The sequence below is a fragment of the Hippoglossus hippoglossus genome, chromosome 2, assembly GCF_009819705.1.
Source record: "Hippoglossus hippoglossus isolate fHipHip1 chromosome 2, fHipHip1.pri, whole genome shotgun sequence".
Taxonomy (NCBI): Eukaryota; Metazoa; Chordata; class Actinopteri; order Pleuronectiformes; family Pleuronectidae; genus Hippoglossus; species Hippoglossus hippoglossus.
The window spans coordinates 6,246,760-6,350,227 of record NC_047152.1 but is presented as its reverse complement, the minus strand read 5'-3'; the positions used below and the strand labels follow the sequence as shown (position 1 = coordinate 6,350,227).

At 42.2% G+C, this 103,468-nt stretch overlaps 6 protein-coding genes across 14 annotated transcripts; 2 read left to right on the top strand and 4 right to left on the bottom strand.

Moving 5' to 3' along the window:
* Nucleotides 1-4,793: 4,793 nt before the first annotated feature.
* LOC117777765 (voltage-dependent L-type calcium channel subunit beta-4-like) lies at nucleotides 4,794-21,790 on the bottom strand. Of its 5 annotated transcripts, none has more exons than XM_034612716.1 (14): nucleotides 21,545-21,790; nucleotides 19,736-19,819; nucleotides 15,164-15,334; nucleotides 14,939-15,061; nucleotides 14,691-14,818; nucleotides 13,848-13,924; nucleotides 13,382-13,401; nucleotides 12,203-12,283; nucleotides 11,691-11,749; nucleotides 11,405-11,514; nucleotides 11,078-11,229; nucleotides 9,860-9,955; nucleotides 9,551-9,736; nucleotides 4,794-9,171 (listed from the first exon to the last, which is right to left on the bottom strand). In XM_034612716.1, the coding sequence occupies exons 1-14, from the start codon at nucleotides 21,605-21,607 to the stop codon at nucleotides 8,911-8,913; spliced, it is 1,611 nt and encodes a 536-aa protein (XP_034468607.1). In that variant the 5' UTR covers nucleotides 21,608-21,790; the 3' UTR covers nucleotides 4,794-8,910. The 5 variants fall into 5 exon arrangements, with proteins under 5 accessions (XP_034468607.1, XP_034468598.1, XP_034468617.1 ...); XM_034612707.1 differs by having other exon boundaries at nucleotides 4,794-9,174; nucleotides 21,545-21,787; XM_034612726.1 differs by lacking the exon at nucleotides 13,848-13,924 and having other exon boundaries at nucleotides 4,794-9,174; nucleotides 13,382-13,400; nucleotides 21,545-21,784.
* Nucleotides 21,791-25,298: 3,508 nt separating this feature from the next.
* Nucleotides 25,299-51,612, bottom strand: LOC117773301 (semaphorin-5B-like). 3 transcript variants are annotated; one of them, XM_034605103.1, is made up of 25 exons: nucleotides 51,475-51,572; nucleotides 46,316-46,378; nucleotides 39,411-39,599; nucleotides 36,879-36,978; nucleotides 36,590-36,635; nucleotides 36,417-36,479; nucleotides 36,190-36,288; nucleotides 35,544-35,757; nucleotides 35,174-35,459; nucleotides 34,856-34,991; nucleotides 34,233-34,440; nucleotides 33,936-34,143; nucleotides 32,900-33,017; nucleotides 32,636-32,820; nucleotides 32,194-32,337; nucleotides 31,869-32,016; nucleotides 30,595-30,820; nucleotides 29,804-30,025; nucleotides 29,546-29,716; nucleotides 28,917-29,066; nucleotides 28,725-28,760; nucleotides 28,070-28,281; nucleotides 27,847-27,955; nucleotides 27,274-27,334; nucleotides 25,299-27,200 (listed from the first exon to the last, which is right to left on the bottom strand). In XM_034605103.1, exons 3-25 carry the CDS (start codon nucleotides 39,553-39,555, stop codon nucleotides 27,194-27,196), a joined length of 3,294 nt encoding a protein of 1,097 aa, XP_034460994.1. In that variant the 5' UTR covers nucleotides 39,556-39,599; nucleotides 46,316-46,378; nucleotides 51,475-51,572; the 3' UTR covers nucleotides 25,299-27,193. The 3 variants fall into 3 exon arrangements, with proteins under 3 accessions (XP_034460994.1, XP_034461013.1, XP_034461003.1); XM_034605122.1 differs by lacking the exon at nucleotides 46,316-46,378 and having other exon boundaries at nucleotides 25,299-27,202; nucleotides 27,276-27,334; nucleotides 39,411-39,601; nucleotides 51,474-51,612; XM_034605112.1 differs by lacking the exon at nucleotides 51,475-51,572 and having other exon boundaries at nucleotides 25,299-27,202; nucleotides 27,276-27,334; nucleotides 46,316-46,478.
* A 1,094-nt stretch (nucleotides 51,613-52,706) lies between these two features.
* On the top strand, nucleotides 52,707-63,214 carry kpnb3 (karyopherin (importin) beta 3). Its single transcript, XM_034605090.1, has 26 exons — nucleotides 52,707-52,976; nucleotides 54,962-55,042; nucleotides 55,974-56,166; nucleotides 56,342-56,444; nucleotides 56,527-56,623; nucleotides 56,708-56,812; nucleotides 57,309-57,431; nucleotides 57,526-57,646; nucleotides 57,757-57,844; nucleotides 58,030-58,136; nucleotides 58,219-58,343; nucleotides 58,439-58,528; nucleotides 58,750-58,923; nucleotides 59,033-59,251; nucleotides 59,339-59,422; nucleotides 59,517-59,649; nucleotides 59,735-59,856; nucleotides 60,021-60,117; nucleotides 60,232-60,404; nucleotides 60,492-60,603; nucleotides 60,718-60,773; nucleotides 60,885-61,007; nucleotides 61,186-61,405; nucleotides 61,496-61,724; nucleotides 61,821-61,962; nucleotides 62,143-63,214. The coding sequence occupies exons 1-26, from the start codon at nucleotides 52,722-52,724 to the stop codon at nucleotides 62,227-62,229; spliced, it is 3,459 nt and encodes a 1,152-aa protein (XP_034460981.1). The 5' UTR covers nucleotides 52,707-52,721; the 3' UTR covers nucleotides 62,230-63,214.
* Nucleotides 63,215-63,347: 133 nt separating this feature from the next.
* atg13 (ATG13 autophagy related 13 homolog (S. cerevisiae)) lies at nucleotides 63,348-70,719 on the bottom strand. 3 transcript variants are annotated; one of them, XM_034605134.1, is made up of 18 exons: nucleotides 70,529-70,699; nucleotides 69,805-69,885; nucleotides 69,486-69,566; nucleotides 69,228-69,347; nucleotides 68,865-68,911; nucleotides 68,109-68,249; nucleotides 67,972-68,012; nucleotides 67,700-67,796; nucleotides 67,496-67,603; nucleotides 67,254-67,347; nucleotides 66,974-67,072; nucleotides 66,142-66,225; nucleotides 65,742-65,848; nucleotides 65,497-65,620; nucleotides 65,328-65,405; nucleotides 65,084-65,191; nucleotides 64,739-64,867; nucleotides 63,348-64,566 (listed from the first exon to the last, which is right to left on the bottom strand). In XM_034605134.1, exons 2-18 carry the CDS (start codon nucleotides 69,871-69,873, stop codon nucleotides 64,489-64,491), a joined length of 1,605 nt encoding a protein of 534 aa, XP_034461025.1. In that variant the 5' UTR covers nucleotides 69,874-69,885; nucleotides 70,529-70,699; the 3' UTR covers nucleotides 63,348-64,488. The 3 variants fall into 3 exon arrangements, with proteins under 3 accessions (XP_034461025.1, XP_034461041.1, XP_034461033.1); XM_034605142.1 differs by having other exon boundaries at nucleotides 63,728-64,566; nucleotides 70,585-70,696; XM_034605150.1 differs by lacking the exon at nucleotides 66,974-67,072 and having other exon boundaries at nucleotides 63,349-64,566; nucleotides 70,529-70,719.
* A 173-nt stretch (nucleotides 70,720-70,892) lies between these two features.
* harbi1 (harbinger transposase derived 1) lies at nucleotides 70,893-74,036 on the top strand. The gene is made up of 7 exons (XM_034611976.1): nucleotides 70,893-70,951; nucleotides 71,507-71,672; nucleotides 71,767-71,969; nucleotides 72,206-72,293; nucleotides 72,386-72,593; nucleotides 72,701-72,876; nucleotides 72,960-74,036. Exons 2-7 carry the CDS (start codon nucleotides 71,508-71,510, stop codon nucleotides 73,158-73,160), a joined length of 1,041 nt encoding a protein of 346 aa, XP_034467867.1. The 5' UTR covers nucleotides 70,893-70,951; nucleotide 71,507; the 3' UTR covers nucleotides 73,161-74,036.
* Nucleotides 74,037-75,474: 1,438 nt separating this feature from the next.
* creb3l1 (cAMP responsive element binding protein 3-like 1) lies at nucleotides 75,475-102,049 on the bottom strand. Its single transcript, XM_034611965.1, has 13 exons — nucleotides 101,543-102,049; nucleotides 91,370-91,502; nucleotides 90,405-90,491; nucleotides 83,148-83,302; nucleotides 82,966-83,047; nucleotides 82,638-82,840; nucleotides 81,662-81,808; nucleotides 81,377-81,435; nucleotides 79,853-79,921; nucleotides 77,295-77,397; nucleotides 76,650-76,797; nucleotides 75,970-76,138; nucleotides 75,475-75,894 (listed from the first exon to the last, which is right to left on the bottom strand). The coding sequence occupies exons 1-13, from the start codon at nucleotides 101,651-101,653 to the stop codon at nucleotides 75,858-75,860; spliced, it is 1,503 nt and encodes a 500-aa protein (XP_034467856.1). The 5' UTR covers nucleotides 101,654-102,049; the 3' UTR covers nucleotides 75,475-75,857.
* Between the last annotated feature and the right edge of the window lie 1,419 nt (nucleotides 102,050-103,468).

Here is a 103,468-nt window from a genome sequence, read left to right as displayed (position 1 = left end):
ACGAGTTGGAAACCGTCATTACGCAGCAGCAACAGGAGACTCCAACTGAGGTCGAAAACGTCTGTACGCAGCAGAAACAGGAGACACCAGCCCAGTTGGAAACCATCTGTATGCGGCAGCAACAGGAGACTCCAGTCGAGATCGAAACAGTCTTTACGCAGCAGCAACAGAAGATTCCGACCAACTGTCAAACTGTTTGTACGCAGCAGCAGCAGGAGACTCCACCCGAGTTGGAAACAATGTGTACGCAGCAACAACAAGAGACTCCAGCTGCAGTGGAAACTGTCTGGTCACTGCAGCAACAAGAGATTCAGGCCGAGATGGAAACAGTCAGTACCCAGCAGAAACAGGAGATTCCACCCGAGTTGGAAACTGTTTGTTTGCAGCAGCAACAGGAGAGTCTAGCCGAGTTGGAAACCTTCTACAGGGTTTGTAAGGACGAAAAAGACAAGATCCAATCAGAGATTACGTTGCTTCAGTTGGAGTTAAACAAGCTCTTGGCTGAGAATAACATCTATACAGAACAGGAGAAAGAGTTACATGAATTGCATTGCCAGAAGAATAAGATGCAGTTAATGAACCTACCACACAAGAAGGGATATGTCAGTGCAAGCCAGGAGACTGATTTAGATATTTCAAAATTTTCTAACCCTTTTTCCGAGTTGGAAAACACCTTCACGCAGACTCCAACCGAAGGGCCTCAAGAACCTCCTGCGGCTGAATCCTGGGGTTTCCGTGTTAAACGGCTACTGAAAGTAGCTGCGCCTATAGCAATTACTGCAGGTGCCCTCATTACCATCATGGTCACTAAAAGATGGAGATGATGCCCCACCCCCCCTGGTTCTTCCAACAGTTTCTTCCAGTTAATGAGGGACTTATCTTCTCTCCACAGTCGCCAAAGTGTTTGTTCATTGTAGGAACTGTTGGAATTCTCTCTGCATTGAGATAATGTGTATTATGATTTGGCACCATATGTCTTCATTCAGTTAATTCCTTTTTCCATTCAAATATTATGTACCCTCTTCAAAATAAATCTCTTTTCACTCTATATCACTCTATATCTTTCTTCACTTGAATATATAATATCAGTAGCTGTGTCTTCAACCAAAGACAAAAGACAAATTGATTCTTCTTGAGCGCAGAGGGAAAAGATGTAAAGTGGTGGTAGTGTGGGATTCTCACTGACTCATGGAAAAGGTTGGTCCTGCACAGAGTCCCGGCGCACCAATAAATAAAGATCCAGGGGAGCAGGTGTGTGTAGAAGACAGTTTAACATCTCTTGTTGAATGGCTGAAACTAATTGAACATTGCCTCATATATCATCTGATGTGGGTTCAAGGTTTAATCCAACGCAAACAGTCAAAGGTTCTAAAAAAAAAGGATCAATTAACTAAAACTAAATTTGTATTTTAGCAAATTTACATCCTTTCCAGTTAGTAGTAAGTTAGTATGTTGCCTGAAAACTGATTAAAGTCATAGGTTAGTATGTCGTCTGAAAAATGAAAAAAAAGTCAAAGGTTATGTCGTCTGAAAAATGAAAAAAAGTCAGACACCTGCTGTTTCCTTCTTAGAAGCTTCTTCTCTAAAGTCCAGCCCCCAATGCAAACAACCAATGATCTGTTGAAGTCCAACGCTCTATACATATAGAACGTCCGTTAAAAGCAGAAGGTTCTTGGTTCAAAACCTGCTGAGTGTAGCTTTAAGTTCTCTTGTGAAAATGCACTCTTCATATAGAACATCCGTTAAAACTTTGCCATCATCCTGTAGCGTAGAGGAAAGGCTACAGGTCTTGATAGCAGAAGGTTCTTGGTTCAAATCCCACTAAGTTTAGCTTTAAGTTCTCTTGTGTAGATGCACTCTTCATATAGTACGTCCGTTAAATTAAAGCCATCATCCTCCTGCAGCGTAGAGGAAATGCTACAGGTCTTAATAGCAGAAGGTTCTTGGTTCAGAACCCGCTGAGTGTAGCTTTAAGTTCTCTTGTGAAAATGCACTCTTCATATAGAACATCCGTTAAAACTTTGCCATCATCCTGTAGTGTAGAGGAATGGCAACAGGTCTTGATGGCAGAAGGTTCTTGGTTCAAATCCCGTTAAGTTTAGCTTTAAGTTCCCTTGTGTAGATGCACTCTTCATATAGTACGTCCGTTAATTTAAAGCCATCATCCTCCTGCAGTGTAGTGGAAAGGCTACAGGTCTTGATAGCAGAAGGTTCCTGGTTCAAAACCTGCTATGGTGAGCTTTAAGATCTCTTGTGAAAATTGTACTCTACATATAGAATGTCTGTCAAAGTAATTTCGTTGTCCTTCTGTAGTGTGGAGGTAATGCTACAGGTCTTTGGACCAGAAGGTTCTTGGTTCAAATCTGACAAAAGACACTACCATTCTCCTATGATCCATGCAATTTAAAAGAATTAATTAAAATAAAATATCCAAAAAGTGACTTAATTAAACTTAAAAATAAAAAAAGACTTAATTATACTCTGTCTTTATTGCACTCCGCACAATACTTATAATACTTATATTACTAAAAATATTGCATTCTCCCATGCTTCGCATGGGAGAATGCTTTTAAGCTAGTTGAATAGTTGCATTCTCCCATGCTTCGCATGCTGCGCATGCGAAGCATGTGGAGAATGCAACTATTCAACTAGTTCCTAGTTGCCTTGAAGCCTTGTTCTGGCAGGAGACACATTGTTGGACTCACCCAGACTGGGTTCTTTCATACAGCTATGCATCATCCACCTGCTCCCCTGCATCATCATCCACCTGCTCCACTACACTCAACACTCGACACCCTGCTCCAAAGCCAAGGACAAGGCCAGTTTGGCTCTGGTCAGATTTGAACCAAGAACCTTCAGGAGCCAAGTCCTGTAGTATCTCCTCTAGGCTAGCGGAGGTCTCCTTTAGTCCTTTGAACAGATGTTCTATTTGTCTTGTTCATTTGTATCATGTTAACAATACAAAATTGCCCCTGAATGGTTTTGAATGGGAGAATGGAAAACTGTCTGTGGCCAGATTTGAACCAAGAACCTTCTGGTTGTAAGACCTGTAGCGTTTCCTCAACACTGCAGAAGGACGATGGAATAATTTTACCGGACGTTCTATATGTATAGTGCATTTTCACAAGAGAACTTAAAGATAACAACTGCGGGTTTTGAACCAAGAACATTCTGCTATTAAGACCTGTAACCTCTCCTCTACGCTACAGAAGGACAACGGAATACTTTTAACGGACGTTCTATATGTATAGTGCATTTTCACAAGAGAACTTAAAACTAACCTAAGCGAGTTTTGAACCAAGAACTTTCTGCTAGCGAGACCTGCAGCCTTTCCTCTACGCTACAGGAGGATGATGGGTTTGCTTTAACGGACGTTCAATGTGTATAGTGCATTTTCACAAGAGAACTTATAGGTTACCTTAGCGGGTTTTGAACCAAAACCATTCTGCTATCGAGACCTGTAGCCTTTCCTCTACGCTACAGAAGGACAATGGAATACATTTAACGGACGTTGTATATGTTGAGTACATTTTCACAAGAGAACTTAAAAGGTAACCTCAGCGGGTTTTGAACTAAGAACAATCTGCTATCAAGACCTGTAGCCTTTCCTCTACGCTACAGGAGGACGATGGAATGGCATTAACGGACGTTCTATATGTATAGTGCATTTTCACTTGAGAAAACTAGTTTAATGAGCCTTGGACCCAGATCCTGACCAAGTTGATCAGTCTGATAGAGGATGGACTAAGAAGTCTGAAGTGGTGGGCTTGATTCTTATGAGATTCCATCTTCTAAGAAGCTGAGCTATTTGACCAGAGACACACAAGTCTCTTTCTTTGGGTTCTCAAGTCTTTCATGTGTATAACTTCATAATTTCACTCAGTCTCAGTGAGTAGGACTTGAGAACTCAAGTAGCTCCGCTTGTTAAAGGATGGACTTTCATAAGAATCAAACTCACGACTTTTGGTTTGCAAGTCTATCCTCTATAGGACTGAGCTACATGACCAGACACATAATCCTTTCTCTTTGGGTCCTCAAGTCTTTAATCTGAGCGTTGGACTTCAACAGTTCATTGGTGGTTTGCATAAGAAGGAAACAGCAGGTGTCTGACCAAGTAGCTCAGTCTGTTGGAGCAGGACTTTTTTACCAGTTTTCAGACGACATACTAACCTATGACTTTTCCGGATTACCTTTAACGGACGTTCTATATGTTGAGTACATTTTCACAAGAGAACTTAAAACCGAACCTCAGTGGGTATTGAACCAACAACAATCTGCTATCGAGACCTATGGCCTTTCCTCTACACTGCAGGAGGATGATGGAATTGTTTTAACGGACGTTCTATATGTATAGTGTATTTCTTCAAGAGAACTTAAAGCTAACATCAGCAGGTTTTGAACCAAGAACATTCTGCTATCAAGACCTGTAACCTTTCCTCTACGCTGCAGGAGGAGGATGGCTTTTGGTGTAAAAACTCATCCAGTGTTTGTTGTCTATACATATATATAATAGTAACTAACTTTAAATTGTTCCAATTCTCCCAAATTTGAGCATAAGGCACAAGTTGTATAGCAGCTTTTCACTTGTAGCCAAAAACAATTGGAAGTACCTACTATTCACCACTAGATGTCAGAGATGTTACTGAAAACCCCAGTGATTTTTATGTGATGTCCTCAAGTCTTTGCTAATCATTTAATTGCCAATCAAAGCAGCAACAAAATTAACCACAATACGACAAAGAACATTTGAGTTCTGTGATCCTCATTCATTACAGTAAAAACGCACTTTAGACAACGTCAGAACCACTCTTTTATTTTGAAAAAGAAATGTTTTAAGTCACTTGTACCCTTGCCTTAAAACACAATCACTTCCAATATCGTTTATTTTTCAATAGCTTCTTTTTTTTATAAATTAGAATGGTATATTATGCATGCAATACCTCATTAGCTGCTTAGGTTTTCATCTTCCACAGAAAAAAACAAACACAAAAAAAAGAAAAAATCCCTTAAAAGTCCAGAAAAGGGTGGGTTGGAGAAGCCAGAGCATGAAGCGATGTACAGTTTGCAGGTTGCATAGTACAGTACATGTAGTTCCTCATTTTAAAACAGCATGCCGTTTGTATTGCACATTACTGAAACTTTTTATACTGGACCTTGCTGTTGTTCCAAGTGTCCCGCATGGGTGTCGTCTCATTTCAGCACAAGTATACAGCAAATAGCATCTCTCAAAGACATTATGTACATTTATTTGTTATAAAAATAATTATACCAGCAAATATTCATCTAATACTTATCTACTGGAATAAGTGTTTTGCTTCTTTTGTTTTTTTCTTCTTCACATTTTACCAAAAGAAAATCCTCCCTTTAAGTTTTGTATTTCGTGTTCACCTTGAGATTTAGTCCATGAAAAATACAATTGGTGGTGATTTTTTGTTTTTTGCCAGAGGTGAAAGGCATGTAAAAGAAGGCCAGGATGGAGAGTTTTTGTTTTTCTTTTGAGGTGAGTGTGGTGTTGTTTTAGTTCTGATCTACCTCCACGATTCAAATGGGGCAAACCTCTGTCATCGTTTCGCGTCGAGGCATTCACAAAGAGAGGGCCGGTGGGATGCTGGTCTGGAAATCCCTTCTGATTGTCTCAAGCAGCCCAGCTCGACATTGGTTGGCTTGATTTCGAATGGAAAATGGCTCCCTGTCCAAACAACCAATGGGATTTTAATGCCAGGGGGCAGAATGAGACAGAAAAGCATGTCTGTAAACACTATGCACTTTCGTTTCCATCTTATACCAGATTCACATTGTAGGAACAGTTGCTTAAAACCCACCTTTTTTTGCGTACTCTTTTGTGCTATGCGACTATTTCTCCACATCTATACAAAGTGTCCATCCAGAGAATATGATGCCTAATTTTAAGTTTAAATCAATAAATCAAGAGCTGTATTTGTATTTCATGTCAGGCTTAAGTTGTAGTCGGTGACGCGAGGAGGAGCCCTTTGAAACTTATTCTAATCAGGTCTTGAAAAGTAGGTCAAGAAATCTTGAAACTGTGTCAGGCTATAAAACTATCAGGGACAGTCAAATATCCTAAAACCCTAAATATAGGACGGAGTTTTTATCTATGTTCTAACATCCTGACAAACAACATCTGACACCAAATTGATTTTGGGGTGAAAAGTGCTACAGACTTCAACCTCATGAGTCATTGTGAGATACTGTGAGTTTCTAATTATTTATAAGGGAAGATTTGACTTGTATGATTTTAAGGAGAAGGGATCACCGTCAAAGCATCAGCTCTGAACTTATATTCTTCTTTTCTTTCAGTCTTAAAAAGAGAGAAATATAAGAAAATATAAATGTTTCAGAAAGCACAAAGCTTTCTGTAAAGTTGGAGGAAATGGATCATCGATGTAACACTCATGCTTACTATTACTATTACGTTTTGTCAGAGGGGAAGACGCCAAAAGGTTCCGATTTTATAGCGACTGTTTCCCACCATACGCATTCGATGTCGGAGAAAACATCAGGACGGCAAAAACAATGTTTATTTCACAATTGGTTCCTTTTAATATATTTATCTGGCAGTGCGTCCGACTTGAAAAGTCAGAATATAAAGGAAAAAACTTGACTTCATTTAAATTAATACTAGGATCTATTGAAGGAATAAATGAATGGCCAAAAACCTTACAAATCTGATTTCAGAAAAATTTTGTTTTAAATTATTTTACGTTTTAAGTGTTGCATCTCAGTTTGTGTATTTTATTTTGAAAAATGTACTTTCATTCCTCAGTTATTTAGCTTTTGGCATTGCACTGGTTCAACGTAGAAAATCAAACTGATCTAAGCATAAGATTCAGCGAATGTGTGTTGAAAAACGTCACAAAACACATTAAAAACACACTGTCTGGGAAATACATAAATAAATAACACGTCCCGACAGCAGCCACAATTTCCTCCGTCTCTTTATCTCGTTATCTTCCGACTACAAACTGTAAATCACGTTCTAATGGTCCTCTTATTTACTACACTAGATAACGACTTAATTATCTCGTAGTTTCAAGATAACAAATTTAATCTTTCAGTTAAATTTAATGTTATGTTTCGCAAAAAGTAATAATTTCAAGGCAGTTTTCAGATTTAAAAGTGGCGACTACTGTTATCTGAAAATAAAAAACAATTAAACCATAATCTTGATTATTTAAAATAATATTTTACACTGTATTATGATAACAAGCCTTAAAATCTTTATTAGCAACCTCTGCTTTCACGTGAAGCACCATGTTTGTGAGGTAAACGATCATCATCTCAGCTCAGTGTTTTGTAGTGTTTCTCTCAGTGCACTTTCCACCATATAACAAAATTCTGAATAATTAGAAACTATTTTCATGGTGACGTCTCCCTCATATGAGTCATGCAATCCACTGAAACATTCCTGAAGGACAAAAACCAACACGTAAAAAGTTTCCGGTGTACCATTTCATTTCAGAATATTTAGTAACAAACCTCAGGGTTCCAGAGATATCATTCATCTTTAAAATTTGGGCCTCATTTTTCAGTTTTTTTTTTCTTTCTTCTTTTTTTTTTTTTCTCGGAGAAAGGCGCCCTATACGTCTACAAACATCAACTTGATTACAGGAGGGTTCTATTTTTTTTACGTTTGGAGGGAGCATGCTCTGCAGTCAGGACAACATGCCAGCTACACAGAGGATGAACATGATGCAACCGACCCTGCCACGTCACATTTTAAAATCCTCCGATCCCCTAAAACCAGCAGAAGGAACTTTGACGGCGATAAATCAACCAATTGCATGACTTGCGGACTGACGCTTCGAGCGACATCTGCACGTTAACAACTTTCATCGCTTATAAATGCAAAACAAGAAAGAAATAAACAGTTCCCGATCTTCGTATTCACACTGGCAGGGGCTAAAATATCCTGAACTGCTCAGAAGGTTTTCACACCGTTGGTTTTTTATGCCGCTCCACATCTCAACAACATCAAATGCATCTCAAGTAGTATTTTGCTATTGTATTTCACGCCACAGTCCAACACTTCCCTCTAAGTGCTAGCTGTTCAGAACAGAAGCAGTATGGCCTTCCCCTCCAGCACGACTGAGATCTGATCCCAGCACCATCTGAATCTGTCCGGTTTATGACGGCGAGGGTCTTCACCCAAATGAAATCCTAACGCTATGCTACAGAAAAGCTGGCCTTGCTCAAAAGTGACTTTTCGAATAGCAAAATAGTTTGGGAATTTGAAGCACCAGTTTTCAAAACTAGCAGCCAGAAGTCATCCGCCCGCCCCCTCGGAAAGAAATCGGACCTCCGTATCTATACCTCATCGTGGAAGAATCCAGAGTGCTCGGTACAAAATATCAATGAAGTGGATGCGGAGGTTGATCATCTATCAGCATGCAATAAGCTAAATGGTGAGAGGATTTATACATGGCCCAGCAGCCTTCAGCAGTCTGTGTGCAGTGGACCTCCGTCCGACCGGGTGCGATGTCCCAGGCACTTAGACGCCCACGCACCGTCACCACCTGACCACTACCCATCATACGCTGGCTGACACGGGCAACAAGCTGCTGCACGTCTGCTGAGCATCGCGTTAGTACAACTCCCAAAAGGTCCCAGTAACATAAATTTGAAGGAATTTATTGAAGTTAAACGTTCCTGAAACCTCTTTGACTACTCGCGCTGTTGATTGACGGGGTTGCCCTGCAGCTTGATTCAAAATAAATACCTGACATCTGTACATGACTTTGACTTTGAAAGAGAAATAAACAGCCAGGTATGCAAAAGAAACAAATGCAAAAACCAAACGGGTACAATTTGGGACCATCTTGGCTCTGTTGCAGCGTTAGTTTTGGGTGGAATCTGGGCCACTTGGGGCCCCCAGTGGTGGGAGAAGTGGGCTCAGAGCCGGTGCCGGGAGTCATGGCTGTAGCTGCCCGGTGAACTGCGATTGCGGTGTGGTTTGTATGAATCCTGATAGGGGTCCTGGTAGTCCTGGTACGGGTCCTGCTGCTCTCGGCTATGCTGCGAGCCGGACGACATGCGGTTGCGTCCCTTGTGCGCCCGCTCGTTATGGTAGTTTTCGTCTGACGTCATCAGGTTGCGTCGCTCGTTCAGGGTGGAATGGTCTCCTGTGTGGTTGCTCTGTCGCATTCTTTGGGTCTGCTGATCACATGAACAGAGCAGGAACAACACCACTCAGTTGGACATCAGCCTGTGTAGATTACATGTTCCTAACACTACATTTCTACCAACAAAGCCAAAACAAGCATTGAATTTACTGCACCATCTTGACTTGGTTAACACAGACACACTGCGGATTATAGCTCAACTGCATGGAGGCATACATTTTTGTATAAAACTAATTAGTCTGCTACGTCTTGCACTGATCCTGGACAAGATTTCTTTACACTACGACAGAAGAGATTACAACCGAGACCCACAATATTCAGTCATGGTGTGAAAAAGCGTTAAAGCAAATATAAAAAGCTCATATTCAGGTTCATAACATTGATTTGGGACCACGGGATGAGTTCTGTACCTGCAGTCCAGAGATGCTGGTGGGGTAGGGGGTGAGGGTGGTGGGGCCTAGGTTGCGTCCCAGCAGGGGGTTCAGGGGCGTTGCCATCGAGGTGTGGGTCGCTTTCCAGTAGGCCTCCAGGTATTCAGCCAGGTGCTCGCAGGCGTCCTCTAGCTGGTTCTCGTCCAGGATGATGTCAAACATTTCCTGTTGACAGAGAACAGAAAAGAAAGATGACGTGCAAAGAAACGAGATGGAAACTGACGACGCTATGCCATAAGATTTGAAAAAGCAAATCGTCAGCCAGTGCACTAGGATGTGGACACTTACCGGAGGACACTGGGCCAATTTGTCCGCCGCCACGAGCTGCACGTTCAGGTGTTTGCTCTGGGACTTTCCTCTGGATTTGACCAGCCTCTGCAGGACCTGGACGGCACCACACGAAAGGTACATGACGCTCAGGTTACAGTGGAGCTATCACAGATTTGGGTGCATTTGTGTCAGATCGCCGTGCACCCTCATCACCACATGTGCAGTGTGATAGTGGCAAAGGGATATGGAAGCTCTTTGTCATAAATGAGTGATCAGACACATAAAACAACTGATGCAAACAGAAACCTGAATACGGTGCAGCTACATTCATATTGATGGGGCGAGATTTAACTTAATATCAGAATATCAGCCTGTTACCGTAGCATTTTCTCATGTTATACTTTAGTATAAGTTTCACAGATGACAAAATACTTCATCTTTTGGCTCATCAGCATCTAATTATCATAAGTATCAGGACTTTGAAAAGATTGTGTTAGAAACTGAATCTAATCTGAAGAAAGAACCACAGAGACAGATGAGGAGATGTTTGGTTGTGGCAAAGAAAGAATGAGATCTAGCGTCAAACTTCTTTATTCTCGTAATATTACGACTTTTTTCTTAAAAATACTAATACTTGGTCGTTGCTTTCAGAATTTGTTTGGACACTGGTCAATTGTAACAAAGCGAGCGTTTTGCATGCTAGGAGGGTGCAGTGTAAAAACCAGTGTGGGAGACCAGGAAGTGATGGTCTGAAGACGCACAGGTGTAGCGTCTGGGAGGGTCTGGACTAGTCTGTAGACCCCAGAGTAGAGAAAGTGCAGCAGGTCCATGCAGAGGTGCTTCAGTGAAGATCTGAAGCCTTCACCAGCTTCACAAAGTGCTGTTAACATTACCCAAGAATTTGCCATGTATATTTACATCTGAAGCGGCGTCCTCTTCTATGGAGGCTGCCATGTTGCACCGCCATGGTTCTAGTAGCCCAGAAAGGACAAACCACATGCTGACTCTGGCCTTCTGAGTATTGATACCTCAAGGCCACCAACGTTTCTCCTACATGCTTGGTAGGGGAGATCAAGCTGGAGGGGTATTCTGCAACTTCACCACTAGATGTGACTAAATCTTACACACTGAACCTTTAATTTTGGTCCAGGGTTGATTACTCCTGTAAACCACTGAATAAAAAGGTTTTTTAGTCTTACAAAAACCTGCGACTGAGCACAGTATATTATACAGTACCTTTGGCGAGGAGACCTTAACGTGGACGATGATGGGGGCCAGGGAGGTCTTGAGGAGCTGTGCCGGGTGGTTGATGGTGTCGGCGTCCAGCACCACCAGCTGCAGGGAGCGGGCCAACTCGAAGATCCTCTCGATCTCACTCTGCACCTCAGCTGATCGGACGAGAAACGATTCAAATACAATCAAACTGAATATCTTTGGCTTCATGTTTGGACAAAACAAGAAATGTATAGACTTTACATTGACCCCTGGAAAAATCATAACGAATAATTTAGTAAATAATCAAAACTAGAAAGATAATCTGCAACTTAATCCAAGTTTTCTTACCTAAACTGGAGCGAGTGTTGGATCTTTCGATGATGGCCCTTTTACTGGGGTTGTTGAGAACAGAGCGTTTGGCTAAAGATATATCTGCAGTGACACGTGTGATCGATATCCTGTAAAAAAAACAAAGAGATTCTTTAAAAAGAAAACTAAATTAATTCATTGGCCAGAAATGACTTTGTGAAAGTCCCTCCGCTGTGCATGGGTAAATTGACATATTAACAAAATAAACCACAATAACCAATGAGAATTAAACACAAAAGTCATCACAGGGCATAACTTTTCTTACCTGCCATCAAATCTGTGCTTGAGGAAGTCGAACAGTGCTTTCTGCATCATGTCTGTTACCTGCAGCAGCAAAGACAGATGTTTTTTCCCTTTTGTCCGTTGCACATTTAAACTGCATCCATCACATTGTCCAAAAATAATATTCTATTAATGTAAACAGTTTCATAAAAAGCAATCAGGAAGTTCAATGAAGACTTGTCTTCCCACAAAAGCTCAAATCTGCCAATTACACAACATATTTCCATCTGACCTCTTAGTCTCCTCATTAGTCTGCCTGCAATCTGGATGTTAACGTGGGCGATGACACGCTCACAATTAATTGCGCCAACAGCAAGTTATTTTGGGCGACAGAGGCAAAGTCATCTCCTTCCTGTAATCTTGTCATTATTGCACTGACAAACATTTAATCATCACTTCTTTATTTGCTTTATTTTTAGGTTTCGCTCAGAGAGACTGACTCAGCGACATTCATCCACACGAGCAAAAGGCAGATTTTCTTTCTTTCCAGCTCACCTCGTAACCCTTGAGCGAGGGGCCCACCAGCACCACAGGCCTCATGGAGGGGACCACGTCATACGGGGGGATGTGCTCCGTCTGTTAACGCAAAGATACTTGATCAGCGGCGGTCGACTCATCGCAATCAACAGGACCCAAAAAGACTCAAACACAGAGAAACAGATAAAAGCAGAGTCATGTGTTGAATGGGAGGCTGACATACATATATTTCCACATTGGGACATGTAGCAAATGATAATGTGCTAATTGTTTGTTTTTCTTTTAAATCAAATATACTGACGCAATAAATTCCTGCAAAATGTCAAAACATATTGACTGAGTTTACATCGCTTTTCCTGATAATGACTGTTTTATCATCTTAAGGAATAAATACATAATTTAGTAAATTACTTCTGATCAACTAATCAAGGTTTTCTCATTTGCTACACAGATGGATGGATGATAAACTACAGTAGGACCCATTCACACAATACCAGACCAAAGATCACAGTAAGAAAGAGCACCACAACACTGCACCATGCCAAAGTGGTAACACGAGATACTACGCAGTTGTGTAAATCGTAGGGAAATATGCGAAACAAAAAAATAAAAAGGTCTTTCTTATTGGATGAAGTTGGGCAGTTATCACGGAGGAAAATTAAAAAAATGATGTATATTATGTACTTATATATTATGTTATCTTTTTAGTATACAGATATACATTTTATATTATAAATATATTAAATAAGTCAAAAAGAAATGTGCCTCAAAAGTGTCAAATATATTAAAACAAATAAAAAATACTTCTGGAGAAAAAGCACATTGTATTTATAGTTCATATTTATGTATATTTATATTTATGTTAAGTTTGTTGTTGATCTTTTTTGTGACGTATTTTTATTTGACCTTTTAAAAGACGTTTGAAATAAAGTGAAATGCACTAAACTCTGTATGTTGTTGCAGTTTTGACTCTTAGCACTAACGTACTTTGGCATCACAGTGATGGTGATGATGCTGCACCGTATACTTCAGTCGAGCTGAAGTATTTCGTGCTCTCGGATGTGGCACGAGGTCGCAACTTCCCGTCAGACTAAAATGTCTCGGAGCGACTCGTTCCTGTCATTCTATGATGGCGACGACAACAACAGTCGAGTAGATGGTAAACGAGTGTTTGTTTTTTTACCGTCACCAACTTACCACTTTCTGTTTCTGCTTTCCTGTGGGAGGGGAGAGAAGACAGTGACAGTGTCGTCAGTAGCTGCGGTGGATTAGAGGCGTCACCATAACATCTCTACCACACATGAGCCTGACAAAAATAACCAGCACCATATGATATTAAATAAAATATGTACATGAATCACAGTTTCTTTTGTCCTATTGTTATATTCACAAAGTCACATGAGTGCACTTCAGAGGGGGGGTCATAGTCTTGGCGTTGGGTTCACACTGTGGTAAGCTCCAGTCTCAGAGCGCCTGCAGTCCTCAACTGGAGGAAGAGGAGGATGATGGGAAAATGTACCAACAACTCTACGCATTGAACTTATGCTCTATATGCAGAGAGGCTTTGGAGTCTTATTCTCGCTATGCCGCAGCGGTTCAGGAGGCTCGGCTCTGAGCCGGCCGCTACCAGCCCTCGTCCCCCGCCCCCGTCCGGTGCTCTCACCTGCCGAGGATATGAGGGGTCGGATAGAGGCCGAGACCTCATCCTCTACACTGGAAGAAGAGTTCCCTCCAGACTTACTGGAAAAGACAAGAGGGGATAAAAAGAAGAAGAAGACAGAAACAGAGGTTGGTATTAATGCGGAAAATGCCAGAGAAGGTGTATAAAAGGGGTTAGTGATGAGGTAACTGCAAAGGAAAAGAGCAAAGTGATAAAATAATCACATTTTATCATATATGAATATATACAATAATCAGCCCCACAAATAATGGCAGCGTTTCTCAGTTACAGTGTAAACATGGTCCTGGTTAATGGGGTTCAAACGTCTCTGCCCGTCTGAGACACGCTCGGTGACAAAAAGCCACAGGAGTCAAAGGAGTAAGTGAAACGCTGAGGCACCGCAGTCGAGTGGGATTAGTATTAAACTCAACAACGAGGCTTGAAGGAAGTGCATGTGAGTTACTGTACGAGCTCTGGACGACAGAACCTTCAAGACACATCACACACACACACAAGGAAACAGCGAGGCTGATAATTACAGCTACAGAAATTAACACATTTGAAAAAAGGAACCAACAAATGTTTGAAAACGTAATCGTAGCTTAAAGTAAAAAGATAAAGTGGTGGTTAACCTGTTGGACCAGTATCTGCCATTTGAATTTGAATGTGCAACATAAAAAGATTCAAGTAAAAATACATCTCTGCACTGATTTGAATTTCGATCCCCAGTTCTTTTAGGTGCATTGTAACGTTCTTGGCACAAGAATAATGTTCAGCAGTTACCTCTAATATTCATTTTAGCTGCTGTGTTAGTTTGTGGGATGAGTGTGTTTTCCTGTTACTCACCCTTGGACTCGTCCTCTCTTTTGCTCCTGCTGGAGCCGGATGTTCTCGAGCTTCAGGGGGCTGGGGATGAAGCCGATCTCACAGCCCTCCTTCACCAGCCGACCGATCCACCAGTCATTGTTGAACTTCTGAGGACGATAACATGGCGAAAAAAGAACACAGGGAAAATGGAAAAACTTCTCATGAGTATTTGGCATCAAAAAATATTCAAGTAAGTGTCGTATTTAATAAAAAAAAAAACACATCACCTCTTTTATGTGGAGGAAATCCTTGGCGTCGAAGGAGATGGCCGTGGCTGGGACTGGAACATCCTCATCCAGGGCACCACAGTAGCTGACGTTGGTCCTTACAGCAAACGCCACGGGTTTAGTCTAGAGGACGGAGAATGAGAATATTGATGTATTAACAGAATATTAATGGAATAACAGAATATTTACTGGCCAGTTAATATTAACTAGACGGCAGGATTGCACCTTGGCTCTCTCCAGTTGAGTGGTGGCCTGCTGCTCCCTCTCCTGGCGGCTCTGTCCCGGTCCTTGGCTCTGGCTTGGGCTCTGGCTCGGGACCGGGGCCGGGACCTCCCGCTCCTCCTCCAGAGAGACATCTGAGTCTGATGGTCTACTAGTGTATGAATCAGCTGAGCCCTGCGGAACGGAAATCACACCTTAGGTTAGAGAAGCTGAGATGTAAAACTGAGAACAGAGACCTGATGATTTTCAAACGTAACGGGGGGAGTGTTGGGACTGAAACGATGGGTCAGAACCCGTAAAGTCAGCAAATCTCTGAAAATGAATGATCTACATATGACTAATGCAAATTATCAAATGCACGACTCACTGTTGAAAACCCATTTAACCGAGAACAGTCGGGAATCATGGGCTCTGAGGTTCATACAGACTCATGACGTTGTTATAATTGTAATAAAAACGGACTGTAGCATAACTTTTCCAGATATTTAGAGTTACAACAACAAACAACTATGGAGCCTCATGATATAATACAATTAGAACGGTGCTCAGGTGACGTTAGATAATGTAAATACACGACAAATTGTATAACGTAGGTCCAGTCGTTATATCTTTAATCTTTAGTCAGAGTGGGACTGATGCACTGATGCTTTCTCCCTTTAACCGTCACACAATCAGAACTTCTGATAACAGTGAATTGACAGATGACTGTCAGACGTTTTGGGGGTTTTGCGTCGGTCCTGCCAAATCCAGAGTGGTGGCTTGGCAGCGCCACTGCAGACCAGGTGAAATGAAGTAGAGGGGAGCAGACTGCCAGGAGCATCTCAGACAAAGTGGAATTTCTGTTCCCGTGCCGTCAGCAGTTTGCATGAACACACGCGGCCAAGGCCTATACTGATATTGGGGAGTGAGAAATTTCCAATATACACGTGAAAAAAATGGAAATGATTCCTAAGAAATGTAATTGAGGCTCTATTATAATTATATATATATATTTATTCATTACCAAACTAAAAAGAAAGCTCAAATACAACCAAAAATATATATCTTGTAGTGACAAATTTAGCACAATTTTCTTACATCAAATGTGAAAATTAACGCATTAATCTTTTCTGCATTTTTTATTTGGTAAAATAAACGTTTTCAAGTTAGTTTTAACATCTATCTGCCGCAAAAACTACTCCACTCATTCCCATGAAATGTTGGTGGAACGTGACCGAAGAGAGAAGCCATAAAAACTTGGTGTTGATCCAGGAATTGTTTTCAAAAATATGTGAAATGATCCTACTAGTGAAACAGAAGTCTGAATATACAATATCTGATTTATAAACTTTGTGCATTAACACCACTTGCATCCATCAGGCAGGTTACAGAGGCTCCAGCAATCGATATCAAAATGGACGTTTTAAGGTTTGTGACTTTGTTTTCTTCTCCATTTTCTAGCACTTCAGGGATATTCTTAATCAGCCCAGTCTGTTGAGGCATCTCGGAGATTTCCAGTAATGCAATTTCTTCCTTTTTCTTCTTGCTTAGACGTAACCGGACCAAAGTTGCTTCGCTCTGCTGTGTTAATCTAAACACTCAGCCACTAATGATGATTCAATTAAGGAAGACCATTAGTCTCGAGGAGATCAATCAAGCTCGTCGTCATAGCTAAGCACTTTTGGCTTTTTACAAGCGAGCAGAGGCAGCGCCTGACTTCAGCACGCCGCTCGTCTGGTGCGTGTTAATCACAAAGTGGCACGTCCAGGAAAAACCCAAATTTCAGATAATACACATGTTAATGGAGAAACAGGAAAATCCCAAATATATCTGCTGGTTATTATCTGTTGTTTAAAGGAGCATTCCACTAATTCCACACATTCAAATCAGTTTTTCCAGTTGTGTGACAGGAAAATGACCCATGATGATGTCATAGTGATGTCATCAAGGTTATCTCCATTTGGAAGTGGACAATAGAAATTGTTACGAGAAAAGCCAGTGTTACGAAATGATTATGTAAGGTTTGAAAGACAAGGACGTTTATTAGAGAGGAAGTGTGTCATGAAAAGACACTGTTGAGTTGCATTATGGGAATTGTAGGATTCCAGTATTTCGGGGGTTGAACCCACACTAGAAAGTAAATGAGGATATCTCGGTCTTTCCAGTTTTCCATCTCTCACGAGTACAACTCACACAACAACAATATGTAAACGCCGTTAACCGTCACAAATGTGTCACGTTGTCGTGATGCACGCACGCCCCAACACCGTGTGGAAGCTTTTGAGGTTGCACTGTAGCATCCGAGCCATTATCCAATGGAGTAGCTCCGGCATGTGACTCATCAGCATCAGAGTCCACTTAATGACATCACGATGCATGTTTCAGCGAGCCTCGGCGGAGCCCGCGCGGCACGCAGTCGCAGGGTCAGGCACGAAAACGCTCGGCTGCACATTTTGTTTTTTAGAGAAAAAACAAAAGGGGATGAATGCAGAAATGTGACGCGTGAGGATTTGTCGTGTGGTCGTGCGACGGGGCCTCGAGGGGAGAAACGAGTGCTTTCACGTTCCATCTTCTCTGGAACAGAGGTGATGAGCACTAAATGGCTCCTCCTGGCTCCGGTGGTCCCCTCACGGCACAGATCGCAGCCACACACACACACATTGGGAGAAATATATATATATACAGGAATGCGTGAATGTCACACGTCAGAAGCCATCTGCCTAATGTGCACCCCCTCCCCATCACACACACCGACACCCACCCACACACCCACCCAACCCCCTTCCAGTCAAGCATAACCCACGATCACGCTACGGTGTGCTGTTGGAAAAAGAATTAAAGGCCTCTTATGTGTGTGTGTGTGTGTGTGTGCAGCTGAGCCACTTCCATCAATAAAACACAAAAGCAGATTATCACACACACACACACACACACACACACACACACATCCAGACACTCACCGCCTCCGAGTCTTCAAATCCATGCAGGTACAAATTGTCATACATGGAGGTTTGATATTCCAACGAGTGCCTCTAGAAGAATGAGGGGAAAAAAAATGAAGAGTGGAGGCGGAGGCGTGAGGAGGGGGCACCACAGAGAGCAAAAAAAAAGGAAGGATGGGAGGGATGACGACAATCCCTTCACTCCTCAGCAGAGAAGAATAATTTATATATATAAATAAAAAAAGATCTCCCCTCCCGTCGGATCACGCCTGGTCCTCCCGAGGCCCCGTCGCTTGATGGATGCAGCTTCTCCCTGATCCCACAGTGCTGCTGGCTGGCTCACATTATAGGATGGAGAGGCTCTCCCTGGAGGTAGCCCAATCCTGGCATTTCATTTCATCAGGCGTCCGCACACACACACTCACACACACGGACATACACACGCACCCACACAGACACACACATATACATATACACAGCGAGAGGAGCAGAGGCAGAAGCAGCAGCAGCAGCAGAGCGGTGGATCCTTCCTCAATATCCAAGCCTGATGACACAGCCAATGTGCACGGAGCTGATTGGCTGGCTGGATGTCCACTCAGCTTGGATGAGCGCTCTCCTTGATTTTTTTTTTTTTGTGTAAGTGCAGGAGGTAGCGGGGGATCGGGGGAGGGAGGGAGGGAGGGAGGGAGGAGTGAAAGAGGGGAGCAGCATCCTCCATTTCCCTGTTTCCTCTCATCCTTCCTCTGCTCATCTATTCTCTCTTGACAGCAGAAATACATACATTTGAATTAGATGTATAGATTTGATCCACGTATTTAAATTAATTGAGAATTAAATCACGAGCGGTGGAGCCACTGCTAGAGTGAAAATCCAATTTGGTCCAGGGCCGTGACCAAGATTTCATAAAGTCCAAGTTCCCCCCCGAATGCTTCTATTGTGTAAAGTAGTTTGTGTGAGATTGTTTGTATGAGAAGTGCAACACAAATAACGTCTGTTTCATTAGTTGATCGATATAAATATGTCACCCTCGGCTTTGGAGAATCGTGATGGCCACAATCTTGTGTTATGGTCCGAACAGATAATTTATCAAAAACATTAATTGATAAGCAAGTTGATCCATTAGCTGCAGGTCTGGGTCTTATATTGAAAACGGTCAAGGAAATAAATTCACTTCTAATGCAGCAGCAGTATTTTCAGGGAAATATGCATCACTTTACTATGTGTTGCAGTGAAGTGGGCCTTATTTTCCTTTATGCTTTATATAAGAAAATATTCTCTTATTCGCTTCCTCTTTTATTGCTGCACTGCAAATTTCTGCTAGCAGCAAATTACTGCCCTCTGCAGGCGATGTCACCCAATTGCATCTGTGCTGATAGATGTGATAGAAACAAGGGCAACATATTCTCATCATGATATTATTGTACAGCACAAGTTGCATTCGCAAACTCAACAGGACGCATTTAAATGTGACACGCGTTTTTCTCCATGAGGTTGTCGCTCAAATACTGATTTTAAATAACATCAGTAGGAAAACAAACGATCCAATGTGCACTAATCCTGAAAGTGAATTAATTAAATCTGTACAATCCCTCTTAACGTTTCTATGAATACAGTCAGTCTCTCTCTCTCTCTCTCTCTCTCTCTCTCTCTCTACCTGTCTGAGGATGAAGCTGGTGGAGGTGGTGCTGCCGTCAGACCTCTTCAGTCGGCTCCTCCTCGAGTAAGTCCCTCGGTTCACCTGCAGGAGAGCAGGAGGACGCAAGGTGTCATTCACACACAAAACCCTTTGTACAGAGATTCAAGGGCTTCAATAAGGTCAAATAACAAGATAAAGTTACACACACACACACGTAACATGTAATATAAATCTTATACTTACTTGCTGACTATCTTAATAGTCTGACCTTCCAACAGTGTTTTAAAATGATGTATGAATAAACTTTATTCTTAATAATAGTATCATACTGTATATCTTTGCATTGTATGTTGGTCTTGCCTACTTGTTCTACACCTCCTGACTTTCTCTCCGTCTCTTTCTCTTCCCAAAGTCCAAATATACCAGCGGAGGTCGTCTCCAGGGAGCGAAATTAATTATCTGCCAAGTGATTTGCTCCATTTCTGTTCAAGCCTCCAGAGAGAATGACAATGTCACCGTAAAAAAAAAAAAGAAAAAAAAAGGAAGCCAGAACCTACTTCTGTGAATGTATAAAAACAGGGCCATTAATCTGGGCCAGCATCTCTCTCCTCTGTCCCTCAGTTCACGCCAGCGGCCAAAAGCTGAGGAGACGTATGAAGGATAAAGTTAGAAGCTGCAAGTCTATGAATATCCTGCGATAGAGACCTGTGAGCCGCCTCCAGTGAAGACTGAGTTAACATGGAGCAGGGGCTGATCTTTACAGACACTAAAAAACAATCTGGAAATCACTATCCAAGATTATTGGACATAAAGTTAGTGGAGGAGGCAGGAACTGGTTGATTATCCTTACATGTATATACATAATTACCAGGTAAATATTACAGCAAGATTACATTGATGTGATTAAAGAACATTATTCAGCAGGACAATATGGTTCCAGTTCCAGTTTGACTTTAGATCAGAGCAGATGTGCAAATTCAAACTGAAGGTAAAATGTTCTTTTACCTGTTTTTATTTATTTCTATCGTTATAGTGTTTGCATGGTGCGTTTATTCTTTTATTCTAATGGGCATCTACAGGTTGGGCTTCTAACAATAAAGTTATCTTATCCTATGTGGACTAACTCAAACACACTTAATAGTTAAAATACATTATGGAGAATGGCAGAGTTTGTCTTTTATTTCATCATGTGTTGAGTTAAACATGAGAACAATTCAAATATAATTTACATCACTATCTGCCAAGTGTGAAGCTGCAGCATCGAGGCAACATAGATTTATAAAGAGTTGTTCTTGTTCTAGGCCAATTATTCAAAACACCTCAAGACACATTAATAAAATATAATGTATTAAACGATCAAAAAAATCATCTCCACTATATTTGAGTGTTCTTTACTATTTTGAAGTCGTTTCGTTGTTTATGTAGAGTTTTTAAGTGCTATTTATTATTTAGAAGTTGTGTATGTAGAGTAAGTACCTGGATATAGTATAATATATATTAAGTATGTATCTGTATGTAGTGTGAGTACCTGGATATAATATAAAATATAAAGTATGTATCTGTATGTAGTGTGAGTACCTGGATATAGTAAAATATATATTAAGTATGTATCTGTATGTAGTGTGAGTACCTGGATATAATATAATCAGTTATAAAGTATGTATCTGTATGTAGTGTGAGTACCTGGATATAATATAATATGTATAAAGTATGTATCTGTATGTAGTGTGAGTACCTGGATATAATATAATATATATAAAGTATTTATCTGTATGTACTGTGAGTACCTGGATATAGTATAATATATATAAAGTATGTATGTAGTACCTGGAAGATGGGCGCCTGGATGCCCTCTCCTATCTTGTTCCGGATGTAGATGTGCCGGGACATCTCAGCCAGGACCTCGGTCCAGAGGGCGGGCTGCTCCGGTCCAGCCCAGCGGGGAGGTGGCGGGTTCCGGGCCGCGCGCTCCAGCTTCACACCGCACACCAGCTCACGGACACGGGGCGCACGCGACCCGCAGCTTCCCGCAACCGAGATGCTCTGCCCGGGACACGCGCCTCACCGGCTGTGCGGCAATGTGCGTGAATGTTGGACGGAACCACTTTAGAAACATGAGGAGGGGGGGCTTTATTAAAGAGACACCAGGAGACTATTTAAACATAGGAACTATTTAATAATAGGAACTATTCCAAAACCTAGGGAGGGAGGGGGAACTCTATTAATGAGGGACCAGGTGACTATTTAAACATAGGAACCTTTTAATATAAACACAGAAAGAAATATTCATTTTGAATATTAATAAGTCTGTGAGTACATGTATTTCATATTCAAAATGTTATAGAGATTAAATCGTTCCATCACGTATCCACTGTACAGCACCATCTGGTGGTGAAACAATGAAAACACTTCATTAAAAAAAAACAGGTGCATTTTTCGCTTTTCGCCTGTTTTCAAGACAATGCTGCCCCCTGCTGGACAAAAAGAGGAATTACATGTGGTTTCCTGAGAGGAACGAAGATTACTGTAGTAATCAATTACTAATATTAACGTTACCTACGTCCCTCATTAATAGAGTCCCCCCCTCCCTAGGTTTTAGAATAGTTCCTTTTAATAAAAGGTTCCTATGTTTAAATAGTCACCTGGTCCCTCATTAATATGTTCCCCCCCTCCCTAGGTTTTAGGATAGTTCCTATTGTTAAAGGGTTCCTATGTTTAAATAGTCACCTGGTCCCTCATTAAAAGATTCCCCCCCTCCCTAGGTTTTAGAGTAGTTCCTATTATTAAAAGGTTCCTATGTTTAAATAGTGGGGGGACTTTATTACCGACGTACCAGGTGACAAACAAGAAACGATTTCTATTTCTAAACTAAATGTTTTGTAAAAATAATAAAAGGAGAAATTTGCCATACGTTGTATTTTGGTTGAATTTGTGTAGGTAACGTTAATATTAGTAATTGATTACTACAGTAATCTTCGCTCCTCTCAGGAAACCACATGTAATTCCTCTTTTTGTCCAGCAGGGGGCAGCATTGTCTTGAAAACAGGCGAAAAGCGAAAAATGCACCTGATTTTTTTTAATGAAGTGTTTTCATTGTTTCACCACCAAACGATTTAATCTCTATAACATTTTAAATATGAAATACATGTACTCACCAACTTAATCAATATTCTAAATGAATATTTCTTTCTGTGTTTATATTAAAAGGTTCCTATGTTTAAATAGTCACCTGGTCCCTCATTAATAGAGTGGGGGGACTCTATTAATGAGGGACCAGGTGACTTTTTAAACATAGGAACTATTGTAAAGACTCCAGGGGGGGACTTTATTACAGACGTACCAGGTGACAAATAACAAGAAACGATTTGTATTTTTAAACAAAATGTGCCTCACGTTGTATTTTGGTAGTATTTGTGTAGGTAACGTTAATATTAGTAATTGATTACTACAGTAATCTTCGTTCCTCTCAGGAAACGACATGTAATTCTTCTTTTTGTCCAGCAGGGAGCAGCATTGTCTTGAAAACAGGCGAAAAGCGAAAAAATGCACCTGATTTTTTTTAATGAAGTGTTTTTCATGATTGAGGTTGAAACGTTCATATTTATTGTGTAGAAATGCAGGATAGTTGTTTTTTAACATTAAACTCAATCAATATTTCGAGTGAATTAATATATACTATACTATAACTTCTATTTTACAGGTGCAGGCTGTGAATAATCAGCTACAGTTGCTATAAACTCATACATAAAGGATGGTAAGGGTTTAATTTTGTCCCTCACCACTGGCACTAACTGTGCTTTTATATAAATGATATTAAAACATGAGAATAATTGGATTTGAACTGTTTTCTATAACTGGAGACAGGATTTGAATGGTTGGTGAACCTATAATAACTAAACATTGGAATCAACACTGTTCTCTTTCTTTCTCACATAAATAATTAAATGACCTGATAATTGGCAGATTAAACGATAATGAAAATGTTCTTTTGTTCATCAGTTGTCCTAAAATAAAAAAATAAACAGTGCCATAATGCTTCATTTATTTATTGCTACACAAATATAGATTGTTATTATTGTTGCTGCTATCTGCTAATGGAGGACGGACCTCTCAGCTTCTTTCTCTGAGTCGTTGATTGGTTCTACCGGAGGCTCCACACTCACCTGTTACCAACCTGTTACACCTCAGTCTCTACGCTCCACACATAAACCACTCTGATGCTGCAGGAATCCCTCATGGATAAAAACACCAGGCTCCACTGGTTCGGACGAGAAAACCGAAATTGTATTCGTGGCTCATACAGAGGAGTCATGTGACACAAGTGACAAACTGAGCACTTTCATATGGTCCAGACTTATGTCTTCACATGTGCACGGACACTTTGATCAGACAAATCTTCTGTCAAGTGGATTAACGGAGTTTAAAGTGGGAGGATTAAACAGTTTGGCTCTGGGTTCTACTGATGTGGAGTTACTGGTCAGCGGAGGTTTGTGTGTCTGCTGTGAGAGGAGAAAGAACACTGAGGTCAAAGGTCACAGTGACCTCCTGAGTCTGGACAACATGTACTTTTATACTTCAAGAAGAGCAAATAAAAAGGGTGTTTCATAAGTTTGCAAGTAGACAGTGACTGAAACCATCTTCATGAATGTGAGTCTATCTTTGATATCCTGTGTAATATTTATGGACTTTTGCTCCCAGTTTTTCTAGTTGCTAAATGGGACGCAGGAATAAAAACAGATTCCGCGGAAAAATAAATAAGTAAACACAGAGAGCGAGCACACGAGGGTCGTCTATTTCGGTGACGCGGTGGTTTTAGGAGCGGATTAAACTCTCAGACAGTCGAGCAGCGTTGAGCTATGAACAATAAACACTGGAGAGCAGCCTGGTCGGTAACTGGTTTAGAACATTCAGCAGCAGATGGGTGGACATTGGCTCTTTTACTAACTCCTGTGTTTTTTTCCACTCGGGCTGTTATTGCAGCGATCAGGCTGCAAACACCTGAGCAGTGTCAACAGGAAACACGACTGTGGAAAGTGGGATTTCCGAGAACTGGGCCTGCCGGTAGAAGATGATCCAGCATAGGGTCGAGTCCAAATTTGAAAAAGTGGGCCCAGAGTGGAATGTTTATGGGCTAGTGTGTAAATTCCTACTTTTCCCATGTGTTTTAATGCTTCTCTGTTCAGCAGCAAACTCTCGACCTGTAAAATAAAAATATAAATCACCAATAGATGCTCGAGGTCTCAAAGACTTACCTGCAGTCGTCTCTGCTCTTAGCTCTGGTCAATTATTAAAGACATAAAGGAGGTGGATGGAGTGAAGTCACTGAGAGAAGAGCAACTTTCTGCTTGTGCATTAGTCCAACAACTTTTTAACCAGTTTACCGTTCTCTTTGGAATTGAAACACTGGTCAAACTGGAGCTTAAAGGAAAACATTTTTACTTTGAGCTACTATGCAGGTCCTTTACTTTCCAGAAATCCATTATTAGTCATTTAAATGTGTATCACAACCTTATCTAGATAAGCTAGTGACTGCTTTTAGTGAATATTTACACACACACTTTTTATCATTAATGATCAAAATACTGGCACCAAAACTGATTTATTCAACTTTTGATATTTCTTACAGTGTACATTATAAAAAATATAGAGTAACAAAAGTTCACAGTGTCCAAAAGGCAGTTTTTAGTCATATTCAGCAGAAGTGTTTTTGTTCGAGGGGATTCACCGACAAGTTGTGAGGATATATTGTGTCCAATGAGGATTCAGCTGTTAAGACCTTTAAATACAATACACAACTTAAAAAAAACAAAAAAAACAGGTTGTCTGTACACAAACATGTCGTATATTCCTCGGTGCATGCAGTTCCTTGTATGCAGGCACCCAAACGTGAACACACGTTGTCAGGGACGTTTGTTTCATGCTACATCAAACTGCAAACGGTGAAAAACACCTGCATTCATTTACATTTCAGAAACACAAGATACTGAATGTAATTATATACATTTCACAGCACAGGATCAACTTAAATATCAGCAATACTCTCATGGAACAGACCAGGAGCCGAGATGGTGACTGTCTGAACGTGTTGAAAAGGATTTAAAACCCATATAATGTAGATTCTCTTCTGAATTTAAAGTCAGATATTATCCTGGAGAAGTTTAGTTTGACAAGCTCAGCAAGATCCTGTCGAGTTCGTGAGTGTAGAGTCAGTGCAAGTCTTAAATCTAACATTTACATATTGTAGCTTTAGTAGTTGACTTTTTGGGGCTTTTTCTGCAGCACAACTTAAGCAAATTGTTTATTTTAAATATCTGTGATGTCTGAATAATGTCTTGCAAACTTAATTTGGTTATATTTATGGGGAAAAAATTGCCCAACAGGAACACTTATAGTTAATTAACTCCAGTTTTTTTTAGGCATGTATATTCAACATATACGAATATCAACATGTATAAAGAATGTTTCTTTTTGTTCGAGGCTCTCTCCAAAATTTGCTCTCTATTAAGTGAGAAAAACATAGTTATAGTCCATTAAAATAACTTTCACCTTGCTCTCCTTACATCAATCATCGATCTCAAAGTTCCATCACAGTTTTATATATTGTTACTTATGACAAAGTTACCTGTGTGTGGCTCGTTTAGGTTGTGTTCATGCTGTGGAATGTTCAAGTACGGCTGTGTTGTATTTGGTGATTGTTGAGAAATAACCTTAACGCATAAACATCCAGAAAACAGGGGTGAAACTGTCCCTGTGTGACGAATAAAATCCATCAAGTTGTTTCAGGACACAAATACATCTGTGGAAATAACAGAAAAGTCAGCAGGCGCCAGCGATGAAAACGTCCTCGTCAGTGTTTTCCACTGTGAACGCTGCAAAAACGTGAAAATTAAAGCAAATGAGGCAGAAATCTGCAAGTCTCCGTTAATTTCTTCTCTCCGTTCACTCACAGTGAAGATGAAGTGAGGGGATATTTTTGTTTCTCAGTCTTTGCTGAAGGCAGCCGACACTTTAACGAGCGACCAAGCTACCTGTAAAGTCCCTATACAGGATTAGTAAGTCCTCTGATCTCAGCTGACAATAACACATTAGCAGCAGATGAGTGTTGTCTCGGTCCAGAAGGAATCCAGCTACATGTAATGTGTGGAGCTTTGTTGAAGCCCTGGATCTTGGGGGGGGGTTTACCGAGCTTTCAAACTGTCCTGAGCACAAGTGGAGCACGTCAGGGGGGGTGAAGTGAGAGTTAGGTTTCAGTTGCAGGTGGTTGTTTAAATCAAACATGGCTCCTCCTTGAGTAGATGGAAGGGGCGCTGGTTATAAACTGTTATAGTCGATCATTGGGGTAATATGTCCATGTGCTTTCTCCCAGGGAGCGAAATGCAAACATCAATATCGATCTCATGCCTGTGCCTTAAGTACGGAGCTGCAGTCAATAACGCGCCTGGCAACACATTCAAAACTGCATCCTGTTGGTTTAAATCAAACACAAACTGAAGCGTAATAGAGAAGATTCATGGTTTCAGGGAAGATACGTGTTGTTACTGCTTTGAACGTCCGACCAGCTCATCAGGCGGTAGATTCTTCTACCAGTTACAGGTGGTTCACACAGGTTTTTGGCCTCTGAAAAAAGAAGTGAAAACACCTATCTCCGCTTAAAACCACAACTTGTTCTCTGTGTAAAGACCAAAGACTTTATATAAAGATGGACGACACGTCTCCACTTCCACCCACTGTTCAGAAATGAAACTTAAATCTAACATTCAGAAGAAGAAAGGTGTATTTCCCAAAATGTCAAACTACTCCTTTAACTCATTAACCATTGATTTACAGTGTTGTGTTCTGAATTAGCTCATACTGTCAGATTTCTGCTTTCACCTTCACACACTGAGAAGGAGTTTCATCTGAATTTCTAAATTTAAACGACTCCCTGCTAAAGAAATAGTACCTGTGTACAGTGATGTCTGTGGATCACACAGACTTACAGAAGTATTTAAGATCTCTGGAACCTGATGATGATGATTTTGGTGTTGACTTCCGGACTTTGAAATCCTTCAGGCTGCTGAAGAGGGTTGTTTTCTCTCAGCTGTGCATGTAGGTCCTGCAGGGGGAGTCTGGATGGAAGTCGTACTTGCCCAGACTGGGAGGATAGTAGGTGGTGGCGAACATGTTGCTGGAGGCCAGCGGGGAGGGGAAGTGGTTGCACGTCTCGTCATTCACGTGGAGATTGTTCTTGTTTAGTGTCTACGGAGTAGAGACAAAGATAATTCTTGTCAGAAATGTCACCTGACGATAGAAAACAATCACTTTGTCATTTGGTCTTTCTCTCTTTAATCTGAGGAAACATACGAGTGGTACCTTAAACTCCATGGGGATGTACTTCTCATTCTTTGGCGTGCTGTTGTCCTGCTTGTTGTAGGTGAGGTGGTTGGGCGTGCTGGGATGGATCACCGCTGACTCTGCTGACGGCCGGTTCAGGGAGTGGTGGTACGTGTAGGCCAGCGCTGAGAGTAACGCTGCTGCAAAGAAACTAGCTGAGCCCACAGCAAGCAGCTGGAACAAGGTGAAGGCTGGAGGCGCAGGGGAGAGAGCAAAGGATGAGATTAGAGATAATGCAAAACCATGAAGAAGAAAACCTGAGCTGAGGCAAGCGGGTGGAAAAGAATGACTTCAAACTGGAAGTTGATGTTGCTCCTGGCTGCAATGAAACTTTATCAAAAGTCCAGTCCCATGCCACATTGGCCCAAGGCTGCAAACAAAACTCAATATACTACAAAGTGTGTGGTGCACGGGTAAAAAAAAAAAAACTTTGTGACCTTGCAACAATAACTAGGTGTTGCTACATGTTCAGAGGCTTCAAAGAAACAGAGGTGATATTGATTCACTTTGGATTCAACAGGAGAGCGAAGGTATAGCACCTGACAGAGAGCGCGCGCGCACACAGACAGACAGACAGACAGACAGACAGACAGACAGACAAGTCTCAGAGAGCTCATGGAAAGATGCCACTCACTTCCACAGCTGTGGTCGTCCTGTCCGGGTAGAACGACTGGAGAAAGAGAAATAAAACACAAATCAATGTAGTGAAGTTTAATCTTTAAAGCGCTAAAATATCAGAAGAGACAAACAATGTCAACAGAATCCCCATTAATTTGTACTTTTAACTTGTGTGAATGGCAAAAAAAAAATACAAACAGGCTTTTACCTGGCACCTCATGCGGCCGACACGGCCTGGACTGGGTGACGTTGCCCTGGCAGAGTCCGGCCTCAGCCACCACGTCCTCACTGCAGCGACGATTGCGATGCTGCAGACCCTCCTCGTCGCACTCCCCCCACTCTGTCCACTCGCCCCAACCTGATGACCGAAAGAGAAGAGAAGACACAGTGAAAACGAGACGTAGACAAAAGGGCACAAGAACAAATCGTTGGGTTCTAAAGTTCACAGTTGATGTCAATGTCTCTTCTTTTATTTAAAAGTCCAAATAAATGTCCACGTTTGGATCAGTTGTAAATTCGGAGGATAATTACATTTTTTTTCTGTTTAATTTCTATCTTTTAGCCGATGCATTCTGGGATACGCTCCAACGACCCCGCTGTTTGTCTTCTCAACACAAATATTGATTCACTTGCTGTGTGGAGATTTCCCATCAGCATCCATACAAACAACATTATTCAATCTTGGCAGACAGGCTGAATCTATCGAGTGTATTTATGGTGTGACAGTTATATTAAATGACATTAAACTCTGTATAGAAGTTTTTAAAACAGTTAGAAAGTGGAAATATGACTAAAAAGGGAAAAAAATTGCAAAAGCCTTTACATATATTTTCATACCTTCACAAGTATGTGTGTTGCAGAGAGCCTCTTCAGTGTGCAGGCCTATACAGATGTCCCCTCCGTTAGCAGGTGGCGGGCTGCTGCACTGCCGAGTCCGCTGGTAGTGTCCACCTCCACAGCTGGACGAGCACTGGGACCAGGAGGACCAGCAAGACCAAGCTCCACTCACTGGTACATGCACATACAGTAAACTTTATTAATACTATTAACATTTTCTGCATTTTTGCAACTACGCTGCCAAAATGCTCCAGCTACCTGGGCAGGGCTGAGTGTTGCAGTCCTGATACTCCACCGGGGATCCCACACAGGAGCTCGGGTTGGTCCTGCCCTCTGCCGTCGAGCACATACGTTTGCGGGTTCGGAAGCCTCTGGAACACTGCTGTGAACAAGCGGACCACGTTTCCCAGGATCCCCAGCGGGCATCTTGGGGCTGGGACAGAGTGCGGCCAGTGGTCTTCACCAAGTCTTCAACCAGAGCTGGAACACATTTTTTTTGAACATTTTAACTCAGCAGACAAAAACCCTTATAAACAATATAAAAAAATGAAGTAGTAATTCTTCAGACACAAATAGGCAGCTACAATCTAGTTGTGTTAACTCAGAATTCAAGAGGAGAAACACCTGTCGTGTCTCTGAGGAGCGGAGGAAACATCATCGATCCTCGTTGGAACAGATCAATGATGTTTCAGCAATCTGCTGATGGCTGACACGGTTTCACAGATACAGTAAATTAGACTTTGGACCTGACTTGGCAGCTCCACTAAAATCAAACCTAGAAAGTTACTCCCAGGTACGTGATCCCCAAGTTATGTTGGCATCAAACATGGACTGTAAATAAAGATGGACGACATGACCTCCCATGTCCCATTGAAGCCCAAGCTGGAATATACCTCATATGTCACTGCCTTCTTTCAACCAAGACGTCATTTGAAGAAACACTAATCACTGCACCATGTGTTCCTCCATGGTAACAATCATGTTGCCATGGTACCTGACACGTGTCACTACTCTGCAGAGAGAAGGAAGAGACTTGTTCAGATACTCACAGTCAGTCTGACAGGCTCCAGACCCGTCACTGGGACAGAACCGGGTCTCCGCCTTCTTCTTGCCTAGCTGCAGCTGGTGCGGGTCGGGCAGCAGAGCCCGGCAGGTGTACCTGAACCTCTGCTCCTGCCGGGACCCATTCTGACTGACATTCACCGGCATCCAGGGAGTCCAGGGGGTGTTGCGGCGGACCTCAGGGCAAGCCTCCAGGTTACAGACCTTAAACTCCTGGAGTGGATGAGGCAGACATTGCTGAGCCACAGACTGTAGCTAATGCTTTATTTACTTTATCTGCCGACACCATACGTCCTAATGTTTCCTATAATTCATTATGAACAGCTTGTAGAAACAGTGCTGCATTAATACATCCTGCTAAACAACAGGGATACTGCAGTTTTTACTGGAGCGAGTTTATTATGCAGCCAATTACTGTGTTGAATGGGACCATTTAACAAAGCTGCATCCTGCTGAACACATAAAATGATGCTTCACAGTCACTTCTTATGGAGTGGGTTCATCAGTGATGAGTCAGATGGGGCAACTCTTAATGGATGGTTGCAGGAATATGACAATAAAAAGCTTCCATTTTATATAAGCTGGCCTGCGTCCACAGCTCAAACCACAGGTACCCAAGGTTAACAGCATGTGCCTGATATTAAAAATGTTTCTGCCCCGCAAGCAGAAGAGTGTCAGATCACTTTCTTTTCTGTTACTTGAAAGATTAATTTAATTACTTTTCAATGAAGTTTCATGTTTTTAATTTTTATATTAGTTTGCACATAAAAACTACTATACCGATTTTCCTCGGCTCTTAGATGGGACATGAGCCAAGAGAGATCCATTACATTTTGGTGCAGGTCTGGACAAAGGGGACGGAGCCACGATTGTTTTTCCACTTTCTTTTTTTCCGCTCTACTGAGTGCCACTCTGCATTAGCTTATTACTATGGGAGCACTGCAATGTGAAGGTTGAACCTTTAAGATTCTATTCCTGACATTTTCTTCCTTCTCATGCCGCCATCAGGTCAGACTGCAAACTTTGTGGCGTGCACAGGTGGTAGCTTCCAAGATTTGCAATTAGCAGCATTTTTAAGTGTGAAGCATCATAGACCTTTTGTGGAGCAAGCAAATTCTACTCATTTGTTTCTACTTGTACAATTTATATAAATATAAATGTAGTATCCACAGCAGATTGTCTACTTTTGCAAATGAATTCATCAATAATCTGGATTGGTTTTACTTTCACCACAAACCCTGACTTTTCAGCACTGCAGTACCGTGGCACATCCAGGACACGTGTTTCCATTGTCACAGGTTCTGGTCCTGGAGTGGACCCCACCTCCACATTCGGCACTGCAGTGAGCCCAGGGGCTCCACGCTGTCCACGCCACTGGCAGGGGACATGGCCTTTTCTCATTGCACAGCCTGGAAACAGAAAATTAAAGCATGCTGATGTCTTCCTGGTTTTATCTGAGCTTCAAAGTATATGTCAAATCTCATAACTCTAGCTTAGCTAAATTTGTGCCTAGACTGCATCACTGATGTGGTGATATTTTAACACTTAACCAAGCCATGCAGTAAAGATGGCCGCTACATCCTCACCTCTCCTCTCGACCCTGGCCGACGCAGATTCGACCACCGTGGCGAGGCGAGGGGTTGTTGCAGGAGCGCTGCCTCACTTCGAAGCCGATGCCGCAGCTGCTGCTGCACTGGCCCCATGAAGACCAGGGAGTCCAGCCGCCATTCCTGAGGAACAGGAAACATAAATACCATATATATATATATATATATATATATATATGTGTATAAAATAGCATATATTAGCAATTGAATAGCAATCAAAATATTCAACTAATTCAACTACAAGGGCGACATAATTGTCTTTTTTCCACTTATTTATTACTCTCTTTAGCTAAAATTACTGTAAATAAAACCCCTAAAATTAAATAAAATAAAAGGGTTAAATAAAATGTTGTAATATTAGGTTGTATTAATATATAATATTTTGAGATTTATTAGTATAATATATCATAAAGACATGTACCTGGAACAGTTTGCCACCTGAATGGTGGGACCCTTGCATTCGACGCCGCCACATCGGGCCACCGGTCCGTCACATGAGCGGGACCGACATGCGCAGCTGCTGATGGAGCCCTCGCCGTCATCGTGGTTACAAGGCTGCCACGGTGCCCAGGGACCGAAAGCGCCATCCTGCGTTAAGTTCCTCACCTCCAGAAAAACATTTTCAACATATTCTACCTTTTATACAGTACAGAACATTACACAGGTGTGTGTGTGTGTGTCTTACTGGGCACTCTGTGATGTTTTGGATCCACTGGTTCATGTTGGAGCTCTCCTCGATGGTGGTGCAACGCTTCTGTTTGAGATCCCAGCCGCAGTAAGGATCCCTGGCTTCCATGCAGGAGCTAACAAGAGATCAGACATTTAGTTGAAGAAGCTGAAGAATAATCGAGAATCCCTGCTACAAATTTTTTGATTTAAAACTCGTCTGCCTACAATCAGCAGCTGTCTAATGATTCTGAGATTATCAAAGAACTTCTATTGTGTTAATACCGAGGAACTACTGTACAGCACATCATAAAATATTTTGCAAGGTTGTCAGCATATTCTAGTTGTGCGTTTACTGTCAACAAATTCACTAATAGCCTACTTGTGTAATTTCTGCTCTGGGGCAAGCCAAAATATGGAGTGACATTTCAAAAGCAGTTTCTTTACAGGGGAAAATAAAATGGGCTCTTAACATAATCATCTTTGTCAGCGTTAACTGTGAGCCGTGCAGACTCAGAGACCAACACGTGTTTGTCTCTTTAATGGTACTGAGCTAATTAATGTTTTTTTTCTCAAGTTGACTAAGTACATTTTCACACTAAAATTCATACATAAAGACTCACAGATTTGAAGTGCAACATTTACTAAATGATTTGCTGCAGATTGTGGATTTCCATATGGTTTAACTTAAAAAAAATACATATTATATAATCTGTTATAGACACTGAGTCACATCTATACTATACTGAACCAGTACGGCTCCTCAGGTCCTCTGATCTATCAGCTGTTCCAACGTGCACCATGCTCCAAGCCTCTGAAACAGTCTTCCTGAGGACCTGAGAGCAGCCAAACTTTGGTTGCCCATCTTCTGATTAAGTTTGGTTTATAGGCATTATTTTAGTGTATCTATGTTCTAAACTTTATTCACTTTTACTGGTCTATTAATGGATTTTTAGACCATTTTATTGACTTTTTTCCTCCTATTTAATTTATATCACTAACCCGTATGAAAGGTACAAATAAAGTTTGATTGATTTCATGCTTGAGGTCTGTACCGTTCGTTTGGATAGTTGGAGCATCGCTCTAATGGGATCTTCACCAATCTGTCATCGAGTCCCACAAACAAGGACCTGTCACTCTGGAGAATTTTCAGGCTCTTGATTGGCCGGATTTGTCCGTCAGGGAGGATCCGGAGCTCCTCCAGGTAGCAGCCTTGAAGGCTTCTGTTGGTTGTGGAGAGAACCTTCAGGATGGTGCCATACTCTGACAAGATGGACAAAGAAAAAAGTTCTGTTATTTAACTTTTGATTTTAAAATCAGTAGTGTAACTTCTACCAAAGTGGAATCCTCACCAGTGCCGATGTACATGACATGGAAGAGCGTGTCCCGGCCCTGCACGATGTCCACTACCAGCTTGGAGAAGCGCAGGTTGTCCTGGGTGAGCAGCGGGTTGATGGTGATCGGCTGCACCACGTCGTTCATCAGGAAGAGTCGCTGGGCGTCCTGGAGGTTGCGCTCCGTCAGGTTCCCCCCGGGGCCTCCCTCCTCCAGAGTGCCACACTGAGGAGTGAAGAAGGGAGGATCAGTGTTTGAGGAAGAGACTGTTGTGACTAAGAAGAGCATGTGTTGGGTCTCAGGGACTTTCTCTAACCATAATATCTTTCTGTAGTGAAATCTGTATATTATGTACATATCACAATGTTATTTATGTAATTTCTATCATATTTTATTGCTTATATGATATTGCAATTTAAAGTGTCCTTGCAGTTCACATTGGATAGCATTTTGAAAAGTGGCCAAGCACTTGTTGAGAAGAGTTTTCTTCATACTGTCCTGTACTAACAAATTGGGTGTGCGTTCACACAGAGATGAATTATTGTCCCCTTGGAGGTAAGGCTGCAACAGTCTCACATCTATTAACACCATGTCTGTCAGACATGTCCACTGGATCCAGTCTTTTCGAAATGTGAGTTACCTGAAAATTGGGTATGGGGTTTGGGGTAGAGAGCCAGGCAGTGCGGGGGTTCTCCTGGTAGCGGAAAGGTCCGTTGAACGCGAGAGTGATGGCGCTGAGATTGAAGGCACAGACGGCTGAAGCTGATATGCTGTTCCTGGAGGACGGGGGGTGTTATCATGGTCAGATCGCAGTAATTCAACACGAAAGAAAATATGGAAAGCAAAAGTGGAGGCTTGAGGAAAATGACAAACCTTGACAAGTAAGACTCTAACATAAAAAAAAAATCACTGACATTCCCCTTTAATGATGCCATCAATGACTATAACTATCACTCACACATTAGTGGTGAAGATGCCGTAGATCAGGTCCTGCTCTGGTAAGTAAAAGGTGCTCTGCAGCTCGTGGTAGTAAAAGGGAATTTCTCCTGAGCGCGAGCAGTTGAGTCGGGCCTTCATGAAGGTCGTCCAGGTGTCCTCCAACAGGAAACGACCGCCCATGTCGTTCTTGCAGACCCGCGCCACGCGAGAGAACACCATCTTGCCACAGTCGTTTTCCACTGCCGTTTCTCTCAGGAAGAAGTAGGCAAAGCGACCGATCTCATAAACAGACACAAAATGAGGCTCTGAATGAGAAAAGAGAAATATATATGATGTTCACAAACAGACACATGAGGCTGTAAACAAATCTGGTTGGTGCTTTTTTTTACCGTTAAGCCACTTGGAGTTGTACTGGGCGCTGCGCAGCGGCGGCATGTTCCCCAGGCTCCTGTAGATAACTGGGTCACGTCCCGAGAAGTCGATCACTGTAGCGGCATACAGCTCGCCCTTCTCCGTTACCATGGCGGTGGAGTTGTGGCGCGGGTCGTAGGGACATCGGGCAACACCGTTCACCGTGTCCAACACCTCACTGATGTTGTCAATCTGAGAGAAGGACAGACAGGAGGATGGAAACAGCTGAAGTCTTTACAGGAAATGTATTTTTCTGGTTTTTAGACTGCGTTCAACCTCCCATCCAATTCAATGGATGGACATTCAATCAAAACTTTCAATTAATTTGCAAGGACATTGATTTAATATTGACCTTCTACCATTTTCCAAATGCACAAATATATCACTTATATGACGCAAAAAACACTTAATCATTATCTTCCTTTGCAAAGACCTACTTCCTTTTCAGGGCTAAAACGGTCAGCCATTTAATTGATTATTTGATCATAAGAAAAATAACAGTTTTTATGGTCAAACAAAAACATTTTCTGAACTAGTTTTGTTAATTTCCAAAAAATAATTCTAATGTTTGGAGGATCCTGGTAACTTGCTTTGTGACATCTCATGATAAACTCTTGTACCAACCTGCCTGCTCATACACACGGGGGCAAAAGCGTTGGTCCCACACGTGAACAGCGTCCTCCCACTGATCAACAGAACCCGGAGGTAGTTCTGACATTCCTCCTGCAGACAAATGCATCTCTGTTTCATGAGAAAGAACTGACCCTCTATCGTTCATTAAACTTGAACAACAGAGTAAACATAAACTGAGTGTGACCCATTTCCTCTGTGTGATACAAACTGCACCCTACCTCAGATTTGCCCTTGCTCTGACATGAGCGCTTTGTATCGTCACTGGGTGCCCATTCTGCCGCCTGTGGAAGAAACAAAATATATAGTACTGTATAATCATGTAGATTTAAACATTGTACATTAAATTCGTTTTATATAATAATAAAGAAGCCTTTATCTCAGCTGGTGTCACCTGTATGAGGGAGGTGTTGCTCAAACTCAGCTTGAAGATAAAGTTTCTGAAAAAGAAAATAAGAAATAAGCAGCAGAGACACACAGAGGTTGAGTTTGATAGACTGGTTATGATTCTGAATCTCGCTCTTTGAGTATTGAGCTTATTTAGTTTCTTGTAGTGTTGTCATTAATATGATCCACATGTTTAAGTTTCCCATTTCCTCCCCTGATCTCATCCTATAAACCTGATGATTTACATTTACTTTATCACATTGCACACTTGTGATGGTTATTTGCTTATTTGTTACCTCGCTCCCACAATGAGCTGGTTTCTGCTCAGGTCCAGAGCCAGCTGGGAGAAATCCTTCACTCCTGGATGGGAGAACTCCGACATCCACGGCGTCAACACTGGATGAAGAGTGAGAGGTGGAGGGGGAGTAAAGGGTTAATGGTCGCAGGACAAGTTAAATAGAAGTAGGAGGGGTGAAAAAAGGCAAGAAATAAAAAGGGAGAAAGACATTATGAAAGATGAACAATGACGGGCGGAAAAAGATTAATGAGAGGACAGACAAAAGGCAGGAGAATAAGAGGAGGAGAAAGAAGTGGGAGGAGCAGGATAATGGGCAAGAACAGGAGGAAGACAAGGAGCAAATCAGAAGAATGAAGAGGAAGCGGGAGGAGGAGAATAAGGAAGAAGGGGAAGAAATAAGTTGTCCATTATTTTGCATGGGAATCCCTCTTCACCAAATGATACCTGTCTCACAGTCTTCAATTACTCCCTCAGTGTTTTTACTGATGTGTCAATTAATCAGTCAGAAAGTGACACCAGAACGAGGCCGAGTCCCAGGGTTCAACACACCACGTTTTAAAAATTCAGGGGTAGAATAAGAGGTTGAAGTTTTGGCAGGTGAATGATTGAATACATATATCCATTGGGGTTTCCTTTTCTGCTCGTGTAGCAGTTGAGGAAAATGAACGTGGGTCTGAGGTTTGTGTTTGGATGTAAACCACATGTCGCATTCTAGCTGCTTCAGTAAGATCTGCACCCCTGCAATGTTTCCAATTTAAACTGACATGAAGTCAATAAAATAAGATTATTTTACTTACAATAACTGTTGAAATAACTTTTTCTACCTTATGACTTTATTTACTATGTTAATTGTCATTCTAGATAAAATCAAATAAATCGAATCGACCACAGCAGGATACAGCTCAGCAGAACTGAACATTAAACACTGCTTCTGCTGCCTCACCTAAATTCCTCCCATTTGAAGGGGCCTGTGGGGGGACGAATGTATCCAAAACAATAACAGCACAGTTTGCCAGACGAGCAATTTGAGCTGAATGGAAACGGACATTCAGTCAAAATAACATAAAGGGCCCAGTTGTTAAACAGCTGGCTGTATTAATTAAATCTAAACTTGTACGTCTGATAAATGCACAGATGTACAAATAAGTGTGAGGCTTGATGCACAAGGAGAATACAGAACCTGAATCTAATCATCTCTGAATGAAAGTTAATCCTCATTGGTTGCAATACTTATTTCTTATTAATCTCAGATAATATGTTGTAAGATTTATTAAGACTGTGAGCAAACAGAGATAAAACTGACCTTTCACTCTTGTACTCAGCTCCACTTTTAACGACGGTACCGCATGAATACAAACCATCACCTGAGCAACTGTGATTTTCAGAGGGAGCTATTAAATCCAAATTGCTTTTGTGCATTTCCCTGAGCACATTATGACCTGTGTCCATGCAGACACTCGCAGACACTCTGCTCGGCATGAAAAGTGAGTCTTTCTAACAGCGGCCGTGTCCCGAGGCTTCGCTCTTTGACCCCTGTGGTTAACTACACAGAATTAGAAACACACTCATTTGAAAGAAAAAGCCAGAGTATGAAAACAGTCTGAGGGGAAACTGAGGATAGATGTGAACTGTTCGATCAGTCAAAGCTTCAAACCTTCCAGGAGCGAGATGTGGAAATGGCCCTGATGATGTGTTGTTTCATCCACTGCTTGTTTCGCTGCAATCTCTGTCCATTCTTTGTACTTCTTGCTTCTTGTTTAACATCACTAAGCTCCCGTCTCATTCAGATCTCCCTCCCTGAACCTCATGTGTTTCACGTTGCCTCATCAGCCCTAATATGTCACCTTTATCTTATTTCACTGCTTCCCTTAGCCTAGTGAGTTTCCAAGCTGTGTTTCCCCTGTACCAGTTCTCATTAGTTTCCTAGAGTCCAGCGTTCCAGCCTTTTTTCCCCAGTGGCCGCCTCAAATTTATTTTATTTTCTGGTGACATTACCCACCTGACCTGGAACTTCACCTTGTGTCCAAAGGTGCGTTAATACAAGAATAACATGATTTCTTCAGTCAAAACACAAAGAGCAGAGTGGAAACTGATTTTGAATCGAGATAAACCAACAAAAACTGCAGGACTTTTATATCAACGTCATGAACATTCTCATGGTTGAACCTTATTAGTCTGAGGGAAGCTCATTCTTATAGCATATCTAATGAACCTGCCTCTGTGTTCAGCTTTCAAAAGAGTTCATTAGTATTTGGACTTTTTAGGACTTTGTTAATTACCTGCCCCGTGTTTAATTAGTTTCACCTGTGTCTAATTAACGTGGTGGGTTTAGTCTCTGTGGTTCTGTTTAGTCCCAGTTTGCATTCTGCTGTTTCCCAGTGTTTCTTCTTCAGTTATTTACCCAGTCATGTTTTTTGACAACAATATGACATCTCTCCCTGACTGTTCACTCTACTTGTAAGTCAAATTAAAGACTAAGTTCTTCATTTCCCTCCCTCTCTCTACAGATAACTGGTGTTGATGTACTCACTTTGGTAGGAGACAACAGGATGCTCCTTTCTGCTGCAGTCTGCGAGTTTGATGTGAGGCTGCTGGGACAGACAGACGGACGAGCAGATGAGCAGCACAAGGCCACAGGGGGAGAGGGCCCACACCCCCCACCCTGACGTCAGCATGGCTACAACCACACCCAGTCTTCAATCAGGTCCTCAGGAAACACCTGTTGTAAGAGAGGAGCACATGAGCACAGAGAATCAAACAAATCAAAGGGTTAAAGCATCACACTGTGCACTTTACTAAAATTAAAATTATGCATCATGTTTCCCGCCCTTCCCTGTTCTCTGTCAGCCTGTCCATCCATTTCAAATTAGTTTTGCCAGTCCTGCGGCTCAACGGCCCCTCTGCCGCTGCTGGGTGTCCAGCCCCTCGGTGTCAGCAGGAGTCGGTCACGGCTGATTCACCTCAAAAGGACCGGGCCGCAAAATCTTTCTAATGCCGACTGAGACCGAGGGTGCCGTCTGCAGAGGCTCTTCATGACTGAGGAGAGCCATTGAGAGACGAGGCTGGGCCCAGTGCCAAACACGGGCGGTGAACTTTGAACTGCGAGCCACATGAGGAGCCTTTGTGTCAACATCAAAATCCATTTACGTACATGAAGTCTGCTCAAAGATAATTGTCTGATGGTGATGTGCACGTGGTTTTAGCAAAGGCCCATTCAAAAATTGTCTGGGGACTTAGCAGGTATCTACAATGTATTGCAGATCAACCAAACCAAGAGTTTTTTAATCATGTAAACAGACAATATTAAATGAATTACTTGCTATTAGACGTTGTCTGAGTGCATTTTGTATTTTGCTGGTTGTGATTGGCTTTTCTTCTGCTCTATCACCCACCTCCATTTCTTTCTCCTTCTCTTATTTTCCTTTCCTACATCAGTTCATGATCTTGAAGAACCAGTGAAAGCAATCTGAGCAATGGGAATTTCATTCAGTGTTATCAAATAACTCAAACTGTCAGGAGTAAAATCTCGCTGACAAATACAAATGTTGCTCATTTCTCACCGCAGCATATTGACACACAGGCCAAAAGCACTTCTTCAGTTTTACTGTTACAGCCGTTTACACAGGAGAGCATTTATTTTTAGCATGAGATACACAAAGCAGGGGATGACACTCCTGATCCCAGCATGGTCTTTTTTCAAGGGGAAGACACTCATCGTAAGAGCACCCTTAAAAGGTTGTAGGCAAACCAAAGGTGGTTGTTTTAACTCTAACATGATGGAGAACAGACATTCAAGCTGCTTTCAGACATGCACTGAAGTCATTGTAATGATAAAAGTTGTAGACAAAGCTGTTTTAAATCTCTATAACTGGGGAGAAAACATGTTAGAGAACAGGGAGTGGGACTAGTGCTCATGTTTGATTATAAAGCTGTTGGAGTTTGAAAGAAAAACTGTTAAATTGCAGCTGAGGTCTGAAGAGAAATGGTCTTAGAGAAGAGAGATTGATGCAGACTTCTGGTTCTAAATTTGTCCGAATTGGAAGATGAAGTAGTTCTTAAAGGCTTAGTATTCTTCACGACAGTTCAGCAGCTCCCTCTTTCTGTCAGTTTGCTTGCGTGTGCTGTGTGCTCTGCAGAATAGAAGTGTTGAATGTCTGTTTGTGGAGGGGAGGCAGAGGTTTTTCAACCTGCTGGGTCCGACATTGCTGCTTAATGAAGCGATGGGAACAGAGGCTCCGCCGCTGGCCTCACTTTTGTTATGTGGCCGTGCTCTTCTCGCCGTGCAAAGGCCGAACAGTGAGAGGCCTAATGTTCAGGGATTTATCTCTTCAGGACAATGAGAAGCAGCGGCAGCGGATGTCAGTCAGAGTCTGCAGAGACAGTAGGGAAATGTACAGATGCAGATTCTTAACAAGTCGCCATAACTACATGGCAACATCGGTTGTTCTGTCACTAATTTGGTTAAGTTTAGTCAACTAAAACTACTAAGTTAAGATGAGAGAAAGTTTGTAGTTATGGTTAAAAGCAAATAACACTGTGTCAATAAGAGACTTCTTAATCAATAAAATACATCATGTGTTATCTGATAAGAATTCGGGAAAGGTTTTCAGTGCTTGACGAGATCAGGATCAACCGAAACACGATCTGCTGCCAGATGCAAACAGGGAGGAAAGCGGCCTTGACTGAACCGTAGGAAGTGAAAGTGGCAAACATTCAAGCCTCGCTGTGTTTTCCTGGAGCCCGGAGCGTGTCAGAGCATTCATCCATTCATTCGCTGGTGTAGCTGCCTGTGTCGGAAAAACACCATAAAGCTCGAACAACCTGTGAAGAGATTAGAAATACAGAGTCTGCGATTCATGTGACCGGTCTGTGGGAGGGAAACTCGCAGGAACACGGAGCGAACATGTGACCCCCACACGGAGATGAACACTGCCAGGATTTAAACCTCTGAGCCTGAGAGTCTAATGGCTTCACTGTATCAACACACCAACACATGACAGGTGTATACATTACAGCTCTGTTTGCCTCGTGTTTTCTCTCCATAACTTACAGCATGTGTCCGCCTGTGACTCCTCGCTCAAGCGCCTTCAGCCTTCACCGCGCTCAGAGGAAACACAGACTCTGCATAACTACGAGGCTAATGTTTTTACTGAAGGGTTTAACACTGTCGGAGATAAACAAAGCTGCTCCAGAGTAAAATCAAACCACTGTTGCCAAAGTAAAACTAGGAGGAGATTAGGTTTTTGCCCCTGTCCGTGTGTTTGTTTGTCAGCTTGTGTACACAAATACCACCGAAAGGATTTCCAAACTTGGTGGAAGGATGGAAAATGAGCCAAGAAGTAATCCATCAAATTTTGGCATGTTTTGGAACAAAGGGGTGTATACAGGAATATTTTGAGCACTTTCTTTAACGTTGTGAGACAGGATTTTTTTTGACGTTTTTATTTATTTCCAAGTCAACAAGTCATGGATCTTGATTAAAAAATCTGGCATATTTAGGAAACTGATATTAATAAGTCTGTGAAATTTGGTGCAGCTTGATTGAAATAAGGGGAAGTGGGTCTTTAACTTTGGTGTTAAGAAAAAACTCCAAAAAACAAAATCTCCTGCTTTTTTCTCTCTGCAAGCTTCCTCCAAAGACATTGCATCTTTTTCCACCAACTCACAATACACCTAATCGTCACAAACACCACTCACACACCCCACCCTTTAAAAAGCAGGGAATCTCGAGCTTTAAAAGCATGTATACAAAATCAAAGCAACACTGAACTTGTCTTGTTTCAGGAACTTTCTATTCAAGCTCTCCTGGCTTTGTCTTTAGAAAACTGAAGGAGTAGAACATTTCAGTCTTTTCAGGAACCACAGAGACGGCCCTCCCGCGGTGTGTGTCACTCGGATGCCTTCAGCCCACGGCTTATCTATGAATGAGTTGATTTGATGAAGGGGAGAGTAAGGCATGGATGAACCTCTTTAGGATGAGCGGGACGACACTGTAAAGGTGCTATTTCTTTTCAGGATGAGTAAATCCTCCTCGGTTATACCTCACAAAACATTTACTGTCCCCCTCGCGATCAAATGCAGTTCCACCAGGATTATAGAGGCGACAAAATGAGCATGCTGTGACACTGGGTGCACATCTCAGGCGAGCTTCATTCAAATCCAGACAAATCCTCTTTACCGAGGTAATATGACAAGGAAATTAATTACAAGCAATTATTTCTTCATTCAGAAGCCCTGTAATTTGTTCCTCCGTGACATGAGAAAGAAAAGGAGGGAGTCCAGTATCTGACCTTTGTAGACGTCTCTCTTGTCTAAACTCTCATTAAAAGAAACAGAGAACCCCCCTCCCAGCATCTCCCCACAACCGAAAACCTGCAAACTTTAAATTCCTCCTTAAATAAGAAAAGGCTCACAAAACAGCAGCTAGAATGAAAAGTAAATTCTCTGAGAGTTGCTCTCGCTTGACGGTAACTGATCCCTCACCTATGAAAAAGTATTAATCAGCAATGAAGTCAGTTCATGGAGATTTGTTAGTTGTAGCAAATGGACACTGAGAGGGCATCCAGAGTCTCTCCATCAAAATATTCAGAGAGGACCATTTCCGAGGCCGTATTCTCAGCTCCTTCCTACCGGGGTGAATGGCCTCTCTGTGCAACCTGCCAACTATCTGCCAATGGCCGCTCTCTTTTACAAGTGAATAGACTGAGTTTAGCCACAGTTAAAAAGACACACTAACGTGCCATGGCCGCGCCACAATGGCTGCTCGGGTAATTTGCCAAACCTAATGATGCCGGTTTGGCCCCGGCGAGAGGAGGTAGAGAGCAGGAATCCTAAAGAGGCACACAGCTGCACCGGTCCGTCTCTTCCTATCTCCCTCTCTGTCTCCCTCTGTTCTCTTATCATCGACTCCAATTTCTTTTGCTTTCTCGAATAAATGACACAAGGAGGGTGTATTAACAAATGCATACCTGCTGCATTCTCTTCAACTGCTCTGTCAGGATCACTAGCCCACGTCCTCCCTCAGTAGAGGTGAAATAAAATGACTGGTTGGCCGACCCATTCTCCACATCACGAATATCACACTAATATCAAATAAAAGATGAAGGAAAAGATGCACAAGCAAACAGCATCCACAAACAGAAAGAGACCTGCAGTCTCAAATTCTAAGAGTTAAGTTTATTTACCATATGAGATTATTAACTTGCCTTTCACACACGTTTCCATCATTTCAGTCTGATTTGTACCAGTTGTACCTATGTGTAATGTGAAAGACACGGTAGTATGGTCTTCGGCATCTGTAGGGTCTTTTTGCATCAACTTCCCTGAAGCATACAGTAACCTTCCACTAAGTTTCGTGGTAATCTGTCCAGTAGTTTTCGCATAATCTCTAATGAACAAACAAACAAAAACATAACCTTGGCAGAGGTAATTAATGCTGAAGTTGCTCTGTCTGCTGAATGTGTAAACAGGTATTGGTTTGCTAACATGAAAGCAATATTATATGTATGTAATAGTCAAATGGTAGGGTTTCATAGCTTGTTTGGTTTAAGACGGTTGTCACAAGGTGGTTGGATGCAAAGAAAAAGTCCCAACGTAAAAGCTGCATGTAACTAGAATTTTAATCTTTGCCAAGTATGGTTATCAAGAGTTGAGGCACTATGCAGATATGGTTTTTTCAAAGTGCAACCACCAGTTGACTGCACATAGACAAGAAGTGATAATTCATTTAAGAGGATTGAGAGCCACAAACAGTAAATATATTAATCACACCACAAACTGCCGCCTCAAAAATGATTATACAGATTATTTTCTACATTTCTTCACATGCTCAGACACCTGAAGGCAAACAACGGTATTCAGGCATCAACAACCTTTAAGAAAAAAGATCCCAGACCATTTTTAAACGGAGGTTAAGATCTCCACCATAGACTGTAAATAAAAGGTGGACGATGCATCACCACTTCTGTCCAGAAATGAAGCCAAATTATCCTGGATACAAACACTGCCATGTTGCACTTTGGGAGCCAGAGGCTGCACAGCAGCAATCAAGGGATGGAGCTGCGGTTTCGAGGTCCGGCTGACACACCTGCTAAACCAATCTTGAGTCAGTCCCAGCTGTCAATCATGACGTGTCAGCCAATTATATAGCATCAAATAACTAATGAAACCAAACCTTGTATTTAATGTGTACATGGAGGAGGCAGGAGGTGATCGAGACGCTTTAGCTTCACTTATGGGGAGCGGTCATGTCGTCCATTTTTATATACAGTCTACGGTCTCCACCTGTTATCATCATCATGTGATATAATAATTATAATATAAACAAACACCATTATAAAAATGTTCAATCATCCACACCTTCAGGAGCTGCTGCAAATGGATGCAAAATATTCAAATTATCATTTTGTGCATGTGATTTAAATGGTTATTGGCACAATAAAACAAATGTATTTTTATTCTATTCTCTGTATGGGAGTAGTTTGTTTTACATTTGGAAAGCCAAGCTTTCCTTTAAGTTATTCTTAAATATACTATAACTACATGTTGTGCATGGACATATTGTACCAGGCATGGCTGTGGTAAACGTGACATACTATCATGCAAACTAAGACTGTCTCTAGTCTTTGAATCTCTTGTGTGACTAAAGGTCTTAGTATTTTAATGAGTAATTCATTACATCTAATTGATGCTGCTGTCAGAGGGAAGGATCTCAACTCTGGTTACAGAAGAGAGCAGCATGTTTGTAAAGATCCCTGTGGTGCCAGGGATTATTTTCCAGTCATGACTAATAGCACATTCCATAAATATTCCCTTACAAACTAATCAACTAAAGATATGAGTTTATTAATCATGTAATCAGGTATGATCGCTGTTGCCAGTAGTAGCAGCAGTTACATGTTTCTAGATGTTGCTTCTTGTCAAAAATATTCATCCGTATCCCAAGAGTATAGTCAGTACAACCTGTGTCTCTTGCTTGACAAAGAACTGCTCATCAAACAAGACACATTCAGACATAATGTCAGAATCCAGACTGATGTTATTGATTCATTGGGGGTCTTTTCCTCTGTCTGCCCTCCCCTTTCCAATTTCAGCAGTCATGCCTCAGAACAAAGAAAATATCCGCCACACATTACCTGAGCCCCCCCTGAGTGTGAGCACATGTCTATCCACGCAGCTGCAGCCTCCGAAGTCGGAGACTGAGTGATATATACGCTGAGGATGGGAGTGAAATGAGGGGGGAGAGGGGAGAGGTGAAGGGTCATATTATTGATCATAAGAAATGAGCCTGCGGAGAGGAAACAGAATAACTGCCAGGCGAATTGGACACAAAGACCGAAAAGGACGGCACAAAAGAATAAGTAATTGCACTGAAAGAACCCACCTCCCCATGGGAGACGTGCATGCACACAGAAATATACAGGAGAATAAACTTACTTGTTCACCATCACCCAACTGCTCCGAGAGACTCACACACGGGCGGCACGGATCCCGACGCTTCACATGGTGAGAGAGAAGGGAAGAAAGGACGAGGTATGAAAAACAAGGGAGGGAGAAGTTGTTTCACATCGACACACAGTGGCACGCTGACCAGAGTGTGTGCAGAGAGGTGGAAGGGGAGTAAAGCAGGAGGGGGGAGCAAAGCATTCCTGTTTGTGTAGAACAAACTGTTAACTCTCTGAATGGAGAGGGGACGTCTGCCCGCTGTGAGAGTGTGTATTGTTATGCTTGAAAGATCCAGTTTGAGATTTTGTCTCAATAAAAAAAGGTCAGATTAAGGTGGTAATCAGCTCAATCGTTTAAATCAGTGTTTTGTTCTTATATAGTGAATATTGTGGTGTTTTTGCACTGCATTTACCACAGATCACTTGTCAACAGGTCAAAACTTGAACATATAACTTAAAGCAGCCTCAAGATGAGTTTGATGGTTCACTGACTTGGAATAGAGAGAATGTTTCCTCTTTCATTCCCACTCCTCAGCCTGAACGTGCTCGATGTAACTTTGGTGACCAGGTACCATCTCCTGTGAGAAGTTTGTAATTGACTGATGATCACAGCTTCAATTTAATTGTCAGAATCAGGTCCAGCAAGTTCAAGAGTGATGCTGAACTGTAGATCAGTTAAAAAGAGGTAGAAGTCATTAAAAAACAGCGTTTATCGCCAATATTCAGCAGAAAACTTTGAAAATATAAAGGATTCTAAACAGATTTTGGTGTATTTCAACAGGTGGAAGCACAGGGGGTAGAATGCAACGATCTAATGACAAAACCAAAGAAAAGTAAGACTAATAAATGTAGGATTTTGTAGCTAAAACCAAGACATATGTAAAAAGACAACTATGAATCTAAAGAAATTCCATCAACTTATGAAAGCGTCTTTATGTCCAAGTTACTGAGATGCTGAGGACCGTTAGACAACGTCCTCAAACTGACTAAATGAGTGGGTAAAGACGGACAAGAGCGAGACTGTTCTGGTGTAAAGTTTTAAATCATTCTGATACAAACTGAGCCTTGGTGTTGGTCGAACACAGCTGCAGTGGCATCAGCGTGCAAATGAATCAGGAGACGAGAGTCAATAGCAAACGACATTAGCTCAGGCAAACATTCCGTTTGCTTAAACAGTGAAATCCAGTCTGACCTCCCGACACACCACCAGAGACAGAAAGAGTAAACATGGGGCATTGATAACTAAATGTAAAGTAAAGTTAGTGTGATAGAGGACATTCCACCTTAATACAATGTAACATTATTGTTTTAATGGGACTGCAGCATCTTTCAAGCTGGAAAGATTTAATGTGACATTATCAACAAATTCACACCAAAGCTGCCACCACCACTGCAGATGAAAATCTACCTGACGCGACTGACGCACAGCAAACGGCAACGAATAATCGTGTTGTTGTTTCATTGAAGAACTGCAATATTTTACAGCAAATAAAAGATGCGTTGCCACTCTTAAAATTAAATGACTTTTCTGCCTCTTTAAAAAGAGTCTTCAACAGTCTGTCTGAATTAATATGATATATGATGATAATGATGTCTTTCCAGTGTGGACAAGGGAAATTTAATTTCTGACCAGTGCTGTTTGACAGGAAAGTTAAAAAGACCAAACTCTTTATGAAAATGACCGGAAAGCACAAAATGCAAAGAGTTTTCAAATTAACCCAGTCTTGTATGGATGAACTCTGAGTCAAATCCATTGTCTGTGTCAACAAGCAGGAGGTACGACGTGTCTTTGTGCTGTTGACAGAGACACCAGTCAGATGTGGCTGTAGAAGTGCTGCCAATCTGAGAAGACGAAGGGCTGACCTCCTATTCGGGAATTAATAGCACCAATTAATCATATCCACTGAGAAACGACAGGATCGTTTAGCTTCCCCTGTGCCCAGCAGAGCATAAGAGAAAAATAACACTTTCCAGCCTCATCCCCAACCATTACAGAGCGGGATATTCATCTCTCGCGGCCTCAGCCTTACCACAGCGAAGAGAACCAAACCCCCCTGAGAGGATGAATGGCTCGCTCCTGTGCAAACTTCAGGATGACCTCCTCTGGCTCTGTTTTTACAACCCTCCTGTCACTGCTGAGGCTGAAAGATTACAGGCACAGAGAGATGCAGGGGAGAGAGCGGAGGAAAAAGCCAAAGCAGGACCATTGAAAGATGGCCACCTTTGGAAACAACGAGGACAGTGGACTTCAGGGGGGGGGGGGGGGGGGGGGCTAAAAGAACGCCAGCAAGCTCGTAACTAAAACAAGTGAATATGATAACTTCTGCGTCACTGTGTATGACTCAGAAAGTGTCTCAGGATTTCTTTAGAGTGGCTGGAGTGTCTCTAAGGCTGGCTTTTGCTTTTCAAATTTTGCCCATTGTATGCCCAAGCATCTAACTACTATCTTACTATCAGAGAACGTTCCCATCTGATAGGCTTGGAAAAAACAATAATATGATGTCACATGATTATTTCAAATGAGTTTTCCTTGTACGTCTAATCTGTTCATCCAGTAATTGTTTCAGCTTTTGTTGAATATCAGTTAATCTCCAGTGACTTCCATTAATCCATGACCAGCTGCAGAAGGAGGCGTACAGTGGTTTCCCAACATCTCTTAACCCCCAAACCAGCGCCCGAACCCCCCCTCATCCCCACCCCCCGCGTCACAGGCCCTCAATGGCTGCCTTGTCCGGCACATAGCGCTCCTCTGTGAAAACCGGCCTGTGTGTCACAAAGAAATATTGACTTTTTAATACTTCAAACATTCGGCTCGCTCCTTTTTAAAACAAGCCCCGGCTGTGTGTTGGTTTTTTAAAGCCCTGCAGTTGCCGAGGTTTACCTTTCTACAGGAGTAATAAAAGACTTGCGCTGAGGAGACTCTCTCACACACACACACACACACACACACACACACACACACACACACACACACACACACACACACACACACACACACACACACACACACACACACACACACACACACACACACACACACACACACACACACACACACACACACACACACGTAGAGAATAGAGAAAAAGCCTTGTCCAAATACTTTTGAGGAATCATAAGCATGTAGATTAAATGATATCTTTGCCTATCTTAACGTAGGTGCAGGACTAGCCTATAAAGCCTTAGAGAAAAGGACTGGAGGGCGCTAGCCAGGCACTATTACAGTAAAAAAAGAAATGTATATATTTTGAGTAAAACAGCTCCAGACAAGTTTTATTTATTTTCCATATCTTGTTTATTTACCTGTGTAGAAATAGATATGTAAAAGTGAGAGATTGTGGTTTCAGGTGCAGCCTTTTCCTTAACCTTTGAGCTATTTCTTGACCAACTACCAATAGGTGCCATGACCGCGACTGCCACTCACTTGTGAATTAAAGATTGCAAGTTGAAATCGGAAGACTTTGGCTTTCTGAGTTTTCCGGGAAAAACATTAAGTTCTAACAACTTCCCCTGAATAAATAAAGGCTGAGCACACACACACACGGAGCGTCTTCTGTGAGTTCTAGGCTACGTGAGCAGAGAAAACATTAACGCCCAGCCGCTTGTCCATCACCCCCCATCAGCACTAAACTCGCCCTTTCTCTCCTCATCCATCTTTCTCTCCTTTTTCACTTCAGCCTGACCTCATGTGAGACTGCGGAGGTTTGTGGGTAACACATTCAAACGTCCAACTTCATGATTTAACACCACTTCCATTTAGGGCTTATATATTAGCAGCAGTGAGTCCTCGTATGTATAGTGGACGACTGGGAGCAGCTCTGTTTCCACTCAGCTGACATTTAGAATGTGGCAGAAAATAAAACTAGAATGGCAATCAACAGTCCCCTTAAAACCATACTCATAAATATCAGTCCACTAAATATGCCTGTTTTTTTTCCATCAAGATTCGTGCATTACTCTCTGAGAAATAATAATAAAAAAATCCTAGATCCACACCAAAATTGAATGAGTTACTTTCTGAACCTATTAAAGCCAAAACAAAAGATAAGCATGAAAACTGAACATCATTGGGCCAAAATAACTTCATACTCAAACACAACATGTTAGGCTAATGATTATTAAGCTTTGCTAGCACCTGTATTATTGTCCACTTCAGGAACACACGCTCCAGCCATGCTTTGCCATTGGGTTGCAACTCAGCACCACACAGTGGTCACATTTGATAGTTTTCCTGTATTTAGATCTACATAATTCTTTTCCAGATTCATATAAGGTCACTGTGACCTTTGACCTTTGACTGACCACGTTGTGAATAAATCATAAAATAATTTACAACAAAAAACATTGTACCGAAGTTAAAGTACAAATAAATCCATACAAAGAAACTCAAGTAAAAGTAAAATTAGCACAAGAACCTGAATATTTATGTATGCACTGTTCGACTACACAGGAGTACATGCAGCAGGTGTAAATACCTTGTAAAAAAAAGTAGTGGAGTAGAAAGTACAGATATTTTCTGACAGATGTAACGCAGTAAAAGTACAGTAATGGTACAGATAAATGAAAAGTTGATCTAAATACAGTGACTAAGTAAATGTATTTAGTTACATCCCACCTGTGGTTACTGGAGTTATTTAGGGATGACGTAAATATTAGCTACAGGAGAATATGAGCCTGATGAAGTTTTGTTAAACACACTTTCCAGCTTTCATTTATATTTGTTAATATTCAAGTGACTGCTGAGGACTAATGTCTCTGATTTAATGTGCAACGTTATTGTATTTATTCATTTATTTACTGAGAAACTCGTTAACTCTGTGAATTAAACATTAGCATCGATGACAGAAGCTACATGTCACTTTAGCGCACTGGCAACTTCATGAATTAGTGTCTTTCATTATATTTTCTTCATTTTACAGTTGATATTTCGTAAAGTGGCGCCGAATAAAAGATTGGACACGAACACATGATCGTTTAATAGTTTTGAGTTTAAATCTGCTTCACCAGAAGCTCGGCACCGACAAAACTTTGACTTTTGAATGGAGTTCGGTGATGTTTCTTCCCATGTCGATAAAATAGGACATTAAGACGGTTAATGTGTCATGTTTTAAGAAGAGTGGATGCAGCGGAATGAAAGTGGAGCTTACCTTTTTTCACCGTGGACTCATCTCGGGGTCCTGGCCGGGTTTAACGATGTGGTTTCGGGGACAGAGACGGAGCAGCCGCCCTCTGGTCCTCAGGTCCGGAGCTGCTGCAGCCTCCTGACCGGTGACAAGCTGCAGCTTTTAACTCCGACCAGCGGGGGCGCTGTGAACCATATGGCCCCACACTTGGGACCACATACAACTTTTCAACTTTGTTTTTACTTTTTAACAATTTCAAAATGTACAAACAACATCTACTATATGTAGAATTAAAGATTGAACTTATTTTCCTTCCCACCTCAAACATACTGGAGTTAAATTCTTGTTTTGTCTTGTTTTCGGGTTCATTTCTTGATTCACTGTTTATCATGTGTGTCCACCCCATGTGTTAAAAGTGTGTAATAGCTATTTTTTACACACAAGTGGTGTCATTTGCGTTTGATAGTGTTGGGCTGGATTCATTGAGAAAAAACTAAATCACTCCAGCAGAAATTAAACAACGCTTTGCTTCCACCTAGTGGGGAACTTTGCATTTGTAAGATGGCCCAAATGTTTCCAACGTTGTCACATCTGTCAGGACTTTATTTACTCATAGTAAACATCACATAAAGTTGCTTCAATTGAAACAAGTAAATACAACAGGATTATTTCAAACAAAACGTATTACATTCACCTAATTAAAAAAAAGAGACTCCCTAGTATCTTTATACTCAATACAGTATTTGTACATCTCAGATAGATATACAAATAGATGAAAAATGAAATATAGATAATGTATTGATCCTGAGAGAAATGTAGGCATCTATCTTATTATATTGCATTCTAACAACACAAGCCCATGTTTCATGTGTGGAAGGGGTTTAAAACATGCAGAATTTATTGTGCGTGCTATACAAGGTGTAGAAAATATAAGTGAACACAAAACAACTTTAGTAAGGTACCTGAGTACTTGTAAAGTTACTTATTCTGTGGCCCCATTTTTGTTATTATATATAATCATACTATAGATAAAATAAAATAAAATGACTATGAATGAGGCAAAATAATTTGTGACAGCTAATCTTATATTTTTAAATATTATAAAATTGACAATGTAATGGAAAGTATGTCAACATTGTACTTGAGTAAATATACTTAGTTACTTTTCACCCACAACAATACGCTGAAGAAACTTCCCGCGCTTTGGTAATTCACTATCAACCAATAGGAACATCGCATTCCCTTTCGTGCGTCGATTCCACCCAGTGCGCGCCGATGATCCGCGTGAGCCAATGGCGTGCGTTTCCGACACGGGTGGGGTCCAATGAGCGGAGAGTAGCCCTGATAACACGGACCAATGGGAGGACGCCGTCGCCGTGTGACCGAAGCAGGGTCAGCCGGTCTCGTCTCGCCGCTTCTCCTCCCGGCTGCTCCTTTCGGATCCTCACTGCAATGGCGGAACAGCAGCAGTTCTACCTCTTGCTGGGCAACCTGATGAGCCCCGACAACGACGTCAGGAAACAATCGGAGGTAAAGACCGGGGGGGAGAGCGCTGCTGTCCCCCCGCCGCTGACAAGGTCGGCGGCTGGAGGTAACGGTTCGCTCCGGTTAGCTTCGGCTAGCCGCCTGTTAGCTTAGCATGCCTGGCCGCGCGCGCACCGAGCCCTCACGTCAAAGCTCCGAGAGAGTCCACGTGCGACGAGAAGCCGACACCGAGCACTGTTCGGCTAACTACCTCCACCGTGTTGCGTAGTTGTGTGGACACAACGCGTGTCTCGCTCGAACTCGCCCGGTTGTGACTGTTTGTGTCGCCATGTGTCCGCGAGACCCTCATCGGGGTTGAGTGAAAGTGAATTTACCCATTAACCGGGCGCCGATCCCTCATTTCCCCAGCTGACAGTGGAGCTAGCCCCCTAGCTAGTGGAGTACAGGAAGTAGCGTGGGGCTACGTGTTGCCACTCCATTAGCCAGGGAGCTAATGCAGGACGTGGTTGGTTAGCATGGGATTAAACACGAGTTAGATGAGATCATTAAGTCGCTGTGTGTGTAACTGAGGGAAACAAAACAGCCATGGGATCCAGTGTGGAGTTAGTTCCTTCAGAGCTAGCTATGTTAGCATCCAGGTTACTTGTGCAGTTGGCCTACAGTGATTTGTATGTGGAAGTCACAACACAGCACTTTTAAAAACATGCTGTTTCCCCCTTATTGTTGTATTTGCACTGACGTGATCCGTGAAGCTATTTATCTCAGTTACAGCCACGTCACTACACACCCCCTCATCCCTCTCACTGGATTAGGTTCTCTGGGGATTTGTTTGGGGCTGAGTGAGAGTCTAACTGGCCTGGTCCCTACACACACACCCCGATCGGCCCCTGGTCGCGGCAAAGCTTTTGTTACCAGTTCCCCCACTTTTGCATGAGGGGGTTGAATCTTATCTCAAAGCCCCCCCATTCAGTCAGTCAGCGTTTTCCTTTTATAAAACACAGACTGTCTGTCGCGATGCTAAGCTCATTGGAATCTATCCTTTATAGAAACTGTCTTACACACATAATGGGGATTGATCCAGATGCAGGGGACTTTACAGCTGTACTTGAACAGCTAGTGCTTACAGCTACGGGACAGTGTCCATGGGCATCTAACAGTCTTTAAGGTCAATTTCATAAATACTGTGAACTCACATTGAAATACTTTGGACTACTTGATGTTCAGTAAAAGTAGTTTTGATGTTTGACAGACTTCGTGAGTAGAAATAAGGTTATTTTGAGACACCACATGAAGGAGTTGTGTTGTATTTACATTCACTGTTACACATCTGCTAACTTAAAACACCCAAATGTGGCCGTGCAGTTTCTATTTAAATGTCTTTCCTGTTGCCACAGTGATACTTCCATGTCCTGCTTCTTTGTCATGCAAATTAGCTCACTTTAAAAACACCTTTTCACGGTTATTTACTCATTTGCATTTTTCCAGCAGACATCGACTTGTTTTAACTTGGAGCCTCTGTTCAATCACTTGATAAACACAGCCACATTTTTGTTTACCATCAGCCCCACTTGCACATGATCAGTTCCATCAGCTATTTGTCCCCGGAGCACACGCCCAAGGTCTCATGCATCTCCATGGAGCCCATCCCCTTATGTGTTTGCATTTCTTATGCGGCTTACAACCACTGCAAGTGGAGACCAACACAAACGGGCAGAATGCATCAGAAAATAAAATATGTAGTTGAGGTTTGTTGAGTTACGTCCGTCATAAACTATGAGAAAATTACGAAGATTTCTGGACAGTTGCTGACAGACCACAGCATCTGTTTCAGCTCGAAATGTGACACAGCGTGGACGTACAGGTGTGTGCAAAATAGTTTTTCTTTGTGACTGCGATAAAGCGACTGTGACATTCTCACTGGTAGTGATCCATTTTCCATGGAATATCTGAAATTGTACATCTGTCTTGTTGCTCACGATGCACCAAATAGGACGACTCATCCTTACCACTTTCCGTAATGTTCTTTGCAGGAGACCTATGACACTATCCCGGGCCCGAACAAGATCACATTCTTGCTGCAGGCCATCAGAGATGCATCTGCTGCAGAGGAGGTTTGTACCAAGACTTTTTTTGGCTTGAACTGAAGGAAGGCTACTGAAATCTTTAAGTTTAGCGTCCCAGCCAAATGTAAAAAGTATTAACCCTGGCAATTCCTGAACCAGTAATGAAGGACATTTTGTGTTAAAAGGATTCATACTGTACGTGTTGTTATATGTTCACTTTGAAAAGATACCGAATTGACGGCATTTTAAGAATGTCGTGTGTCATTACACGTGTGCCCTCACCCCACCCTGACACGAAGACCCATGAGTCACAGTTTTGGCATTTTGGCTATTATGTTTACTCTGAGTCTGAGTCCACCAGCTGCTTGGTCCTCCATGCTTCCTCTCCTCTTCTTTACCTCGAGGCCGGTATTTTTAGAGTCTTGAAATGAGAGTAGGCATGGAGGTGCTCAGCCCAGGGAGGGTGACTCTGGGATGCTGCAGGGTTTGTCAGAGTGGCTTTTATTTTGGGGGGGGACCCATTTATTCTAATTAGACACCCAGTTCATTCTTACATGCTTTGGCAGCAGTGGGTTTTGTTGGGCATCTCGATAAATCCAAAAGGAAGTTGTATAAACTTATTTGTGTCACAGATTTGTTGCAACATCCAACATCAGGTTGCTCAGTAGCCAGTCAGATTTACCTTTAGCCTTAGTGTACCCTCAGGTTCGGCTTGTAAAGCTGTTGCAATTAAAAGGTCAAAAACACCTGGTGATGACACTAACATACACCGCTGAAGATATGCCGCTAACATTCGCTGGTGGTCTCTTGCATCCAATAACATCAACTGGTGGTTGCGCTAGACCTTCAAACATACAAGGGATATTCTCTATCTTGTCTTATGTTCTAAAACAACATTAGTTTAAGTCATGTACTTTGGTGTTGGAGGCCACAGAGGGGGAGTGTAACAATGTTGAAACTAATTTTTTAATCCACTCAGGTCAGACAGATGGCTGCAGTGCTGCTTCGGCGGCTGCTGTCATCTTCCTTCGAGGAGATCTACCCGGGCCTGACCATGGAGATGCAGACGGTCATCAAGACAGAACTGCTGACCAGCATCCAGCAGGAGACCTTGCCAAACATCCGCAAGAAGGTCTGCGATATTGCAGCCGAGCTCTGCCGCAACCTCATTGGTAATCATCCTCAGAGATTTTTCACAACCTGAAGCTTTGACCTGTGTGCTGACTGATTGTTTTTTTTGTTTCTGCTCTAAAGTACTTCCTACATTCTGTCATTTTAGATAGTGATGGTTGTCGTGCAGAAATGATCAGTAATCCTCTTATTGTGGTGCCCTTTTAAAAAATCTAGACGATGATGGAAATAACCAGTGGCCAGAGTTGCTAAAGTTTCTGTTTGACTCTGTCAACTCTGACAATGTCGGCCTGCGAGAGGCGGCACTCCACATATTCTGGTGAGCCCCAGTTTTAATCAAACTACTTCCTTGTTTCGGCATAAGCAGCGGTGGGTGATTATGTGATTTGGTTTCATTTTAGGAACTTCCCAGGAATTTTTGGCAACCAGCAGCAGCATTACATGGAGGTTATCAAACGTATGCTTGTTCAGTGCATGCAGGACCAGGCTAACCCACAGGTAAGGTCTAAAACAGTCACAGGGCAGATCATTTCCAGATTGATTATGAATGTGCATTTCATTTTTTAAATACTTACCCTTCAGATTCGTACCCTGGCGGCTCGGGCTGCAGCATCCTTCGTTCTGTCCAACGAAGGCAACACCGCTCTGCTGAAGCACTTTTCCGACCTGCTGCCAGGAATCCTGCAGGTGAGACACAAGCACGTCTGAGTTTTGATGTCCTCTACATTAGATTTAAACAACGATACTTTGACTTTTTTGTTTGTTGTTTTGTGTGGGTCCTAACCATCTAGGCCCATTATGTGGAAAGCAAATACAAATTACATTGAAGAGAGAATAAGGAAGTTAATTCAAACAAAACACATTTCCGTGATGTACAGTGCTAACAAGACCAGTAGCTGCTCCTCCCAGCAGTGATTATATTATTATACAACCCGAGTTAGCATCAGACTAGATTATAGGATGTAGGATGTCCAATATATCAAGTCATTTCCCAACAGCTATAAATGTTTGAATCCTTCTTAAGCTACATAACAACAGGGTTTCAGTTTGTTTGCCAGTGACTAATCATGATAGAGTTGGAAGTTAAACCCTCAGATTACAGAAGCAGTGTGAATTCAGCATTAGCTGCTTGCTTCAGAACGAATGAAGTTGCAACACAGAAAGTCATCTTGTTTTTCATCAGGCGGTGAACGAGTCCTGCTACCAGAGCGACGACTCTGTGCTCAAGTCTTTAGTGGAAATTGCAGACACGGCGCCAAAATACCTGAGGCCCAACCTGGAGGCGACTCTGCAGCTCTGTCTGAAGGTGAGTCAGAGAGCAGCATAATGCAAGCTATCACTTTACTGCTCAAAATGATGCATTCAATTTCAACACTCACTTATCTCTGTCCCCTTCTCAGTTGTGTGCAGACACCAACCTGACTAACATGCAGAGGCAGTTGTCATTGGAAGTCATCGTCACCTTATCTGAGACGGCAGCCGCCATGCTGAGGAAACACACTGCCATTGTGGCTTCGAGTGGTGAGGATTTGGTTTAATATCAAGTAACTCAGAGTTCCCCATTAGTCTTATCCCACCTTAAGATGTTAGGTTGAATAGTTCAAGACAACTGTTATGTGTTGTGTCCTCAGTGCCACAGATGCTGGCTATGATGGTGGACCTGGAGGATGACGATGAGTGGGCCATGGCTGATGAGTTGGAGGACGATGACTTTGATAGGTAGGAACATCATCAGCAGGACATGTATTGTGGTTAGGATAGGAACATTTAGTTTTTTCTGTAGCTTCGCTCCAGGAGTTTCATTTTTGTATATAAGATGAAAAGTTATGGCGTCTAAATTGAGAGATCTAAAGGATCAGAACATGTTTGGCAGTATCTTTGAGAATCTTTTGTGTACTCACCAGTAACGCTGTGGCCGGGGAGAGCGCTCTGGACAGGATTGCCTGTGGCCTGGGTGGAAAGATCATTTTGCCCATGATCAAACAGCACATCATGCAGATGCTGCAGAACCGTAAGTAAAAGCTACTGATCACATTGAAGGTTTTAAATCGGTCACTGTGAACATGAGATTAACCGTGCGTGTTTGTCGCTAGCTGACTGGAAGTATCGTCACGCTGGGCTGATGGCGCTGTCGGCCATTGGTGAGGGTTGCCACCAGCAGATGGAGGCTATCCTCCAGGAGATCGTCAGCTTTGTGCTCCTCTTCTGCTCTGACCCTGTAAGAAATATTTTAGTTTTTGTAACTACTGTTAAAGGATTTGTTCACATGGCAGCTGCTATATTTTATGGTGTTTTTTTTTTTTCTCTCCTCAGCATCCAAGAGTGCGTTATGCGGCCTGCAATGCTATTGGACAGATGGCCACAGACTTTGCTCCAACCTTCCAAAAGAAATTCCACGATAAGGTATTTTAAGTGGCGTTTTCTGGTGGCTGCAAGTTCAGTAGCTTCTGTAGTCTATCATGATTTTAGATCAGCTATTCAACTGATTTTTATTTAGCACTCCTTCTCACGTGCTGCAGCAAAACAGAAATATACGGATGCAGAATTGTGTTTGCAAGCTATAACCCAAATTGACTTTTCCTGCTGTGGACCATGAAGACTCACCCTGTCTGTCTCCCTTCCAGGTGATCTCAGCCCTGCTTCAAACCATGGAAGACCAAAGTAACCCTCGGGTGCAGGCGCACGCTGCTGCCGCCCTCATCAACTTCACAGAGGACTGTCCCAAATCCCTGCTCATCCCTTATCTGGACAGCTTGGTGCAGCACCTTCATGTCATTATGGTTGCCAAGCTGCAGGAGGTAGAAAAACTAATTTAGTGTTGATTAAAGCAGTGGGATCATAAAGAGAAATTATGTGACGTTTCTCGCAAAACTAATCCACTTTACTGTGTCTTCTCTTCCCCCACAGTTGATCCAGAAGGGCACCAAACTGGTCCTGGAGCAAGTGGTGACTTCCATCGCCTCGGTGGCCGACACAGCTGAGGAGAAGTTTGTGCCATACTATGACCTGTTCATGCCCTCGCTCAAACACATCGTAGAAAATGCAGTGCAGAAGGAACTGCGGCTGCTTCGCGGCAAGACCATAGAGTGCATCAGTCTCATCGGCCTGGCTGTCGGCAAAGACAAGGTACATCCGTGAAGCATGTGATCAAATGTTCCGCTGAGATCTCAAAGAGAACTTCCTATTTATTTATTCTTTCTGTTCTATTTCTAGTTCATGCCAGATGCCTCTGCCGTCATGCAGCTGCTCCTCAAAACCCAGACAGACTTCAATGACCTGGAGGATGACGATCCTCAGGTAAGAAGACATGGACGACATTTTGAACTATTACGTTTTTTTTATTATTCCTTTCTACGTAGTCAAACTGTCACGTTTTGTGTGTGTGGTTTAGATCTCGTACATGATCTCAGCCTGGGCCAGGATGTGTAAGATCCTGGGGAAGGAGTTTCAGCAGTATCTGCCCGTGGTGATGGGTCCGCTGATGAAGACGGCCTCCATCAAGCCTGAGGTGGCCCTCCTCGACAGTAAGTCACACAATGGGACTTTTAAATGTACTTTAACAGCAGGCGATGACAATCTTATAAAAAAAAAAATGTCTTTGTCTTTTAGCCCAGGATATGGAGAACATATCAGAGGATGACGGCTGGGAGTTTGTCAACCTGGGCGACCAGCAGAGTTTTGGCATAAAGACGGCCGGTCTAGAGGAGAAGGCCACTGCCTGTCAGATGCTGGTGAGTGCCTGATAAGAGTGAGGTTTCCAAACTGACAGGATCCCGAGGGATATTGAGTCAGATCTGGAACAGCCAGTAGCACTGACATAAAGCCATTGTTCATCTATACCTGGATCTAGATGTTGAGTTTCATCCTTGTTAGTAAAATGTTTGTTGTTTTTCAGGTGTGTTATGCCAAAGAGTTGAAGGAAGGTTTTGTTGAGTACACGGAGCAGGTGGTGAAGCTGATGGTTCCTCTACTCAAGTTCTACTTCCATGATGATATCCTTTTGACCAAAACTGGAATTTCCTCCTCACATCTAAAAGTTTTTTGATCAATTTAATTTGTTCATCACAATATCAGCCGTGTTTGTGGCATTTCCATAACTGTCTCACGTGTGCGAGTGGCTGCAGCCGAATCCATGCCCCTGCTGCTGGAGTGCGCTCGTGTTCGAGGACCCGAGTACCTCACCCAGATGTGGCACTTCATGTGCGACGCCCTCATCAAGGCCATCGGCACAGAGCCGGACTCGGACGTCCTGTCAGAAATCATGCACTCTTTTGCCAAGGTAACTTTAACTTAAAACAATCAGCACAATTCAAGGCTTGGTGTCCAGTTTCTGTTCTGACTGATGTGAGTTTGTGCTTTCCGTCAGTGTATTGAGTTGATGGGTGACGGGTGTCTGAACAATGAGCATTTCGAGGAGCTGGGTGGCATCTTGAAAGGAAAACTGGAGGAGCATTTTAAGAACCAGGAGCTCAGACAGAGTGAGGCTTCATCGCAACCATAGACTACCTTAAAAAATTGTCTTTCTCTGTTTTGTGCTTCAGAATTTATCTTTTTGTACAATTTAACATCAGATCAACACTTTGTCTTCACAGCCAAGAGACAGGATGAAGACTATGACGAGCAGGTGGAGGAATCATTACAAGACGAGGTAAATGTTTATATTTAAGTAAAGCTGGAGGTTGTCTGGTACAATAAATGCCTCATGAAACTTCATCTATATTTAACGACAATGCAACACCTTCCTTTTTCTATTCTCCAGGATGAGAATGATGTGTACATCCTGACTAAAGTGTCAGACATCCTGCACTCAGTGTTCAGTAGTTACAAAGAGAAGGTGCTGCCATGGTTCGAACAGCTGCTGCAGCTCATCGTACAGCTAATTGTAAGTTCTTAGTGTTTTATTCTCAAATTTTCAATATATTCTGTATCAATAAAAGTCTACGGGAAAAAAGAGTGGGCCTTTAACAAGTGGCCACTAGATGGTGCCAAATTGACTTTTGATTCACTTCACATTTTGAGGGAGAAACTGTAACTAACTTGATCGTCTTGCTCGTCTTAAGTGTCCCAACAGGCCGTGGGCGGACAGACAGTGGGGTCTGTGCATCTTTGACGACGTGGTGGAGCACTGCAGCCCCTCCTCCTTCAAATACGCAGAGTATTTCCTGCAGCCGATGATGCAGTCGGTGTGTGACACAAGCCCAGAGGTTCGGCAGGCAGCCGCCTACGGCGTTGGTGTCATGGCTCAGTACGGAGGAGAGAACTACCGCCAGTTCTGTACAGGTACGTCTTGGTTACTGGTCTTTACTTCGGGTGATGTTGCTGTATCGTTTCTTTGATATCTTGTTGATGTCTTGTGTTTCGTTGTTCCAGAGGCCATCACGCTGCTGGTCAGAGTCATCCAGGCAGCCGAGTCGCGCGCCAAGGAAAACGTTAATGCCACAGAGAACTGCATCTCCGCTGTCGGAAAGGTCATGAGGTTTCGGCCGGAGTGCGTCAACGTCAACGAGATTCTTCCCCACTGGCTCAGCTGGCTACCACTCAACGAGGACAAAGAGGAGGCCGTGCACACTTTTGATTTTTTGTGCGACCTCATTGAAAGGTAGGACTACTGCCACATATTTGCCGATTTAAAAAAAAAAATAAAAAAATGAAACCCATCATTTCCCTCCTGCTGATTATCATCTTCTCTCCGCAGCAACAACCCCATCGTCCTCGGGCCAGACAACGCCAACCTTCCCAAAATCTTCCTCATCATCGCAGAGGGTGTTGCAAATGAATCGGTCAAGAGCGAAGACGCTTGCAGCAAACGTCTCGCAAATGACATCCGTCAAGTACAGGTGAGTTACAGCTATGTCACCATGTCAGGAAATGTCCCCTAGATATGGATTTAGAATTAAGCACCACCACAGTTGGAGTCCAAGGTGTCTGATCAGTCATTTATTTTAGATTTATTTTAGGTGACTAAACATCGAGTAGTACTTTTTTATGGTATTGACCCTTTTTGTCGTGTCTTCCAGATGTCGGCAGGATTATGGACGCAGTGTGTATCGTCGCTGAACGAGACGCAGCAGAAAGCCATACAGGACCTACTGAACACTGCCTGAGCCTGAACCCTGGTCACCTCCCCGCTCCTTTTTTAAAAAAAAATTAATAAAGCCCATGAAGAAAAGTTGAGCTCCTGGACCTCCTCAGTACACTCCCTCTTCTTCCTCCTGCTCCGATCTGTAGTGTTAATGGACACCCCCCCCCCCCCATCCCATCGTATGATTGTTTAACTCCACCCACATTCAGCAGACTGGGGGAGCAGGTTGGATAATTATGACAATGGAAGACATTGGCCATCCAAGACTTTAACCCTGTATCCAAGGAAATGGGAAGGAGAGTGCATCAGTCACCCTGCGTCTCATCGCCATTACTCAACTTCTATCCGGGCGTTTGGTTTCCAACCATTCCCTGAATTGTCTCTGCGCCCAGAGGAACTCATTCTCCACTTAGCCCAACAATCTCATTGGACAGTCCGGCTCAGAGGGGCCGAAGTGGGGGGGAGTGGGGACAGGACATTCTCTTGGACTGAGCAATTGAATTAGGTGAAAATGCACACTGGGCAAACACTGCCTGTCTCCTGTGAATTTTTTTTTTTTCCTTTTGTATTTTTATTTTATTTCTTTTGGTTCCGTATTTCCTGGGGGGAAGCGACCTCAGAGGGTATGTTTCAAAAGTAACGGCATGTTTGTTTAAATGGCTAACTCTAGAAAATATAAATAGTTAGGAAATTTACATCATCATTGTCTGGAAAGAGTTGACATTGATTTAAGAAGCTTTCCTCCATAGCCTTTCAGACAGCTGTTCACTGGAAATGTTTGGACGCTTCTCTGCCCCTTCACGTAGCAGAGTTAGGGGTTCTCGGACAAGAAAGTTGAGTTGTAGCTGACCACGACGCGTATGACATGCTGGTGGAACATGAATTGTAGAGTATTTGTAAAATGCGTGCTACCATACTGTTATTCTTTATGGTTTTCGACCCTTCGCAGTCCTGCAGGTATGTTATAGAACTGCAGAAAATACCAACAATAAAATTCCATTTGAGAATTGAGACACGACTTTCCTCCTTTGTTTCAACAGAGCAACCATGCTTTATTAGGACACAAATGTTTAAATTAAAGCTCTCAACCAAACTCAGTCATGGATGTTGACCTGGTGCCTTTTGTAGACAGCTGTTTATCCCCCCCCTGCCCTTTACAAAATATACATTAGCAGGATGTACAGACTGCTGGATGTTCAGAGCTGACACTTTAGAAGAAAACTAAGGCAACAGTCCTGCAATAAATCCTCCCTCCATTAAAATTGACTGGGAAAGACTAATTCCTACTGTCTCTTGTGAAGTAACGTGCTGTTTTGCGGGTTAATCTCCACTCTGCTACTTCACCTCATCTTTAACTATTCAGCGACTCTGCTATTCCTTCATATCTGTCGTACTTTACGTAAACTACTTGTTGAAACCTGCAAAACCCAAGTTAATGGTATCAGCAAGTTTTTAATTCATCTCTCATGGCGTGGAAATGGCTCAACCTACAGAATCCTTTAACACGAACTGAATATTTGAATCTTCTTGAACGAAGGATTAACTGCAGGACTGTTGCATTAGACTAGTGCACTTTATTAACTGGCAACTAGGCGTGGCTCCACAACAAATTGATTTCTCTACACATACAAGGGTTGTCATGACTTCTTTCTCCACTGGGACTGACTTTGAAAGTTTATATCCCCAGGCCAGCTGGGAACACCTGGCTCGGGTCAGGCTTTCAAGTTAACTTAAACTGTTCTTTTCACTACACATCATGAACTACCACCGTGAGGCCAAAGTGGAATTTTTCTCTAAGACCAGCTTTTGTTGAAGAAAATAATCTTTTTTTTTTTTTTTTTTAAGTCTGGTCAAGATTTGATTTCATCTTTCAGGTCAGATATGATCAGAAAGGCCATGGTGTAAAGGAAACCTCAAGGGTGGGAGAGATTATAGTGAACTACAGTTAAAAGTTGTCTGTCCTTGAATGTCATGGCTGTCTAAAGTGACAAAAAAAAACAAGTTTGGTGCCACACAGAAGATTTTCAGTTTGAATTTACACAACCAGAGCAAGAGGAGGGGGTGTCAGAGGAAATAATACAGTATTTACAGTGAAGAGGTGGCGCGTGTGCTGAACAGGAAGTTGAGAGGAAACGAGGTGCTTCACATTAAAACATGGTGATTTAGGACAAACAACTACAGAGCCTCCAGTGTGCTTCTCCCTTAAATTTTTCTCCTTAGCTATTTCATCCGTACTAGAATGCAGTCCTCTCCCGTCGGCCTCTTCCCTCCTCCTCCTCCTCTACTGGAGCATGTCCACAAATGCGTCGAACTCGTCGATGTTTTTCTCGTAGACTGCCAGTTTCTCTGGCAGAGAGTCCTGCAGAAAGAAAATGCAAATCAGTTGTTTACATACATTTGTTCACTTTTTTGCTAAAGGACACCATGAAAAACAAGATTTAAAATTAGAGCTGTTCCGATACCCGCCACTCTGCAGTATCAGAACACCTCTACTTAAAAACATCATTGACAGTAAAAATCTAAAGTGTTACCAGGTCATCGGCCATCGACTGCGAGCTGATGTGTAGAGAGAGACTGGCCAGTTGTGGAGGATTTTGAAACTCTCTGTAGAAGGTGCCCAAATCCATCGGCAACAGGTCGTCTTTAGAGAAGGCAGGTCTCTGCAAACAGGAGGATGGCATTATTTCAAATTCACAAAAATTACAGGTTTCTTTTAAGAAAAATATTTTAGTGTGAAGTTGTTTTCCAGCACTTGTATTGTAAATTACCATGGACCATCTGACAATTCTTTTCATTAACAGTGAGTAAACATTTTATATTTTTAACGTCAGGACAGTAGTGAGTGAGCAGAAGACACTTAAACAATGAGTACGTACAAAGTCGACCATAACGAAATCGTCCTGCTGCCCCGATCCCTCCGAGCCCTGAGAGTGAAGGCTGGCCTGCAGGGGGGACGGGCAGGGAGGGGAGTCTGGGGGCTGCACCTGAACACAAACACAAAAATATCTTAATGCAAAAAAAACCTAAAGTTTTCAACTTTATCTGCCAGTTTTGTATTTTTCTAAGAATTATTCATTGTCCATTTCAAGATCAGACGACACATCAGAGGTCAACAGTTACCATGGGATCATTCTCCTCCGAGTCCAGGCCTCGAGGAGCGAATGCAGCAAATGGCAGGTCCAGACTGGCTGCTGTTAGCTACACACACACACACACACAGATCGAAATTCAGTGTTCCCTTCAGTGATGCAAACACGAGTGGATAAACAACAGACTATATGGGATTTACCTGTGTGGCGGGTTTACTGACAAACGCTCCGACTTTCCTCGTGAACGCGTTGAGAGACTCCACCGGGTCAAAGGGAGAAGCACTCCTCCCTTCATCGCTGTGCAACAGACCGTCATCATCGCCGCTGGAAACGGGGATGAGACAAGGTTATAAATAGTCTCGTCAACCAACCTGCTACATGTTACTATTACAACAAAAGGGAATAACTTCGTTGATGCTGAGTTTAAGTGATGTCAGAGATTTACCTGCTGCCAGGGGTGTGGGGGGCGTGCTCGGCTGTCAGGTGGGTGTCTGTTCCATGAGGATAGGCAGGAACCAGCATAACCCCGCCCTCCCTCACAGCATGCAATACCTGAAGAGGGAGAACATTAAATCAACAAAAAACAATGGTACTTACAGTAGAACAGTATTTAAGGGCAGAGATTTCAATCAAAGTTTAATCTTATTAGGGGGTTAGTTTTATAACCAGTTTTATTTTCTTTTTGAGGGGGGAAAAGCTGTTGTCTACAGTGGCTGTGTATCTTTTGTAGACTAGAGTCTGATCTCTGCTATCAGCATTTATGATAAAATGGCCAATAACAATGGCTGTGCTGATGGATTGGTCAAACTCTGTGTCTGGAAGTGAGGTGATTGGTGCAGCATCACCTGGTTAGGATTGGCAGCGGGGTGACAAAGATCAGCAGCTCCTGCTAGAGTTGGAGGATGGTAGGATAATCTGGAAGCATAAAGCTGGAGAGAAACAGAAACGTAGGGAATTAGGAAAAACCCTGGAGACATAAGCTGTTTTCAGACATGAACTCCGGACAACTGGGTCCTGACATTCTCCGGACTTTGCCACTCAGATATGAACAACCCAGGAAGAGATTTTTTGAGTTTGTTTTTGTTTACAGCACCTCAACACTGGCATCAGCCCTTGTCACCAAAAGCTCTCAAATCTATTTGTCTTTCCAAGTAGACATCTTTGTCTGCGTCTTCTACGTGTATTTTCAGCTCTTGTTCATCATGAGACATTTGCATTCTTTTTTTCCCCTTTCAGTTTCATGTTCATTGTGTGTTTGAAATGTCATCTACACGCCCACTGGTTGGTTGTGAATTTTGGGCTAAGTCTGACATTTTTGGGACATTTTATTAGGGGGCTGACAGGAAAAACTCTTGGGAATGTCCGGAGTTCAGTGCATGTCTGAAAGCAGCTATACTGTTCTCAGAACAGAGGTGAAGGAGATGATGATACAAGATTAAGATGGAAAAAAATCTAGTGAACACCAGCAAACAGGAGTCAAAACACAAAGCTATTAGTAAGTGATGGAGCTTTAAACAAGGACAAAAGGATGATGGTGAAACAAAGTTTCTGATGCAGCTCCGGCACAACAAGGAGCAACACACACCCCAAAACAAAACATAAGGGATCTGACAGAACAGCCGAGTTGATCAGTGCAGTTTCAGAGCGTCACACACACGGTTGCCAGCGCAGACTCACAGTGTGAGTGACAAGTCCGGGAGCCAATGGAAGCTGCAGACTGTCCAGAGGGAGGGGCTTGGGCAGTTTAGAGGGAGACGGACTCAGTGTGCACACACACTGAGATAATGCAGACACACACACACACACACACACGGAAAAAACATTCAATAAAAGGACATCAGGAAAGAAAAGACAAAGAGAGAAAAGAGAAAGTGAAATAAAAAACAGGTATGGAAATGGAGAGAAAAGGTTATAAGTTTAAATAAAGAAGGATAAAAGAAATGAGTAAGTGTCATACCTGAGAGGGAGGGGAGGTGGAGAAGGAGGTGGTGCAGACCTCCTGTGAATCCTGAACTCCTGCATACGGTCCTCCGTCCTCGTCATCTGGAGCTCTACACACACAAAATACAAAACACAAAATAACTTAGTTTTTTCTTTCTGTTGATACATTTAAAAATGAGGGACTCATAAGTGAAGTTGAGATGTGTCTCCATTTTAAAATGAACGGCTGCTTTCACTTCCAGAACTTTCGGTGGTTACCTGTAGTTGCAGGGGTGACCCATATTTGCAGGACGCTGGCTGCCGCAGGGAGGATCCACAAAGTGATCCACGATAATGCCCATGATCGGAGCGGAGCGCTCAAACTGCCTGCAGAGGACAACAATTCAACAGTTGTATAAAATCAATAAGTATAATAACTAATAACTTCCTTTCTAAGAAAATCAGTTAGAGAGTTCTGGTTACCTGCTAGACATAAATGCCAGGTTGGTGCGGTAGGCACATGAAAGTGTGACTGTGCCAACAGGGGTTCCAACGACACCAACACGCACTGTCTGAAAACCTTAAAAACAAAGAGGGCGTTTGTGTTTAGATGTGACTAAGGTTCAAAACTGTTAAGAGTGTAATGTATAATTAGTTTGCTTCTTGTCCAACTGTACTTTTATAATGTTAAGTCATTGTGTATGCTTTGTCAGTGATTTGTGAAATGTCAGTCAATAAGGTGAGGTCACAGTTACCTTCCCCTAATCCATTCAGCTGGACTTCTCCAAAATAAATCCTGGACAGACGGGAGACAGAAACACAACAAACAGGGAGGTTTAGACGACTGGACTGAATACTCACAGCTAAACAGCGACCGGGAGAGTCCACATACCTGTATAATATGACATAGTCATGTCCCTGCTTTCTGGACAGTTTATAGGCGGGTGTTACTCTGGTGATGGCCAGCAGAGACTTCAGAAGCACAGACAGACGGTTGTACACAGTATATGACACCTTGATGTCTTTATCGCACCTGCAGCAGAAACAGAAAACAGCAAGACTCATTAGTATACAGCAGTCTGGAGGCCTTTCAAATAACTATCGTAATAATGTAAAAAATATATACACTTTTTGTCATTTGGGTCTTACTTATTGAACTCAAATTCAAAATGAGGAAGTCTGCTCCTGGTGGATTACAAGACATACTTTAAAATGGGGACCTTTGCTTTAGAGGCGAAACAAAACAGAAAATGTAGGCTCATTCTCAACTTTTCCTAGTATTAGAGCCTCACAGGGTGAAAACATTAAACGTTAGAGATGTGTTATAACAACAAAATGTCACTGACATAAGGACAACTTCACCCATTTATGACTCCAAGCAGCTGATGCTCACTGTGATGGGTTATTTGAACTTCTCAACAGTTCCCTCACTTATTCACAAAGCTCTGTTATTTTTGAAGCCGTGCAGGGGGGAAGCAGTCGTCACTAGTGCAGCACATGATGAAGTGACCATTACAGCATCAGTATTGTGAAAATTGCTTCTATTACTACAGTTTAAAAATGTTGTGGTCCTCGAAGCTAGTTCTGTACGCAGACACATGGACGGCATTGACAGGCCTCTTATCTCATCTAACAACCCTTAACTCACTTTTCATTCATCTCCAGGCACCAAGTCTCTAACTCCATTGAGTCTCCCTGAGTGGGAAAGAAACAGAGGAACAGATGAGCAGAGGGACATAAATCTGGGAGAAAACAAAAAATGTACATCTTCATTTTCAATTGTTTAGACATACATGAGTAGATGAGTCATCTGGTAACTTTAATTCATAAAATACACGTAATTTCTACGTGCAACTTCACCAACCGCTCATGTTTTAAAAGCCCTGACAACTGATGTGATTATTTACGATATGTTAATAAAGCTTACAATCAAGTATCTGCAGAGTTTGAGATCATTATTTTACAAAAGAAGACAATGGAAGCAGTAGATGATCAGAGGGAGGGTTTTTACCTCTGATGTCTTCAGGGAGATCTCGACACACATGGAGCGTCCGATGCCTGGCAGTTGACCCGCCAGCGCTTTCTTGGCTTCATGAGTCACCTCTGGTATGTCTTTGATGGCCAAATTAAACTGGGGGACAATATGACTAAACTTTACACTTATACAAGCAGAAAACAGTGTGCAACAACAAGCTACAGATACAAAACAACTACAACAATCTCATCGATGACTACAAATGAATAATAGGGGAAAGGAAAATGGGTTTACCCAGTCTGAGCCTGTAGGGGATGAGGAAGAGCGAGTGCAGATTTTCTCACCGAGTCGGGCTTGGACTATCACCTGAACAGTCTACAAACACACAACTCAAAATGAGAAATCGAATTGTGAGCGGCCATCTTAGAAACAAAAAGCTGTTTACATGAGCATCCAGAGTAGCAGGGACACCGTTACTGGTGGTAAGTGGGAAAACATGTTGGTTTAAGAAGTGTAACAGACAACACAAGGCCTCAGGGACACTCGATAGGCTGTAGACGGCATTGACATGTCTAGGTTCAAGCTCATAACAAAGAACATATCTCTCTGTTACCTTCAAGGCAAAGAACTTGATGAACTTGTCCAAGTCCTTTTTATCCTGGGGACTTAGGTCACTGTCCATGTTGACACGACCCTGCAATCCAACATGACAGTCACTTAGGGATGGGCAGAAAAACAGACTCCTATTCCACTTTCAACTGTAAAAATACATATAAAAACAACCTTCTATAATGTTGGGCATGAGCTTGTTTTGCAACTGCATCCAACCTATATTCATTAAAATGTAATTATTAAATTATATATTGCTGAAGAAGGTGAGTGAGTGTCAACAAAGATATTTGTGAATATTCAGTTTTAATCCCATCTGCATGTTGCCTAAACCAAACAGCTCAGAGGCCTAAAAGACAAATAAAGACGTAAGATATAACGCGTCTGCATCAATAACACGACAGACGCTGTTTGTAGCTGTTGTTTTTAGCCTCCGTGCAGCAGCAGCTTCTGTCCCCAGCCACGTAGCGAGGCCTCCACGATAACATGAGATTGTCCAGCAGGATTTGGAGGTCATGTTAAACCACAGGACGCTGACAACCACTTAACACTGTACACAACACGATCGGATATATTTAAAAGCAATAAAACAGCAATTTAATCGATAGTCGACTTTGTTGTTCCTGTCACAGAGACGAGTGAGTCAGTGACACACTGTGTGACGCGCTAGCGCTAGCTAGCTAGCTGGCTACAACGCACTTTAGTGTGAAACACAAAGCAAAACTTACATCGGCTGTTGCCTTAAAGATGAAGCTTCGATAAAATAAAAAGCGGGTTAACTAACTCGACGAGAAAAACTGTGCTCGACGGCAATTTAAACATCCATCTGAGATGTACACAACATTGAAGACGACGGGGCTGCTCGTCTGTTTATCTCCTCCATGTCAACGTGCTTGGGTCGCAGTGCTTCCACACAGGCACTTTCGTCGAAAACCTACGTGTCACATAAAGGCTAGAAAACACAAAGAAATCCCATAAATAGGAAAACAAATACATATGAGCTATTTTGTTATTATTTTTACTACGAAACGTCAATTTATACGTAAACACCACGGTGGCACTTTCCTTGTGTCGAATCTGCGACTCTGAACCGAAAGGTAGGTCTTCCCGTGGCTTGTTTTGGTTGACAAATGCTGCACGACTTGGGTGAAGTAAGCGACCTTTTTCTTTAATATTACAAACATTCATAACACATTCATCACACTTTCTGTTTTTAATTATACCCAGTTGGCGAAACGGGTGTAGATTAGTTTCCACTTGGGCCGAAAAGCGCAAATTAAGACAGTTCTAACACAAAGTAGCTTGCTAGCTTGTGTTAGCTGCTCCCAGAGAGTTAGCTTTAAAGCGTGACAACAGTTTAAACCCCTGTTATTTTAATATGTCATCGTATACAGTTGAATGGATACTTGTGTTTAAACACTATAAATGTAGCGGAAACTATATATATGAATAAAATACTCGCTGGGAAGTCTATTCTCAGATTGCTTAAGCTAACAAAGGCTATATTGGCTACAAGGCTAGTTTGTAAAATTAATAAACTCTGTGGTCAATATGCAACACAACGTTGTTATAGTTTGTTAAATCTGCAGCACAACAATTGTCTGTGGAGATGATGGTGTAAACAGGAAGTAAGTATACTAAGAAGAATACAACAGTAATCTTTTGACTTCATGTGTTGTATTCATGTATTTGTTTATCATCCACAGCATGGCGATCCCTATAGCCATCTTGGATTGTGATCTACTGCTACATGGTCGAGGTCAAAAGACGCTGGACCGCTTTGACCTGGATTCTGTCTCCGACACCTTCCTCCTCAAACATTTTAGCTTCCCAAGAGACTTCATTCTTTATCTGGTGGAATTACTTAGAGAAGTGAGTGTGTCTTCACACTCAATGAACGCACACATGCCAGATATGACATTGAATGAGTCTACCACTATGTTGCTTTGTTATGTCTGTGTTTTAGGATGTGTCTAGACGTACACAGCGGTCCAGAGCCATCAGTCCAGATGTCCAGGTGTTGGCAGCTTTGGGCTTTTACACATCTGGCTCATTCCAGACGTCCATGGGAGATACCATAGGGATCAGCCAGGCTTCGATGTCGAGATGTGTGTCCAACGTGACCAAAGCCTTGGTGGAGAAAGCTCCGGAGTTCATCGTGTTCAACAGGTATAGACAGCACGACACTTCAGTAACTTTACAGTTCCACAAGGAAAATGAAGCATCTCAGGTGTTCACAAGTAAACAATCCATCCTTCTTAAATTTGAATGGAAAAACCTTTGAACAGTGACAGTGTGACGCTCAGAAAAAATACCATGTTTACAGCCTTATTTTTTTAATTAATAAGCCTTCAAGGTGGAGAAGAAAAGGCATAATAACCCTTATAATAACATTTTCCAAACAGGGATCCCTCCAGCAGAGAGCTGTCCTCCCAGGATTTCAAGAAAATGGCAGGATTTCCAGGAGTTGGGGGAGTGCTGGACTGTGTTCAGGTTTATATAATAAAGTATATTAACTGTACAATTATCAGTTTGTATAGCAGGCAACTGATTGGTCTTTCTCCCTCTTTGCTCTTCATCTCCAGGTCGCCATCAAAGCTCCAAACAGCGAAGACTCGACATATGTGAACAAGAAAGGGTTTCACTCTGTAGCCTGCCAGCTTGTGTGTGACGCCCGAGGACTGCTGCTCAGCGCAGAGACCAACTGGCCGGGTGGACTCAATGACGCAGAAGTTCTAGAAAGGTCTGCTCTCGGCAAACAGCTGCAGGACACTGAGAATTGGTGGCTGCTGGGTGAGACGGGGATTTTTAGACTCCCAACATCAACCTGACTAAAAGATCCAATTAAGATGCTTGTTGTTTAAAGGGAGGTAAGGGGTTAAATGTTTTCTGTTTCCAAGGTGACTGTCGTTACCCTTTGAGGAAGTGGTTGATGACCCCAGTCAACAACCCAGAATCCTCTGCAGAGTTTGAATATAATCTGGCGCACAATGCTACACTTGAGATAGTGGACAGGACCTTCAGAGCCATCCAGACCAGATTCAGATGTTTAGACAGCACCAAAGGATACCTACAGGTAAAATAAAAAAATAAATGAAAACTGCAACGACCAGTATCATGAGCAGTGTTGGATATTCATCCCTCCTCTTCTGTGTGTAGTACTCTCCAGCGAGGAGTTCATCCATCCTGCTGGCCTGCTGCGTCCTCCACAACGCCTCCCTGCAGTCGGGATTAGACGCCTGGACTCTGGAAAGGACAGACCCCCCCGAGCTACCCGAGAGCCTGGAACAGAGGCCTGAGGACCGCGACAGCCAGGCAGAGGACCTCAGAAAAAAGCTCATACTCAAACACTTCAGCTGAAATGCAGCCTGGACTCGAGCCAGAGGGGGTCTCACGGCAAGTCAAGTTCATGTTGAGGTCAAAGGGGATCAAGACTGAGTCTAGACTACGATCAGAGGAAAGCATGTCATTTTTTTTTTTTTACCTCACATTTAAAGCAAGAAAGTCCACAGACACGGTGTTGCTGATGCAGTTTTTTTATATTTTGCTGGTTTCTACTCTACTGACTACACTAAGATAACATATTTATATATGGAGGAACATGCACTATACAACAAACCAGGACAACATTATATCCAAACACATTTCAAACAACTGAACCCTCTGGAAAGTGCTGGATTATTCTCTCTGGACATTGTTCAGATGTTCACAGAGAAGTTGGAATAATCATGCAGCTCCTGGTGTTTGATTCAAACTGTGTCGAGCTACTGTGTCGTCCAGGTTTCTTCACAAGTGGAAAAACTCACCCTTCCGGTTACATTTTTTAACCCTCCCCACTTTAATCCCAAAAAGCTCCACTGATGTTTAATTTTTTTCCCACTTTCCACAGGTTTAAGTCTTGGACTACGTCACAATACAATAAAAAAAAAAAAAAGGCCCTTTATTTACAACATCTGCACATTTGGTTGTTATTATTTATGTACACTGGTGCATTGAAACTGTAGAGGTTGAGAATGACAATGGCGGAGTGACGGGCTGCAGTCACGTGATGCTTTTGTTTACACTCGGCACACGAGGGACACAAAACGAAACAAACAAAAAAAATAATGTTTCTGGATGATTTTATCGTCAGAATTTGGAATTATTTCCTCCACGGACTTGGATGAGGAAAAATCTGATGGAAAACCATGACATTGTCAGAATAGTGGTCAAGAAATAAAAGCATTTTTAAAATGTCCTGGTGTTCCCTCAGATGTCTTTTACTTCCTAGAATGTTTTAGTACCCTGATTGGCTTCATCAATATATACACACTTTCTACAAACAGGAATAAATACAACATGCACTGCTGTCGCATGAGCACAGTTAGTATTGATGTTTTAGAGGTTTCCTCTGCTGCTAAGAGGCTACAGGATGCATTTAAAGCATAACAAAAATAATGTTAAACATGATTGTCAATATCTGAAGTTGGTTTTTGATCAATTTCTTTGGACGTTTTGGTTTAGAACTTAAGTCAAAGGATAAAAATAGAATCATTTTAAAGAATCAGTGAAAGCGAAACCCATTTTTTGATCACAACAGAGGATTTCATGCGACAGCAGTGAAACAAACACTGTATTACAGTTGAAAAGACACAAACAGATCATGTCAAAGTTTTACAATTCATGAAACACCATGTAAACGACACATCTTATAAAACTTCACATCATCCTAAATGCCAGAACACAACAGACAATTACTTTTTTTTTGCATAAAATAAATATGCCCTTTTTTGATGCTCAGAATATATTATAAGTTGTATTTTTGTGGGGTTTTTTGTAAACATTATTTAGAAAAAAAATTATACAATAGGATAAACTAAAACAAGTTCAATATTTCTTTTTTTGTTGCATAAAATAAATATGCTCTTTTTGTGATGCTGCAAATATATTACATATACAATTTTTGAAATTCCATAAAAATATTTTTATGTCATGTTTCCCCAGCCTCTGTCAGACCCCTTCAATACTCTGTCGGAATGAAAACACGGTTTCCAGCCCAAAAAGTAATAATGTTGTGGTAAGAATGTGGAAGTGAAAAACAAGTTTTAACTGCAGAGATATGTTTTAAATAAAACACATCAGATGTTAATTTGTAACAACCTAAAAACACATTACAAAACTGTTCATTTATGTTCTTCAGACCAAAGCTGGCTCCGGTTTAACATAAAGGTTTTGCTACTATGCCCCCAAATACTTGCACAGGCACTTAAAATTAAATGTTAAAATAGATCCTGAACACTAGGAACAAGAACCCAAAGACCACATGTAAACAAAATGTGTAACGTAGCTAAAGTTAAGTTTCCAGGTTTATAATTGCATGTGTGGCCATTAGATACAGTATAAGGCTGAGTTAGTCACATTTGAAAGGCACTTTTAAACAATGGCACAGGATGTGTTCGTTTTTTAACACACTGGCATGTCTGCTTTGGTAAAGTGTTGGGAGAGACTCAAGTTGCATTCAAATGTACGGGTCGAAAATAAAAGCTGACGTGATTATTAAATTAGATGATAGCAGAAAAACTGGTCAACGACAATTTTGATAATTGATTAATCATTTATAAGTCAGCTTTTTCTATCTTAAGTTATTAGGGCCCGAGCACCGAACAGTGGGAGGCCCTATTGAAATTGCAATTTTTATTTGTTATTGTACAAATTGTATCTGTACACTGTCCAGAGGCTCTTGAATTAACACACTGTGTTTTAAAGCATCTCTAAAATATGAATACACGTGGATTATTTGGGGTATTTAAACGTTTCACTATCTCTTTATCCATAAAAATGGAAATTCCAATGATAAGGTCCCTTTAAAATCAAGTATCTTCAGGTGTAGCAGACTGTTGAGGTGAAGCATGACTTCAGGAGGAGTGCAGTGTCTGAGTCACTCACGAAAAGGATGAGGGTTGAAGATGGACAGGGTACCGTACGACGGACGTTGATGTGGAACCTGGGTGAGTCCAGGGATGTGGTGGTTTTGGGGTCAGAGGTGAGAGGTCATGGGAGGAGGGGTCATGCAGTCTGTCAGAAAAACTTCGAGGCTTCGTCTGGTTTTGTTTCTCTGCGGGCAGGTGAAAACAAAATGAGTGAATAGAGTTTGATATAAAAAACAAAGGTCAGAGTATGAGTCTCTTACCTCCGGTCTAACTCGGGCCCAGTTGTGTGGTTTCTGTGGGCGTCAGCGGTGTAACGGCTCGTCTGGATGTGGGAGCGGGCCTCTGACTGTAGCCTCTCCCCTTCTGATGTCACTAAACTCTCCTCCAATGGGGCCCCTTCATTGTAGAAGAGCAGGCTGCGGGAGCGGACTGTAACACAAACACACAGCAATTTTTATTTTCATGTAGTTTGGCCTGAAGTTACTTCATTCTGTAGAATTTGGTAGAAATGTGACCACGTGAAAACCAAACATTATATTTACGTCCGTTTACTTTTTCAATGTGAATTTTTCTGTTTTAAATGATTGCAAATCAATATCTTTGGGATTTGAACTGTTAATCAGACAAATTATCCCAAACTATTTTACCAAAACTCTCCCTTTTACACACAAAATATCACAATCTAAAGGACAGAAGTGGCAGGATGTTTTTTCCCGCTGAGACATTTGTAGGGTAATGTGGCCAATTTAAGGATTTCAGCTTTGATGCAGCCAGGCAGACTTTTTCCCTCAACACTCACAGGACGGTTCCTGGCAGAATTAAGCGGGTGGTTAACGTGATGGAATCTGGTTTCAAAAAGGGGTTTTCCCCTCTGTCCTTACTCTGAACATCACAAACTGTGCACTAGGATGGTGTGAAATGAAAATGCTTCTTGACCCACCCTGACTAGTGGTGTAGAGATCCACTGACGGAAGAGGGGGAGATTGAGAGGAGTGAGAGGAAGAGGAGGAGGTGTGACTGAGGAAGGAGAGGGGGGAGAGACAAGGGGAGAAGGAGCCCAACACCAGGACGAAACACACGGCCACCATCTGCACAAAAAGAGGAAGAAACACTTAATAAAGCTGTTGAAATTCTACAGGTGTTTGCACATCAGCTATGAACATGGCAAAAAAACCTTTGAGTTAATTTTTTAAAATAATAATGAAGAGCTGGATCCAGATGTTTTTCTGTCCCTTTTTGAAAAGACATTAGTCACACGAGACTTGAATTGTGGTGTTTGTGGTGGTTCTGCCCTCTGCAGGAGAACTGAACAGAGGGTAAAGTCGGATTCTGGGATAATTTAATTCCAGACTTTCATTAGTGTCTCCAGACAAACTATTATCCATTTGACATGCATGTTAAGAAATTGAACAGAAAACCATTTACGAAAATTACATTAAGGCGTAGTTTCTTGAAAAAGAAGGAGAGGTGTTCTCTCTTGTCAGAAACCAACAGAATGTACATAATAGCAATTCAAAAATATACATGTATAGTATTTTGTGTGTATGTATTTGTAGAGAGCTTAAGAACAACACAAGTATTTTACCATGAGGCATGTCCCTGTTTGAGTTGAGGCCATTTTAGAAGAACGGGGAATGACTTTCCCTGAAATCAGTGACTGAAGCTTCTGGAGCTGCTGTAGGAGAGACCTGGGGAGAGGACGACAAGGATTATAGACAAATATTAGATCTCAAACTATCTTCTCTTTTAATAAAGCTAGTTTATAATGTCTGTCATTCTGTGTTTGCATTGTTCTGCACTTCTCACGTCTGTAAGTACCCGATTTAAATCTCAAATAAGCCAATTATTAAGGAGCAGAAAGCAATTCAAGTATAATCATTTTTGATGAGAGTTGGATTAATGAAATATCACAGAATGTTTGAAAAAAAGGAGGAAATCTGCACATCCAGAAGTTCCGGGTCCTCGACGAGAACTTCTAAATGTGCGGATTTCCTCCTTTTTCCAAATGTTCTATGATTAATAAACGGCTTTTAAAAAACATGTGTTTTAAGGAGTAATTTAAAAGATGTCAGTGATTCTGCAAGCCTCAGAGTATGTGCACGGGTCAACTCTCCATCCACCACTAAGTACAGTAGACTCGGAACATGTAAAAGTGCTGGAAAACCTCAAGAAGAGAAACATGCGATTTATTTCACCTGAACTCTACAATGTTCCACCAGAGACTTTCTCCACTTTAACGATGTGATATGCTGTGGTTTTGTCAGTCGGCCCAAGAGAGTAACGAGTGTAGTAGAGCTGCTGGACGGAGTTAAAACACGACAATAAAGTGCTGTGGGATCTGGAGAGCAGGGTTCTGATGGTATGAGCTGTCGGGACACACTCTGACCACTGAGCGGAGACAGAGAACCAGTTTCTCCTCAACCCTCTGAGTCATGACAAGTTGGAACCAGACAGTAAAGTGGCCAATCACATATTCTGTGATCAAATTAAACAATGAGCGGAGCAGTGTCTGTCTCCACGCACACGCCTGTTCCGTGCACTGGCGTGTTTTGAGAGCTGCAATAAAAAACATGCCATGATACGAAGCAGCATCACTCACACAGGACTTTGATGTGAAACCACAGCAATTTACTGCCTCTGCTTAAAATACACAGGACTTCCAAAGGTCGTGGCGGTCGACCGGGCGAAGGGAAGTGTGTGTGCATTAAATCAACATGAAACAGACACTCTGAGGCAGATTCTTCTAGTTTTAGTGCACTTTCCCTTTGTTTCAAGTGTGTGTGCTCAGCTAAACTGATCCAGAGCCAGTATCTGAAGTGGACTCACAGACCTGACATTACTGCAAAGAATACTATTAATACCACTACTACTACTACTACCACTACTTCTTATTCTTGCACTAAAACTCCTGCTACTACTATTACTTCTCTACTACTACTCCTTTATTCCTCCTCCTCCTCCTACTACTACAACTACTGCTTATTCTACTAGTACGTTTTACGACTAATTCAACTACTAGTACTCTTCAACTTCTCCTCTTTGTCCTACTACTATTAAGACTTCTACTACTAATTCTAATAGTAAGACTTCTATTAGATTATATTTTACTACTACTACTCTACTCCTTCTCCTACTACTACTAGTACTACTACTACTACTCTTACTACTACTACTACTACTACTACTTATTCTACTCCTTCTCCTACTACTACTTCTTCTACTACTAATCCTAATACTCCTTCTACCACTACTAGTACGACCACTACTACTCTGTTTGAGGGTCTCTTCAACCTGTGAGATGAAAGATGAAATACTTGCGCAAAGCTGAAACTGAGCACTTTTAAAATGCAAATCTAAATGCAGCGTGTAATTTGAGTTAAGACTATTCTTGTACGTCTAATAAACCGGCAGCACGAACCCAGTTCTGCATGAATCAGACGTGCAGTGCAGAACTAAATGACCACTAATAACTGCATCTGGGCCATTTTTAGGAACCAGGGCTTTAAATTTAGTTCAGTCATTTCAGACGTTTTCTCCTCAGACCCACACACAATGTGGACTTTAATGTGCGAGACGGCGTGCTGTGTGCTGACTCATGTTTCCCACCTTGTGCCAACTCATTGTTCCTCTGTGTGGTGGTTTAACATTCGTGTGTGTGTGTGTGTGTGTGTGTGTGTGTGTGTGTGTGTGTGTGTGTGTGTGTGGTGGGCAGGGAGGGGGTTGCTTACCATGAGGAAAGCTACAGTTAACTGGCAGCTTTAATGACAGACTGACGCTGCTACAGACTTTGCAGGGACAGACCCCCCCCCCCCCCCAACCCAAAACCATGGATCCCATCCCACCACACCCACCCACCCACTCCAGGCTGGTTTCATATTGTTATAATAACAGAGGAAACCAGTGGAGCTGTGGAAGCTTTACTCATGGAGCAGATAAATTTCTGTTTAGACACATTCTGTTATATATACAGAGTATAAACGCTAGTATGTATAATCTACAGTAGGCTGCAGCTCAGTTATATTTTAGAAGACAGATTAAAGGCAGAACAAGGGCCAGTTTCTTCTGCCTCTGCTTCAGAGTGTTCAGAGACACAACAACGTTAATGTCAACCTGAGTGTGTGTGTGTGTGTGTGTGTGTCTCACCTGTTGGCAGTCTCCAGGTTTTCTACTTTTCTCCACAGGTCGCCGTTTTCTGACGTGTAGCTCTCCACCCTGATGCGCGCGCACACACACACACACACACACACACACACACACACACACACACACACACACACACACACACACACACACACACACACACACACACACACACACACACACACACACACACACACACACACACACACACACACACACACACACATTTCCAGATATTGAGATCAGATATTATCACACGACCACATTGAGTCCAAATGTCACTCTCATTTCACGCCAAAGAGGTATTAACACGAATTCTGTTTTTAGACACGATAGAGGCTCGATGAAGAGGTCCAGACTGAAATAACTCAACAACTATAACAACAACGATGAATTCTATGGATGATCCTTATATTTCCTGCAGCAGTGGCACCAGGTCCAGTACTTTACTTTATGTACTTCAAAACCAATGAGAGGCGTCATGTTGTTGTGCGAGTGTGTTCCATTCCTTCACCTCGTTCATTTTTAGGATGTAGACGAGTTAAGGACATATTCAAAACCACCAGGGATCAATCTTTCCAGGTATTTTAGAAGATTTCAAGCATTTTTAAGTTCCTCGGTTGAATAAAGAAATCTGTTTACGTCAAAGACCTGATTTCGATATTTTGAAAAAAAGGAAGAGATGAGATTCTCTGCTGAAGACTTTCTTCCTCAGTCTGCCATCTCTGCTAATCCCACTGATCTCAATTATCAATTCAACACCTCGCTAATCTCTTGCTCTTTCTAATCCTCCTGATCTCCTCTTTGGGTTTGTTTGCGGCTCATTCAAACACATTCTTTCCCCGCGAGTCGTCATGCTGTTTTCTCTACGAAGGGTCATCTGGTAATTCTGTCCTCATGTCGAGAAAAGAAAGAAAACATCAACACAAAGAGGAGGATTTCTTCCTTTCCCCTCCTCTTATCTCTCCGTTCTCTTGATTCAGTTAAAGGATGACGACATATCTTTCTTTTAACTCTGAAGGGATTACGAGGACATTTTGTGACCACCTGCAGGAGCCTCTCTGGGTACGTAACGTATCGAATGACTGCACCTATTGACTTTGTGCAATGAAAGCAACATAAATACAGGCCCACATTTTCATCTCTCTTTCTCTCCCCCTGCCAGAGACGGTTTGAATCTGACCCATGTGTTCAGCAGGTTATTGGAGTCGTGCCACAGCAAGGAATAACAAAAAGGAAAAGAAAGGGAATGAGGAGGAAAAGAGTTTCTGTTCACTTTTGATGTTCTTTAATGAATCAGAAGATGAAGAGACGGGACGAGTGATGAAATGTAAACTCCGCAAAAAATGTAGCATTCTGAATCTCTGGTTTCAGAAGTTGATATAACGCAGTTTGTTACTTTAAAACCATTTGAGGAGACTATAATGAGAAAAAAATGATTGCAAGTTGCAAAATGACAAGCGGATACGAAGGTAAACCTGGAGGAGGAATGGAAAAACAAGAGTTAAGATTTTTTCCAAGCCTTACTTTTTCTCCAGACATTCCACATACTCTTTCTTCTTCCTCCGACTCTCCTGAGCTGAGATCTGGGAGGAAAAACAGACAAATATTAATATCTTTTTTTAAAGTAATTTACAGGAGCTTCAGTGAAAGCGCAGCTCCAATATATCATCATAGTATTTCCGTTACGGTTTCTGTTTTAAAATCACAATTTGATCCATGTCTGAGCTTTTTGACGTCAGAGTAACACCACCACGTCCATCCGACTAGATTTTGGTCACTCAGAAGTTCAGTAAATCTCAGAGGATTTACCTTATTTTTAATCTTCCGTCTGACTCTCTTCAGTGCCTTCTCTTCACTCTTGGTGAGGGGGAGTTTGTTGGGTACCGGGTAACCCTCAGCCACCAGGGTCCTCTTCTCTTCTTCTGTCAGAATGAGGGGTCCTGAGCCCTGCAGCTTCTGCACAACAAAACAAAAACTTCATCAATATATATTTACAACCAGTATCAATAATTCATCTTAAAATTAAACTAAATAAATATTGAAATATTAGGTTACCAGGTGACCTTTAACTTTGACCACAAAATTTTTGTTTGTGAGACCAAATTTTAAGAAATTCAAATATGTGAATTTGAAGACTTGAAAACATAATAGCTCTGGCCACTGGCTGAAACCTGAAGCTTCGATGGAGTCAGCTGATGGCTTTCATACTTGAGGTTATCCCAGTGCCAAATTTAAATTATAATAAATAAATAAAACATCCATGTGGGTGCTGCTATTGTTCAGTAAAAAACAGGATTCTGTTGCATCACGAAAGAAAAATAACAGCAAATATTTTACTCAGAGCTCGGATGCTTCAAAACCACATTGATATTATTTTCTTTTTTTGCTGACATTGAACATTTGGTCCCGAGGAACAATATTGTTGCTTTTGCACAAATGTGATTCATTTGTCTTGGGAGGAAAAAGAGGCTGAATCTGATAGAAATATTATTCAGATTTCGCTGGATTGACCACATTTTGTCAACCAGTGAAATGACTGATTTAACCCCAAGATTATAGCTGGTTTACACATCAAAACAAATTAGTATCAAGTATACTGAAGTCATAGAGTAAATTCAGTCCCTACAGGCTAATTCTCTACATTCACAGTAGGACACAATGTGTATAAGTTCCAAAAAGTCTGGATACAAAATTTATACAAATATATCAACTTGCTGAGGGGCTTAAACACCCAATAATAACTTTCATATAGCCCCGAAGTGACTTCTTATGCTCTTCTACTCACATGTGGTGCAGTGAGGAGAGGTGAGGAGGAGATGGCTGAGGAAGAGGAGGAGGAGGAGGAGGAAGAGGCGCGACCTCCTGGCCTCTGCTGTGGTTGAGGGGAAGACGGTGGCAGAGGGAGGAGCGGGGAGGACGGAGGGAGGGAGCCGTCGCTGTCGCCGTGGTTACTGCTGGGAGGGGTGGGCGGGAGCTGGAGAGCATCGTCTACAGTCGGGGAGAGACTTGAATGAGCGAGTTGTACTTTGAACTGAGGATGTTGTCAGTGGATGAGTGGGAACTGAGACACTAAAATGTGTGTGTTTGTGTGCATGTGTCTGTGCTTCATGTACCGCTGGGCAGACTGAGACACTGTCCGACCTCTCTGGGTTCATCTTTTATAGCCACTGGCTTCATGTCGTCTTGACTGCGCTCCTGCAAACACAACACACACACAAGAACGCACAGTGAAGCCGGGGGAACTCCACTACCGTCAACATGCAGCGCTTCATCGTTGTGGTGTGGATTTACTCACCGCGTGTTTCCAGGCCGATCCTCGGTGCGGGGGTGCAGGGCTTAATATGAGAGGCGGGCCTTCCAGAGGCGGAGGATCTAACCTTTGACCCACATCAGGTTCCTCCTGTTTCACCAAGATGGCGGAGAGGTCCTGACTGAAGCTCCATTCGAACTCTAAGGGAAAGGCAGAACATCAAACCATCAATGGACATTTATATACACATGTACTAAATGTATTCAAATTCAAAGTTCTTGGTCGTAAAACACACATGTGGCTCAATGGCTGTGAAACTTTCTAAAGCTTTCTTGCTCTTGGAGCTCTATATGTAAAAACTGATTTAAACTGAAAAACAACTTTTGACTGTAACACTCAAGTACTTTAATTTCCGCCCAGAAAGCTCAGTGTTTTTTTTTTCGAAAAGCAGAATGAACTTTCATCATTTGCAGCAACTTCAGTAAACAACTTCATTTCTCTTGGGGAGGCTTCGCTGTAGGTCGTCCGATGGGAAGTAGCAGGGAGCTTATAAATCACACTTTCAAAGGAGCTTCCCCAAATCATTTGAGCACTTCCTGACAAGGCTGGTTATTACAGACTGCTGGACGACGTCGCTCTGGCAACTGCGGTGCATAATTTGTCTCCAGCGAGTGTGCATCTACCCTGAAATAAAAAGATGGGCTGACCCAGCAACTCGTCTCGAGGATCCTTCCTGAGAGAAGTAACCCATCGCAGCCTTTAAACAATGTAGAAAATATGCATAATTCAGCCACTCTGCAATGAGGGCAGGGCACCATTTCAAGGAGGTTCACCAAAACACAGCGAGGAAATGTTTCGAGAAGCATCACACGGTTTAGTCTCCTGTGACCTGGAGAAAGTATTTTTAGGGACCCAAGTGCAGGGCTGCAGAAAAGCTGGTTAGTCCTGGTTCATGTCCCAGTGGGCAGGATGAAGAGGAGGCTCCAGTCCTGCCTGCAGCTCCTGAAATGAACTCTGTTGTGGATTATCATCACAATTCTTCAGCAAATACACATGGGTTTGTGCAGAAAACTAAAACTGTACAAAAGTAAATTATAAAGGAACTTTGATGATTGAAATCCAGTGATTCACACACATAGGAGTAACTCACTACCATGTAAAAAAAAAGTATTATACTCATATTAGTGATTAAGGGGGAATTTAAACTACAAATGACGTCCAAGGCACAAGATGTCAGCATTCGTATCCGGGATATTTTGTCTTAATTCCTGGATAGTGAGAGGAAGTGGAGAAGTGTCAACCATCTTTATATGCATAACATCAAAGTCTGCACCCCCCCACCCCTGCACACACGATATATATAATTGGCTCAAACAAACAACATGGTGGTATTTAAGAGCTTATATTATATATAGACTTGAGTTTCCTTTTCCAAAACCTCCTCCAGTGGGTTGAGGGCAGTCTTGACTCCTACAGTTTGGTAACCCATGGGAAAACCACCACAGGACTTCTCCAGGAGCCTCTCACAGGTTCCTGGAGGAAGAGACGGTCACGTCTCCCCCCAAGGAGGCCTCACAAAATAGGTTTACCGAGTTAGCTGGATAACTGCGCCGAGGAAAACCGAACAGCTGTTTTTCTGTTCACGCTCCAGATTTGGTTGCTTCCAGATTTTACTCGGCACAGTGTCCAGCTATTTTAATTCCTCTTTGAGAGACGGAATCCAGATGCAGCAACCCGCAGCATTATATAATCCAACGTTACCGACTAGGTGGCCGTTTCTCTCACAGCTCAAATCTGATCATTCCGCCAGGTTTCTCATTAGGTGGGTTTAAAGGAGCCTTTCAACAGTTTTACACAAAAAGAAGCAATTTACTGCTCAACTACTGAGCCTGGTGTATACATCCATAATGATGTCATGGTGATATCAGGGTCTACTCTGAAGAATGATACCATTGAGTTGCATTTTGGGAAATGTTAGCTCCAGAGCTTAACCTATACTGCACTTGTATCTAAATCTTGACCGTCCCCTCATCTATCATAGGAAGTGAAATACAGAGTAGAAATTACATATTTGGATCTAAATGACTTCCTGCTCATTTGCACTGTGCTCGTCTGCACAGCGTGATGGAGTTTATAAGGATCTGCCCACCAGTGGGCCTGTTAAGTATGTATGCTTTCAATTAAAGCCCTTTGAAAAGGTGAAATGATTTGGCGTCGTTCCAATGGACCCTCATTAGGAAGGAGTCCAACTAACATCAGAGTCAAATAACGTCTCCGCTACAGTCTTTATGTGAGGGTTGTATTTTAAGTTTCATTCTAAAGTGAAACTATGACATAACATTTTAGAAGTGAAATCGCGACTAAAACGGAACTGCAAGTTGAAAAGGAGGCGTGTGGTCAATAATCGAGTCAGCATTTTGGAATAAAACACGAACACCAGGATGTTTGTCACCACACACACACACACACACACACACACACACACACACACACACACACACACACACACACACACACACACACACACACACACACACACACACACACACACACACACACACACACACACACACACACACACACACACACACACACACACACACACAAAAGGCTCCTGTGGTGTATAGAAAGAGAGCAGTAGCAGTTTAGAGAGACAGGGGCTTCTGTGTGTGTTAGAACATGATTTTAATCACCTCCTGGTTTCCTAGCAACATTCTGCTGGTAAAATGCTCTGAACTTTACAAGCTGTGTGGGTATATGAGCGTGTGTGTGTGTGTGGGTGTGTGTGTGTAGAGGATGGAGGTGTGTGCCCGTCACAGAGCTGGTAGCTCGTCTTGTTATCGTGTCAGCACAGAATAGATCTGCACGGAGAGAATCCATCCTAAAAACAAATCTATCTTTCTTTCTTTCTTTCTTGTCAAACATGGAGCCAACATTTGCACTGTAATTAATATCAGAAATAAACACTGACGTCAGAGAAATTGGCCAACTACGAGAGGTTTCAAGCTGGACTGATTTATTGGTATCATCCGTATTGATTCCACATTCTGTTTTTTGTTTATTCAATGTGCACCAACAGGAACTTGTAGCGTTCAAAAAGGGGTCAGTAACCTTCAACGGCGATTTGTGCATTGAGCCCATTGGACAAACATTTTCACAGTGGACATGTTGGCACGTCACAGCAGAAAGTTCAGTGGAGCCGTTGATGATATTAAAAACAACTGCGTTCCCTTTCTCCGTTTCCACCTCGCTGAGCTTGTTGTGCACGGTGACTCACCATCCAACTTGCTGGGACACTCTGCTTTCGTGCAGCTATGATATGTCAAAATGTCTGCTGTGAAAAAGCTCTGTCAAGACATGTAGAGAAATCGACTTTGTGAAGCGATGTTTGCTCCAGAGGAAAAGGGTCAAAGGTTCACATTAATATTTATATGTGCGTTTCAGCTCTGGTCCTTTTCTAACTCTGACTTACAGACAGAAGTTTTCATCAGCAACACGAACAGTAGATTCAAAGAGGGTTTGGCAAAAATAAGTTTTTTGGTGGATCTACCGTTTACTTATTCCGCACATCCCCTCTGTAACTTAGACCCCCCCAAGTCTCTCTTAATGAACCGGGCCCTGCTGCTTCCCTGAGCCTTGTTAAACCTCCTTCCTCCTTTAAGCCAGCGCTTGATTGGAAGCTTTCTGCAACTACTTCTTTAATGAATACCAGAAGCTGTTAGCCGATACATAGATTCATCCTGTGCATCCCAGTTATTCTCTGCATTTGTTAAGAGGCGTGCATGAATATTTATTTTGTCTTTTGCCCCTTTTTCCGTCACATTGCAACATAAAAATATATATAAATATAATACTATGAGGTGTAGTCAGGGACAAATAATGACATGCTCATCATATGGACTGTTTAGCTGACAGAAGGGTTTTTACTTCGATTTGCATGTTGGCTTCATTAACGTGTAATTGACAACAGGCAATTCCTCACATGACTGCACCTAACATCTGCAACTGATGAAGAAAAAGTCAAACCCTCACACAGGTTTCCTTCCACAATTCTTTTATAGTGTACGTGCACAAATGTAGGTATGCAAGGAATTATTGTGAATTAAAAATCTATTCATACAACATGAATAGAGATAATGGTAAGAGGATGATGTTCCAACGTGATCAAAATAATCATCATTTCAGAGGACATTTTTGAATAATGAAAGGTAATTTGCATTAAGTGAAGAGATGCAGTCCAGATCCTGATCCTTTCATTTACAGGATTATCTTGGGATGCTGCATCAACAGAAAATACAATTAAAAGCAAAAGCCTGCGTGTGTGGGTAACATGTAAAGGAATCGTCTCAGAGGAGCGAACTGAGGGGAGGTGGTGACTGTTTGATCTCAGTGGGACGGCAGCAGTATTAAAACTTAAGATGGAGCAGCACCACAGGAGCTGCAGTAAAACAAACAGCTTCTCTTTCACTGATTGAGAACAAGTTCGCCGCCAGCGAGAGGCTGAGAGCGGAAAAGAAAGTTACAACTTGCTGAATAGTATGTGAATGTGTGTGAGTGACCAACATGTTTAAAATGCCTCTGGATGAAACTCCATATGAAGTGAATGAATTGGCTTGTTATGCTGTTTGACGATTGGAAGTGATGTGATTAAAAATGGGGTGAGACGTCATGATTGACAGCTGAGGCCGACTCAGCCGCAGCTCCATCCCCGTCATCGGCGAAAGATGGCAGCATCGTCCATCTTTATCAACAGTCCATGGTCTATACAGTGTTTTCTATCAACATTAAGAATAACCTCAGACCTCCAGGGGCCCAAGGTTCACTATATATCATTTGCTTTTAGGTATTTGGATTACTTTGTCATCTGAACTTCCACTTTCCTGATCAAGATACTTTCTAATTCCACTGCACATTCCTTCATTCAGAGCAGACTGAGTTTCTGAAAGGTCAAAAACCTCTAACATCCGCAGTTACTGCTACTCCCCTCATTGGGCTCTCACTGCAGGCTGGGACATTCTGCAAAAAGACACAGTGTGTAGCATGCACGAGGATCCGTGTGAGCTTTGGAGATTAGAATTGAATACCAACGAAAGACACCAGCATTTATGTGCGAATCCTGCCAGAACCTACTGCTTTCTGTGACTGGATCAACTTTTCAGCAGCAGCAGCAGCCTCAGTCAAAATACTTTAGATGCCAAAATGGCAGCGAACAATCCAGCTGTGGCACAAAAATGTTTTTTCAACTATATGAGAAAAGAAAATCTGGAAATCAAAACTATGCAGCGAGCAATTTGACGTGCAGTCAGATCAGGCAATCCTGAAAACACAGTGCAGCACAGCGTTTACCAGGTGGAGCATCAAGTGCAGAAGATCGCCCTGAAGTCATAAGTGAACGCTCCTCTAGCCACAAAAACGACACAGAAAAATGTTAATCCTTCAGTCAGCACGCAGAGATTATCACTGACTCCCACACAAAGACGATCAAACAGTTCTTCACAGTTTCTCCTGGAGTTTTTTCACCTCAATACGATTAAAGAAACGTTGCTTGAAATCCAAATAAGTTAAATTTTATGATCAATTATCAGTTCTGTTTAAAATCTGTGGAAATTAAGTGCAAGGGGCATATACTACTAATAATAGAGTCCTCTACATACACCAACAAAACCAATAAAACATATACATTATATACTGGTTCATTTCTGCAGCTGATGTACATTAAAATAAAAGATGTAAAGCTGGTGGAAAAAACACGCGACAAAAGTTTATGCCCCGGCTTTGTGGAGCAGACGCAGGTTGTGAAATTAAGTTTGGAAAAAGTTCAATATCAAATAGGCTGGAATGGATTCAAGTACAGATGATATGCTTTTCTGTGCGTTGATGCGTGTGAGTACAGACGTCTTTCTACTGATGTGAGGACAGATTGTGGTTTAGAATAAGATCTAGGTCACGGTAGGCATTTAATTTTGAAGGGATGAGTTATGTGCGTCCTAGGCCCGACTTTCTAAAGATAAACGTGTTTATGTCTGTGTATGTCTTCCATATGTGAGTTTGCGATGACAGTTACACAACGACACATGGAAACAAGAAAGTTAAAGAAAGGGTCTCTCAATCAAAACAATAACTAAAAGACCTATTTGATGAGGTCGTGAAGCAGCGTGGGATCATGGGAGTTGTTGTCCTCACCGCCATTACTAAAATCTACCTGATGCAACTCAGGCACAAATCATATTCAGGGGAGAGGTGATGTAATAGAGTTTCACTCACGTTACGCAGCAAACGGATAATCGTGATCAATTTACGAGTGACCAATACAAACAGTGGAAGTTAAAATTACAGACGACTGAATAACTGGCAGCAGTGGGTTTTTCCTCTGGGTTTGAACATTGTTGGAAACATTCTAGATCATGTAAGTTCACAAAAGTCAACAAATATTTCACAAAGGTCTAGTAGTTTTTAGACATTTTTGTCACATTGTATATCTTGAAATAGCTTGAAAGCAGTGGAACAGGAATTTCATTCTCTCCTAAAGCGACACTCTTTTTGCTCCATGTGCTGATTTGGCAATGCAATCAATCTGACATTCATTCCATTAAAGTGGATTTAATTGAATTAAAAGGAGACAGTGAAGCGGGTAAAGAGAGAACACAGGGGAGGCAGATACAGACCGGGAGAGAGAGTGAGAGAGATAACCTGACAGAGAGAGAAAGAGAAAAGGAGAGAGAGAGAGTTTCCGCTGGCTTCGGCTAAAGCTGCAGACTCAAAACCATATGCTTGTCATAGCGTTGTGTGAGTCTCTGTGTGTGTGTGTGTGTGGTGTGTGTGTGTGTGTTAGGTGGGCAGGGCTTAGCTGGAGGAAAACTGCTCAGACTGGGATCATGCTGTGAGCAGCAGGATCTCCGGGACAAATGGAGAAAAGACAAGCATGCATGCAGACAGACAGACCGACGGACAGAGTGAGAGAGACAGGTAGAGACAGAGGAAGACAGTGGGGGGATAATGGGGAAGATGAGTCACTGAGAATGAGAGAGGCTTAAAGACGAGGCAGCAGGGTTTGAAACAGTCTTTTTATATTGCACTGCTCCTGCAGGCACGAGCATATCATAGACAACAGATTGAGCCAATCATAACACATATTATATGACAGACAGTGGATTCAGCCAATCAGAGACAGACAACAGATTACCAGCTGACAGCCGGCATGGCAAAGAACCAGAATAATGATCTGCAGCAGTTCTGATTGGCTGTGGATTTTCCCAGGAAGCAAAAACTAGGAAGAAAACCTGAAAATATCAAGTGACCTACCAGACTCTTGGTCCATTTTGATTGACAGGGCTGGGCTCTGGGGGGCGGAGTCTTCACTCAAGGAGTAGCTGTGCTCCGCTTGAATATCTGTTGCATTCAAAAGTATTTTTCAGACACGGAATATAAACGATATTCACCTACAAGTCAAAATAATAAGGACGGAAAGACTTAAAGATATGAAGGAAGAGGAGTGTTCAAGTTTCAAATTCAAGAAGTAAAGGACAAAGTGGTCTCAGACTTTAGGTTACACTTTCACCTGTGTCCGTTTGTCGGCAGGATTTAGCAAAAACTACAAAACTGCACCAAACATGTTGGAGGGATGGGACTGGGTAAGAAAATATTTAAAGACAGTAGTTTAAGCTCCTTCTAGGCTTATTTATTTTTCAAACTAAACGGATATGAATCAACATCCAACACATTGTAGCCTGAACGCACAGCTTGGTGCCCCCTTCCACAGACGCAGCACCTGCTTGGCGAGCGATGCAAGTCCAGTGTGTTTCCTGCTGGTTAACAAGCAGGAGATTTGGAAGTCAGAGACTCGGAATTTGAATCTCTGGGAAAAGGCCAAGACCGTTTTCAGTGATTTCAGTGGTTGTGGTGTTAAGATTCTTGAATCCAACCATATAATAACACAGGGGTCTTTTGGCTGAGGAGTGGAGCAACTGACTGCTGGACTGTTGGAGGTTATTCAAGGTCATCTACATGAGAGTGAGACAGAGGAGAAGAAAAAGAGTACCTCAGAACTAAAAGAATTTCAAAGTAAACAACTTCAAGACAGTGGTTGGGCATCGGAAAAATTTCTACCAACCAACGTCTTCTACCTACTGTGATTTGGTTTCATTGGAAATAAGTAGGAACTCCGAAGAAAAGTTATAGGAAGAAACAACAACTGTGATCGACATATTTATTTGTACAATTCTAATACAGTGTAATGATAACGCTTTATAATAAAAGAAGGAGCTGACCTGGGCTGCTGTCGATGTCCATGTGTAAAGGTGAGGGTCTGTCTGCCAGCAGGGGTCGCTCTAATAGATGGTCGTCGAAGAAACTGTTGAATAATTCGCTGCTGAAGTCGTCCATCTGGTCACCTGAGAAAGGCTGGAACACAGGAAACGATCAAAAATAGTTTTTGCAGGGTAATAAAGGTTTTCAATGGTAAATCATTGCCTTTAGTTGGTTAACACACAAAATAAATACATATTCCATCATAATTCAAACATGGCATCTGCAAACTTTTCATATATAGTAAAAGATGAAAGAAAACTCCTATATCGCTCAAACTAAAAACACATCTGAAAAAATTTACTCTCATAAATCAGTCTTTCTTTTATTGGACATTTGTGATCATCACGGGACGCCAAGAAGAAGCGAGGCAACATTATTTCAGACTATGTGGAGCAACGTGTTCGATCAAGGAGCTTTGTTGCTTCTTGCCGTTATTTAGCTTTGAGATTCAGCTGAACTATAAAATCAATGGCTGCAACTGATAATTACTTTTATTTCTGATTATTAATCGATTTGGTTTTTTTCCGTCCATTCATTAATTTCTCCAGAACCTGAGGTGACCTGTGATATGAAACAAAGAAAAGACTCAAGCAGCTATCAAAGAACGCAGATCAATTTTCTGTTGCCAATCGAATAACGGTTTGATCTCGAAGTACAGACTGAGATTTCTCTTCGAGTCCGAAACCAGACAGACACATTAGACTGTGTCGATGGAGCGGAGAGAGTCACTGATAGATTCATTTTCAGTCTGGATGAATGAGTCACTCAGCTGAGAGATGTTGCTCTGGAAGCCTGGGACAGCGCGGTGCTATGCTTCCACTGATTTACACACAAACACACACAATATGAGTCACCGTAGGCAAATGTGCACAAAGCAACACACACACACACACACACACACACACACACACACACACACACACACACACACACACACACACACACACACACACACACACACACACACACACACACACACACACACACACACACACACACACACACACACACACACACACACACACAGGGATTGGATTGTGTGGTGCCACCTCAGAGCGACACAGTGACAGAAATAACCTGATTTGATTAACAACAAATACAAAAAAAAAAAGATTTTATTTGCATGTCTTCCTGGAAATTAGCATTAGCTTCGTCACAGCGGATTAAAATCAGTTTCCACTCGCAACAATGAAGACCCAGCTGGGATAACAAATACAGAAATACAGAACCAACTTCAATATTTTCTCTGCTGTCATAAAAATGGATCACATGTGTGGTGTGAGCTGGGGCCACTTCTGGTGAACCGACAAAGAACTCGTCCAGCTCCGTAGTTTCCCCCTCGGCCCTGTGAAGCATTTGAGCCTCTTCTGGCTCCATCGTTTTGGCTTTCCATCCCACATACTCCACTGTCATCAAGCAGCAGGCGGCTCGGATGAATCCATACCATGTTAATACAACGCTTACATAAGACACTACATCATTTCCTTTTAGTCTCGGTTTATATTTAAGAGTGCAAATTTTTCAGCCAAGTTTTGGGAGTTTCCCCATTGGCTGTCGTTCTTTTACACAGGAATTGGTGCAAAAACCTTCTATTACCTCATTAGGGGGACATTTACAGGTAGTGTTTTCCAACTTAGTCCATTTGTCGTTACATCACAAACTCTTCACAATACATTTTAAAGCAGCTAGCAGCAAATCAAGCAACCTTTTAGACAAACTTTAGCCTCTTAGCGTAAAGGAGAGTTGCCGGTCTCTTAAAACTGTATTTCTCAGTTTATAGACGTCCTCAGCTGCTTTTATGTGGATCAAACACTTAGAACTTATAACGCACTTAACTTCATGCAATAGTGAAGGTGTGTCTTTGTGAAATTTTAACGTTCCTTGCAACCAAATAATCACATTCTTGGCCGAAGAAGTGTTTGCAGTTTAGAGCGTAATCAGGCATGATAGTTAGACTACTTGATTATAGGCAATACTTTGTTTCTGATGTTGACACAATTAACCACACACATTATCTCAGTGTGTGCCTGTGGGACGCCCGCAGCTGTTTCACGAAACTGTGCAACGTGAGCACAAACACACACACACACACACACACACACACACACAAGGTCAGCATACACACGGTGGGCAAAATAACAGAAGTACATGACATGCGGAGAAGTGCTGATGTTTTGAAACTCAACCTTGAACTGTTGAGTTGTTTGCAGGAAAATGTGCATATTTAGGTCATTTATTCTGAAAGAAATGCCAATTTAACACAAGCAATAGCCATTGAGCAAAAGAAACCTGGCGATTTAACATCTGCAATAAGAATAACAAAAGAATCCAGGACAAACAAAGGATCAACAGGGATATAATGATCTACAGTGCCTTGCATAAGTATTCACCCCCTTTGGACTTTTCTACATTTTGTCATGGTATAACCACAGATTAAAATGTATTTCATCGTGAGTTTATGTAATGGACCAACACAAAATAGTGCATCATTTGGAAGTGGGGGGAAATATTACATGGATTTCACAATTATTTACAAATAAAAATCTGAAAAGTGTTGAGTGCATATGTATTCACCCCCTTTACTGTGAAACCCCTAACAAAGATCTGGTGCGACCAATTGCATTCACAAGTCACATTTGCAAGTCACATAATTAGTAAATAGGGTCCACCTGTCTGCAATTTAATCTCAGTATAAATACACCTGTTCTGTGACGGACTCAGAGTTTGTTGGAGATCATTACTGAACAAACAGCATCATGAAGACCAAGGAGCTCACCAAACAGGTCAGGGATAAAGTTGTGGAGAAATATGAAGCAGGGTTAGGTTATAAAGAAATATCCAGAGCTTTGAACATCTCTCTGAGCACCATAAAATCCATCATAAGAAAATGGAAAGAATATGGCACAACCGCAAACCTACCAAGAGGAGGCCGTCCACCCAAACTGAAGAGTCGGACAAGGAGAAAATTAATCAGAGAAGCAACCAGGAGGCCCATGGTTACTCTGGAGGAGTTGCAGAGATCCACAGCTGAGGTGGGAGAATCTGTCCACAGGACAACTATTAGTCGTCTACTCCACAAATCTGGCCTTTATGGAAGAGTGGCAAGAAGAAAGCCATTGTTGAAAGGGATCCATAAAAAATCCCGTTTGGAGTTTGCCAGAAGCCATGTGGGAGACACAGCAAACATGTGGAAGAAGGTGCTCTGGTCAGATGAGACCAAAATTGAACTTTTTGGCCTCAATGCAAAACGCTATGTGTGGCGAAAACCCAACACTGCCCATCACCCTGAGCACACCATCCCAACAGTGAAATATGGTGGTGGTAGCATCATGCTGTGGGGATGCTTCTCTTCAGCAGGTACAGGGAAACTGGTCAGAATAGAGGGAAAGATGGATGGAGCCAAATACAGGGAAATCCTTGAAGAAAATCTGATGCAGTCTGCAAAAGACTTGAGACTGGGGCGGAGGTTCATCTTCCAGCAGGACAATGACCCTAAACATACAGCCAGAGCTACAAAGGAATGGTTTGGATTAAAGAATGTTAATGTCTTAAAATGGCCCAGTCAAAGCCCAGACCTCAATCCAATAGAGAATCTATGGCAAGACTTGAAGATTGCGGTTCACAGACGGTCTCCATCCAATCTGACTGAGCTTCATCTTTTTTGCCAAGAAGAATGGACAAACCTTTCCATCTCTAGATGTGCAAAGCTGGTAGAGACATACCCCAAAAGACTTGCAGCTGTAATTGCAGCGAAAGGGGGTTCTACCAAGTATTGACACAGGGGGGTGAATACTTATGCACCCAACAGATGTCAACTTTTTTGTTCTCATTATTGTTTGTGTCACAATAAAATTTATTTTGCACCTCCAAAGTACTATGCATGTTTTGTTGATCAAACGGGAAAAAGTTTATTTAAGTCTATTTGAATTCCAGTTAGTAACAGTACATAATGGGAAAAAGTCCAAGGGGGGTGAATACTTATGCAAGGCACTGTATGCTCAAAAAGCTGTGTGCACACACATCCTGCAGCCACTTGCTCCTTCATACATAAATGAAGACTCATTCATTCATAAAAAGGAACATACCCACACACAGCAACAGTACTACTGACAGAGCGGCCTTGTCCTCCTGCCACACAGCAACGTTACAACAATATCCCTTCAAATAACAGCGACACAGCCCCTTTAACTCCATCGGGGGGGAATATAGGTCACATTTAAACTGGGCTACTCGAAAGATAAACAGTGAAAAGTTTCCTAGATGGAGAGATGTGGGTGGAATTGCTGTAATGATGCAGGGAGCAAGACGCGCTGATGAATCATCTCAGATGAGCTCCAGTGGCTGCATTAGTCCAACTGAATTAGTGTGTATGTTGCTCTCTACCAGCTATACTGACATTTTACTTAATAGAATTTAACTTGAGCACAGGCAGCAGTGGAATCTTTAATTTCGCTTAATTTGCAGCACTGGGCCACACATCTGCTTTTTGCTCCAGTCTTTGCAGCACAGTAGTGACCCTGTTTTGCAATATTCCGCTGGCATAGGTTTGCCATGCGCTCACACCTGGGGCTTGTGATACAGCTCTCACCTACAGCTAGCACAGCCCAGTTTGAGGCTCATCTCTTCTGCCTCCGTCACTTGGCGTGATGATGTATGCATGGCACCGGTTTTGACTTTTCTAAACCCCTGTAGACATGTGTATCATCCTCTCGGGACTGATTGCGTAATATCCACTCTCCTGTTATGAGGTGTTTTCAGTTGGACGACTCACGTATGAAATGTTCTCGATTGCCTCCTGAATGCCAACTACAGTATAGACTCGACATCCAACTTTATTTCCAACTTCTATGATATTAACATAAATAACCTGTGCCCTGATAAATCCTCAAAAATTAATTGCGTGCAGATAATATATTGTTTTCTGACCTATGAAAAGGTCAGATAAAAGGTTACTGACAACTGACATTCACCAATTCATTTTTTGTATGTTTTGGTAATTGTGGAATTATTTGAACGGCAGAGATAAGACTAGAGATGTAGATACGGAAGAAGCTGCTGCTCGGACAGAAAAGCTTAATGAGCCCAGAGTGTTTTAGATGTTCGATACCGGGACAGCTGCAGCCAAGAGGTCTGGACCTTTCATTACCTGAAACACTGCTGGGAAAAAGAATCACATTAGGGAGTGTTAAATAGCTGTTGACAGTTTTTATAGCTCATTTCGGTGCTGGTGTGTCATTAGGGGGGGATGGGGGCCGCGGTGTGAACCACACAGGGAAAAGAGCCTGAGAAGACAGACACAAGGAGTAATTATAAATGCAGAGACAGACTCTGGGTTATGCCTGTAATTAACGGTGGCAGCATCTCAACACATCTCTGTCGTCGCCTCTCATTTGCCTCACTGGTTCAGGTGAAACGGAGAGAAAGACGCCACTTGATTCGCTGCTCGCAGACTTGAGAGGGACGTTTCCTCTCATTTTCTGCGATACAGTGATGAAGGAAAGCACAGTCGGGGCCAGCGGAAGCCAGGCCAAAAAGTTTATGTCATTATGGCATGACTTTAGCAGTGGAAACCATCGTAAACTCTTCAGAACATCATGTAAACGCCAAAGGAAAATACACTGAAAAGTAAAATGTTCTTAGTCTTAAATTTAGCCCTCCAAACCACCATAATTTGGATTTAATCAATTGTCAATTCTGATTCTGCTTCTTCTGGTGCTAGTATTATATTTCACAGAGGACAAAGAAACTTAAAATGAAAGCAAAACCTTGACCTGTGCTGTGCGGTCAAAAACATAATGATTAGATTATTATTTGGTGATATAAAGTAAGGTGTCCTGATGTTAGCCAATCATGATGCATTATTCATAATATAACAAGAGCCAAAAGACACCACGCTGCAGGAAATGTGGCATATCAGTGCATATTAGACATCACATAAGCTGATATATCTGTGATAGGTCAGTAGTGGTAACACTAAACGTGCGACTTGTAGACCTGAATTGATCATATTCATTTTTATTGATATTAAATATAAAAAGTCCTCCAACGTATTGTGGTGATTTTTTGATAAAGTTGCCAAAACACGTTCTTATATCGGTCACTCCACTGACTGACTTTTCAACTGGTTTTGTATATGACAATAAAAGTCAGTCACATATCACATGAGATTTTTTTTTTTTTTGCAGTGTAAAATGAAATTGCAATTTTCTGAACGAGCTGCCAACATCGTGTCATTATGTTCGAACGCTGCCTGCCACAGATAAGAAAATGGCAATGTTCTCCACTCTGTTTGGCTTCATGTGGAGATGTGTGGCTGCAGCGGGTTGGCTTCACTTAAACTGCTTCTGAGAGGGAGATAGGACTGTGTGTGTGTGTGTGTGTGTGTGTGTGTGTGTGTGTGTGTGTGTGTGTGTGTGTGTGTGTGTGTGTGTGTGTGTGTGTGTGTGTGTGTGTGTGTGTGTGTGTGTGCGTGCGTGTGTAGAGACAGAAGTAAACTGAGCTTTAGTTCTCAGTAAAACAGCAGAAGAGTATTTTTCCTTCTCTCTCACACACACAAACACACGCACATGAACACACACAGACACACACTGCTGCATGCCTGCTCACATTCCTTCTGAATGCTTCATAGCCAATCCGTAACAAGCATGCAAATGAATGGGTGTGTCTTTTAAAGCTGGAGTCCAGGGTCTGAACGGAGAGTAGAATAGAATAGAATAGAATAGAATCATCTCTGGTTTCAGCTTCTTAAATGGGATGAGTTCCTCTTTTTCTTTCACATGTATGACAGTAATTAGAATATCTGTGGATTTGTGGTGGTTGATCAGAAAAAAACAAGAGTTTTTTTTAAAGACACCACCTCGGACTCTATAAAACTGCTCCAGAATCTAGTAAATAAACATACCTGCTATGTGCAAATAGAGGAAAACTGTACAAGACAGTAGTGCCTCTGGCTTTTCTGATTATTTTCTGAAGTTTTATAGCCGATGTGGTCAGAAACTGGCCCTCAGGTGTGTTTTTACAATCAGCATCTTTGGCAGATGGTTAATAAAATGTTAAAAGGGTGCACAGCGGTTGCCATGGTTACAATAGCTTGTGGACCTGCATGAATTAATAGTGCAAACATGATAGAAAAGAAAATCAGTCCTAACAGGTCCCAGAGTGTCAGAGTCTCAGAGTAACAAACAATTGTTTCATTCTTTTCGACTTTTAAAAGTTTAAAATGTGGAATTAGTCTTATCTTGAGAAAAATAACAAATCGTGATGATTTATTAATAATCGATTACTTCTTTAAATCATTTCTAGTGTGAGGAAGGACAGCTACATTCTGACCCGATGATGATAAATGATGTTATCTGTGATTCATGCTTTACGCTGTGGTCAAAAGGTCCAGTGCACATGACGCACAAATGCAGCTGGATCATAGAAAACAGACCAGAAGCAGTCAATCGTCGCTGATCAGCCTCGAAACATCTGTTCAGCTGAACCTGCAGCCAAAGCATGTTCACGTTTAATAGAATTTGAACTCCTACTTTAACTTAAAACAATTCTGTGATTTCCTGCTTTGAAAAAAACAGCACCTGATCCTGCTTGATCAGCTCTTCTCAGCCAATCTAGTGGCTCTTTTATCTGCTTATGAGGGTTTGAGGGGTGAAGACTTTATCCTTGTAGTTATCAACAGGACATAAACTGAACTGAGATAAATAACAGGCAGAGCAGAAAGTGTCCGTTTCCCTGTGTCGTCCATATTTCAACCATCTTCGGAACAGAGACGTGATGACAGACAGTGGAAACAGCCATCGATCACTTCTGCCCTTGCACTGCTTGAATGTGCAACACCGTGCTCTCCAGTCATCCGTGGACGTACCAGCATTTTCTCTATTTTCACTCAATATTTTTTTATATTAACGCTGGATGGGCCGGCATGTAATGTGACAGATGCTGTTCATGGTGACCAGGTGGGGTGACTCACAACGACTGGGCGCTACCAGTGCAGCAGCAAAGCAGCAGAAGGCAAACTTTGCATTAAGCAGCTGCTGAGGTGAGCCGCTTGAGCTAAAAATGAGAAGGAATATTAGGTTTACAACAATGAGGTGGCCAGACATGACTCCAGATGAAAGCCGATGTGTAAATTTGGAAGCAGTTTGCCGATAAGTTCAACTTATCCACGTTTGTAAGGCGATGCAATGTCAGTATTTGTGTTTGCAGCTTATCTATGACACACAAATGGCCAGTAAAGAGTCAAGAGTCCCCAAGAGTTTCAATAAATACAGCAGCAGATTGCTGAGGCCGAGCCCCTGAGAGACGCTCACATCGACACCCCATCCTTCAGCACACAGCTGGAGACAGAAACAGAGGGATAAACAGATAACCTGTCTGTGATTTCCTCCCTGTCACATCTGATCCACACAGCTGCAGATTACAGACTGAGGAGAGACTGGAGTATGTATAAGCGTTGGCTCATCGGCCGCCCTTTCCCATGTCCTCAGCGACACAGCCCAGCCCAGCGGCTTCACAGCGGAGTGGACGACTTTATTTAGAACGGAGACAGAGGGGTATAAACCACAAGCAGACTGCTCGGCTGACTCACCGGCTAAAATAAAGAGAAACTGTTTAAAAAGAGGAAAGACAGAATGACAGAGTGGGTGGAAAAGAGAGAGAGAGAGAGATGATAGAAGGAAAAGACACAGACGGTGATACTTTGATATTTATCGTGAAGCAGTGCAACAGGCTGTCGCTGCTGTTTCCTTGAATTAGAAGAAAAGCTTGGTCGAGCACAGAGTAGATTTGGTATTAACACACCCACAGATCTCTTGTCATTCATTAGGAATCTCTTGTGAGCTAGATTCCCCCATGATATTAATGGAGACGTTTGTGTTTTTCATATTTACTTATGTCCCTAATGCAGCACTTGAGCTTCTTCAAACCAACACGCCGATGATTGTGTTGATTAAAAAACATGATAGCCGCTCGACCACATCCTGTTATTCATTGCGGCCGCCGCTCGTCCGCCGCTGAAATTAAAGATGCAGCATCTCAGGTGCTGGGGGAGGCGGGGCCTGCAGCTGTTGCCCCCGGTAACCTGTTGTTTTTGGATGATTCGGAGACGAGGGAGGTGGGAACAGGTGTTTTTTTAAAGAGGGGGAAGGATTTAATTGTCGTCTAATTTTTCACAGTCTGGACTCTGTGAGTGTGTGTGTGTGTGTGTGTCTGTGTCTGAGTGTGTGTGTTTGTGTAGAGTGGAGCAAGATTCAATTAGTTAACAACACAATTAACTTTTCAATGACTCCACTCAACATTTTAAGTTAATCAGTTATAAAATACACATTACACATTCAATAAGGTCCTGTATGATTATTGCTTTTAAAACTGCTTTAAATAATTATTTGTCATCTACTTACTCTATTAATTGAGTATTATTTGGGCTCTATTATTATTTAGGACTTGAGTTGATGCGATTCAGATTTGTAGTTGTTGATTAAGACAACTTGCCTTGGTTCTAGTTAAAGTTTGATTTAGTTTAACACTTAGTTGGAAAGTATTGAACAATGTATTTACACACAGGCTCGTGTAGCTATCCTTATAAGGACTTTCCATTGATTTCCATTGATCGTGCAAAGCCAAATCAAAACCTTATCCCCAGGACCAGCTCATGCCTGACACTAACCTTAACCTATCCACAATTAATATCTTAACCTTAACTTAACCACAACTGACATCTTAAACGTAACCATAGGGCCTCAGAAATGTCATGGGAACCCGGCTTTGGCTTTCCCACACACATACACTTACACACACACACACACACACACACACACACACACACACATAAATAATCAGGTGTGCTATTGACTGCAACACCTGCCAGCTGCACACACTCACGCACACACACACACACACACACACACACACTCACGCACACACACTCACTCACGCACACACACACACACTTATGCACGAGCCCCGGATGTCAGTCAGGATCTAATAACTATCACCGCCCTCCTGAGGTCCGGCTCCGGGCGGAACACACAGCAGGGGTCTGTTTGATTTAATGACTTTCTCCCAGGTGACAGTTTGTTTCATTCTGCAGTGACACACCGAGGGGCGGGTGAGGGTTCGGCGTGATGAGGACTCACCACATTAGTGAGGAAGTCTCCGTCGCTCAGCTCCTCCAGGTCCAACAGGTTGGCTCCTCCGGTGGGGTAGAGTCTCTCTGCGGCCAGACTGTCCAGGATAGACTCCATCATGGCTCCGTGTGTGTGAGGAGGACCGATCAGATTCAGCTCATGGAAACCAAGCGGCTCCTTCTTCTCCCCGTGTGTGAGAGTGTGTGTGATTGTGTGTGTGTGTGTGTGTGTGTGTGAGTGCTGCCGCTCCTCACGTCACCGGAGTGTGAAGCCGCCGGTGTGAGGATCCGTGTCCCGGTGCAGCTTCTCTTCCTCCGGTGACAAACTCCAGCAACGTGGAGGATCCATCCAGCTGTGCGCGTGCTCCTCGCGTGCGCTGTCTCTCCCCCCCCCCCCCTAAACCCCACGCGAGCATGAATATTCAAAAGAAGAAACCACGCCCCCCTGCCTCCACCTCCGGCGTCAAATAACGGGCACGCGCGTTCGCAATTAAGGCAACTCAATTAAGAGTTCATTTCAATAATGTCCTTTTTCAGTAAAAGTACCCAGACCACACTACTACACTACTACTTCATTACAAGGTAAACTAGTGCAGATATACTATTCACCTGAATAAAAGTACACAAGTATATGAAAAAAAGTATGAATTAAAAATAAAAGTATCGTTTTTTTTACTGTTTTATTATTAATGCATTGGAATTACAGCAAGAATTGCATTTTGAAATTGCAATAAAACAAATCACATTATCATCACAGATGAAAAACAGTTTGGAAGAACTTTGCATTTATCCATTTATCTCACACCTAGTTAATAATATTTGTTTTGACTTTTGTCATAAATCTTGTAGAATCTCCCATTCTGCTCTGGTTTGCTTCTGCTCTGAGACACTGAGACAGACAGAGAGAGAGATAGAAACACCTGCAGCGGGGCGAGAGAAACCATTGTGTTGCAGGTGTGTGTGTGTGTGTATACTGCAGCTCTGACCTGTTACACAATCTGGGTACTTTTTTAGACACTGGCACTGAACCACTCAATCTCTCCACCTTTTTACCCAAAACTAAAATATCTCAGCAGCTACTGGATGGATTTCCATGAAACTCTGCACATACATTCATTATGACTTTACTTATGGTGGAATTTGTGTTTTTTGATATTGACCATAGACTGTATATAAAGATGGATGACATGACTGCTCCCCAAAAGTGAAGCCAAAGTGTCTCGATTGGAGGTTGGCCGCAGTATAGGTCATAATCCCTGCCTCCTCCGTGTTGGCAGATAGGACACGGACCAAACTAAAAAGTACTGTTCAAACAAGGTCACTGCAGAGGGTGTGGTGGAGGCGAAAAGACGGAGCTCCTTTGTCATAATGGACGGCAGCGATTACCATCATGCATCTGTGGGTCTGTTTTATGTTCCTTTTCAAACGGTTACCTAATGATCTCCTGTTACTCTCCAACCTCTTATTTCCTTCCTTGTTTTTCTTTTTTCTTTTTTCCGTTTTACGCTCCCTCTGCTTCCACCCCTCCTCTGTTATCTGTCTCTTTTCTCAGTCCAAATATCAGCTTACGGACGTGTCCCATCCCGAAGCACAGGGTGTCTCACACACATCAGTGTTATGTAACTTTAGTGACCTTACAATGACAACTGCAATCCTGTCCTACAAGTAATAATCCTAATTCACATTTAAAGGAGCTGGGTTTTCATGGGAACACCCCCATTTTGCTTGTATCACTTGTTTTTACCGGCAGGACAGTAATACAGTGGAAGTTATATCAATGTGCCAATAATAAGTGTAAACAACTAAGCTTACATTTTTTTATATAAGGTAGGAAACACATTCTACAAGATTATATAAGTATAAACTCAATACTTCTATAATGCTATATTTATTTGATCATATCAAACCCCAATTTTAGAATCTGTATTATTATTTA

Coding starts and splice junctions, on each gene's coding strand:
- harbi1 (XM_034611976.1), top strand. CDS start 71,508: ATGGCGATCCCTATAGCCATCTTGGATTGTGATCTACTGCTACATGGT. Junction 72,294..72,385: donor GAGTGCTGGACTGTGTTCAG/GTTTATATAATA, acceptor CTTCATCTCCAG/GTCGCCATCAAAGCTCCAAA. Junction 72,594..72,700: donor TGAGAATTGGTGGCTGCTGG/GTGAGACGGGGA, acceptor TCTGTTTCCAAG/GTGACTGTCGTTACCCTTTG.
- kpnb3 (XM_034605090.1), top strand. CDS start 52,722: ATGATCCGCGTGAGCCAATGGCGTGCGTTTCCGACACGGGTGGGGTCC. Junction 61,008..61,185: donor AGCTCATCGTACAGCTAATT/GTAAGTTCTTAG, acceptor GCTCGTCTTAAG/TGTCCCAACAGGCCGTGGGC. Junction 61,406..61,495: donor CTACCGCCAGTTCTGTACAG/GTACGTCTTGGT, acceptor TCGTTGTTCCAG/AGGCCATCACGCTGCTGGTC.
- LOC117777765 (XM_034612707.1), bottom strand. CDS start 21,607: ATGTCCCGGCACATCTACATCCGGAACAAGATAGGAGAGGGCATCCAG. Junction 11,750..12,202: donor CCTCGCTCAAGGGTTACGAG/GTGAGCTGGAAA, acceptor TTGCTGCTGCAG/GTAACAGACATGATGCAGAA. Junction 9,956..11,077: donor TTAAGGTCTCCTCGCCAAAG/GTACTGTATAAT, acceptor GGTGCCGTCCAG/GTCCTGCAGAGGCTGGTCAA.
- atg13 (XM_034605134.1), bottom strand. CDS start 69,873: ATGGACAGTGACCTAAGTCCCCAGGATAAAAAGGACTTGGACAAGTTC. Junction 69,567..69,804: donor TCAAGTTCTTTGCCTTGAAG/GTAACAGAGAGA, acceptor GTGTGTTTGTAG/ACTGTTCAGGTGATAGTCCA. Junction 64,567..64,738: donor AGTCGATGGCCGATGACCTG/GTAACACTTTAG, acceptor TTCTTTCTGCAG/GACTCTCTGCCAGAGAAACT.
- creb3l1 (XM_034611965.1), bottom strand. CDS start 101,653: ATGATGGAGTCTATCCTGGACAGTCTGGCCGCAGAGAGACTCTACCCC. Junction 90,492..91,369: donor GGACATCGACAGCAGCCCAG/GTCAGCTCCTTC, acceptor TGAATGCAACAG/ATATTCAAGCGGAGCACAGC. Junction 75,895..75,969: donor GGGCCCGAGTTAGACCGGAG/GTAAGAGACTCA, acceptor ACCTGCCCGCAG/AGAAACAAAACCAGACGAAG.
- LOC117773301 (XM_034605122.1), bottom strand. CDS start 39,555: ATGCTGACGTCAGGGTGGGGGGTGTGGGCCCTCTCCCCCTGTGGCCTT. Junction 36,636..36,878: donor CAGCTCATTGTGGGAGCGAG/GTAACAAATAAG, acceptor TTTCTTTTTCAG/AAACTTTATCTTCAAGCTGA. Junction 28,282..28,724: donor GGACGACCACAGCTGTGGAA/GTGAGTGGCATC, acceptor CTGCGCCTCCAG/CCTTCACCTTGTTCCAGCTG.